The sequence below is a fragment of the Oryctolagus cuniculus genome, chromosome 18 (genome assembly GCF_051225735.1).
Source record: "Oryctolagus cuniculus isolate XC-2025 breed Fujian yellow rabbit chromosome 18, ASM5122573v1, whole genome shotgun sequence".
Classification (NCBI taxonomy): domain Eukaryota; kingdom Metazoa; phylum Chordata; class Mammalia; order Lagomorpha; family Leporidae; genus Oryctolagus; species Oryctolagus cuniculus.
The window spans coordinates 12,948,758-13,058,907 of record NC_142884.1 but is presented as its reverse complement, the minus strand read 5'-3'; the positions used below and the strand labels follow the sequence as shown (position 1 = coordinate 13,058,907).

The following is a 110,150-nucleotide window of genomic DNA, read 5'->3' as shown; positions in this document are numbered from 1 at the left end:
GGAGGGTGAACCAACGGCAAAGGAAGACCTTTCTCTCTCTGTCCACTCTGCCTGTCAATAAAAAAAAAAAAAAAAGGAAGAGTGTTTCATTGCATTGGTTGGGCCAGGCATCTGGCACAGAGGTTAAGACACTGCCTGGGAAACCCAGTATCCCAAACTGCGACATCGGAGCCGGGTTCAGGTCGAGCTCCACTTCCAGTTCCAGCCCCCTGATAAGGTGCACCCTGGGAGGGCAGCAGGTGATGGAGCCAGTGCCTGGGCGCCCTGCCACCCACCTGGGAGACCCAGATGGAGTTCCCCCGGCTCCTGGCTTTGGCTTGGCCCGGCCCCACCTGCTATGGGCCTTTTGCATGTGGGGCAGGTTCAGACGCCCGTGCTGCATACTGGAGCACCTGGATTCCATGCCTGGCCCCAGCTACTCACCTGAGCTTCCTGCTAACACAAACCCTGGCCAGCAGCAGCAATGGCTCAAGTTGTTGGCTTCCTGCCGCCCGCGTGCTGGAGCTGGGTTGAGATCCCAGCTCCCTAGCCAGCCGAGGCATCTGGGGCTTGCACCAACAGATGAGCAGTCTCTCTCTCTCCCTCTCTCTGTCCCTGTCTGTCAACCAAATAAATGGAATGGTTTTGATAACTGCACCTGTACTGAACATGCACTCTTTTTCAATACAACCACTCACAAAGCACTGACGTCATAATGGGTGTTATGGGTCTCATCGAGAGATGATTGAAAACACCCAGGCACAGCAGGCTGAGCTGCCTCCTTCAATGCCCGTGGCCGTTCCACTTCCGATCCAGCTACCTGCTGACGCGCACCCTGGGAGACAGCAGGTGAGGGTCTAGCCCTCTGCTACCCACCTAGGGGACCCAGATGGAGCTCCAGGCTCCTGACTTCAACCTGGCCCAGCCCCACCCCGAGCAGCCATTTGCAGAGTGAAGCAGTGAGATGGAAGACCTCTCTCTCTCTCCATCTCTCCCTCTCTGTACTCTGCCTTTCAAATAACTAAAGTGCAGGGGGATGGGCAGCTCTTTGGTGCAGCACTTAAGTCGCTGCCTGGGAAACCTGCGTCCCGTCCTGGGAGACAGCGATGATGGCCCAAGTGTGTAAGCCCCCGCCACCCACAGGGGAGACTCAGGTTGAGTTCTGGCTCCTGCCTCCAGCCGGGGCCAGCCCTGGAGGTGGCAGGCATTTGAGATACAAACCAGCAGATGGAAGATCTGTCTCTCCACCTTTCAGAAAGTAAATAAAGTTTAAAAACATGGTTAAGTGTGTGGGAGGATTGCGGGAGCTGTATATGTGGGAATGTGATATAAAAGACCTGGGTACCAGGGGGTCCTGGAACGATTCCTCTCGGATGTCACTGAGGATGGCTGCAGAAACCCCCTGGGAACTCACTGGATCATCGGGAGGGGCACGCAACGTGCTTCCCTGCAGTAAATCACAAAACGGCACAGGTTTGAGACGAGGGGCCCGAGACCACACCTCGTGATGGAGACGGCGGCATGGGCGTGCTCAGCTCGCAGAGGGGCCCCTGCGATGACAGACTGCTGGCCCAGTCTTGCAAAACAGCAGCCCCAGCTGGAGGTGCTGAGCCAACCCCTGCTGCTTTTGCAATAGTTAACTCCGGGGTGGAAAGTGTGGCAGTAGTGGCCACGCTCGGGTCCCCCTGAGCTCCCACAGAGGCGCCAAGGGAGCCTCTCAGGCCCAGGGATTTCTCTCAACGCTGGCGACAGGTGCAGGCTGTAGATAACTCTCCAGGCCAAGGGCCACTGCAGTCCGCCCCTTTGGATGCTCGGCACCTGTGCCCCTTTGTCCCACACTCACACCGTCGCCCCCAGCACTCCCAGTGCGGAGTCTCCAGGGCACAGGCATTTGGGGCACTAGTTGGGATGCCCCTCGGGACACTCGCATCCCAAATCAAAGCTGCTGGCTTCGAGGCCCAGCTTTGCTTCCAGTTCCAGGCTCCTGCAAGGCAGCAGATGATAGCCCGAGTAGCTGGGTCCCTGCCGCCCACTTTGGAGGCCTGCCTGGACTGTGTTCTCGCTGTGACGAGCATTGGAGAAGTGAACCAGTGGATGAAAGCTCTCTCTCTCTCTCTCTCTCTCTCTCTCTCTCCCTTTCAAATAAAATGAATGAATAAATCATTTTTTAAAAATAACTCTCTGCACACCCACACACTCACCCTGGCGCCCACGACAACACGAAATTTCAGCGGCTCCAGTCTGCTGATCCAAGCCTGAAGTCTGAGGGGAGCAACCACCCCCTCCGATGTGTCATGATTTCCAGACGCCACCGGTGTGAGCTGGTTTTACCTTTAAGCGCCATTGTGGGCGTGGCGGGGCAGCAGGCTAGGCTGCCACCTGCGACGCCCATGTCCCCGACCAGAGCGCCAGTTCAAGACATGGCTGCTCCACTTCCAGTCCAGCTGCCTGCTAATGCAACCTGGCAGGCAGTGGATGACGGCTCAAGAGGTTGGGTTCCTGCCACCTGCTGTGAGCATGCAGGTAGCTAGAAGAAGTGCCGCGATCTGACAGTCCTCACCGACCTGGTGACTGACACGCTTCAGGCAATCCATGGTTTGACGGCCACAGGACATGGCTGCTGGCCATGCGACAGGCTGGCCTGGCCCGGCCCACATGACAAGTCCCCTTCGGTGCGTCATCCAAACTGTACACAACCTAGGCCCACCTCCGTGCACCTGCAAGTCCCCGCCCCTTTCCGAATAGTAGAAACCATAAGTCTCACTCTGTTGTGAACTTGGAACCAGTGCTAGCTGGAGATATCCGACATGGCCAGGGCCAGGGCTTTGATGGCCATGGCCAGCGCTGTGGAGTAGCGGGTAAAGCCACTGCCTGCAGTGCCGGCATCCCATATGGGTGCTGGCTGGAGTCCCAACTGCTCCACTTCCCATCCAGCTCTCTGCTACGGCCTGGGAAAGCAGTGGAAGATGGCCCCTGCACCTGTGTGGGAGACCCAGCGGAAGCTCCTGGCTCCTGGCTTCAGATTGACCTAGCACCAGCCTTTGTGGCCATCTGGGGAGCCAAAGTCTCAAACCAGTGCCCGTATGGGATGCTGGCACTGCAGGCGGTGCTTCACCCCAAGAGCACATTTTTAAAGATGTACTTATTCATTTGAAAGGCAGCTACAGGCCGGCGCCGCGGCTCACTAGGCTAATCCTCCGCCTAGCGGCGCCGGCACACCGGGTTCTAGTCCCGGTCGGGGCGCTGGATTCTGTCCCGGATGCCCCTCTTCCAGGCCAGCTCTCTGTTGTGGCCAGGGAGTGCAGTGGAGGATGGCCCAAGTCCTTGGGCCCTGCACCCCATGGGAGACCAGGAGAAGTACCTGGCTCCTGCCATCGGATCAGCGCGGTGCGCCGGCTGCAGCGCGCCGGCCACGGCGGCCATTGGAGGGTGAACCAACGGCAAAGGAAGACCTTTCTCTCTCTCTCTCTCACTGTCCACTCTGCCTGTCAAAAAAAAAAAAAAGAAAGAAAGAAAGGCAGCTACAGGGTGAACGAGAGTCACAGAAGGATCTTCCATCTGCGGGTTCATGCCCCGAAGGGCCCCAATACCCAGGGCTGGGCCAAGCAGGAAGCAGGAGCCAGGGACCGCACCTTGGTTTCCCAGGCAGGTGTCAGGGGCCCAAGCACTGGGCCATCTTCCTTGGCCCTCCCAGGTGCATGAGCAGGGAGCGGGATCAGAAGTGGAGCAGCTGGGACTCGAACCAGCACTCACATGGGAATCCAGCATTGCAAGCCGTGGCTTTACCCACTGCGCCACAATGCTGTCCCCTTTAATAAATCTTTATTTTCATTTTATTTGAAAGCCACACACACACACACACACCCCTTCCATCTCCAAATGGCCACCCGTGACTCACATTCTAACATGCTCCCTCTGGCTGTTTTGTGAGAATAAATTGTAGGGGACAGAGGCAGATGACGCTATGATACCTGTTTGTGCAAGTCTGCAGGGGGCCAGGCTGAAATTCCTGACTTTCCTCCTTTCCCCATATTCCATGCATCCTCCTCCCTGGCCAGGACTGCAGGCAGGAAGCGGGTATGGCTGGCAAGGGGGCACCACGCAGGTCGGGCCCAAGCAGCAGGTGCGCACGCCATGGACAGAAGGGCCAGGCATTGAGGGACAGGCAGCTCCTGGGGCTGTCCTGGCCTGGGACGGGATCTGCCAGCACGTGTGGCCCGCCATGACAGTCTGCAGACCCGCTGTGTGTGCACTCTTATCTCCGGTGAGGCAGGGGGGCACCACAGTGACTGTGGCAGCCCTGACCCCGCCCTCAAGGGCCCAATGATGGGGACCACCCAGAGTGTGCAGGGGGGTCCTGAGGGGGACCCCGACGCAGCCAAGGAGGCAGGGGGGCTTTCTGAAGAGGAGACACTCCCTCCCTGTCCAGCAGAGCCCAGACTCCAGGAACACCCCCCCCCCCCCCCGCCGCGGGACCAGCCACCCCTCTCTGGCCAGGGTCCTTGTAACTTCTCCCAGGTGACCAGCGACATCTCCCCACCCCACCCCACCTTCAGGCCGCAATCTGAGGATTTTGTCCTAGATGGACCTGGCCTGCGAGGAGCCTTGCGTGGTCCTCCCTTGGGAGGACTGGCAGGGCTCCTCCCCCTTCCCGGCAGGTGCCCTGGCCTCCGCCCCTCCCCCACTCACCTGCTCCTGCCAGCCTGGTTCTCCTCCCCTCCCCCAAGGTCGGAGGGAACGGAGGGGAGAGAAGGAAGGAGGGTGGCATTCCTGAGATTCCCTGGATGGGGGGGGGGGGGAGCCGGCCAGGCGGGAGAGCTGGGAGACAGCACCCCCTCCAGCCCCGCTGTGATCGCAGGCCGAGGCGGAATTGAGATTGAGAGATTGAAGACCATTAGAGAGAAGCCTTGAACAACGGTTCCGGGCCACTGGCCGGAGGAGGAGGGCAGCGCCCAGCGCACTGGCCGCGGGGGAGGACATCACAGCGCAGAGCCGGAGACGCGGCGGCTGGGGGCCCCTGGCTGGGGAGGGGTCAGGGCAGGCCCCCGGAGATGCTGGGGGCTACCGGTTAACCCTGGCGGAGGTCAGGCCAGGCCACTGGTTGTAGCGGGGTCACTCATCACAGGGAAGAGGCCGCGAGGCCCCAGGCCGGAACGAGGGGCAGAGGGGCCAGCTCGGGGCACGGGCTGGACCTGTCGGCCGCTCAGGGCCCCGCCGCGGGCGCCGGTCAGCCAAAGCCCGGACGGTCCCGGGCCCTGGGGGCGGAGGGAGCCCCGCGCCGGGCGGGGCGTTGGCAGGTCCGCTCTGGGCAGTGGGAGGTCCTGGCCCCGCGCCCAGTCCTGGGGGGACGAGGGGGGTCCGGAGGGCGGGGCGGGGCGGGGCCTCCGGGGGGCGGGGCCTCGCGCTCCCAGCCCCGCCGCGGCCGAGCTGCAGCCCGGGCTCAGTCAGCGCCGCCGCCGCGAACATGGAGCCCCCGGACGCCTGGGCCCTGGCGCGCAGGGCCCCGCGGCTGCTGCTGCTGCTGGCGCTCCTGCTGGCCGCACACCCAGGTACGGCTCGGGCTGAAAGCAAGGCGGGACTGGGCGCGGGGCAGGGCGGGTAGGGGGTGCGGCCCCTGGGGACTCCGGGAAAGCAAGGGGAAGGGGCTTTCGCAGGTCCCTGGAAGCAAAAGGTGGGGACCCCAGGGATAGGGAATATAACGGCGTCGGGAGGTGCCCTTATTAGGAGAGGCTTCGGGACTGGCCAGGCAGGAGACCACAGCACGGATCGGGGCAGCCTGAGAAATCAGCCCCTCCCCACTAAATCGGGGCCCCCGTGCGGCGGCCCCTCCCAGCAGGGGTGCAGGCCCCCTTCCCGCAGGACTCACAGGACTCCAGGGCCTCTCCCCGGGACACCCTCCCCCAGCCTATAGAAGCCAGGGACCCTGCTGTGGGGTTACGGACAAATTTTGTTTCCAACCTGTGAAGAACCCGCCCGACTCAGGCCGGGGCGGGAGTGGCAGCCCTGGGCGATGACATTGGAACAAAGTGTTTCCGCGCGCCGCCCCTTCCTGGGGCCCACATAAATCCACACACCTGTGTGGGGCGGGAGGAGGCCCCCGGGGCTGGGCACAGGGGCTGACAGATGAAGGAGCCAGGGGAGAGCGCAAGGAAGCCCTTGCCTGCCCTGGCCGGCCGCCACTCGGACCCAGCCCTGGGCACCGGCACTGGCCCCAGGGGCAGGCCAGAGGTGGGGGCCTGGGAGTCCGGGCCCCTGGCACAGGCCTGGTAAATAGTGGGTCCCCAGGGGTGGGGCTGGGCCGGGCCAGGCTGGGCGGGGAAGGAAGGGAGGGTCTAAGAACCCGGAGCCCGTGCCAGGCTGGCAGCCCGAGGGTGAAAGGGCGCGGTGGCTTTGTGGGCAGAAGTGCTGTCTCTGCCAGGACCCCAGCGGGAGACCCCCCTCCCCCAGGACCCCAGAGTCCAGGCGCCCAGCTCCCTCCGGCCCCGGGACCCAGGACCCACGGCCGTCCTGGTCCCTCTGCAGGGAGTCACCTTACCCTCTTCTCTGTCCCATTAAAGAGACTGAGGCTGAGGGGCGGGTAGGGGGCTCTGGCGCCAAGCCGGGCAGGTCTCAGCCAGCCTGTCCCTCCCACATTCCTGAGACCTGCCCAGCCCTGTCCCCCCTCACCACCCCCACACACCCATCCCGCCTCAGCCCTCAGCTCCAGGCCCAGCCGCAGCAGCCCACACCCCAGCCCCCCACGCATGAGAGAGCAGACAGACAGAGCCCCAGGGCCCGAGAGATGGAGCCCCAGGCTGGGCGCTGCACCTGCAGAAATGGAGACCAGACAGGGACAACCCGGATTCCACTTCCCCAGTCAGAGCCTGGCCCCGCTGGGCTGGGGTGCCTGAGGCAAGGGGCTGAGCCCGGCCTGGCCCTGCCCTTGAGGGGGCGTTTGTTGGAGTGGGAGACACTGAACCAGGGCCGCCACGGGGGAGCCCTTGGCGCTGCAAGGGGAAGGAGACTCAGAGACGCGGAGATGGGAGATGGAGGGGGAGTGGGGGCCGTGGGGACGAGGGGTGCCGTGGGGAGGGGTCTCCCAGACAGCCCGCTTGCTGTCCCACAGGTGCCCAGGCCGAGGTGCACGTGTCGGTACCCCCCCTGGTGGAGGTGATGCGAGGGGAGCTGGTCACCCTGGACTGCACGCCCTTCGGGGCCCAGGACCACTTTGTGCTGGAGTGGTTCCTGGTGAGTGCCCTGGGCTGGGGGTCGCGTCGGGGTCCCCCCGCGAACACGCCTGCCCCCCTCAGGGCCCAGAGGACCCCTAGAGATCCACCGGGCTGCGCTGGTTTCACTCCTGGGGAAACTGAGGCCCAGCGCGAGAAAGGGGCCGGGCAGAGGCTGTGCATTCGGGACACTGGGGTGGAGAGAGAGAGAGAGAGAGATGGGAACAGAGTGAGGGAGAGGGAGATGGGGGGGGGCAGACAGGGAGGAGGGTGGGGCAGAAAAGCAGAAGAAGCCACGGAATAAAAAGAGAGACAGAGGAGGGTGGGGGCAGCCACCCCTGACACCCCTGCCCCTCCCCTCACCCCCACCCACAGATCGACCGCTCCGGGGCCCGCCGCCGCCTGGCCTCGGCAGAGCCACAGGGCCTTGAGCTCCAGGGCACAGTGCACGACTCTTGGGGCCGAAGCCCCCCATACGAGCTGGACTCCCGTGGGCGCCTGGTGCTGGCCGAGGCCCAGGTGGGAGACGAGCGGGACTACGTATGTGTGGTGAGGGCGGGGGCCGCGGGCACCGCTGAGGCCACCGCCCGGCTCCGGGTGTTTGGTGAGTGTCCGCCCCCGGAGGGGGGGCCTTCAGGAGGGTGGGTGGGGAGGGGAGGGCACAGGGGAGGGACTCCTGACCCCCCCCCCCCCCGTTTTCCCTGTAGCAAAGCCAGAGACCACCGAGGTCTTCCCCAACAAAGGGACGCTGTCTGTGATGGAGGAGTCGGCCCAGGAGGTACCTTGGGGACTGGATTTGGTTCCAGGGCGCTGGGGGCAGAGGGGCAGGGGGCCCCAGGCTCAAGGCCAGGCTGATGCCCACCCCCCCTTCAGATTGCCACCTGCAGCAGCCAGAACGGGAACCCGGTCCCCCAGATCAGCTGGTACCGGGATGGGCAGCGCCTGGAGGTGCCCACGGAGGTGAATTCAGGTGAGCGGCGCAGGCGCCGAGCGGGCGGGGGGGGGGCTGGGGGAGGGGGGGGCCGGCTCACTGCCCCCTTTGTAAGGGCAGAAAAGCAGGACAAAGAGGAGACACAGACAGGGGCTCAGGGCCAGAGCGGGTCTATGCAGACAAATCGGAGAGGCGCTCACTGCGGGGCGGGGACCGCGCAGGGGCAGGGCTGGGAGCCGAGGGTGGCCAGAGGGTGAACTCTCAGGACAGGCGTGCGGCTCTGGGAGGCTTCGGGCTCTGCGGGGGTTGGGGTCTGTTTCCCGCGGCGGCCTGGGTCCTGGCTGCACGCCCCGCCTGTCCCCCAGAGGCCTACATGACCAGCCGCAGGGTGCGGGAGGCCTCGGGCCTGCTCTCCCTCAGCAGCACGCTCTACCTGCGGCTCCGCAAGGCCGACCGCGACGCCCGCTTCCACTGCGCCGCCCACTACAGCCTGCCCTCCGGCCTGCACGGCCGCCTGGACAGCCCCGAGTTCCGCCTCACCCTGCACTGTGAGTCCACCCCTCCCGCTGGCCTCTGACCTCTGACCCCGAGTGGGAGCCCCCACCCTGCCTTGTGGGACCCACTTGGCACCCTGCACCCCTTGGAGCGGGTGCCCCGCCCTCTCCCACTGCGTTGGGCTCCCCGCAACTCACACTGACCTCTGACCCTTGACCTGTACAAGCTCCGACTCTGGGGCCTGATCTCAGATGGAGTGTGAACCTGGGCTTTGGAGCATATGACCTCTCACCTTTGACCCCTCTCGTCCCCCCCCCCGCCGCCTTTCTCCTAGACCCCACGGAGAACGTGCAGTTCTGGGTGGGCAGCCCGGCCACCGCGGAGGGCTGGGTGCCGGAAGGTGACTCCGTGCAGCTGTTGTGCCGGGGGGATGGCAGCCCCAGCCCTGAGTACACGTTCTTCCGTCTTCAGGTGACTCCGCCCCCGCCAACCCCGGGGTTCCTTGGGGGGCCCTCAGCGCCTGGCCTCTGTGACCTCTGTGACCCTGCGCCGGCCCCAGCCCCGGTGTGACACTGATCTGGTGACCCCTTGGCCACCAGACGCTCGCACCCGGGGCCAGGGTGGCTCCTAAGCCTGGTTCCTCATCTCCGGCCCCCCAGGGCGAGCAGGAGGAAGTGCTGGATACGAATCTCGAGGGGAACTTGACCCTGGGGGGCGTGCACCGGAGCCAGAGCGGCCGCTACGGCTGCAGAGTGGAGGACTACGACGCCGCCGAGGACGCGCAGCTGTCCCGGACCCTGGAGCTGCACGTGGCCTGTGAGAGCCTCGGCGCGGGCGCGGGGCGCGGGGCGTGGGGTGCGGGTGCGGGCGCAGGCGCAGGCGCAGGACGGGCCCTCCCCGCCACGGCCCTGCACGGCCCTTCCTCTGCATGCCCCGTGTCTGCTTTGGTCCTCTCCAACTGGGAACCTACCCTTGCCCCTGCCCCCTCCAATCTACCCAGCCCAAAGCAGCTCTTCCCAACGCACACACCTGACACCCCCCGCCACGCGCTTAGAACCTGCTGTAGCTCCCCAGTACCCTCAGAAGAAAGGCAGGTGCCTGGCCACAGCTCTCAGGGCCTCCCTGGACAGCTGAACCCTCCATTCGCCCTTCTTCCCCGTCCAGGTTCCTCCCCCTCACCCCGGGCTCCCCTCCTCTCCGCCGTCTTCACATTGTCACTCCCATCCTCTCTCCCTCTTTGTTTTTTAAGATTTATTATTTGAAAAGCAGTTAGAGAGAGACAGAGAGAGAGAGAGAGGGGTCTTCCATCCACCGGTTCACTTCCCAAATGGCCACGATGGCCAGGGCTGAGCCAGGCCGGAGCCAGGAGCTTCCTCCAGGTCTCCCACGTGGGTGCAGGGGCCCAAGCACTTGGGCCATCTGCTGCGTTCCCAGGTGCAGGAGCAGAGAGCTGGATCGGAAGTGGAGCAGCTGTCGTGCGGGATGCCGGCACAGCAGGTGCTGGCTTAACTCCTGCCCCCCGGGCTGCCCCCTCTCTGCCTGCTCCTGACCAGATTCTAGGATCCCAGGCTTCCAGGCTGTTCGCCCCCCAGCCCTGGGCTCAGGCTCTGCCCCCGCAGGGCACCGCTTATCTGGGGAAGGCTCTGTGCCGGATCCTGGGGACCCCTCTGTGAGCAGGCTGGTCCCCTCCCCCACGAGGAGGGGCACAGAGAACCAAGGCCAAGGGCAGCAGATGCCCTCAGTGCAGCCGCGGAGCCCGGGCAGCGCCCGCCGATAACACGGAGGCCTTGGCCTGGGGGAGGTGCTGGAGTCAGCCTCCCTGGGAAGCAGAAGCTGGGAGGCCCCCGGGGCCGGGCGTGGAGGAAGGAGCTGGGGCAGCGAGAGGCGGTGCGGCCACAGCTGGCCCCACAGCCACGTGGTCGTCCACGATCAGGGCGAGCAGACTGGGCCTTCACATTCCCAGGCCAGGCGGTCACCGGGTGCCGGCTGCCCAGGGAAGGGGCCGTGACCTTGGGCAAAGGGTGCTCGCGGCTTCTTCCCCGAGAGGCTGACAGCTGCAGGCTGACAGCTGCCATCCTTGGCAGCTGGGAAACCAGTCCCTCAGAGCTGCCGTGGGGGCCCGTTTCCTGGTAGGGGGTCGGGGAGGCCCCATGAGGAGATGTGAGTAGCGCTCAGGGCAGAGTGGGCCGGTTCAAAGGGCCTGGGGCAGGACCCGACTTTGTATAATGGGAGAAAAGCCCCAGGACGCCTGCATCCTGAGGCCGGGTGCCGGTCAGAGTCCCAGCTGCTCCACTTCGGATCCCGTTTCCTGCTCATCTGCGCCCTGGGAGGAGCAGGGGATGGCTGAAGTGCTTGCGTCCTACAGAGGAGACCCAGAGGGGGATCCAGGCTCCTGGCTTTGGCCTGACTGAGCCTTGGCTGTTGGAGGCATCATCTCAGGAGTGCCCTGGGGGATGGAAGACCTTCGGCTTTTGCTGTCTCTCACGCTCGTTCTCACCCTGCCTCTCGGAGAGGAGAAAAAGCGAATTTTAAAGAAGAAAGAGAACAGGGCAGTTGGTGCTTAGTGGGCAAATAATGAACCGGGGGGGGGGCACAAGGGCTTGGGCTGGGAGTCCCAGGGGCTTGGGCTCCCCTGTGGACTCTGGAGAAGAGGGGGCAGGTGTCTTGAAGCTGGCCTGGCTGGGTGGGGGAAGGGGGAGCCCCCCACTCCCGCTGTTGAGGTTGTCCAGCCCTGTCTGCGCCCCCCGCAATCCCAGAGAGCCCCTATCAGAGCTGGCGAGGGGCTGCGGGAGCTGACGGCCTGTGCCCACCCCCGCAGACCTGGACCCCCTGGAGCTGAGTGCCGGGGAGGAGCTGTCCCTGCTCCAAGGCAGCAGCGCCACCGTGAACTGCTCTGCCCACGGTCTGCCCGCCCCCGCCCTGCGCTGGACCAAGGTGCGGTCGGAGCCCCGTCCCCCGCCCCTCCTCCCTCCCGTCGGCCCGGCGCCCCCCTCACGGCCCTGCCCGGCCCCCTCTCCCCTCCCCAGGACTCGGCACCGCTGGGGGATGGCCCCATGCTCCCGCTCAGCTCTGTCACCTTCGACTCCATGGGCACCTACGTGTGTGAAGCCTCCGCGCCCACCGTGCCCTCCCAGGTGCTCACCCGCACCCGGGCCTTCCAGCTGCTCGTCCAAGGTTCGGGCGGGGCGACTTTGATGGGGGTGGGGAACAGGGTCGGGGTAGGGATGGGTCTACACGGGGTCCTGTCTCTCTCCTTCCCCTCCCTCTCACGGTGGTCCATCTCCCCCCCTGCCACCCACAGGGTCCCCAGAGTTAAGGCCAGAAGAGATTGAGCCCAAGACAGAGGGCGGCTGGAGAGAAGGAGATGAAGTCACGCTGGTCTGTTCCGCCCGCGGCTACCCAGTGCCCAAGCTCAGCTGGAGCCAGCTAGGTGGCAGCGTAAGGGACCGCCCTCCGCCCTGGCTCCGGCCCCAGCACCCCCCCCCCGGGCATCCTGGGCACTGGACTTCCTTCACCTCTGCCCTTACCCCCAGCCCCTGATCCCTCGGGGCCCGGGCCTGACCCGAGCCTCCACAGCCAGCAGAGCCGGCCCCCAGCGGGCAGGGCTGGGTGATCAGCTCCCTGACCCTGAAGGTGACCAGCACCCTGAGCCGCGACGGTGTCTCCTGTGAGGCCGCCAACCCCCACGGGAACGTCCGGCACGTCTTCCACTTCGGCACCGGTGAGCAGGGCGAGGGCCGAGGGCGAGGCGCAGGGCGGGGGCGGGGGCGGGGTCAGGGGCGGGGCCATGCCCGCTGACCCCTCCCCTCTCTGCCTGCTCTTGCAGTGGCCCCCCAGAGCGCGCAGGCCGGAGTGGCTGTCATGGCTGTGGCCGTGAGCGTGGGCCTCCTGCTACTCGTGGTGGCTGCCTTCTACTGCATGCGACGCAAGGGGCGCCCCGGCTGCTGCCGGCGCGGGGAGAAGGGGGCTCCGTGAGTGACCCCGCCCCCTCCCCAGCTCCACCCCGGCCCCTGGCCCCCAGCTCCATTGCCAAGTGAACCCCACCTCAATCCCATAGCCTTCTCCAAGCCCGTCCTCACCCCAGCACCCACTGCGGTCCCAACTCCGACCCCTCCTCACCCTCAGACCTGTTGCCTCTCCCGGCCCCAGCCCGGCTCCACCCCCACCACGCCCAGCTCTCCCCTAGCTCCTGCACTCGGGTCTGTCACCCCCGGACTTAGCAGTTACTTCAGCTGCACCCATCCGCACACGCGAGTTCTCACCTAACCTCATCTTCAGCCCCAGTATCCTCGGCTTCAGTCCGGGACCGTCCCAGACCTGCGCCCCAAGCCGCTGCAACCCCATTCCTAACCCCAGTGCCCTCACTATGTCCATGCCTCCTCGCCCACTCCCACGCGTCCCCCCACTCAGTCTCCACGAAGCCGCCCCACCCTCGTCCCCCTGCCCACACCCACACCCGGGCGCAGTCCCTGCACCACCACCCATGAACGCCCCCCTCACACTGCCTCCTGCAGGCCGCCTGGGGAGCCGGAGCTGAGCCACTCCGGGCCGGAACAGACCGGCCTGCTCGTGGGAGGTGCCTCTGGAGGAGCCAGGGGCGGCAGCGGGGGCTTCGGAGATGAGGTGGGTGAGGCCCTGGTCGCCCCCTGCGACAGAGAGCCTGCTGGGCAGAGGGACAGCCCGGGGGAGGTGGCATGGGGGAGTGGCGGGCGTGGGCTGAGCTCCTGTGCTCTCTCCCCAGTGCTGAGCCCGAGGAACTAAGAGGCAATCACTGGACCGGAGCTGGGGCCTTGGAGAAGCAGCCGAATGCCCGCCCGCCCGCCCTGCCCGCCCTCTCCGGTCTCCCTGCCCGGCCCCTCCCTTCCTTCCTCTGCCTGCAAGGCAGGGACCGGCAGCCATCAGCGTCCCTGGGCGGGGGGCGGGGGCGGGAGGCTGGGAGGGAGTCTTCCTGCAGGGACTGTGACTCTCCCAGGCCCCAGAATAGCTCCTGGAGCCCAGCCCAGGGCCCGGCCTGGGATGAGGCACTGAGGGTCGCCGGCCGGCCGGGGCTATTTTTACCTCCTGCCTCCCTTGCTGGTCCCCTCACCTGCTGCATAGTCGGACACTGGATCCCCGCTCCCGCCCCTGCCCTCGCCCCACTCCATCATCCATGGACACTGGAGTCTGGAATAAATGCTGTCTCACGTCAACACCGTTGTGCAGGCCAGAGCTGCCTCTAGGGGGCGAGGAGAGGGGCGCAGGTGCTTCCCCTACCCCGCGCAAGACCTTGGAAAAAGCCTGATGCCATGGGAAGAGAGAGGAGACACAGAACTCACAGCGACTCAGCTGGCCGAGGGTGGGAGGGAGATGCGAGGGCGGCCGAGATGCCACCGGTCCCTGAGGACCAGGGCGGGACCAGGGCCTGCTCGGGAGTGGGATGCTGTCCCCTTAAGGAAAAAGTCCCAGAGTCCCCGAGGGAATTGAGCTCTCGAAAGGGCTTTCTTTCAGCTGTGGAGTTGATGGGGTCAGGATGGAGCCGCCTCCTCCAGGCAGGTCAGGGTTCCTGCAGCCCAGGGGTCCCTAGGGAGGAGGGGGCTTGGGTCAGAGAGAAGATGGAGGAAGAGGGTGGGAAGACAGATTCAGAGAGATTGGTCGTTGGCGAGGGCAGCTGAGTGGGTGACGGGCGGGGGCACTCGTGAACGTGGCCCCGGGGCGTCACAGCCTGAGCCTGCCTCCCCCCCCCATTATCATCGATGGAGCCAAATCCCACAGCCGCCTCTAGAGGGTGCTGTGAGAGTCGAGGCCGAGAGCCTGGGGCCGGGAGGGGGGTTCTCCCCTCAGACGCCCCCGCCATGGCTTCCCCACGCTGCTGTGGCCTCTAATCTCGGGCAGGGGACTCCCTTCGCCCCCTCGGCCAGCCCACCCACCACAGGAACCACCACAGTGGGATGTGTGATGCCTCTGGGCGGGGCAGCTCCTGGGCCAAATCGAATCTGATTGGTAGCAAGGGGCGGAGCTGGGGCGGGGTCACACACTCAGGGCGCGAATGGTCCCATCACTTGAGTTCTGGGGTACGGCGCGTAGATGTGTCCTCCCTCTCTCGCCAGGGTGTGCGCGGATGGGGAGCAATGGCTGCACGCAGGGAGGGCACTCGGGTCGTGCCGGGGCGACTGCACTTCCTCACACGGGGGGCCAAGCACCTGCTTTTAACCCACGTGCCTCGGGCCCAGGACTCAAGGGCAGCGTGGGCGTCACCAACAGGGAGCAACCCAGGACGTGTGGGTGCCGGAGCATCTCTCTGTGCTCTGCTCATGTCCTCATAAGCAGGTGGTCCTTGAACCCCACATATACAGGGCTGTACTTCCTGGATCCCTAAGTTAGGCACAGGGAGAGCCTCACAAGAGGGGATAAGATAGCAGTTACAGCAAGACTGCAGTGAAAGTCGTTTCAAACTTGCAGTCTGCTCGTCTCGGGAATTTGCTATTTAGTGTTTCCCAGGCCATGACTGGTCTCCAGTGACGGAAACCGTGGATGGTGGGCACCTCCTGTCAGCCAGATCTGGGCTGCTCTGGGGGTCTCTTGCTCTTGCCATGGTGGGGCCGAATGCACACCTGGAGCATCAGAGGGTGGCTGTGAGAGGGTCTTACACAAAGCCAGCGCATGTGCCTATTCGTAGCACCAAAGCTGGAGGGACACAGAGCAGAGCAAAGCAGCGTCCCTCGGCCCAGGGCTGGCCCAGGGGCAGCGAGAGGCCCCGCGAAGGGCACACGTGGGTCAGCATTCATGGGAGTGAACAGATGGCTGGGTGGGGGGGTCTCCCGGGAGGAAGGGTTCTCCACCCAGCACCTGGTCCCCAAGTTAAGGGGAGAGTCCCAGCCACACACAGACCCCGCCCAAGAAGGGCACATATTTGCATAAGGTCCTTCATCTGCATAGCATCCCAGGAAATTTGAATACAGATGGCAGCCTGGACCCACCCCAGTACAACCTCTCCTTCCACCTTGGCCAAGGGCCTGGGTACAAGAGGAAAGGAGGGGAGGGGCTGGGGCTGTGGCCTGGCGGGTAAAGCCGCCACCTGCAGTGCTAGCATCCCATATGGGTGCTGGTTCAAGTCCCTGCTGCTCCACTTTTAGATCCAGCTCCCTGCCAATGTGCCTGGAAAGGCAGCAGAGGATGGCCCAAGTACCTGGGCCCCTGCCACCCACGTGGGAGACCCAGATGGAGTTCTGGGCTCCTGGCTTTGCTTTGGCCTGGCCCAGCCCTGGCCATTGAGGCCGTCTGAGGAGTGAATCAGCAGATGGAAGCTCTCTCTCTCTCTCTCTCTCTCTCTCTCTGTGTGTGTGTGTGTAAATCTCCCTTTCAAATAAGTATATATAAAAAAATAGAGGGAGAGGATTAGATTTGTGAGCTGGAAGACCACGCCCCCTTGAGGGCTCACGCCCCCACCTGTACGCCCACCTGCCAGTCAGGCTACATAACCACTCCCCTTTGGAGTGGATAAAAGGCCTGGACCACCGTGGGCCCTCCCCTTGTCCTGTGGGTGCGTGGCCTTCGGGCCGCCTGCTCTCTGCTTGGTATGGACCCAGCTTAGCTTCTAGACTTCTCTTTCTCCCCTAAATAAAGCCAGCAATCTCCTGTGTATTCCTCTCACTGAATAAAAAGCTTAAAAGTGACCATGTTGCCTGGTCTATTTGAGCCAGCATTCAGAATTCTCTGAATAAGTGGCACGAACCCACAGGGTTCTCCGCCTTGCAGCGCCGGCACACCGGGTTCTAGTCCCGGTCGGGGCACCAGATTCTGTCCGGGTTGCCCCTCTTCCAGGCCAGCTCTCTGCTGTGGCCAGGGAGTGCAGTGGAGGATGGCCCAGGTGCTTGGGCCCTGCACCCCATGGGAGACCAGGAGAAGCACCTGGCTCCTGCCTTCGGATCAGCGCTGTGCGCCGGCCGCAGCGCACCGGCCGCGGCAGCCATTGGAGGGTGAACCAACAGCAAAGGAAGACCTTTCTCTGTCTCTCTCTCTCACTGTCCACTCTGCCTGTCAAAAAAAAAATATGGAAAATTATGAGCAAACAGGACGGTCTCCCCGTGAGATCTGGGGCTGCAGGAAGTAAAGGCTCCCCTTGCTCATCAGCCTTCTACGGCTCTGTCCCGAGCGCGGGGGTCGGGAGAGGCTGCTGGCCAGCAGCCGGCCAGGGGCTCGGCGGAGTCCTCGCGGGGTCCACCAGGAAGCCGAGTGCCACCCTGGGAGCACTCCCAGGTGTGGGGCCCCCTCACGCTTCTGTCTGAAACGTGGCAGAGCCCGGCCCTACGCCTGCGCTCCTATGCATCCAGCCTACACCCCTGGGGCTTCCTTCCTGGGCTCACCCTGCCCAAAAAGACCAGCCAGGAGAGAACTGAGTCCACCCACTGGCAGGCCAGGAGGGCTTCCTGGAAGAAAAACTCTCTGGGGCTGACCATCCTGCTCAGGGGGCCCAGGGTTTTGCACAGGCACTAGCAAGGCTAGCATGAAATCCCAGAGCTCCTGGCTCTCTGGGGCGCGGTCAGAGCACATGTGTGATGTCCAGGCCTCCCCCAGCATGGACCCCAAGAGCATCCAGCTCCAAGCCACTGCTTTGTGCCTCAGCGGGGCTCTCGATGGTGTTCTCTCCATGGCATTCTTGTGAAGAACCACCCTAGATGAATAAGGCACAGCGGGTAAAGCCGCTGCCTGCAGCATTGGCATCCCAGATGGGCGCCGGTTCAAGTCCCGGCTGCTCCACTTCTGATCCCAGTCCCTGCTGACGCGCCTGGGAAAGCAGTGGAGGAGAGACCCAGAGAAGATCCTGGCTTTGGCCTGGCCATTGTAGCCATCTGGAGAGTGATCCAGCAAATGGAGGATTCAAATTCATTCTCTCTCTCTCTCTCTCTCTCCTCTTTCTGTGTAACTCTGCCTTTCAAATAAAGAAATAAAGACAGGGTCAGGTCTGGGGGCCAGTGTAGTGGCACAGTGGGTTAAGCCTCTGCCTGCAACACCAACGAACCCCTATGAGCATCAGTTGAGTCCTGGTCGCTCACTGCTAATGTGCCTGGGAAAGCAGCGGAAGATGGCCAAGTAGGCGGGCCCCTGCACCTGCTCGGGAGACCCGGATGGAGCTCCCGGCTCCTGGCTTCCACCTGGCCCAGCCCCAGCCGTTGGGACCATTTGCGGAGTGAACTCAGCCTTTGAAATAAATAGTTTTTTTATTTTTTTTAAGAACATCAGTTCTGGACCTGCCTGTTTTGTAACTCTGGGACTTCGGGCCAAGCCAGTCCCGCTGAGTGCCTCGGTCTCCTTAGCACGCGGCCGCCGCGTGGGTTATTTGCGATCCTACTTGAGGATCTCTTAACCTGGTGCCTGGCAGACCACGCACTACTAACAAGACTCCTGGCCCCTCGGGAGAAGAAAACGCAGGTGTGTAGCAGGTGGGGCGGGAGGGCCGGGGTGGGCCCCTTGCTGGGGCGCCAATCCCAAGGGCCGCCCCCGGCCCACCGCCCCGCGACGTGAAAGGTGGGTTCCAGCTCGGCGGCCGCCCTCCCCGCCCTCTCCCCCGGGCCGCGGGCAGCGCAGCCTCGCCCGCCCCCGCCCCGCAGCCCGAGGAATGTGAAGAGGTAGGTGGGGGCGGGGAGGGGCAGCGCCGCCCGAGACACACAAAGGGGCCGAGTCGGGGAGAGAGACACAAAGACTCGAGGAGGCCGGGGAGATAGGGGAAGTGGGACAAGGACGCGGGGAGGGGCAGCAGCGCGGAGGCCGGACCCCAGCCTGGCCCCTCCCCGCGCGGCCGGTCCGCGGGCGCGGGCCCCGGTCTGTGCCGCCCCCTGGCGGGCGGCCCGGTGTGGAGGCGAGGACCGGCTCACTCGGCAGAGGCAGGGGCAGAGACGTGGAGAGGGGCGCACGGGGAGGCACCCGACACCCAGGGGACACGCGAGGGGACACAGCCCGAGGGACGGAAGCGACGCGGAGGCGCGAGGGCTAAAGACCCAGAGGAACGCAGGGACGGAGACCCACAGGAGAGACACAAAGACCGCGAGGCGAGGAGAGAAAGCTGGAAAGAAACGATGCGGCCGGCTCCCGGCCTGAGGCTGGGGAGAGCCGAGGGGCGCTGGCAGGACCCCCGCGGCGAGGCGCGCACGGGCCGGCCGGGCTCCGGGCGGGGGCGGGGCCTGCCGGGGGCGGGCCTAGGGAACTCGCGTGCCTCACGCAGGTGTGACGAGAGGGCCTCGGCCCTGCTCGGGGGCGGGGTCAGCGCTGGGGCGGCGCCGAGGCCGGCCGGAGCCAGCTCCAGGGGAGAGGCGGGACCCGCACAGGGTGGGGGCGGGGCCACGGAGGGAGGGCGTGGCCTAGCGGGGCGGAGATGAGCTCCGAAGGGGGCGTGACAGGACCTCGGTGGAGTAGCCGGGAGCGGGGCTCTCCTCGGGGGGCGGGGCCCGGCTGCTCGGGGGCGTGGCTTAATGGCGTTAAGGGGCGGGGATAGAATCCTGGGGCGAGGGTGGGCGTGCAGATCGGGGGGCGGGGACAGAGCTCCGGGAGGGGGCGGGGCCGGAGCAAGGGTCCCCGGCGTGAGGCGGAGGGAAGGGGTGGGTCCTGTGACGTCAGCGAGTCCGAACGGCCAGAGCTAAGCAAGGGGCCGGGGGCGCGGATCTCGGAGAGCAGGCAAGGGAGAGCTAGGCCGGCGGAGCAGAGCGGGGAGGGCTGAGAGCGGCGGGAGCCCCCCGGAGTGGAGCCCCTCAGGCACCTGCTCGCCCGCCCGGCCGATCCGCGCACGCATAGTGGCCCGCAGGCCCCCGCCCGGGCCCAGTCCCCTCCTGGGGCCCCCATGGCCCGGGCCGCAGCCCTCCCGCCTTCGAGATCGTCGCGGACGCTGCCGCTGCTGCCGCTGCTGCTGCTGCTCGGGGAAGCCGGTGAGTGAGCGCGGACGCCCCCCCCCACGCGGACCTCGCCCTCCCCTGCTTGGAGACGCCCCCCGGGCCCGGGGTCCCGCGCCCCTTCCTGGCCGGCCTCGCCGCCTCCCACCTCTGCCCGCACACGCCCCAGAGTCTCTACCCCCCCACACCCATCCTGCGCCGGACTTCTGTTTCCCCCTCCTCCCGCTCCAATCCCCGCGCCGAAGGGGTTAAATCAGGTCCGCCGAAGGCCTCGGGCCCCCTCCCCATCTCGCGCCGCTCCGAGAGCCCGGATCCGGGTTTCCGTCTCCGCTACGCCCCTCAGGAATGTGGGGAATGCTCCCCCCCACCCCCAGCAGGAGGGTCGCGGTGTGGAGACCGGACGACCCCCCCCCCCACGTTTCCTTCTGGCCGGGTTGGGCGTCCGAGCGCCGGGGTCCAGGTGTCCGGGTCCCCAGAAGAGGCCGAGGATGAGAGTTGGGGCGGCCTGGGGGGAGGGTCCGAGGGGAGCGGAGGACCCGGGGGCTGGGGGCTGTGTCTCCCGGGCCCCCGGAGAATCGCGGGCGAGGGGCGGCGGCTCACTGGGGTCTGGGAGGATGGCGGGTGGGGGAGGCTGCGACCTGAGCTCCCGGTTCAATCATGGGCGGCGCGCGCTGTCCCCGCTTTCCAGGGAGAGCTGGGGCAGGGGGTTCAGCCCCGGGCTTCGGGGTGACTGTGGGCCCAAGAACGGCGTGGGCAGGAGACCCCGGCCCGGGCCCTGGGCGGGACCGGGCAGCCGCAGCTCGGTGGGCCGGGGCCCCCTCGCGTTCCCGGTGGGCGCCCCGTGGGGACGTCCCTGGGGAACTTTTCCGGTTTCACTCTCAGGGATTCGGGGCGGGGCACGCGCGCTCCCGGTTCCGGACTCCCGGGTTTCGGGACCTTATCTTCTCTCTGGTCGCGCCTTTGTCCTCCGAGCGGCTCCGGGAGGTGGACGGGAGGAGCCGCCGCCCCAGTCCCCGCCCTCCCCTGGGCCGCGCTCGCGACCCCCGCCCCCGCCGGCCCACCCCACCCCACCCCCACGGCGGGAGAGGCGCGGCCCCCACGGAGGGAGGGGCTGAGGTGAGACAGGTGGAGGTGGCGCCGGCCCCGCCCCTTGCCGGTGGCCCAGCGTGTTTGTTCCTCGCTAGAAACTCCAGGATGCTGGGGTTCCCAAGGGCTTGCGTGGGAAGGGGGTGGCCTGGTTCTCCCCGATGCCTCTGAGCTGTCTCCTAGCCTGGACCTCTGCCTCTTCATCCCCTGCTGCCCCCTCCTGGGCTGTGCACGGGAGATGAGATCAGAACCGGCCACCTCTGGGTGAACTCTTGACCCCACCAGAGTCAGAGGTGGAACTTGGGAATGTGATCTGGAGGAAGGCCCTCTGCCTCTTCCCATTTTGCAGATGGCAAAACCGAGGTTGAACAAGAGCAAACCGCTTTCCCAAGGTCCCCTGGGCCTGGCCCCGGGCAGCCAGCAGCCAGAGCCCAGGCTCTTGGAAGTCAGCTCTGTAGAGCCCTTGGCTGGTGGGCTCCAGAAAGCCTCATCTCCATCCTGGGGGGCGGATTCACAGGTCCCTCTGCAGGGGGCCTCTCCCCTTTCCTGAGCCGGGCCTGTTCTCTCCCCTCCCCTCCAGCCTCCTCTCCCTCCTGCCTGACTCTGGCCACTCTCTCAGCTCCTAGTCCCTCTCCCCAGCCCACCGCTGTTTACCTGTCCCTGGGCCACCTGCCTTCCCCCTCCCTGGCCCCCTCGGGGAGGAGGTGCCCCACCTGGCCTCCGGCTGCCTGCCCCCTCCCCACTCCTCCCCTGCTTCCACGGGCAGCCGCTGGGCGCGGAGGGGGATGGGAGGAGAGGCCACTGCAGGCCTGGCTGTCTCCTCTCGTTAGGGACTGGGAACTGGCGGTGGAGAATTGGGGGGACGGGGAGCCGACGGAGGCCTGGGTTGGGAACAGCGGCCCAGAGGGAGGTGCTGTGGGGCGGACTGGGGATTTAGGGGAGTGGAGGATAGGCGGAGGGGCGAGGCCGGTCCCCAGAGGAGGCAGAGGTTTAGGGACAGACCCCCGCCGAGGGAGAGTGGAGGTGCCCTGACCCCAGGAGGTCAGGGCCCAGGCAAGTGTCAAGGCCAGGGTCGTGGGGGCCCAGGGAGTGGTGGAGGCAGGTGGGGCAGGGAGCTGGACACCCAGGCCAGCTCCCCCGCCTCTGCCTGGGACGCTGTTACATTTTTAATGTCCCAGCGCCGCTGAGAAATGGAGCAGGAGGGGGAGGAGGTGAGGGGACCTGGTGAGACGCCCAAGCAGTGAGGAAGTGTCAGCGCCGTGGGCAGGGAGGGCCCCTGGAGAGGCAGGCTGCGGGCGGGCGGGAGGACAGAACAGGAGGACATGTCCTCAGGCCACGGTGGCGATGGCCGCCAGCCCTGTGAACGCGCTACAGGCCGTGGAGTGTGGGCCGGGCGGTATGGAGGCTGTGCCAGACACGAGTGACAGAGCGCCTGGGAGTTGGGGACACAGAGGCGCAGATGCAGGACATCCTGGGAGACCCCAGCAGGGCCAAGGGCTGGGTGGGGTGGATCCCAGGAACAGACCCCACCTCCACCCCGCGGCCCAGAGCAATGGCCATTGTCGAAGACCCGGGAGGCAGGTGCTCGGATGCCGGCGTGGACAGCCCCGGCTCCTGGCCCTGGCCCTGGCCGTGGCCCCCGGCAGCTGCTCACTCCCCAGACCGGCTCCCGGATGTCCGCTGTGGGGGTGGGCACTGTCATTATCGCAATTAATTAATTAACAAGGTGGCTGAGGCAGCAGCTGCGGCCAGTGCTTGGGGCACGCGGACCTTCAAGGGCCTCCTGGAGTCGCGCCGCACCCCACCGCCACCGCGGCCACCGCCACCAACCCCGAGGCTGGGTCAGGTGCTTCGGAGGTGAGGGCTGCAGGGGTAGGCCATGCCAGGGAACCCAGGAAGCCGCACCCAGGCCCCCGGGCCCGGGCTCCTGCCCCTCCTCCCCCACGGCAGGAAGCCCGCTGGCCTGGTCCATGAGGACAGGAAGTTGTCTGGGACCCAGCTGACACCGCACTAAGCTGTCACCCATCTGGCAGGTGCAGGAAAGCTCTCTTCCCCCAGCCGTGGGACTGGCCACATCCCTGCCAAGGTCAGGACGGGCAGCTGGACGCTGGGGTCCTGAGTCCTGGCCTCGTTTTCCTGCCTCCGCCCAAAACACAGGGCACTGGGCATCGGCCCAGCCCCCTACTCCCGCCCCGGCCAGCCGGCTTCCTCCCCCCGCAACCCCTTTCCTCACACTCCCATTCCCATTTCCAGACTTTTCTCCACTCTGGCCCCACTTCTGCCCCCACTGCCTCCACCCTGCAGGCTCCTCTTCTTCCCCTGGGTCCTGGCCAGATCTTTCCAAAGCACAATCTTTCCCGGGTTCCTCCCCCTGCCTAGAGCTCTCCATGGCTCCCCAGCGCCCCCAGCCCGAGCTCGGACAGCCTCAGCCTGGGCGGTGGAGTCCACGGGGTCTCACACAGTGTGCTCACAGAGCCCCTGGGCTCCGGGGACACGGAGTGACAGATCTCTGGCATGCTCGTTCCAGAGGAAAGATAAAGCGAGAGCAGAGGAGCCTTGGAAACTAAAATCGGGGTTCAGGGAATGCCTCCCGAGCCAAGACTTGAAGGAAGGGAGGGAGGAAGTTGTGGGTTCAGGGGAGGAGTGGGCCAGGGTGGGGCACCAGCAGGTGCAGAGGCCCTGAGGCAGGACTCAGGGTGGCTGGACAGGGAGAGGGAGGTAGACGAGGGGGTGGGTGCGGGACGCACAGGTCTCTGAGGGCTGCAGGTGAGGAGACAGAAGGCAAGGGGTCCCTGCAGCCATGGAAACAGCCAGAGGGGCACCAGTGCGACCCGGCAGGCGGGAGGGGAGGGGGGTTACGCCGGGTGAGGACCTGGAGGGCTTGGCTGTGCTCTGATCATTGGTGCATTTTTTAAAAAGATTTATTTATTCATTTCTAAGGCAGAGCTGGGGGGTGGGGAGGACACACAAGCGCTCTTCCATTCCCTGGTTCACTCCCAAAATGGCCCCAGCAGCTGGGGCTGGGCCAGGTTGGAGCCAGGAGCTTCTTCCAGGTCTCCCACGCGGGTGCAGGGCCCCCAGCACTTGGGCCATCCTCCACTGCTTTCCCAGGCGCGTTAGCAGGGAGCTGGGTCGGGAGTGGAGTGGCCAGGACAGGAAGCAGCACCCATGTGGGAGCCAGCGTCGCAGGAGGCGGTGTCACCTGCTGGGCCACAATGCCAGGCCCTTATTGGTGCATTTTGAAAATGGCGCCTGTGGGATTTCCCGGTGGAGTTCATGTGGGAAAGGGAGAAGTCGGGAGGACTCCATGGTTCAATCCTGGACCTTCAGAGAAGCAGGGAGGCCTTGCAAATGGACTGCTGACCCCACGGAGCCTGGACCGCCTGGACCGTCCCCGTCACTTGTTTGGAATGTGGCCTTTTATATACATATATGTGATTTGTTTTATTTATGTGGAAGGTAGAATTACAGAGATGAGGAGGGAGGAGGGAGGGAGTGAGAGAGGGGGAGAGCAAGAGAGGGAGAGAGAGAGAGAGAGACCCCAAAGGGCTGCAATGGCTGGGGCTGGGCCAGGCTAAAGGCAGGAGCCAGGAGCTCCATCCAGGTCTCCCACTTGGGTATCAAAGATCCCAGCACTTGGGCCATCCTCTGCTGCTTTCCCAGGCGCGTTAGCAGGGTGATGGATCGGAAGCAAAGAGCCGGGACTCGAACCCGTGCTCCTGTGAGATGCTGGCGTCAGGGGCAGCGGCGTAACCGACCGCCACACACAGACGCCCCATTCAGAATCAGCCGTGGAATCCGGGACTGCTGCCTCCTCACCGCAGACGTGGGGGTCCGCTGCTTTCCACCCAGCGGTGCTTACTGAGCGCCGGGCCCTGCTTCAGGTGCAGGGGGGTGCAGGTGCAGGGGTGCAGGTGTTGGGGGGTGCAGGTGCAGGGGTACAGGTGTTGGGGGTGCAGGTGCGGGGGTACAGGTGTTGGGGGGTGCAGGTGCAGGGGTACAGGTGTTGGGGGTGCAGGTGCGGGGGTACAGGTGTTGGGGGTGCAGGTACAGGTGTTGGGGGTACAGGTGTGGGGGTGCAGGTGTTGGGGTGCAGGTGCGGGGGTACAGGTGCCGGGGTACAGGTTTGGGGGTACAGGTGTTGGGGGGTGCAGGTGTAGGTGCGGGGGTATAGGTGCCGGGGTACAGGTGTTGGGGGTGCAGATGCAAAGGTGCAGGGGGTGCAGTGGCACAGGAGGCAGACCCCCAGTCCGTCCCCCTCTTGGGCTGCCTTTCTCTGCCACCCTCGGCCCCCAGTTCCTAAATCGCACCTGTCAGCCTCCCCCTCCTCACCCAGTGCCACCTCTTGGCCTTACACCTTTCCAGGCTATTCTGTCCAGCTCCCGCCTCTCCCCTCTGGCCTCTTTGGCTTCCGGCTCCAAGTGCTTCCTGGGTTGAAGAACCCTCGATGGCTCCCACTCACCTGTGTGCTGTGTGCGGCTCCCGCCCCAGGAGCCTGGCGTTCTGCTTCCCGTCTGGATGCCTTAACAAGCCACCTGCGGACCTCCCGTGCCTGCTGCTAATTCGCAGGGCAGCAGCGGGGTGGCAGCACAGGGGTCCCCGCCCTGTGGCCCCTCCATGGGGGGAAGCCCGAGGTGCCCTAGACTGCTCCTCCCCCCCCCGCCCCGCAAGGCGCAGCCTTCTGCCAGGGAGCCCTCCTTGGGGCCCATAGTGTCCTCTGCGCCCCTGGGCGTGAGGCCAGGGGCTGCCCAGTGCCCACGGGCCACCCCCTGCGCTCTGGGGAATGCGCCCCGCCCGGGGCCTCTTGGAGTGACCCTGACCTCGCCGTGTTTGTGTAACAAGCACTCCTCGCTGCCCGGTGCTAAATGCTCTGTAAATAACTCTTTCATCCTCGTAACCGCACCCTTCCCCCAGCTCCGGGGAGCCCTGCGCAGTGATTATCCTTGGTTTACAGCTGGGGAAACTGAGGCGCGGGCTGGCCGGGTTGACTCGCGCAAGGGCACAGGAGCCAGGCAGGGTCTGAGCCCCCACGGTCCGAGCCCGGGGCACCCGGGGACACCGCTCCTGTTGTCCCCGCCATGAGAGCTGGAGGAGGAAGGCGAGGGGACGCAGGAGATGCGGACATGCGTGCGCATGCGCAGACGCCAGTCCGAGTGTCCACCGTGGTAGGGTTTGTCACAGCTCCAAAGTGACGAGCCAATGTCTGTGTCTAGAGCAAAGCATGGGCCCCGGCAGTTCGGCCTGAAAGAGGGAGGAGGGGCAGGCGGGTTAAGCCTCCGCCTGGGGTCTGGTGGACCCCCGTCTCTGACCCAGCCCCCCGCCACTGCACCTGCCAGGGGCAGAGGATGTGGGTCCCTGGCACAGTCCTGGCTGTTGCAGGTATTTGGGGAGTGAACCGGCAGATGGATGATCTCTGCGTGTCGCTCTGCCTTTCAAATAAACGAGTAAATGTCTAAAATGCCCCAACACTGATGGTGCCCCGTCGCCCCCAGCTCTGAGGAGCACGCACTGTGCGAACGGACTCCGAGCTGTGGAGTTGGACGTGTGGCGGGGGTGAATTGTGCGGCGTGCAAATGTCGTTTCTGCAGAAGAGGGGTCGGTGTCGCTCCCAGGTGTGGTCACCTGTGCGGCGGGGAAGCCGGGGAGGAGCCACGCGCCGGGCGGGGCGCGGCCCGTGAGGCCCTGGCGCTTGGGGACAGGGTCGGCGACGGGAGCTTGTTCTCTGTCTCTGCCCCTCTGGCTCTCAGGACAAGGGAGGAATGGCCCACAGCCGGCCGTCCCCACCGTGTAACTGCTGTCACCTGTGTGGGGTGGCCGCTGGGACTCCCAGTTAGCACCGCCGTGTCCCCTGCTGAGAGCACCCGGGGTCCACACCCCCCTCTGGCTTCCTGCTAACGCGCACCCTGGCGGGCAGCAGGAGATGGTGCGGGTGCGTGGGTCCCCGCCCCCGCGTGGGAGACCCAGAGGGCGTAGAGTTCACCCCTCCCTGTCCCGGCCTTTGCAAGTGTTTGAGGAGTGAACCAGTGACTGTACGCGTGCTCTCTGCCTCTCAAATAAACATAAGTATTTAATTATTGAAAATTTAGTTTGTCATAGACTTTTTTTGTTTTTAATTATTTATTTGAGAGGTAGAGTTACAGACAGTGAGAGGGAGAGGCAGAGAGAGAGAGAGAGAGGTCTTCCATCCGTTGGTTCAATCCCCAAATGGCTGCTACAGCCAGAGCTGTGCTGATCAGAAGCCAGGAGCCAGGAGCTTCTTCCAGGTCTCCCACGCGGGTGCAGGGGCCCAAGCACTTGGACCATCGTCTGCTGCTTTCCTAGGCCACAGCAGAGAGCTGGACTGGAAGAGGAGCAGCCGGGACTAGAACCGGGGCCCACATGGGATGCCGGCACTGCAGGCAGCCGATCAACCTACTGCGTCACAGTGCTAGCGCCTGTCATAGACTTTAAATTGAATTTATCTTCCGCCTGTATATTTTTATAATGAACAGTTTGGGGCGGTAGGTCTGAGTGGGGAGCATGCCCCCCGCCCCCCGTCAAGGCGGTGCGTGACGCCCGTTGGTTCCTGTGGAGCCGTGGGGAACGCATTGCAGGCGGGACGTGTCCACCCTGCGCCTCTGGGAAGGAGCTTCTGCCTGGCCACATGTAATTATCACGCCTGGGTGTATCAGCAGTAATCCCATAATAACGTGTAATCCAGTGTGTGATACGGAGAAGCGCGTGTGGTTTTCGTCCCTGGTCCCTGGCACGCGGCTCCCCAAATCCTCCCAGTCTCCCCAGTGTGTGGTGGCCCTTGGTGGCCAAGCTAGGCCGAGGCAGCCCCTCCCCACAGCCTTGGAGAAGGGGAGGGGCCGCAGGTTTAAGTCGATGGCCGGTAGCCAGTGATGTAGCCAGGAAACCCCAAGGGACAGGACCCGGACACGCCTCCCCCTCCGCGTCTGTAGCCTTTGTGATGGGCCGGTCCACGCGAGATCTGTTTTCCTGCGCGCTGCGAGCTGCTCGGGTTAGGTGATCGCGGCGACGGGAAGCCGTGCGAGCCCTGATCTGTGGCCAAAGGCACCGGGGAAGGCAGCATGGGCTCGGGGCGGCCCGGGGAGTGGGCGCAGTCGTGGGGGCTGAGCCCCCAACCTGTGGACGGCGTCAGAAGTGACCAGAGTGAGAGGCTGGTGCGTGTCCCAGAGCTGACGGCCGTGCACTGGGTGGGAGACAAACACACACGCACATAAATACACACGTGTGCACGCACACACACATGCAAACCCACACGTATACACACGTACACACACATACATACGCGCGCACACACACACACCTCCCCACACCTGCTGTCAGGTGTTGAGAGAAGAAAGTTGGTTTTGTATGTTTTTTATTATTATTTATTTATTTTCATTTTTATTTAAAGCACGGGAGAGATCCCACCCTTCCATGGGTTCACTCCCCAGGTGCTCGCAGCACCTGCGGCTGGGCCATGCTGAAGCCAGGAGCCAGGAACTCCATCCGAGTCTTCTGCATGGGTGTTAGGGGCTCAGGCACTTGGGCTTTTAAAAAAATTATGTATTTTGGCCGGCGCCGCGGCTCACTAGGCTAATCCTCCGCCTAGCGGCGCCGGCACACCGGGTTCTAATCCCGGTCGGAGCGCCGGATTCTGTCCCGGTTGCCCCTCTTCCAGGCCAGCTCTCTGCTGTGGCCCGGGAGTGCAGTGGAGGATGGCCCAAGTGCTTGGGCCCTGCACCCCATGGGAGACCAGGAGAAGCACCTGGCTCCTGGCTTCAGATCAGCGCGGTGCGCCAGCCGCGGCGGCCATTGTGGGGTGAACCAACGGCAAAGGAAGACCTTTCTCTCTGTCTCTCTCTCTCACTGTCCACTCTGCCTGTCAAAAAAAAAAAAAAATTATGTATTTGAAAGGCAGAGTGACAGAGATCTTTCTGCTGTTTCACGCCCCAAATGCCCAAGGTAGTCAGAGCTTGTCCAGACTGAAGGCAGGAGCTTCATCGAGGTCTGCCACACAGTGTAGGGGCCCAAGGACTTGGTTTGTCCGCCACTGCTTTCCTGGGCGCATTAGCAGGGAGCCGGATCTGAAGTGGAGCAGCCAGGACTTGAACCCAGCGCCCGCATGGGATGCCGGTGTCCTAGGCAGATTTAACCTGCTGCACCACAGCGCCAGCTCCACCATGCAGCATCTTATTTATTTATTTACTTGAAAGTCAGAGTTACACAGAGAGGAGAGGCAGAGAGAGTGAGAGAGAAAGAGAGAAAGAGAGGTCTTCCATCTGCTGGTTCACTCCCTAGATGGCTGCCATGGCCAGAGCTGGGCTGATCCAAAGCCAGGAGCTTCTTCCGGGTCTTCCACACAGATGCAGGGGCCCATGGACCTGGGCCATCTTCCACTGCTTTCCCAGGCCATAGCAGAGAGCTGGATTGGAATTGGAGCAAGTGGGACTTGAACCAGTGCCCATATGGGATGCCGGCACTGCAGGCGGCAGCTTTACCTGCTACACCACAGTGCCGGCCCCACAGCATCATTTTTTCTTTCTTTCTTTCTTTCTTTCTTTCTTTCTTTCTTTCTTTCTTTCTTTCTTTCTTTCTTTCTTTCTTTCTTTCTTTTTTCTTTTTAAAAGGCAGAGTTACAGACAGACAGGGATCTTCCATCTGCTGGTTCACTCCCCAGGTGGCCCCAGTGGGTGGTCCTGGCTGGGCTGAAGCCAGAAGCCAGGAGCAACTTCTGGGTCTCCCACGTGGGTGCAGGGGCCCAAGCACCTGGGCCATCTTCCGCTGCTTTCCCAGGCGCATCGGCAGGGAGCTGGATCGGAAGTGGAGCAGCCGGGACGGGAGCCGACACCCTATGGGATACTGGCACTATAGGCAGCAGCCTCAACCATCTATACCACACCAACCCCATGATTTGAGTTCTTCTACTCGCTATCCCATATTCTACTTTCCCCTCAAAAATGTCTTTTCCAGCTGACTTTCTGGGACCTGAGCCCTGGGGAAGGCGCCTCCAGGGCACCTGGGGCCGGCGTCTCCCTGCGTGGGCCCCTCAGTGGTGACCCTGGCTGACCCGGACGCCCGGGTCCCTGCTGCACCTGACCCCTCTCTCTCCCGCCAGGAGCCCAGGATGTACGAGTTCAAGTGCTGCCCGAGGTGCGGGGCCAGCTGGGAGGCACCGTGGAGCTGCCCTGCCACCTGCTGTCGCCCGCCCCGGGAGTGCGGGTCTCCCAGGTGACCTGGAAGCACCGGGATGTCACCGTGGCCGCCTTCCACCCCAAGTACGGCGTCCACTTCCCCAACCCCCAGCTCGGCCAGGAGCGGCTGTCCTTCGTCAACGCGGGAGCCGGGCAGGGCACGGAGACGGATCTGCGGGACGCCACACTGGCCCTCCGGGGGCTGCGGGTGGAGGATGAGGGCAACTACACCTGCGACTTCACCACCTTTCCCAACGGCACCCGCCGCGAGGTGACCTGGCTCAGGGTCATAGGTGAGCGGGCGGGGCACTCTTAGGGCAAACACCGGCCCAGCCAATACTGTGGCCCAACGGGTAACGTGGCAGGACGGAACGCCCCGCCCGCCCCAGGCAGACAGGCTGGTGCAGGCGCTGTGGCTGTGAGAGGAGGGTGGTGGCCTATAGCTGGGGAGGGTCTGCAGGGGACCTGAGAGACGAGCGCTCTGCAGAGAGGGGACGGCCAGTGCAAAGGCCCTGAGGCACAGCATGCCTATGAGGAAGGGAGTCCATGTGAGTGGCGGAAGGCAGGAGGTGACAGGGGACAGATCCCCACTGGGGATTCCCTCTGGGGATCAAGTGAAGACGTGGACAGAATGAGGGCCAGGGTGGGTCCTGAGCCGCAGAGAGCTGCTCCGGTCTGGGCTTTCCCAGGCTCCTTCTGGTGCTGTGGGGGAGGGGGAGGGACGCAAGCAGTGCCCAGGCAGGAAGTAACGGCTCAGGGCGGGGGACTCGGTGGCCTGAGCTGGAACGGTCATGTTCTGGGGTGAGGAGCTGCCCGTGGGCACAGCCAGGGACTGGCAGACACGGGGAGCGGGTGTGGGTTGGCCTGCTCTGGGCCTGGGGAGGGGGCTGCTGCGGACTAGCGGGTCAGAAGGGACTCCCAGGCCAGCGTCCCAGCAGGCCGGCGCAGCGGAGGTGTTTCCTGGAAGTCGCTCCTGCAGGCTGAACCCTGGCCTGCCCCCCACTGCGCACCCCCCCCCCCGCAGCTCTGGGGAAGCCACATCCCTGGGACGCTTTGCTTCCCCCTTCTCGCCAGGACATGCCCCCCCCCTGCCCCGGGAGATCCCTGGATGGAAGCGTCCGGACCCCAGTAGCTCTCCAAGTCCCGCAGCCCAGCTCCTGTTGGTTTCCGGCGCTGTCGTTTGCATGGCTCAGGAGTTACTCGGAGGCCAAGTGTTTGGTGCAATGCTGGAGACGCTGCCGCTTGGTGGAGACACTGCCTGGGCTGCCGCTTTCTAGCCGAGCGCCTGGGTGCCAGTCCCAGCTCTGCGTCCGATTGCAGCTCCCTGCGAATGCGCCCTGGGCGGCAGAGGGCAGCAGCCGTGATGGCTCAAGTACCTGGGTCCCTGCCCCTCCCACCATGGGAGTGGGCGGAGCTCCTGGCTCCTGGCTTTGGGCACCTGGGGAGGGAACCAGCACATGGGCAATCTCGCTCTCTCCATTTCTCTGCTTTTGAAACAAAGAAAGATAACGAAATGACAATTTTTTTTTAAGATTTATTTATTTATTTGAAAGAGTTACACACAGAGAGAAGGAGAGGCAGAGAGAAAGTCTTTCATCCACCGGTTCACTCCCCAGATGGCCCCAATGGCCGGACTGCACCGATTTGGAGCCAGGAGCCAGGAGCTTCTTCCCATTCTCCCATGTGGGTGCAGGGGCCCAAGGACTTGGGCCATCTTCTACTGCTTTCCCAGGCCATAGCAGAGAGCTGGATAGGAAGTGGAGCAGCTGGGACTCAAACCGGTGTACATATGGGATGCTGGCACTGCAGGCGGTGGCTTTACCCGCTATGCCACAGCGCTGACCCCTAAATGACAGTTTATTAAAGAGAGAGCAAGAGGGGCCAGCGCTGTGGCACAGCGGGTTTACACCCTGGCCTGCAGTACTGGCATCCCATATGGGCACCAGTTCAAGACCCGGCTGCTCCACTTCTGATCCAGCTCTCTGCTATGGCCTGGGAAAGCAGTGGAGGATGGCCCAAGTCCACCCACATGAGAGACTGGAAGAAGCTCCTGGCTCCTGGCTTTGGATCGGCGCAGCTCCAGCCATTGCAGCCATCTGGGGAGTGAACCAGTGGATGGAAGACCTCTCTCTCTCTCTCTCTCTCTCTCTCTCTGCCTCTCTCTGTGTAACTCTTTCAAATAAATAAATAAATCTTTAAAAAAAAAAATAGAGAGCAAGAAAGAATTGTTTTAAAGGTTTACTTATTTGAAAGGCAAAGTGACAGAGAGGGAGAGGCAGAGAGAGATCTTCCATCCATTGATTCACTCCCCAAATGTCTGAAATAGCTCATGCCAGGCCAGGCCAAAGCCAGGAACCGGGGCTTCTTCGGGTCTCCCAGGTAGGAGGTGGGTGCAGGGACCCAAGCACTTGGGCCATATTCCACTCCTTCCTAGGCCACAGCAGAGAGCGGGATCAGAAGAGGGGCAGCTGGGACTCAGACCGGCTTTACCCGCTATGGCTCAGTGCCAGCAGCAAGAAAAGTTTTGAGAGTGGCTGTGACAGGCACCTTCGGGGCGGGGGGGGGCAGGGAATGCGACATAAGCCCCCGGCCACGTACCCGCACCTTCGCAGGGGAGCAGGGTGTGGGGGAGCCACTGAGGGGAGCTGGACAGTGTCCAGAGCCCACAAGTCCCCTTGAGGGAGTGGGGCTTGGGCTGGCGACCCCAGGGAGGCCCCCCCGGGCAGGGGCAGCTTTGGGCTCCGGAGCATCACTTGGCCTGCTGGGGGCGCTGTGGTGGTCACAGGAGGCTGTGGAGCTACAGGAGAGGCGGAAGGGCAGTGTCCAGACAGAAGCGGAAGGCGGCTGGGGGCCTGGGCCGCGTCAGGTGCTCAGGGTCAGGCTCAGGCCGGTGAGCGGAGCTCCTGTCTCAGGGCTGGTTCCCTTTCTTTCTTTGTTAGATTTATTTATTTACTTGTGAGGTAGAGTTTCAAACAGAGACTGGCAGAGAGAGGGGTCTTCCATCCGCTGGTCCACTCCACAATGGCCGGACCTGTGCCGATCCAAAGCCAGGAGCCAGGAGCCAGGAGCTTCCTCCAGGTCTCCCACATGGGTGCAGAGGCCCAAGGACCTGGGCCATCTTCTACTGCTTTCCCAGGCCATTAGCAGGGAGCTGGATTGGAAGTGGAGCAGTCGGGACTAGAACCGGCGCCCACATGGGGTTGCCCAACCCACTACGCAACAGCCCGGCCCCCCAGAGCTAGTTTTCCTGCCCCTGAGGCTTTTCCATGTGGTCTGGGATGATGGGGTGAAGAGGGAAAAAGACAAAAGATCGACCCCAGCTTTGGGAACGGCTGTTGCTTTATCTCACTTCCAGCAGCAAGGTCCAGCGGTGTTGACAGGAAGAGCAGCCGGGCTGCCAGTGCCGCCTTTGACCCAGTTTCACGCGGCCTTGGCTTTGTCGCCTTAGAGTCCGCCTCCTGCAGGCTTCGGGCCCTGTCTGCAGAGGCGATGGCGGGACGTGGCGGCCGCGTGCCCCGCGCTCCCCGCCCCATCCGCTTCTCCGGCCCCCACCGCCATCCTATCCCGTGGGACAAAACCAACGCCCTGCGGTCGCTAAGCAACAGAGCCACAGGGTTTGCTGAGCGACTGCCAGGGAGGGGTGACGCGGCCCTCTCTGCTCCCCTCCCAGCCCAGCCCCAGAACCACGCTGAAGCCCAGGAGGTGACCCTGAGCCTGGAACCCGTGCCCGTGGCGCGCTGCGTGTCCTCCGGCGGCCGCCCGCCTGCTCGCGTCTCCTGGGTCTCGTCCCTGGACGGGGAGGCCAGAGAGACCCAGGCGCCGGGGACCCTGCCCGGCACGGTCACCGTCACCAGTCGCCTCACCTTGGTGCCCTTGGGCCGGACGGATGGTGTCAAGGTCAGCTGCAAAGTGGAGCACGAGACCTTCAGGGAGCCAGTGCTGCTGCCCGTGACCCTCTCCGTGCGCTGTGAGTGCCCCCTTCCCCCGCTGGCTGCACTGCTGGCCTGCCCTTCTCCGGTGCCTTCCTCCTCACTGTCTACACTGTGGGGCCTGGGAACCGTGGGCGGGGCGCAACTGACACGGGAGAAGGCAGGCGCTGCACAGCGGGGTTGCTTCCTCGCGAGACTGGCGTGGCAGCGCGGAGCCGGCCCACCCAGCATGCTCTTCTCTGGCGCTGCCCCGGGCGGTGTTTTCCCGGTCCCTACACCATCTCAGGTGTCTACTCCGGCCGCTGCCCCCCTGCTGTTGTAGACAGGTGGCAGTGTGTTTTTGCTGTGTGGGCCATTGGGGTCTCGGTGCACATGCGCTGGGGAGACACTGGGTTGAGCTCGGGCGCGCCAGCGGCTGCTGACCCTGGCCCCTTGTCATCTGTCCCCCAAAGCTCCCTGCACGCACCCCTCAGTGCCCCTGCAGAGGCTGCCCTGCCCCCACCCCCAGCCAGCCTGGTTCCTCCCCCACCCCCACCCTGTGTGCTTGTTGGGGGCGCCCCTGTGCCGGTCCATCCAGATCCCCGGCTCTGGCGTGTTGGAAACCACAGAGCCCGGGGGCCTCCGCCCCCCACCCCCATCTCTAGGGTTCCTGTAGATCCACCAGCCTCTCTCCACACAGCGCTGAGCCAATCTCCAATTTCCCCCAGACCCCCCCGAGGTCTCCATCTCTGGCTACGATGACAACTGGTACCTGGGCCGGAGCGAGGCCGCCCTCACCTGCGATGTCCGAAGCAACCCAGAGCCCACCGGCTACGACTGGAGCACGTGAGTCAGGGGCGGGGCCTGTGGGAGGAGGGGCTGGGGGCCTAGACCCCTGGGTCTGAGGGAGGAGGGGCTGGGGGCCTGGACCCCCGGGTCTGAGGGAGGAGGGGCTGGGGGCCTGGACCCCTGGGTCTGAGGGAGGAGGGGCTGGGGGCCTGGACCCCTGGGTCTGAGGGAGGAGGGGCCGGGGCCTGGACCCCTGGGTCTGAGGGAGGAGGGCTGGGGGCCTGGACCCCTGGGTCTGAGGGAGGAGGGACCAGGGGCCTGGACCCCTGGGTCTGAGGGAGGAGGAGCTAAGCCTGGACTCCTGGGTCTGAGGGAGGGGCTGGGGGCCTGGACCCCCGGGTCTGAGGGAGGAGGGGCTGGGGGCCTGGACCCCTGGGTCTGAGGGAGGAGGGGCCGGGGCCTGGACCCCTGGGTGTGAGGGAGCAGGGGCTGGGGGCCTGGACCCCTGGGTGTGAGGGAGGAGGGCTGGGGGCCTGGACCCCTGGGTCTGAGGGAGGAGGGCTGGGGGCCTGGACCCCTGGGTCTGAGGGAGGAGGGGCTAGGCCTGGACCCTGGGTGTGAGGGAGGGGCTGGGGGCCTGGACCCTGGGTCTGGAGGAGGAGGGGCGGGGCCTGGACCCTGGGTCTGAGGGAGGAGGGGCGGGGCCTGGACCCTGGGTCTGAGGGAGGAGGGGCTAGGCCTGGACCCTGGGTGTGAGGGAGGAGGACTGGGGGCCTGGACCCCTGGGTCTGAGGGAGGAGGGCTGGAGGCCTGACCTCTGGGTCTGAGGGAGGAGGGCTGGGGGCCCGGATTTCCGATCCTCAGGAGTGGGGGGAGCTGGCGGGCTTGGGCCTGGAAGTAAGTGGTGTCCCAGGCGCTGGCCCGGGCGGCGGCGTCTGCAGGGACAGGCGCGCGCTCACCTGCGCCCGCACCCCCAGGACCTCGGGCGTGTTCCCCGCCGCCGCCGTGGTGCAGGGCCCGCAGCTGCTCATCCACACAGTGGACAGCCTGGTCAACACCACCTTCATCTGCACGGTCACCAACGCCGTGGGCACGGGCCGCGCCGAGCAGCTGGTCCTGGTGCGAGGTGAGCGGGCTCGAGCCAGCATGCACCCTAGGCTTTCTCGTCCGGGGCGGGGGCCCTGCGGGCAGCTTCTGGGACGATGGGGCGGGCACTGGCCGGTGAGGAGCAGGTGCAGGCCTGTGCTGGGCTTTCCTGGAGAGTCCAGGCCCGGGAAGGACCCTCAGAGGGCGAGACGGAGGGGAGCTGCTACAGACCACAGCCTGGCAGGCGCAGAGCCCACAGCCGGCCCCAGGGCAGGGAGCTGGCCTGTGATGGGCGCAGGCCGACTCTGGAAGCTGTCACCAACAGTACACGTGCAACGTGTGGAGGGGCCGCTGTCACAGACACGCGGGAGGGCACAGCCCGGGACGGCAGCACAGGCAGGGACCACAGCCGCACACAGGCACTCTGGCAGAATCCCAGAGATGCCCTCCGTGCTGCCCGTCTGGAACCTTCCAGAAGCTCCCCTCTGGAGCGCCTGGGTCCCTGGCGCCTTACCTGACACGCCTCTGTTGAGGTCTCCTCTTCGTCACACAGTCCCTTGATCTAGGGATGTAGTGGTGAACTCAGGCTCACCCTGGGGAGCCAGCTCCCCCCCCAACCCCAGCAAGTCACCCCCAAACCTCCACCCCAAGTCCATGCCCAAAACTGGCCTCAGGAGGCAGTGCCCAGACTGTGGGGCTGCAGAACACAGACAGGCAGCCCTCAGGGACTACACCACCCCCAAACACAGGTCCCTACTGACGGGCGCCCCGGAGAGACAGCCCCGGGGATGTGCCCTGCTGGACTCCAGCCCCAGAACACAGAACACACCAGCGTCAGGTGCCCGCCCGGGAGCCTGGAGCAGGTGCACACAGGGTAGCCGCACACCCACCCACAGTAACATCAGCACCCGGAGGGGATGCCGCGAGCACCATGGCTTCCCAGGGCAGCGCCCGTGCCGGTGCCTGGGGGCCCACGCCCAGGGACACAGCACACCCTGGGCCAAGACAGTCTGACTCAGATCCGCATTCCTGGGCCGCGCGGATGACGCGGGCACGCACACAGGCACACGTACTGCACCAGGCTTAGCCCTTCCTGCCCACAGACAGCACCCGGAACTGACCCAGCACGGGGCCACAGACGTCTCTCCAGAGACGCCGCCAGCGTCCCGCCCCGGGCTAAAACCCGGGGCTGTCCTGCCCAGCCCGGCACTGGACCACGGCGGTGCCCGGGTCCCTCGCGGCAAGTGGCGTGGGGCCTGCTTGGGAGCGAGACGCCCCTGCGGCAGACTAGCCGAACCCCACGCTGGGTTGTGCAGGGAATAACCCAGAAGTCGAAGTCGTTGCCTCCCTGGCTGCTGCGGAAATGCTGGGATGCAGGCCCCCCCACCCCCAAGGCTTCTCTGTTTTAACAGTGCTGTTTGTGAGTTTGCTAAACTGGTCTGACGGCCTCCCGGGTCAACTGACCCCCTTTGAACAGCCGCTGGCAGAGCCACTGGTGGGGGTGGGCTCCTCGCTGTGCCAGCGCAGGGGAGGGGGTGTGAGTCGGGCTCCCTGGCTCTGTCCCTCCTCTCTGGCTCCCCTCGGTGGCACTCCGGGCTTCCTGTCTCTGCCTCACCCCCACCTGCTCAGCCCCAGGCGTGTGGGATTCCCGAGCCCCGCCTCCAGGCGCCCCGGCGTGGGAGGGGAGAGCAGGAAGCCCTCGCCCCTCCGTGCCGCTCTCAGTGCAAAGCAGCTTGGGCCCGGCCTCGCGCTCAGCCCCAGCCCTGACCCCGGGGGGGCCCCCCCCACGCCCCGGGTCTGCGGTTGGGTCTGCGGTCGCTGGGCCACAGCCGCCACCAGGCTGATGTTTTTCCCCCGAGGGGAGTCTGGATTTTGGAGTGAAACCCCAAGTTTTGAGACGTTGGCTAGCAAATTGCATTTTTGAGAAAAGACCGGGGTGGCGGAGGGGTCAGTGGGTCCTCCCGCCCCCACTCTCCTCCCTGCCTCCCGCCCCGGCTCCCATCACTGCCACCTGCAGCCCCTGCACCCAGACGGACCCTCTTGACCTCTCTCTCTCTCTCTCTCTCTCTCTCTCTCACCCTCTCTCCCCAGACTCCCCCCGGGCCTCGCCCCAAGACATGGGTCCACTGGTGTGGGGGGCCGTGGGGGGGACACTGCTGGTGCTGCTGCTTCTGGCGGGGGGGTCCTTGGCCTACATCCTGCTGAGGGGGAGGCGGAGGCGGAAGAGCCCCGGAGAAGGCGCCGGCGGAGACGCGGGAGCCTACGATGCGAAGTCACAGGTGCTGGGGAACGGGGGGCCCGTCTTCTGGCCGCCCGCAGCCCCTGGGCCCCTGAGGCCGGAGGGCAAAGGCGAGGAGGAGGAGGAGGAGGAAGAGGAGGAGGAGAAGGCAGAGGAAGGCCTCATGTTGCCTCGACCCCCGGCCCTGGAGGACGACATGGAGTCGCAGCTGGACGGCTCCCTCATCTCACGCCGGGCAGTTTACGTGTGATGTGGAGACAGACGGACGGAAACCCACGACGGACGGACAGAGCCGGGACCCGCACTGCCAGCCGTGCCGGCCAGGGGCTCCAGACCGCTTGGACTTACCTGTCTGGAGACACTGGAGTTGGAAGCTACCTCCCACTTTCCTGGAACCTGGAGGGGGGTGGACACACACTGGACCCCCGTGCCCAGGGCTGCACGGGGAAGGGGCGCCCAGGAGCTCAGGAGCGGGGACCCAGGAAGGAGCCCCGCTCGCCCCCGCCTCGCCGCCGCCGAACTCGTTTTTGGCCCCGGCCTGCCCCGGCTCCGTGACACTCAGGAGTTAATAAATGCCTTGGAGGAAATCGGCAGGGGTGTCCTGTGATACCTCGGACCCCTCCCCGGGTCCCAGAAAGAGCCGTGGCGGGAGGGCTGCAGGGGCTGGGGGTGCTGAGCAGGGCCCTTGGGGAGTGGGAGCCCGCAGCCTCGGGCAGGTATCGGGAGTGTGGACTCCAAGTCCCAGGCAGAGCTGGGACGGCGGCCGGAGGCCTGAGCGCTCTGCCTGCTTGCACTCCTGGGCCTGGGGTAGGGGTGCGGGCCTGCGGGCGCCAGGGTCCTCAAGGCATGGGGGGCTGGACCCCAGCTGGGTTGCTGCCGCACTGGGGGAGGGGAAGGCACTCCTCTTTCTTTCTTTCTCTCTTTCTCTCTCTCTTTCTCTCTTTCTCTCTTTCTCTCTCTCTTTCTCTCTTTCTCTCTTTCTCTCTTTCTCTCTTTCTCTCTTTCTCTTTCTCTTTCTCTCTCTCTCTCTCTCTCTCTCTCTCTCTCTCTCTCTCTTCTTTCTTTCTTTCTTTCTTTCTTTCTTTCTTTCTTTTTTTTAAGACTTATCTGAAAGAGTTAGAGATCTCCCCAAATGTCTGCAATGGCCAGGGCTGGGCCAGGAGCCTGCAGCTTCATCCGGGTCTCTCTCGTGGCCACAGGGGCCCAAGTACATGGTTCACCTCCTGCTGCTTTCCCAGGCGCATTAGCAGGGGGCTGGACTGGAAGTAGAGCCGGATGGGAAGCCGGCGGCTTTACCCGCTACGCCAGTGCCGGCCCCCTCCCCCTTCTTGAGGGGCAGGAAAGCCCCCCTGGACACGCACACCTGGCTGTTCCCTGCCCCCTTCCTGCCTTCTCAGTGGCCAGGCCAGGGCCTCCCTCTCTTCCTCCCGCCCCTCCCCCCCAACCAGTAAACAGGACTGGGGCCAGCAGGGGCAGGCACCTGTGCTCTCCAAGCGTCGGGAACGTGGGGGCTGGCGCCGGATCCGCTGCGAGGCAGCGCAGGACGGGCTGAGGACAGGCCCCCCACCCCACCCCGCCATCATGCCTTCCTGGCCAGCGGCGACTTCCTGGCCTGGCTGGGACACACAGCAGCACCACAGCACTGAGCGCGGCGTGTGGACAGAGCCGTCACTCCGTGTCCTGCACGTCTGAAGCCCTCCGGGGGCTGCCCCGCTGTGCAACAGGAAGCTGGAGCTCACGTGTCATCTAGAAGCTTCTGCCGCCCTCCCGCCCGACTCAGGCGATGGCTGCATGGCGGAGGCACCTGCCTGGGCTTTTCCACTGGCTCTCGCCGCCACACTGGCCTGCCCGGCCCCCTGGCTCACACAGCTGGCCACGCCGACCGCGTGCTGGGTCTGGGGGCTCCCAGTCTAGCGAGGTTGGCAACAGCTGGGAGGCAGAGCGGACATGCCAGGAAGGGCAGGCCAGGGGCCACCATCTCCGCCCCTCTGCCTGGCAGGCTGGAGGAGCCGCCATGCCCCGTAACGGATGAGGTTTTGCTCCTGCCCCTGGATCCTCCTACCTCCTGCATGGCGCCTCATCCCCTCGCTCTGCTCCCCGGGGGCCTGGCACCGCCGTCCCCTCCCACGTTCTCTCTCGGCTCACCCCTGCAATCTCAGGTCTTTGCTCAGATGGCCCCTGGCAGTGAGACCCTGGTGGACCGCGGCCGGGGGCTCCCGCCCTGTCTCTCCCCCACCCCTCGCCTCCCCCGATCTGCCTTGTTTGGTCGCTGCTGGCTCCCTGCCCGTTCAGAACCTACAATCCGGGAGGCTGAGGCCCTGGTCCACTTGATTGGCCTCCGTCTTCCGTGCCCCGCACAGGGCTGGCTGATTGGCAGCTGTCCCTCGCCTGTGGGGCAGGAGGCAGGCTTGGAGGGAGCTGTGGCTTCCTCCCGGAGCCCCCTCACAGCGCACCTTCCATCTCCTTGCAGAGACGCCCAACACGGCAGGTGCAGGGGCCACAGGCGGCATCATCGGGGGCATCATCGCAGCCATCATCGCCACCGCCGTGGCCGCCACGGGCATCCTCATCTGCCGGCAGCAGCGGAAGGAGCAGCGGCTGCAGGGGGCAGAGGAGGAGGACGAGTGAGTGACTGGTGATGGGCGAGGCGTGGGGGTGGGAGGAAGCCCTCCGTGATGGCCGGGTGAAACCGAGACCCCCGGATAAGTGTCAGCTCAGGCTCCCGCCATCTGCAGCTCCGTCCCCGGCTAGTGGCCCTCGGTCACAGCCCAAGATGGCACAGCAGTCCAGCTGGCGGGAGGCGGGAAGGGACCGAGTGGTTGGCTACTACGCTTTACTTCCTCACTTCCCATTGGCCAGGACCTAGTCACATGGCTTGCCCAGCGGCAAGGGACGCTGGGAAATGTAGTCCATTGTGAGTGGCCATATACCCAGATAAAGTGCCTTACCGTGCCAAAGAGAGGAGGCTGGCTCTGCGGGGGAGGTGGCCACAGCTCTCCATCCACACAAGCAGATATTTGGGAAACACAAGTCCTCGGCGGGAGCTAATGAAATCCCTCACTGACATTCACCCAACAAGCGTTCATTAGTTTTTGGGTTTCTTAAGATTTCTTTGAAAGGTAGAGAGAGATCAAGCTTTCGTTGGCTGGGTCACTCCCCAAGTCCTCCCAGCTGGGCCTAAACCAGGAGCCAGGAACTGCACTAGGGTCTGCCACATGGGAGGCAGGGGCCCAAGTACTTGGGGGCCATCATCCGAAGCTGGGGCTCAAACCAGCAGCCTGAGCGGCTCCTTGGCTCCTGCCGGTCGGGGAGGGGCAGGCTTCAAAGGCGCGATCCTGGAAGCAGCTGACCGCCCTGTGCTGATGCGGGCAGCTCTGGGGACCACTGCCTTAATCCTTGGCCAGCTCCGACCACTGCGGCCCAGTCTCCGACCACTGTCTGAGATGGCCTGGCCGTGCGTGTGCTCCTGGTGCCCAGGAGGGCAGGGCCAGAGGACAGCCTAGCTGAGGGAGCTCCCCCAGGCCCCAGGAGGCACCTGAGCCAGCATGGAGGGCCGGGGAGGCTTCCTGGAGGAGGGGACATCTGAGCTCGCAGCGGGATGTGGCCATTGCACGATTTGAAACACAAAGCCAGTGAGTGCCCTGAGCAGGAGTGCAGCGTCACAGGGCAGTGTCCCGGGCTCTGACAATCAGGAAGGCTTCCTGGAAGCAGAGGGATTCTTGGGATGAGCAGGCGTTGGGCCAGGACCGGGGGTGGAGCAGCAGGACGGGAGATGCCAGTGCAGGGAGCAGCCCTGCAGGACCCTGTGGTGGGAGGGTCCCTCGCTCCCAGCCTGCACCTGACCGCCCCTACCCCACAGCCTGGAGGCACCACCCTCGTACAAGCCACCGACCCCGAAGGCGAAGCTGGAGGAGCCAGAGATGGTAAGCGCTTGCCCCGGGGCCACGCTGTCCCCACTGCGCTGAGGGCCCGGCCAGAGAGGCCAGTGGGGGGTCCTGACTGTCCCCCTCCCGCCCCGCAGCCCTCCCAGCTGTTCACCCTGGGGGCCTCGGAGCACAGCCCACTCAAGACCCCCTACTTCGACGCTGGCACCTCGTGCACTGAGCAGGTAGGGGGCTGAGGCCCGGGGCAGTGGTGGGGGGCGGCCATCAGCTTTGACATGAGGGCAAAGGGTAGAGCTCACGCCTGAAGGTCAGGGCTGTGTCTGAGATGTGTCCAGGGTTCAATGCCGGAGGTCAGGGGTCAAAGCTGCCATGTCAGTGGGGACCAAGCAACTACACGTGCCAGGGCCTGGGGCCAGAGGTCAGGGGTCAGGGGTCGTGGGTTCAAGCTGAGGTCGAGGTTGAGATGGGGGAGGGGGTTGTGAGGAAAGACCTGGGGTCAAGGAGGAAGGCCCCAAGCGGAAGCGGGCTGGGGTGGCCGCGCTGACCGTCCCAGGTGCGATGCGGAGCCAGGCGCCGGGTGGCGGGGTTGGGGGTGTTCGGGGGTGACCCTGCTGTCCATGTCCTCCGGCCACCAGGAAATGCCTCGGTACCACGAGCTGCCCACGTTGGAAGAGCGGTCAGGGCCGCTGCTCCTGGGGGCCGCGGGCCTGGGGGGCCCCATCCTCGTGCCTCCAGGGCCACCTGCCGTGGAGGGGGCTTCGCTGGATCTGGACGACGAGGAGGAGGAGGAAGAGGAAGACTATCTGGACAAGATCAACCCCATCTATGACGCCCTGTCCTACAGCCCGCCCGATTCCTACCAGGGCAAGGGCTTCGTCATGTCGCGGGCCATGTACGTGTGACCTCCGACCCCGGAGCCCCGCGCGGAGACTGTGACCTCAGCCGGTACCTCTCGCCCCTGCGGACACCTCGACACCCCCGGACCTCCAGGAACACTGCAGAGGCTGCTGTGTGCCCGCAGCTGCTCCCCGTCGGCCCTGCTGCTCCGACCTGAGCCCTCCAAGCAGCAGCGCCCAGCACCCCGAGTCCGGGCCGCAGGCGCGCCCCGCCGGCACCCCAACACTACTGAGCGCCCCTTCTGCCTGCCCTGGGGGGCGGGGGGCAGGGGGCGTGGCACTGTTCCCAGCCAGCATTTCCTACACAACACGAGTTTATACTTTGACCAGGCCCTGCGTCTTCTGTGGGACGTGATGGGGATCAGGGGGCCAGGGCTTGAGGGAATCGGCGAACCAGGAGTCGAGATGGCTTCCGGAGAAAACCAGGCCATTGCGAGGGCCATGCGCGAGAACCACAACCAAGGCGAGGAGAGGGATGAGCACCGCACGGAAGGGCGGCGGCCGGGGCAGGAGCAGCAGGGACCACGCAGGGTGGTTTGTTGAGATTTTATTCACTTGAAAGGAGAGGGAGAACCGTCCACCTGCTGGTTCACTCCCCAACGGGGCTGGGCCCGGGGCAGGGGCCCGGCAGGGCTGGGTCGGAAGTGGGGCAGCCGGGACGCGAACCCGCGCTCATGGGGATGCCGGCCGGCAGGCAGCGGCTTCGCCCACCAGGCCGCAGCGCCCGAGGGCTCGGGTTTAACCAGCGGGAAACGGGCAGCGGGCAGCGGGCAGCGCCCCCACCGCGACGGCTAAGCGGACGCCGCCGCGGAATGAATGGCGCCGGGGCATGACGGGTAATGGGACGGGAATGAATGGGCCGAGGCCGGCGGCGCAGTGACGCGGGGCCACAGGGCATGATGGGTACCGGGAGGGCCGCCGCGGCGCTGAGGGGCAACGCGGGCATTGTGGGTAACCAGACGCGGGTTAGACTCCTCCCGCGGCACGCTGGGAAGCGCCAGCACTTCCGGCCTTCGGCGACTCCGGACCGAAGAGCGGACCCCCTCTGCCGCGGTGCCTGGTGGGACGCGAGGCCTGACCTTGCTGCCTAGCAGCCAGCGCTGTGCAGCCTACCTTTGCCTGTGTACTTCGACCCCCGCACGTTAGCCAATGAGAGCACCCAGCCAATACGTCACCGAGTTCGGCCCCCTGTACAAACAAGAGCCAATCAGGAGACGGCAGCGGCCAAAGCCGACCAATTGTCAGGGCAACCTCGCCGCGGGGCGGAGTCGTACAAGGAGCTCCTTCAGGAGAGAGGCGGGGCGACGCGTCAATGGGCGTTGCAAAGTGTGCAGCACAGACCAATGGCAGGCTAGTGCCGGAACCCGCGGCGTCGCAAGCCAATAGGCGCGGGCGCCGAGAGCCAATGGGAAGGGCGGGGAGGTGTGCCGTGCCCTGTCTGTGAGTGAAATCCAATAAAAAAGGACGTTCGGGTAGGCGGGTGGGACTCACATCCTTGACTCCAATAGACAGGCCCGACCCTGAGGCTGGTAGGCGGGCCTTAGGGCACACTCAGCCAATGAGCCAAGGGGGGCGGAGCGACGGTGGTGGCGGCGGCGGCAGCGGGTTCGGTTGCGCGTGGCGCACGGGGTGGGAGCGGAGCCCAGGCCGGGAGCAGGCGCCGCCGCCAGTGAGAACCCGGGCCCGGAGCGAGGCGGGGGTTGATGGAGGCCGAGCCCGGGACGTGCGGGCCCTGACCTCCGCCCTCTGACCTCTACCCTCGCAGGCGACCATGGGGAACGTGTTGGCCGCCAGCTCGCCGCCCGCGGGGCCGCCGCCGCCGCCTGCGCCGGCCCTCGTGGGGCTGCCGCCGCCGCCGCCTGCGCCGCCAGGGTTCACGCTGCCGCCGCTCGGAGGCGGCCTGAGCGCCGGGGCCAGCGCGGGCCGAGGTTCGGAGCGGACCGCAGGGGCCTCCGCCGCCGGCGCCGCGGACGATGGGGCCTGCGGCTGCCTGCCCAACCCCGGCACGTTTGAGGAGTGCCACCGGAAGTGCAAGGGTGAGGGGCGACGGGCCCGGGCCTCGGGGGGCGGCGGCCCGGGACGCCGGGGGCCGTGGGCACCGGCGCGCGCCCCGGCCTCGCTTCCCGGGGCGCGGGAGCCGGTGCGGCGATCGCGGGTGGAGCGGGCGCGCCGGGGTCCGCCTGGCCGCAAGGTCACGGTGTCGGCGCGGCTGCGGGGAGGGCTCCGCGCGCGTGGGTGCACGGAGTGCGCGCCCCCGAGCCCCTGGCTTGCGGCGCGCCGGGCCGGGGGTCTCCGGGAGCGGGTCTGACGGCGCCTGTCTTCCCCAGAGCTGTTTCCCATTCAGATGGAGGGGGTCAAGCTCACGGTCAACAAGGGGCTGAGCAACCACTTCCAGGTGAGCCTGGCCGGCCGGCCCCGGCACGGCCTCCCTGGGATCCCGGGGTTTGGGGTCTGGAGCCCCGAGTGCGGAGGTGCCCGGCCCCGCCGGCGTCCGGGCGGGAGCGAGGGGCCTCGGGCCGGCCCGGCCCCCACCTTTGCCCTGTCGGGGGCGGGGTGCAGGCTGGCCAGGGCGCCCACAGCCCTCTCCTCCCAGGTCAACCACACGGTCGCTCTCAGCACGGTCGGGGAGTCCAACTACCACTTCGGGGTCACGTACGTGGGCACGAAGCAGCTGAGCCCCACGGAGGTGAGACCCCTCTCGTCCCTGGGCACCGGCTGGGGCGGGAGGCCCCCTGGGTTCCCCCTGGAGCGGTGGCACACCGTGACTGCGTCCAGCACATCCGTCCCCTGCCTCCTGCCGGGAGACGGTGAGGGTCCCGAGGTGACCCCACCCGCGGGGCTGACCCAGAGCGAGCCCCGGGCTGTGCTGCAGCGCCTGCCGGGCTCCGGGCTTCCCCTAGGGGGCGCCGGAGAGCCGCGGGAGCACCTGCAGGGGCGCAGTCCTGCTTGTTACTGGCTCCCTTTGATGCATTCGGGCCGGACCCTTGCAGCAGCGACTGAAGCGGCCCCGGGGACAGATCTGTCCCAGGGAGGCCTGGGTGCCGTCAGGGAGGGCCTGCTGGAGGAGGCGGCGGCCAGGCCCGAGGCTCGGGTTCGCACGGCGCTGGGCCTCGGACCTCTGACCTCCGCCTTGTACCCCCGCCCCACAGGCGTTCCCGGTGCTGGTGGGCGACATGGACAACAGCGGCAGCCTCAACGCTCAGGTCATCCACCAGCTGGGCCCCGGCCTCAGGTCCAAGATGGCCATCCAGGTGAGTGGTGGGAACCCGGGCCAGCCCAGCCCCGCCCGGCCGGCCCCACCGCGCTCACGCCCCTCCCCCCGCAGACGCAGCAGTCGAAGTTCGTGAACTGGCAGGTGGACGGGGAGTACCGGGGCTCTGACTTCACAGCCGCCGTGACGCTGGGCAACCCGGACGTCCTGGTGGGCTCAGGTGAGCGGCGTGGGCAGCGCCAGGGAGGACACGGGCTCAGACCCCGCCCCGTGGGGTGGGCGGGGCCTCAGGGCTCCTGGGGGACCGGGCCGGCCTGCTCTGCGCCTCTGGGGTCCCTGGGCAGCTCCCCTCGCCCCGGCTCTGCGGCACCGTCTGCTTCCTGGCTGCACAGGACCGCGAGCGAGCGCCTGCCCTCCGGGAGCTTCCCCTGCGCGCAGAAGAGGGCGGGCTGGGGGCCGCGGGCTGCGGGAAGGCTGTGGGGTCTTCCGAGAGGCCGCCCGCCGCGGCCAGAAGTGCAAAGGCCCTGAGGCAAGGGTGGGGAGAAGGGCGACGCCAATTGCCTGTGGGACTCTGAGCTTGGGGTGCCCGAAGCGACGAGGGGATCCTCCTTGGGCAGCCGAGGACAGGCACGTGGTGGGCGGCATGGTCAGCTGGCAGGACCGAGAGGGGAGGGGGATTGTGTCCTGTGCTACTGCTGGCCGCGTCCTGGGAGCAGGTGCTCAGCGTGAGCGAGCGCGCATGCGCGGACGCGGAGCCATGGACGGCGGGGTTGGGGGGCGGGGCGGGAGAGCCGTTGCCTGGGCCTCTCCGAGGACGGGCGAGGACAGCAGTGTCGCAGGGTCTGAGTCCGTCTACCCCAGGACCTTTCCCGTGGCACCCCGGCTGCCGGGAATTCTCCGTGCTCTCGACACGGCTCAGGGAGTGTCCTGTCGCCCCTGGCACACTCTCCCGTGCTGGGGTCTTGGCTCAGAAGGCGGGCCCTTGTCTGCCTCCGTCGCCGGCCGTCCAGCGCCGGAAGCCGTGCCAGGAGCTAAGTAGGTGCCCGGAAATGCTGAAGGAGGGGCGGTGGGGGCAGCAGAGCCAGAGACGGCGTCCATCCGCTGGGTCGCTCCCCGGGTGGCTGCAGCAGCCAGGGCCGGGCCCAAGCCAGGAGCCTCCAGCTGCATCCGGGTCTCCCACGTGGGCGCGGGCCCGTGCACGTGAACCGTGGGGCTGCTGGTGTTGCGCGTGGAGGCTTAGCCCAGGGCACCCCACGCTGGCCCAGGCCGGTCCAGTGCGTCCCCTCCCCTCCCCCCAGGCGTGGCAAGTCAGAGGCCAGGTCCCTGCTCCTGGCTGTGGCGCCGCCCCGGGGCCACCTGGGCCTCTTGGTTCCTCCCAGTGTGGGTCCTCCCCTGGGACACTGTTGGGCCCAGCTCAGCGCTGAGGTCAGAGTCGCCGGCCGGTGGCAGGGGGGAGGACCGGGGGAGGGCCGGCACGCTGTGGGCCGGGGGCGTCCTCAGCTGTCGGGTTGGCACAGGTGAAGGAGGGGTGAGCACTGAGCGTGGGGTCATGTGTGCCCTTAGGCCTTAGTCTGCGGGTCTCCGTGATGCCCCACAGCGGGCAGCTGTGTCTGTCTTGTGGCCCATTTCCCAGAGGCGGAAGGTGAGGCCCAGAGGAGCAAGCTGTTGCCCGGAAGCTGAGGAGCTGGGCTCCCAGGCCCCGTGGGGGTGCCCCCTGCGGTGGAGGGCCTGTCACCTGCGGCCTCTCACCAGGAGTCCCAGGGACAGCTCTGGACCACGGTGGGTGTGGCACAGAGCAGACGCTGCACGTGGGCTGTGGCCCCAGGGCGCTGCCCCCCCCCCCAGTGACTTGGCCGACAGTGGTGACGTGGGCACGAGCCAGGCCGCCCTTACACCGCCACCTCTGCAGGCAGGTGTGCGGGGGGGGGCGGCAGCTGCGCCCGCCGAGGCCCCCGCCTGACTCGCTCCCTTCCCCGGGGCCTTGGGTGCTCCTCAGTTCCACACGTCGCCCACAGGGTGACTGTGAGGGCTTGAAATTCCAGCGGGGCCAGGCCGGGCCGCCCCAGCCTCAGGCTCAGCTGTGCCCCAGGCCTGCACCCCCCAAGGCGCGATGGTCCACACTGGCCCCTTCGCTGTGGGCCACGCCCTGCACCCGAGGCCGGGAGTGAGCTGGGCAGCGCAGGGCCAGGGAGAGGCGGCCGCAGTCCTGTCTCTCCCCCCACCCACCCCCCGCATTGCCAGAGCTGCCTCTGGGAGGCAGGGTGGAGAGACCAGGGCAGGGTGAGTGCCGCGGCGTCTGGGGTAGGGGGGCAGGTGGCTGGCTGGTGAGGGAGCGGGGGTGTGGGCGGGGCTCCGTTGGGAAGCTGGGACCACAGGGTCTTGCACCTGTGCTGGGCGGCCGAGACCTCAGTGCGCTGGGGGGCCGTGGCAGGTTCCAGGCACGGGGTGGGCGGTTAGGTTTGTGCTTTAGCAGTGTTCCTCTGCTCTGTGGGGAAAGGAGACGAGGGGGAGAGGACTGGTTAGAGGCGTCCGTGGGACCCACTCTGCTCGCCACGGCCGCGCTGCTTCCCCCAGGGTTTCAGTCCGCTGGGATGGAGGAGCGGGTCATTGCGAACACATGGGCGCCGGCGTGGACAGCCGGGCCTCTGTGTGGTCTGCTGATGGCGGGCTGCCACCGGTGCGAGGCCTGGCCTGGCAGCCTTTTCCTGGCTCTGCGCGCCTGCGCCCGCGGGTCTCCTCACCTGTGAGCCCTCTCTGCCCCGCCCAGTCTCAGTGGGCTTGCGGCGGCCAGGGAGCTGGCTCCGCTCCCTCTCCCTCCTTCCTCTGTCTGTCCCGCTCATGGTGGCTCGAGCCTGGAGCGGCGGGGGGGGGGGGGGGGGTGGCCGTGCCAGAGCCAGCGGGCACGCTCACCGCGCTCTCGCCCGCAGGAATCCTCGTGGCCCACTACCTGCAGAGCATCACGCCCAGCCTGGCCCTGGGCGGGGAGCTGGTCTACCACCGGCGGCCCGGGGAGGAGGGCACTGTCATGTCTCTGGCCGGCAAATACGCACGTGAGCCTGGGGTGGTGCTGGGGCGGCGGGCGGGGCAGCCGGTTCCCAAGCCCACCACGCCCCTCTCCTGCAGTGAACAACTGGTTGGCCACGGTGACGCTGGGCCAGGCCGGCATGCACGCCACGTACTACCACAAAGCCAGCGAGCAGGTGAGCGGCGCCGGGCGGGGGCTGCTGGGGCCCGGCGTGCCAGGAGCCCCGCTGGGGCGGCTCACGCCGCGTGGCCCTGGCCCTCCAGCTGCAGGTGGGCGTGGAGTTTGAGGCCAGCACGAGGATGCAGGACACCAGCGTCTCCTTCGGCTACCAGCTGGACCTGCCCAAGGCCAACCTCCTCTTCAAAGGTAGACTTGGGCCCTCTGCGAAGCAGGCCTGGCTGACTCAAACCGAGGGGGTGCCCGTGGGCCGGGGTCCGGCCCTCGGGGGACATCGGTGCTTCCAGATGCGGGAGCAGGGCGGCTGTGGGCGCTCCCCGCCTGCTGTGCTGTGGCCCGGCCTCCTGCGGGGCTGGGAAGGGGGATGGGGGGCTTCCGGAAGCAGAGGGGGCCGGGGTGCAGCTGGCCGACCCTGCTGTCTCCCCCAGGCTCCGTGGACAGCAACTGGATCGTGGGCGCCACGCTGGAGAAGAAGCTGCCGCCCCTGCCCCTGACGCTGGCCCTCGGCGCCTTCCTGAACCACCGCAAGAACAAGTTCCAGTGCGGCTTCGGCCTCACCATCGGCTGAGCGCCCGCCGGCCACGCCCCCGCCGCCGGCCACGCCCCACGCCGCCGGACCCGCCCCTGCCCGCACCAGGGCCACCCGAGCCCGCCGGCCGCCGAGGAGGGGACTCTGCGGCCAGGGGCCACGTCAGGGCTCAGCCCCGGGGCCGCGCGCGCAGTGGGCCTGGGGTCGCAGGGACTCCAGGACGGAAGGGCGCTTGGGATGCTGAGCCCCGGGTTGGGGGCGACGGCGGCCGGACCCCTCAGGGAGGAGCGTCCTGGCGGCCCGAGGACGGCCCGGCGCCCACCCCGCCCACTCCCCACCCACCCCTCGCTATAAATCATGTTTATAAGTTATGGAAGAACCGGGACATTTTACAGAAAAACAAAAAATATACATGGAAAAAAAATGGAGAGGGGAGGCGTCCGTCTTCCCTTTGTCCCAGAGTCGTCGGCCCGGCCGCCTGCGCCGCAGTCCTTCCCGCAGCCGCCGGCAGGGGGCGCCCGGTCCTGGCCGCAGGAGCCCTCCGGGGAGGGGCTTGGCGGTGCTCCCCCAGCCTCCCCGACGTCCGCTCTGCAGGGGGACATCCCGGGAGGGCAGGGTAGCCGCAGCCTGGGGGACTTTGTCCTTGCAAACTGAGGCAGCGGATGGCTGCGTGCAGACGGGGCAGGGAACTGGGCCCCCGGCCTCCGCAGATTTCCAGAAGAGGCGGGTCTGGAATTTTGGAGCCTCAAGCAGAGCTACTGGGACTGCTGCATCTGGGGCTGGAGCGACACAGTCCCGGTGCAGGGGTGCGGCCCCGCTCGCCTCGCAGGAGGCGCTGTCAGCACTTGGCCAACCCGCGCCCCGAGGCCTGGCGAGGAGGCTGCTGGGTGATGTCCCCGAGTTACCTGGGGAGGCCGCCTCCCCTGCGCCTTGAGAAACAGGGCCGACTGCCAGTGCCTGCTGCGGCTTTGCCCCCAACCCAGCCCTGGGCCTTGAGTCCCTGGGACAGCTGGGGGCAGGAGCCCATGGGAAGGTGACTGCTGGAGCGCGCTAGGCTGCCCAGGTGTGGGCCCACCGTGTGCAGGGCGCTGGCCTCGGCACGCGCCGTTCACTCCTGCATCACCAAACCTGCGGGGCGCATGCCGCTGCTTGCCTGGTTGTGCAGGCAAAGAACTGGCCGTTCAGAGAGGGGAGGTCATTTGTCCAAGGTCACACAGCTGGCAGCGCGCAGTGCCAGGATGCAAGCCCCAACAGTCCTGCAAACTGCAAGGAAGAGGACGTGTGGGTGACTCCTGGCGGGCGGGCCCACCACCTCTGCCAGCCAGGTGCTGCGATCTCAGTAAACAAGGGGGGGGGTCCCAGAGGCTCGCACCTGCACCGCCTGGGAGGGAATTGGAACAGAAACCCTGACCGTGGGACGCTGGCCTTCATCACGCTGCCCCCAGCCCTGCCTGGGCTCCTGCTGTGCCCTAACTTAAGCCGGGAGTCCAGACTCCACTCCGACTTCATTCAGGCCCTGGGGGGTGGGGGTCCTAAGCCCCATCCATTCCCAGAACCCAGAAGTTCCAGCCGGGCACAGGGAAGGCGTGCTGGAGCAGCAGCCGGCCCAGTCCCCGCCTGCACCCCAGTGGAGAGGACGTGGGACACCGAGGGAGGCGCCCCTCCCTTCCTAGGGGCTGGGGGCGGGGGTCACGGGGCCTCCAAGCCCCACCTCCTTCCTCGCCCTGCTGTGTGCGAGGGGGGAGAACAGCCCACCTCGTGACTGGGGGCTGGCCCAGCCCGCCCTGGCCCCGGGGAGGGGCGGGGCAGGGGGAGCCCTATAATTGGACCCGTCAGGGATCCCTGCCGCCCTGCTCTGCCCCAGCCGAGGTGCAGGCGAGGTTCCGCAGGAGGCGGTGAGCAGCACAGCGGGGGGCTGAGGGGCCTCCAGGGAAAGGGGGGGTCCAAGGGCAAGGGAGCGACTTGGGGACGGGCTGTGGGAGAGAACGTGGTGGCCTGTGCCTGCGTCGGGACAGAAGGACGGCCGAGCAGGGCTGAGGCTGGAAGCAGGGCTTGGACCTCAGGCAGGGACATCCCATCCTGGCTGGGGCTGGGGTGGGGCAGCAGCTGGAGCCACAGCGAGCCCTGGGGCGGTTGCTGCCACTTATTTGTCCTTCCCGGCACCCCATCTCCGCAACTGGGGTCTCGGGAAACAGGGACTACGTCCCAAGACCGACTTGTTAAAAACCGTGGTTCAATCAGCTCCTACATGGCAAGTAGGGCTTAGACGTGAGGTTGGAGCTTAGAATGTGACGGCGGGACGAGGAATGCGACATGGAACTCAAGAAGCCCAGCCTGGAGCCAGAAAGCTCGGGGGTGGGGGGGCTGGGGGAGTGGAATTCGACCCCTGGGAGAGGGAGATGGAATTCTGGCCCCGGAGCCGGCCGGAGGATGGGGAGACTGGAGCAGACAATGCGGGAGCTGTGCAGCCCCCCAGGGGCGGCTTGGTGAAATGATTGTGATCGGACTAAGGCTGTCACAGACAGGGGCCAGGGCGAGGCTTGGGGATCCTGGGCCCGGGCGCAGCCGGAGCTGGGCTCCGGGGCGGGGGGGAGGGGACCGTCCTCCTCCGCTGTTGATTGACAGTTTCTTCCTCCCAAGACTGACCAACCGCAGGCGGGAAGATGAAGGTGTGGTGGGCTGTGTTGGCGGCGGCGATCCTGGCAGGTATGGGGGCGGGGCTTTCTCGGGTTCCCCTGCTGCGCGGCCCCTGCCCGCACTCCAGCCCCCTGTCCTGGGGAGGAGGCGCGCCGAGCTGAGACCTCTGAGGCCTGCTGCGGTTCTGAGCCGCTGTTTCTCCCCCGGGCCTCGGCTTTCCCCACCCATAAAATGGGCGTTGAAGTTCCTAATGCACACAAGGCCCATCAGTGTTTGCCGACTGAGCGGAGACCCCACCCGCTTCTGCCCCCGCGGCCCGAACCCCGCACGGCCCCTGACCACTTTGCTCCCGCACAGGATGCCGGGCCGAGACGGAGCAGGAGGTGGAGGTGCCGGAGCAGGCCAGGTGGAAGGCCGGCCAGCCCTGGGAGCTGGCCCTGGGCCGCTTCTGGGATTACCTGCGCTGGGTACAGTCGCTGTCTGATCAGGTGCAGGAGGAGCTGCTCAGCTCGCAGGTCACCCAGGAACTGACGTGAGTGTCCCCGCCCTGACCAGGAGCCTCCTGGGGGGCGGCGGGGGGCGCCTCTGCACCCTCGGCCAGTCTAGATGCCTTTGCGTCCTTGGGGTCGGGGGCCCTGCTCCTGCGTCCTCTTCCCACTCCTGACTCCGGTTTGACCTCTCCGGCTGTCTCGCACCTTCCCAAGCCCCCTCCTCCTCGCCGGCTCCTCTGGGCCTCGCTTGGTCCTTGGGGCCCCTTGGTCGCTGCCAGCGTGCACCCAGCCCTGGCTCCCCAGCTCACGCCCGCCCTCCCGCCCCCTGGGCCCCGCAGGATGCTGATGGAAGAAACCATGAAGGAGGTGAAGGCCTACAAGTCGGAGCTGGAGGAGCAGCTGAGCCCCATGGCGCAGGAGACGCGGGCGCGCGTGTCCAAGGAGCTGCAGGCTGCGCAGGCGCGCCTGGAGGCCGACATGGAGGACGTCTGCAACCGCCTGGCGCAGTACCGCGGCGAGGCGCAGGCCATGCTGGGCCAGAGCACCGAGGAGCTGCGCGCGCGCTTCTCCTCGCACCTGCGCAAGCTGCGCAAGCGGCTGCTGCGCGACGCCGAGGACCTGCAGAAGCGCATGGCGGTGTACGGCGCCGGGGCCCGCGAAGGCGCCGAGCGCGGCGTGAGCGCCATCCGCGAGCGCCTCGGGCCGCTGTTGGAGCAGGGCCGCCTGCGGGCCGCCACCGTGAGCACCCTGGCCGGCCAGCCGCTGCGGGAGCGCGCGCAGGCCTGGGGCGAGCGGCTGCGCGGGCACCTGGAGGAGGTGGGCAGCCGCGCGCGCGACCGCCTGGACGAGGTGCGCGAGCAGGTGGAGGAGGTGCGGGTGAAGGTGGAGGAGCAGGCCGCGCAGATGCGCCTGCAGGCCGAGGCCTTCCAGGCCCGCCTCAAGAGCTGGTTCGAGCCGCTGGTGGAAGACATGCAGCGCCAGTGGGCCGGGCTGGTGGAGAAGCTGCAGGCCGCCATGCCCAGCAAGGCGCCCGCGGCGGCGCCCATCGAGAACCAGTGAGCGCCTCGCGGGCCGCCCCCGCCCCGCGCGCCCCGCCTCCCCGCCCCGGTGGACGCCCCCCCTTAATAAAATTCACCACCTCCACAGCAGCTGCTGGGTCTCCGCGTGATTCCTCCCATGGGGCTCAGCCTCCTTTTTTTTTTTTTTTTTTAAGATGCACTACTGGAAAGAGTGACAGACACAGAGAGCTTTCCATCCACTGGGTCACTCCCCAAAATGCCCACCACTGCCAAAGTTGAGCCAGGCGGGAGCCAGGAGCCTGCATCCGGGTCTCCCACATGGGCGCAGGGGCCTGAGCACTAGGGCCACCCTCCACTGCTTTCTCAGGCCATAGCAGAGAGCTGGATCGGAAGTAGAGCAGCCGGGACTCAAACCGGTGCCCATATGGGATGCCAGCACTGCAGGCGAAGGATTAACCTACTGAGCCACAGCGCCGACTCCCCCTACCCCAAGCCTTGTGTATTTATCTCACATCTACATAATTTTCCTCATCTGGAAAGCAGAGGCAGACACACACGTACAGAGATCTCCCATCCGTTGGGTCACTCCCCAAATGCCAGCAACAGCCAGGACTGGGCAGGGCCAAAGCCAGGAGCTCAGAAATCCAGCCGGGTCTCCCATGCCAGGGTCTGAGTACCGGAGCCACGGTCCACTGCCTCGCTGGGCGCACACTGGCCGGAAGCTGGAATCCAAAGTGGAGCCTAAACTCCAAGCGCAGGCCCTGGGTCCTCCCTGCCTCCTCCCTGCGCGGCTGCGATCGGCTTGGGTCCATCTCCTGTTGCTCTGCCTCTGCTGCCCCACATCCCTCCCTGTCTGGTCTCGCCTCTCGGGGACAAGCCCACTCCTCCGTTAAAACCTGCCCTCAGCTTTGATTTCCCTGCACAAGAACAAAGGGAGCTTCCCGGAGCCTGGATGTGGCAACAACACCTGCTTCACAGAGATGACCCCAGATGACCCCAGGCCGGGCCATCTTCAGCCATCTCTCTTGTTTTCCACTGGCATTTTCCCTCCCTCCTTATCTGATGGCAACTCCTTCCCTCTCTGGCCGCTGCCTCTGCCCCCACCCCCACCTCCTGGGGCTGGCTGCCTCCTGGGTCCTCTCCCCCCACTCCCCGCTGAGCTTTCTGGCCTCGCCCCTCCTCCTAAGTCCTTCTGGCCCCCAGCTGTGTTGTCCACCTTTTGTCTCTCCCAGCTGGACTCCCAGGCCCCGTGCCCAGTTGGGAGTCGGCGCTCAGAGAGGCCAGGGCAGAGGCTGGGAGCAGCCGGCACCCTCCTCCCCCGCCACCCCCTCAGTTCTCAGGAGGGAGCAGGGGACAGGCCAGGGCTTGAGCAGGTGTCTCCAGGGCCAGGCCTGGCCTCTGCAGCCCCCGTACACCCGAAACTCCAGGGCTTTCCCTGGCCCGGCTCCTCCCTCTGGCCCCCCGCCCCGCCCCTGAGATCCTGCAGACGTGGGGGTGCTCAGTGGGGAGGGGAAAAGTCAGTGGGCTCACTGTGTGCCCGGGCAGAGGCCACGCCCCCCAGATCTCACTGTCCCCAGCGTCAAGGAGGAGGCACCGCCCATCTCTGTGGGACCCCCAGGGCTGACCCCAACAGGGGTCCCAGAGTCTGGGAAGGAGAAGCACACGGATTGGTCGTGCCTCAGTTTCCCCACAATAGGAGACTGGACAAGCAGGGGGAGGGGTAGGCATCTGGGTGGACATCTGGGGAGTGCAGGGCTCAGCTGGGGGGAGGCGGGGGCAGCCTGACAGGGACTGGAAGTTCTGAGTTGGCCCCAGGGATGGTGCAATCCTGCCAGGGCCTTGTCTGTGCCGTCCCTTTCACAACCACCATCGCCACGCCGCCCCCAAGGCTGACACGTGGTGGTGGGGGCACAGGGCCAGCCAACCTAGACTCTGGGGCCAGGCCACCCCCCCCCCCAGCTGCCAGGGATCACTGCCGGTCAAAGGCAGCCCACGGGGAGGGGGAGGCTTTGGAGTCGGGCCCTGGGGGACGGATGTGGCAAGGGAAGGGGGGGAATGGAGGGACAGGCTCGGTGCCAGCAGGCCTGAGAGGGTGAATACCAGCGGAGGGAGGGTTCGGGGCGAGGGGGGGAGGCTGGAGGAAGGGATGGGGGGGCACGCGCTGGGAGTTTGCAGCTGAGGCTTTGCGGCTCAGAGGAGCTGGAAATCCTCCCAAAACTACAGGGAGATGGGGGCGGGGTGCAAAGGGAAGCCCCCAGAGAGCATCACAGAGGGGCGACCGTGTGGTGGCTCCAGGGCTGGGCTGACAGAGAGCGCGCAGGTGCAGCAGGTGGCACTGGGGGCAGCAGTGCCGGCTCCACAGAGAGACCCCAGAGACGTGGGCAGCGCTGTTTGCTGAGAAGCCAGGGCGGAGGGGAGCAGGCCTAGGGACCCACAGCGGTATTCCCTGGGCCTGGGGGACAGCCCTGCCCAGTGACAGCCACAGGGAGGGGACGAAGGCTCCGGGCCAGGGGAAAGGGGCTATGGCCGCCTGGGGCCCCCTGAAGTCAGGGAGGCTTGGCGAGGTACGAACAGCACGGACCTTTGGCCCTAATTAGGAGTGCCAGGGCCCCAGCTGCCCCTCCACCCCCACCAGAGAGGGCAGGTGGGCACAGGTGCTAGGGGGAGGGAGGTTGACCCGCCCCGTCCCGCCCCCGCCCCAGCCTGATAAAGACCCAGGCGGGCCGAGACCTCCCGCCCCTGCAGCCCCGCGACCGTGGTTCAGGTTGGTGCAGCGTTCCCGGGGAGGGACCTCCGCCCCGCCCCGCACCCGCTCCCGAGGGCTCCGGACCTCCGGGGGGCGGCGGGGAAGGAAGGAAGGGCACTGATGGCTCCCACCCCCGCCCCCGCCCTCCAGAGCGCCCCTCCGGCCCCGCCATGAGGCTCGTTCTGTCGCTCCCCGTGCTGGTGCTGGCTCTGTCGATGGCTCTGGAAGGTAAAAGGCTGAGATTTGGAAACGTGAGGCTTGGCCAACTGCCGGGGGTCCGGGCCTGCAGGTCCCGAGAGCGCTCTGGGGCCCCTGCGCCCTCCGGGTTTCCCGGTCGTCCTCGGACCGCCCCCGCCCCCACCCCACCCCCACCCCCACCCCCACCCCACCCCCACCCAGCTAGGTGGGTCTCCAGGTTGCCGGAGCCCGGACGGCAGATCTGCCCCGAGGAGCCTAGCGACTGATGACGTATTGGGTCTCCCACATCTGATTGGCTGTCCTGCTTCGCCCCCTTGAGCCGGGCGGCGGTGGGGGGCTGGGGATTCGGGCAGACGAAGACCACCGCTCCCAGCAGCCCGAGGACCCCTCCTTCCGACCCCGCGGCCCCCAAGAGTCCCGTTCCAGGATGTCCTTATCCGTCCTTGGAATCCCGTCCCAGGGATGTAACTGGGGGTTTTGCACTCCGCACCCTCTCGCCCATCTGCGTAGGCCCTGCCCCAGCCCAGGCGGCCCCAGACTTCAGCACCTTGGAGCTCATCCCGGATAAGCTGAAGGAGTTTGGGAACACCCTGGAAGAAAAGGCCCGGATGGCCATTGAACACATCAAGCAGAGCGAAATCACCACCAAGACCCGGTTAGGACCCGGGGGCTGCGGCTGGGGTGGGCGGGGGGCAGGGCAGGGGGTGGGGAGGAAGCCCTGGAGATGGGAGAAATTCAAGCCCGGAAAGGCTGACGGCAACGCTGTGGTCCCAGAACCGGATGTGCGGGCTCCAGGTCTCCAGGGACAGCTGCCCTGACCCCACCCCCACACACGCGTAGAGACGGAGCGAGGTGGTGGCCGAGGACCCGCGCTCAGATGTCCCCAGCCTAGGCCTTCTCCCGGCTGTGTGGTCTTGAGACGGGGGTGTCACATGAGCCTCAGCATCCCGTCCTGTGAAATGGGTGGCTCAGGGGAGTGAGGGAGGCCTGCCTGGCGCCTGGCGATATTCAACACTTTACTTAACCCGCATCGGCTCCAGTGGAGAAGTTGGAGAATCGTCCCCTCACTGGCAGTGTTTATTGAGCATCCGCTAAGCGCCAGCCCCCCCACCCCCGCAATGATGAACAAGATAAAAATCCCGCCCTCAGAGGGCTGACTCTTCTTAAAGATTGATTTATGCACTTGAAGGAGTTACAGAGAGAAGGAGATCTTCCATCTGCTGGTTCACTCCTCAGATGACCACTGTGGTCAGGACTGGGCCAGGCTGATAGGAGCCAGGAACTTCATCCGGGTCTCCCACCTGGGTGCAGGGGCTCAAGTACTACGGCCATCCTCCACTGCTTTCCCAGGCACATCAGCAGGGAGCTGGATCAGAAGTGGAGCAGGGGCCAGCGCTGTGGTATAGTGGGTAAGGTTGGCGCCTGCAGTGCCAGCATCCCACGTGGGCACCACCTCTGATCCAGCTCTCTGCTGTGGCCTGGGAAAGCAGTAGAAGATGGCCCAAGTCCTTGGGCCCCTGCACCCACGTGGGAGACCTGGAGGAAGCTCCTGGCTCCTGGCTTCAGATCAGCGCAGCTCCAGCTGTTGCGGCCATCTGGGGAGTGAACCAGCGGATAGAAGACCTACCTCTCTCTCTCTCTCTGCCTCTCTGTAACTCTGCCTTTCAAATAAGTAAATAAATATTTTAAAAAGAAGGAGAAGAAGAAGTGATGCAGCCGGGACTTGAACCAGTGCCCACATGGGATGCCAGCACCAGGTGGTGGCTTTACCTGCTGCACCACAGCGCCGGCCCCTTGGTGCAGTCTCCTCTGAGGACGTGGCTCTTGAACCTGAGCCCTGAAAGATGAGGGAGAAGCATTCAGGCCTTTGGCTAGGAGAAGGCGCCGCCCAGCGGGCAGTGCAAAGTCCTGAGACGGGAAGATTTGTAGATAAAGAGAGGGGTGCACTACAGACCCAGGGACCGCAGGGACAGAGGAGGGAGCCGCAAAGTGGCCTTGAATGAGTAGGGGACAAACAGGGCAAGGGTAGCCGTGGAGGAAGGGCTGGGGGCCGGGTGAAGAGCTCTGGCTTTGAGCTGCTCTGGGCTGGCCGGCAAGCTGGGGCTCAGTGGGGCCTCCGGACTCCACAGGGGAAGGTCGGGGAGTCGGGTGGGGGACAGGGCTTGGACGTCCCGAGGAGTGACGCCCCCTCCGCACTCCCCCCCCTGCAGGAACTGGTTCTCAGAGACCATCAGCAAAGTGAAGGAGAAATTCAAGTCTACCTTCTCCTGAGCGCCCGCCGAGAGCCGCCGTCACCGCCCCCCCTCCCCGTGCCTGCACCTGCACCGAGGGCCTCTCCATGCACCTCCCTCCCCCCCTCCCCCACCAATAAAAGTCCCACAGAGATGTCGCTGCGGTGGTGGTTCCTGGGGGGCGGGGGCCGTGGCGGATGGTGGGGGCTGCGCCCGAGGGGGTCCTTGCTGCCTTGAGCCCAGTCCCCCTGCTCTGGGCTGCAGATGGGTGAACCTTGTGTGCGGGACCCTGTTCATCCCACAAGTGCACTGAGGCCCAGAGGGGCCGGGGAGTGGAGAACTCGGCCCAGCTCCCCGGGCAGCACTCGCCTGCTGTGCGCTGCTCCAGGTGCGGAACTGGGCCTGGTGCACCACTACACATAGTAGGTGTTCATGAAACTCTAGATGGACAGTGAGGAGAAATGCAGGAGAAGGTAGCATGGGAGCTGGAGCCCTGAGAGACACCCACGCACTCTCACCTTTTAGGCTGCAGCCTTCTGCGTTCCCTCCTCCAGGAAGCCTTCCTTGAACCCCGAGCTGGGCCAGGGACTGGTCCGTCCCACTGTGAGCTCCAGGGGGCCCGAGGTAGCCCTGTGGGCACGCTGTGTCCCCACGGAGAGACCAGCATGGAGCTGATAGCTCCGGTACTGGATTGACATTGGCGCAGTGCCTCTGGTGGTTAACGATGAACCCAGAGCAAGGTCTGGTGGGGTGAGCATTGCGCAGCTCAGCGGCGGACGCAGCCCGGGACGCCCACAACCCCCACGCCACTTCCAGTCCAGCTCCCTGCCAGTGCGCCCCTGCAAGACTGCGGGTGATGGCTCAAGTACTTGGGGCCCTGCCACTCATATGGGAGACCAGGATCGAGGTGCAGATTCCTGGCTTCATGCTGTTCTGGGCATCTGGGGAGTGAACCAGCAGATGGAAGATCTCTGCTTTTCAGACAAAAGCAGATGGATAAGCTTAAATAAATAACTAAATAAAAGTCTTCTAGCAGCCTTAGCGCTCACTGGGTCCCCAGCCCCACCCCCACTCTGCAGCTGAGAAAGCTGAGGCACAGCTGGTGGAAGCCCCTGCCTGAGGTCCTACAGTCGAAAGTGGGTACTTTCTCCCTTGCTGGGTCACCCGCAGTGCGGAGCTGACAGGTGCACAGGGATCAAGGGCATTCACCTGCACCCAGGGGGCCAGCGTGGTGCCACCACCCGCAAAGCCGGCACCCCGCATCGAGGCACCGGTTCGAGTCCCGGCTGCTCCACTTCCGATCCCGCTTCCTGTTAATGCGCCTGGGCGGCAGTGGTGGTGGCCTCAGTGTTGGGCCCCTGCCACCCTCATAGATCTGGACTGTTTCAAGTCCCTGGCTTCGGCCAGTGCAGCCATCTGGGGAGTGAACCAGCAGGTGGAAGACCTCTTTCTCTCTCTCCCTCTCTCTCCCATTCTTTTTTTTTTTTTTTTTTTTTTTGACAGGCAGAGTGGACAGTGAGAGAGAGAGACAGAGAGAAAGGTCTTCCTTTTTTGCCGTTGGTTCACCCTCCAATGGCCGCCGCTGCAGCCGGCGCACCGCGCTGATCCTGGCAGGAGCCAGGAGCCAGGTGCTTTTCCTGGTCTCCCATGGGGTGCAGGGCCCAAGCACCTGGGCCATCCTCCACTGCACTCCCTGGCCATAGCAGAGAGCTGGCCTGGAAGAGGGGCAACCGGGACAGAATCCGGCGCCCCAACCGGGACTCGAACCCGGTGTGCCGGCGCCGCAAGGTGGAGGATTAGCCTATTGAGCCACGGCGCCGGCTCTCTCTCCCATTCTGTCTTTCAAATAAATAAGTAAGCAACTCAGTGCTCCCATGCCCTAAACATAGCACTCAAGGGAGGAATTTGTGCTGTGGTTGGCAGAACTGAACCTGTGTGATCATCATCAACTGTTACTAGCATTTTGGAGCCCGTCTGTTTTTATTTATTGTCATTGGTCTGGAAGATGGAGAGACAGACAGAGATCTTTCATCCACTCAGTCACTCCCCACATGGCCGCATCAGCCAGGAATGGACCAAGCCAAAGCCAGGAGCCTGGAACTCCATCCGGGTCTCCCATGTGGGTGCCGGGGCCCAAGCACTTAGGCCATCTTCCACTTGCTCTCCCAGGCACATTAACAGGGAGCTGGATTGGAAGTGGAGCAGCCGGGACTCAAACTGGTACTCCTGTGGGATGCCGGCATCACTGGCTGCATCTTAACCCGCTGCACCACAGCCCCAGCCCCTTGGTATTTGAAGAGAGGCTCAAGCTCACAGGCAATGAGATTAAAAAAAAAAAAAAAAAAAAAAAAAACTTGGCTCCCAGCCACCTGCCAGAAAGCAGAACAGAAAAGCCCAGTTACTTGGTTCTGGTTTGGTTTGGTTTTTTTGCCACCAAAACAGGGGATCGTTGTTGTGTATCTCACAAAATCAGACCACGGCCTTCTCCTGGCGGCGCCGCTGGAGTCACAGAAGCCGTGGGAAGGCCGTCAGAGGGGAAGCACCGGCCTCGCCGCCTCCGGCAGCGGGAGCACCCGTGTCTACGCCAGCAGCGTTTGGATGTTTAGAACGCTGGCCGTTGCCGGCGCCGTGGCTCAATAGGCTAATCCTCCACCTTGCGGCGCTGGCACACCGGGTTCTAGTCCCGGTCGGGGCGCCGGATTCTGTCCCGGTTGCCCCTCTTCCAGGCCAGCTCTCTGCTATGGCCAGGGAGTGCAGTGGAGGATGGCCCAGGTGCTTGGGCCCTGCACCCCATGGGAGACCAGGAAAAGCACCTGGCTCCTGGCTCCTGCCATCGGATCAGCGCGGTGCGCCGGCTGCAGCGGCGGCCATTGGAGGGTGAACCAACGGCAAAGGAAGACCTTTCTCTCTCTGTCTCTCTCTCACTGTCCACTCTGCCTGTAAAAAAAAAAAAAAAAAAGAACGCTGGCCGCGGGCCCCACACAGCCGTCAGCTTCACAATCAGCCTCCGCGGGGCTGGCGTTGTGGCGCCGCCGATTAAGATTCCACGGTGTCCTGTGTGGGCATCAGTTCGAGTCCCGGCTGCTCCGCTTCGGATGCAGCTCCCTGCTAATGCACCTGGGAAAGCAGCGGAGACCCCTGCCACTCACATGGGCGACCCGGATGGAGTTCCAGGCTCCTGGCTTCAGCCTGGCCTTGCCCTGGCTATTGTGGCCATTTGGGGAGTGAACCAGCGGATGGATGGAAGACCTTTCTCTCTCTCTCTCTCTCTCTGTCACTCTGCTTTTCAAATACATAACTAACTGTCACGGCCAGTGCCGTGGCATAGTGGGTAAAGCCGCCGCCTTCAGTGCCGCGTATAGCCACCCAATAAGAACTTGGACTTGGGGCCATTTCTTGTTCTTTGTTTCCCCCTCCAGGCGCGGATGTAGTAGATCTAGAGCCAAAGCTGTGTTATTGTTAATGGCTCCCAGCCCAGCTCGTCCCCAGGGGCATCCGGGAGGGTGTGTGCACCTGGGGAGCTGCCGCGGGCACTGCATTGCGTCACCATGACAGCGGCCGGGCAGTGTCCAGGGACACCAGGGACTTGTGTGCCCTGTGTTCCAGCAGGGGCCATGGACCCGCGCAGGAGACCTGGCCAGGCTGGTCGTGGCAGCATCAGCTGGGGAGGTGGGTGGCAAGCGGAAGCGACCCAGGGGGCTCAGCACCAGGGCAGTGAAACACTAAACCCCGGGCCGTGGTGTGGGAGGAGAATGAGTGAGCGAGGTGCTGACACAGCAACTTGGAGAGATCCGAAGCTGCAGAGGAGAAGCAGGGGGCGGGCGTTGGCACACGGCAGGCCAGGCCTCTGCCTGGGACGTCGCACCCCACATCAGTGTTCAAGTTCAGGCAGCTCTGTTTGGGATCTGGCTCCCTGCTAATGTGCGTGGGAAGCGTGGAGGAGGGCTCCAGAGCTTGGGCCCCTGCCACCCATGTGGGAGACCTGGAGGGAGCTCCTGGCTTTAGCCTGGCCCTGCCCTGGCTGTTTTGGTCCTTAGAGGAGTGAATCAGCAGATGGAAGAAGTGTGTGTGTGTTGAGCCGGCGCCGCGGCTCACTAGGCTAATCCTCCACCTAGCGGCGCCAGCACACCGGGTTCTAGTCCCGGTCGGGGCGCCAGATTCTGTCCCGGTTGCCCCTCTTCCAGGCCAGCTCTCTGCTGTGGCCCGGGAGTGCAGTGGAGGATGGCCCAAGTGCTTGGGCCCTGCACCCCATGGGAGACCAGGAGAAGCACCTGGCTCCTGCCATCGGATCAGCATGGTGCGCCGGCCGCAGCGCGCAAGCCGTGGTGGCCATTGGAGGGTGAACCAACTGCAAAGGAAGACCTTTCTCTCTGTCTCTCTCTCTCTCTCTCTCACTGTCCACTCTGCCTGTCAAAAGTGTGTGTGTGGTCCTCTTCTCTGTCACTCAACCTTCCAAATAATTAAATCTGTTAAGGAGAGACAAAGGAAGAGGGCCGGCGCCATGGCTCACTTGATTAATCTTCTACCTGCAGTGCCGGCATCCCATATGGGCGCCAGGTTCTGGTCCTGGTTGCTCCTCTTCCTGTCCAGCTCTCTGCTGTGGCCTGGGAAGGCAGTGGAGGATGGCCCAAGTGCTTGGCCCAAGCGCCTGCACCCGCATGGGAGACCAGGAGGAGGCACCTGGCTCCTGGCTTCAGATCAGATCTGGCTGTAGTGGCCATTTGGGGGGTGAACCAACGGAAGGAAGACCTTTCTCTCTGTCTCTCACCGTCTAACTCTACCTGTCAAATAAATAAAGAAAGAAAGAAGGAAGAAAGGGAGAAGAGTCGCTGATGGGAAATTCAAACAAGCACACGTGTGTGAGACAACCACAAGGTTTAAGGTTGCGGGGGGGGGGGGGCGGCGCTGTGGCGCAGTGGGTTAATGCCCTGACCTGCGGTGCCGGCATACGGCCCCCAGTTCAAGTCCCGGCTGCTCCTCTTCCCATCCAGCTCTCTGCTGTGGCCTGAGAAAGCAGTAGAAGATGGCCCAAGTCCTTGGGCCCCTGCACCTGCGCGGGAGACCCGGAGGAAGCTCCTGGCTTCGGATCAGTGCAGGTCCGGCTGTTGCAGCCATCTGGGGAGTGAACCAGCAGATGGAAGATCTCTCTCTCTCTCTCTCTCTCTCTCTCTCTACTTCTCTCTGTAACTCTATCTTTCAAATAAATAAATATAAATCCTTAAAAAAAAGATTGCATGGGGAAAATATCTGCAAGCTATGTAGCTGATCAAATGCTCGTATCCGGAATATACAGGGACCTCCTAGAAGTGCTCCCTGCGCAGGTGGGGGGCGGGGGAAGCGGTGCTGTTACAGAAATTCGAGGTGAGAAGACTCCCTAGTTCAAGCAGGCACAGTGGAGGAGTGAAGCAGTTTATCACACCCGCGGGCTCGGCTGGAATCCGAGGACTGAGCGACCATCCCAAGTTTCTTTTTCTTTTTTTTTTTTTTTTTTTGTTTTTTGTTTTTTGACAGGCAGAGTGGATAGTGAGAGAGAGAGAGAGACAGAGAGAAAGGTCTTCCTTTGCCGTTGGTTCACCCTCCAATGGCCGCCGCGGCCGGCGCACCGCGCTGATCCGATGGCAGGAGCCAGGAGCCAGGTGCTTTTCCTGGTCTCCCATGGGGTGCAGGGACCAAGCACCTGGGCCATCCTCCACTGCACTCCCTGGCCACAGCAGACAGCTGGCCTGGAAGAGGGGCAACCGGGACAGAATCCGGCGCCCCGACCGGGACTAGAACCCGGTGTGCCGACACCGCTAGGCGGAGGATTAGCCTAGTGAGCCGCGGCGCCGGCCCATCCCAAGTTTCTTGCAGTGTGTATAGGTTCATCAGCGTCAGACCTTAGCCGTTCCAGCATTGGTGGGTTTAAACAGCAGCCTACATGACTCAGGACGGCACTTCCAGTGGTCGGGGGGCCTGGTGTGTCTGTAGAAGAGATGCCAGGGGCAGATTTATTGGGACAGATATGAAGAACCTAGGACATCTCCCCTCCTTCCCTCCCTAGGCAAGGTCTCAGTGCGCAGCTGCTTCGCTAGTGAATTGCGAGCAGCCACTTTCCAGGTCTGTGTTGGGAGGAGGGGTCCGCTTCTCCAACTCTGTCTCGGGCTGCGGCCGTGTTTCCTCTGCAGTGCGGCGGCTGTGCAAGACCGAGGAAGTTCCTCCAAGCGCCGAGTGTGGCCGCGTGACCTGGCAAAGGCGAGGTCAGGACCTCAGAAAGACGCTGGCACTCGGTGTCTGTGGCCGTGTGACCCGCGATCGCCAAGATGGGAAAGAGCGCACGTGCCCAGCGAGAGAGGAATGGCTTGGGAAAACGTGACATAGGGATGTGCTCTGGTACAGCAGTGAAGCTGATGCCCGGGGCACCCCCATCCCACGGCAGAATCCCTGGACTGGAATCCTGATTCTGCTTCCGATCCAGCTCCCTGCGAATGCGCCCGGGAAAGCAGCAGAAGACGGCCCAAGCGCTTGGGCCCCTGCACCCACGTGGGAGACCCGGATGGAGCTCCTGGCTCCTGGCTTCAGCCTGGCCCAGCCCCAGCTGTTGCAGCTACTGGGGGAGTGAACCAGCGAATGGGTCTCTCTCTTTCTCTCTCTCTCTCTCTCTCTCTCGTCTGCCTTTCAAATAAAATAAAGCAAACCTTTAAAAAACGAAAGAGAGAAAGGATGGCGGTACCTGGGCGGGGAAGGGCAGTGAGACGTGGCTGCTGAGTGCTCCGGGGTCATCTCCCAGGATGGGAAAACATTCTGGAATCAGACAGCCATGCGGGTCGCGTGGCCCCCGCAGGTGGGCCAAGGACCCCAGCACTGTGCACTTTCGCAGAGCTGAGTTTTGTGGAGTGTGAATTCTATCTCGAGTTTTTCAGAATGAACGAAATTCCCAGAGAGACGGCAGGAAGAAGAGATACGGCTCAGCCCGCTCCCGGCACCCCCTAGGAGCGCCGCTCCAGTGCTGCAATCCAGCTCCCCGCCGCTGCACCCCGGAGAGCACCAGGTGGCCCAAGCGCTCCGGCCCCCGCCACCCTCGCGGGAGACCCGGATGAGGCCCCAGGCGCCTGGCTTCAGCCCGGTGTGGCCCTGGCCGCAGTGGCCATTTGGAAAGTAAATCAGCAGATGGAAGACCTCTCTCTTTCTCTGTCCCTCTCTCTCTGTTGCAAAAGAGAAAAGAAGGAGGGAGGGCAGGGAGGGAGGGAGAGATGGAGATACCCTCACACACCCCTTTCCACCTTCCCTTCCCTGCCATGGCCCAGAGTGGCCCTGGGGAGGTGCGTGGTCAGAGACCAGCAGGGAGGGGATGCAGGGGTCCTGAGATGCCGGCCTGGGCCAGGGACCTGGAGTGGAGGGAAAGAGCTGGGAGACGAGGGAGACGGGGGTAGGGGTGGGGGCTGCACGGCCAGGTCCGGTGACTCGGAGGACGCAGAGCCGTGCCTGTCCTCAGATGCACGCTGCCTCGGGCCCACTGCCCCTCTGACCTCTGCCCCCTGCCCATCCCCCTTCCGTTGTTTGTCCGCTGCCTCTGAGTCCCCCACCCCCCGCCCCGACCTTCAGCCTGTTCCTGTCCCTGAGATGGGCAAACATTGCAGGCAGCGGACGGCAAACACCTGCAGCCGTCCTGCCCGCTGACCTTGGGGCAGGGACAGAGGTCAGAGACCTCCCGTGGGTCCACCCCTCTCTGCTCCCATCTCCCCCTTGCCCTCCGGGGTTGTGCTGGGGCCTGGCTGGGTGGTGGGAGAAGGGAGAAGACCCCCGCCCATCCAGGTCTGCCCCCAGGCCCCCAGCCTCAGTTTCCACATCTGTAAAACAGGGAGCACGACGCTGGCGGCTCGGCCGCTGAGTGAGTGCATCACCACCGGCCGCGCCCGGCCCCTGCTGGATCGTGTGCTAAGCAAACAGCAGCTGATAGCAGCTGACAGCCTGGCGCCCCGTGGTTGCTCTCCCGGCCACAGGACAGGGTGGCAAGTCTGTGACTGCCTTTTCTGGGTAAGGAGGAAGTGCCCAGAGAGGTTAAGCAACTTGCCCGCGGTCACACCGCTGGACAGCTGGGGCCAGGCTCTGAACCCCGCACCCGGCTGCTTCTCAGAACGCAACACACACTGGGCTCCTTTCCACCTCAGTGCTGTCCTAGGGAGACACTGACAGATCTTCCATTCGCTGGCTCATTCCCCCGAACGCCCAAGGCAGCGCCGACTGTGGCGAAGAGCTCGGAACTCCACCCGGGTCTCCTACATGGGCAGCAGGGACCCAAGGACTTGAGCCATTGTCGGCCACCTCCCAGGGTGCACGAGCGCTCCCAGGGGGCCGGACTGGAAGCAGAGCCAGGCCTCGAACGCAGGCCCTCTGATACGCGGTGCAGCATCTCGCGCCCCGCCTCCACCTCCGTGTCAGACCCCACTCCTGCTTTTGTTTCCACGGTGGGGCGGGCGCTATGGCACAGGTTAATCCTCCGCCTGCAGCGCCGGCATCCCATATGGGCGCCGGTTCGAGTCCCGGCTGCTCTTCTTCCGATCCAGCTCTCTGCTGTGGCTCAGGAGCGCAGTGGAAGGTGGCCCAAGTGCTTGGGCCCTGCACCCCATGGGAGACCCGGAGGAAGCTCCTGGCTCCTGGCTTCGGATCGGTGCAGCTCTGGCCATTGTGACCATTTGGAGAGTGAACCAGTGGATGAAGACCTCTCTCTCTCTCTCTCTCTCTCTGTAATTCTCTCAAATAAGAAAGAAACTCTTGAAAAAAATGCGCGTGACACACCGTGTAGCGATTTATGCACTCCAGGGGCGTGAAGCACACTCACTTTGTTGTGCAAACGTCACCAAACTTTTCCATCATCCCAAAGGGACCAGGTGCCTCTGTTTGGTTGATCGGTGCCAGCCAGGAGCACCAGGGACATCTGTCTTACTGTGGGCTGGTCCCGGGAGCCCTGGGCTGGACACCGTTCTGCTGGGGGCCTCTGGTTCCCAGCCATCCTGTACCGCTGTTCAGGTTGTGGCCAGAGGTCAGTTGTCAGAACTGCCACATCAAAATACAACGTGCGGAGCCGGCGCCGTGGCTCAATAGGCTAATCCTCCACCTTGCGGCGCCGGCACACCGGGTTCTAGTCCCGGTCGGGGCGCCGGATTCTGTCCCGGTTGCCCCTCTTCCAGGCCAGCTCTCTGCTATGGCCAGGGAGTGCAGTGGAGGATGGCCCAAGTGCTTGGGCCCTGCACCCCATGGGAGACCAGGAAAAGCACCTGGATCCTGGCTCCTGCCATCGGATCAGCGCGGTGCGCTGACTGCAGCGGCGGCCATTGGAGGGTGAACCAACAGCAAAGGAAGACCTTTCTCTCTCTGTCTCTCTCTCTCACTGTCCACTCTGCCTGTCAAAAAAAAAAAAAAATACAACGTGCAAAAAAAGAAAAAAAAAAAAAAAAAAGAACCCCTGGCAGTTTCTCCCTTGGAGCCCCCACCCGCACCCTAACTTCTGAGGCAGGCGGGGGCGGGGGAAGCCCAGTTGCATTTGAATGTCCAAGTTTCCCATGCATAGCAAATCTTTTTTTTTTTTTTTTTGCTGTAATTCCCAAGTCTTGCATGGGACATACAAGGGGTCTTCAAAAAGTTCGTGGAAAATGTGTATTATGAGAAAACTATGCGTTCTGCACCCAAATAAAACGTCTTGGACTTCCATTGTCAAAGGGCTGTTCCTTGCGTATTTGAAACTCAACGTACCTGGGCGTCCCCCAGAGGGGAGATGTCCGGCCCTCGGGCCCTCTGAGACTCCGGGACTCCCTGGGTCTGGCCCTGCCCAGGCAGCTGCAGGCGGGACTTAGAATTCGGCAGATCTACAGCAGGCTTGTTTTTCGGTTGATAATTTTTGCATGGCCAGCAAATGGCGTTATAAATACCCACATGGCCCCTGGCAGAAGCAAGGATCCCCACCTGTGCTAGACCAAGGAGTCCAACGCACGTCTGCACCTGCTGCGGGCCGGCGCCCACTGGGAGTGCCCGGATCTTTCCTGCCCTGGCCTCAGCCGGGCTGCACAGGGACCCTGGGCGGAGGTGGGGGGCGGGCGTGGGGTGCTTATTGTCACACTCATCTTACAGATGAGAAAGCTGGGGTCCAGTCTTGGCGCAGGAAAGGGCACTTGGACGCCCAGGTCTGCCTGCGGCTGGAGTCTCCCCAGGAGCTGGAGCTCCAGGGTTGCTGGGAGGGGCCGCGGTCGCAGCCCAGCGAGGGAGAGCAGGGCAGGAGTGCCAGGCTGTGTGGCTGCCGTCGGCCCGCACCCAGCCCGGTGCCCGGTGGCTGAGTTCTCTTAGTGACAAGGGGACACCGTGAGGCTCTGTGTGCAGCACAAGCCTCGGCCCGGGCTGTTCCGCTGATGTCCTGATCCAGGCCCCTGTTTTACAGACAGGGAAGCCGAGGGCCCACAAAGGGGCTGTGACACAAGGTGCAGCCGGGATTTGAACCCGGGTCGGTGCAGGAGGTCCAAGAGACTCTGTCAGGTCCAGGAGTGGAGGCTGAGGAGGAGAGAGGTCAGTGGGGGCAGGCATGGCCCCCGTCACCTGGGTCCTGTTCTCTGAAGTCCCTGCCAACAGGCGTGGGAGGTGGCCGGGGGAGGGCTCTGCTCTGTGCAGCCCGCCCCTCCCCCCGGGCCGAAGAGCTGAGCACAGAGAGGGACAGAGGGACAGAGGGACAGAGGGACAGGGGGACAGAGGGACAGGGGGACAGGGGGAAGAAGCCCCCAGAAATGCTGCTCCCGAGACGCGGGCTCCGGACCCTGCCCTCCCTCTGCCTCTACATCCTGGTCCTGGTCTGGGTCGTGGGTGAGGAGGGGGTGAGGGCTCTGGAGGGGCGGCTTGGGCACTTGGTGGCCTCCGTGTGTGCGTGGTGGTGGGAGGCGGCTGTGTCAGGGGCTGAGTGAGGGGGGAGGGGTCTTTGGCATGCACAGGGGAGGGGGTCCTGGCAGAGGTGTCCACCTGTGAGTCTGCATGTGCCAGCAGGTGCACCTGGGTCCCGCACACGCAGTTGAAGTCTTCCGTGACACGGACGTCGCCCAAGACGCCCTTCTCGGTGCACTGTTTTCCATTTTTGAAATGTTTAGATATGAGGCACAGCACTTTTTAAACAATGTTGTTTATTTTCATTTTATTTGAAAGGCAGAGGGACAGAGAGAGATCTTCCATCTGCTGGTTCATTCCCCAAATGCCTGCAACAGCCAGGGCTGGGCCAGGCAAAGTCAGGACCCCAAGTCCATCCGGGTCTCTCGCACGGCTGGCGTCATCACCTTCCTGCCTTTCACTAGCAGGAAGTTGGGTCGAAGCAGACGAGCAGGGACTCGGACCAGGCACTCTGATAGGGGGTGCGGGGTCCCAGGCGGGGTCTTACGCCCTGCTCCAAACGCCGGCCCCCTGAGTGCATTCTGGGTACCGGCTCCCACCACGGCTCTGAGCCGCTGCTCAGTGCACTCTGCTGAAGGAGGTTAAGTCATGGCCGCCCCCCACAGCGGGGCACGCGGGCGCCTCTGTGGTGGGGTGCAGGTGTGTACCCCCACAATGGGCCCTGTGGACAAGGCTTCGTCCAGGGGCGTGGGTGCTGGATAGACAGGTGCATGCCAGGAAGAAGGAAACCATGATGGGGCGGGGCAAGGGCTGGGGTCTGGGGGGAGTGGCTGGCTGTGGCTGAGGGTGCAGGTGGGGTGACAGTGGGCGGGGAGGGGACTGCGGGGCTGCATGGGAGGAGGGCAAAGCTGATCCCGCACCCTTTTCCGTCCTCTGACCCCCCCAGCATGCGAGCCTGAAGGGACCCCCACGCCCCTGCCCGCGCCCGAGGAAAGCCGCTGGAGCCTGGTGCCCAGCTCGGTGAAGGAGCTGGTGGGTCCGCTGCTGACTAGGACCAGAGAGAGGTGGCAGTGGTTCTGGTGAGGGCCTGGACCCCGGGGGTGGGGAGGAGGGCGGGGCCTGGACCCCTGGGAGTGTGGGAGGAGGGGCTGGGCCTGGACCCTGGGTCTGAGGGAGGAGAGGCCTGCACCCCTGGGTCTGAAGGAGGAGGGGCCTGGACCCTGGGTCTGAGGGAGGAGGGGCTGGGGGCCTGGACCCCTGGGTCTGAGGGAGGAGGGGCTGGGGGCCTGGACCCCTGGGTCTGAGGGAGGAGGGGCTGGGGGCCTGGACCCTGGGTCTGAGGGAGGAGGGGCTGGGGGCCTGGACCCCTGGGTCTGAGGGAGGAGGGGCTGGGGGCCTGGACCCTGGGTCTGAGGGAGGAGGGGCTGGGGGCCTGGATCCTGGGTCTGAGGGAGGAGGGGCTGGGGGCCTGGACCCTGGGTCTGAGGGAGGAGGGCTGGGGGCCTGGACCCTTGGGTCTGAGGGAGGAGGGGCTGGGGCCTGGACCCCTGGGTGTGAGGGAGGAGGGGCCTGGACCCTGGGTGTGAGGGAGGAGGGGCTGGGGGCCTGGACCCTGGTTCTGAGGGAGGAGGGACCTGGACCCCTGGGTCTGTGGGAGGAGGGGCTGGGCCTGGACTCCGGGGTCTGAGAGAGGAGGGAGAGAATGGCGCTGGACCCCCAGGGTAGGGGGTCCTGGCTGTGACGCCCCTCTCCCGCAGGGGCCCTGGGGCCTTACAGGGCTTTGTGCAGACCTACTATGATGACCACCTGAGAGACCTGGGTCCCCGCGCGCAGGCCTGGCTCACCAGCTCCAGGGACCGCCTCCTGAACACGGCCCAGGGCCTGTGCCCCAGGCTCCTGTGCGGGGACAAGGACCAGGACTGAGGCGCTGAGCCCCCCGCCCCCCCCCCCAGCTCTCAATAAAGACCTGCTCACCTGCTCACCTGCGCTCTGCCCATCGTTCCCCACCTGCGAGTTAATGAGTAGAAGAGGGGATATGGCCGGCGCCGCGGCTCACTAGGCTAATCCTCCACTTTGCGGCGCCGGCACCCCTGGTTCTAGTCCTGGTCGGGGCGCCGGATTCTGTCCCGGTTGCCCCTCTTCCAGGCCAGCTCTCTGCTGTGACCAGGGAGTGCAGTGGAGGATGGCCCAAGTGCTTGGGCCCTGCACCCCATGGGAGACCAGGAGAAGCACCTGGCTCCTGGCTTCGGATCAGCGTCGTGCGCCAGCCGCAGCAGCCATTGGGGGGTGAACCAAAGGAAAAAGACCTTTCTCTCTGTCTCTCTCTCTCACTGTCCACTCTGCCTGTCAAAAAAAAAAAAAAAAAAAAAAAAAAAAAAAAAGGAGGGGATACCTGAAGCAGAGCATCCAGGGGCTTTGGGAGGGGAGGGGGTGCAGTCCTGCCCCACCAAGGTGGGGGCTGCAGACTTTAAGGCACCTGGGGTCCGGAGTCCATGGCTGGGGGGCAGATGGGGGTCAGCGGGATCCCTGGGCGGCTCCGCCCTCACTTTCCATGGACCCCAGACCACGTCCCTGGGGGTCACCCTGCACCGCAGCCCCCAAGCCTGCCTGTCTCCCTCCCCCGTGGGTCCCCGCCGCTGACCTCTGCCCAAGGCCACTGCCCTTCCTGCCCCCACCCCCCCACCCCCGTGGTGGCTGTGTTGGCTGGGACTTTGGCCGAGGCCGAGAGAGGGTGGTGGCCGTGCGAGGGACCTGGACAGGCTGGCTATAAAGCCTCTCTGCCCAGCTGGGACCACGAGGAAAGCCCAGGAGCCTGGTAAGAGGGGACAGCAGCGAGGTCAGTGGGGGAGGGGGCAAAGGCTCATGGGAATCCCAGGGGCTGGACGTTGGAAGCCTGTGTCGGGTCTGTGAGGCCCAGGACTGGGAATATTTGCCTGGCTGGGTCCTTCTCCCACACAGCGCTGGGTGGGCGTCAGTGAGCCAGGCGGGGAAGGGGCTGGACTGAGTGCTGTTTGTTTGTTTGACTTTTATTTATTTATTTGAGAGCGAGCTGGGCAGAGAGATCTTCCACCCACTGGTTTGTGGCCCAAATGCCTGCAACAGCCAGGGCTGGGCCAGGTCAAAGCCAAGAGCCCGGCCGAAACTCAGTCCCGGTCTCCCACGTAGGTGGCAGCGACTGAAGTACTTGAGCTGTCACCTGCTGGCTCCCAGGGTGCACAGCCGCAGGGAGCGGGACTCGAACCCAGGCCCTGTGCTATGGGATGCGGGCGTCCTAAGCCACGGCCTAACCACTGTGCCAAATGCCCTCCTTCCCTACAAAAAAAAAAAAAAAAAAAAATTTTTTTAAGATTTACTCATTCATTTGAAAAGCAGAGTTACAGGGTGGGGGTGGGAGAAAGGGGTGGGGAGAGACAAAGAGACAACAGTGCAGGGGAGAGATCTTTTATCTGTGGGTTCACTCCCCTAATGACTGCAAGCTGAAGCCAGCAGCCTGGAGCTCCATCCGGGTCTCCCACATGGGTGCAGACGCCCGAGTCCTGGGGCGTCTCCCACTGCCTTCCCAGGCGCATTAGCAGGGGCGGCATCCAGGACTTGAACCGGCGCTCGTGCGGGACGCCAGCGTCGTAGGCGGCAGCTGAACCCACTGCGCCACATCAGCCCCAAAGTGCTGGTTCCTAGCTGACGTGCAGCGTGCTGCCCCACGCGGTCTTGGCGCAGGGCTGGGTGGGGGGGTCTGTGGGGGTCACTGCTGGGCCGGGGACTGCGCGGGCGCTCCAGAAAGCCTCCTTGGGTGAATGAATGAGCGACTGGATGCACGAGGGGCCATCAGAATTAAAAGGTTCAAGTCGGCATGGAGCCCACACCGTCAGAACGTGGCTGGGTGAGGATCCCCAGCCCAGCCCCGAGGGGGGCAGCTCCAGCGACCCTCCCCTCAGCGTTCCAGGTCACTGCGGACACCATGGGCCCCCGACTCCTCCTGGCTGTGTGTCTCATCCTCCTGGTGCTGGGATGTGGTGAGTGTGAGTGGCGGGGACCGGGGTCTCTGGGGAGGGGGCGAGCACCACGTCTTCCCAGCCGAGCCCTTTGCCTGGGGCCCTGCCTCCGCCACCTCCCCCTCCCCCGTCTGTCTGCTGCTCCCGGGGCCCCACCAGCTCCCCTTCTGTACTCTCCCCCACTGCAGTGGTCCAGGGGTCCCACCTGCCCCAGAACGATGAGCCCGCCAGCCCGGCCCTGCTCACAAAGGTGCAGGAGTCGCTGTCCAGCTACTGGGACTCAGCGAAGGCAGCCGCCCAGGGCCTGTACAACAACACGTACCTGACCGCCGTGGATGAGAAAATCAGGTATCGCCCGCAGGGGACGCCCCGGAGCTGCTGCAGGGGACCGGGACCGAGTCTGGGTCTCAAACCTACACTCCGTGGGGGACTTGGCACCGGGACCGGATCCAGGAGCCCAAACCCCCGCCCCCTCCAGCCTGCAGCCCTCTCTTCTCCCCCCCCCCCCCCCCAGGGACATGTACAGCAAGAGCACGGCGGCCATGACCACCTACGCAAGCATCGTCACGGACCAGCTCCTAACTCTGCTGAAGGGAGACCCGTGACAGCCAGGCCCCGTGGTGGGGGAGGGGAGGCCCCACCCCCGGCCCCTGCCCCGCCCCCGCCTCCCGCTCTCCTGACCCACAACCAGGACTGCACTGAGCTGCCTGTTCCCAGCCCTGGCCTGAATCCTTCCCACTGATAATAATAATAATAATAAAAACCAGAGGCCAAGTTCATTCTCTTTGATGTGGCTGCTTTCCTGAGGCCTCGGGGGCCAAGATGGAGGGGTTCGTTCAGTCCAGATGACACTAAGTAAGCACCTACTGTATGTCTGCCGCGCTAACCCAGAATGTGGTTGGAGCAGGAGGTGACTGGCGGCGATACACCATCAGAAGGGCGACAGAGAGGCCGCTCTCTCCTGCACCCTGACCAATCACAGACACACAGCATCCGCTGTGGCCTCCGGCAGCGGCCAGCTCTGGGCTGGCGCTTGAAAGATGCCATTGACTCCTGTGGGAAGCCCAGGTGTTCTTCTGGGCTCCTGACTTTGGCCTGGTCCAACCCTGGCTGTTGCAGGCTCTTGGCGAGTGGATCCGTGCATGGCGGGTCTGCTCTCTGCCTTGCAAATAAAATGAAAAATAAATAAAAGTTTATTTTTTCTTAAATGTGGCATCGTTGTGCGGTGTCCAATACCCCTGTGACTGAGAAGACTGGCGCCCACAAGTCCCTGCTGAGCTGGCTGAGTCGGTGCCCAGCCTGGCTGGGACCCAGGAAGCTGGGCCCCTGCAGACCGTGCCCGTCAGCTCTGACACATTCGTCCCCTGGGCGCATAGAGAGACTTAGTAAGTACTGGGCCCACAGCAGGGAGCAGGTGCAGCCCCTGCCCGCACAGGGACCTCCGTCTCCGGCTGCGCAGTCTGGTTCCTTATCAGCATGGGTTGTGCCGTCCCTGGGCTAGCACCTTGGCCGGAGGCTCTCCTCCCGCTGAGGCCACACAGACAGACCTCTGCCCTCAGGCAGCCAGAGAGACAAATGAGGACGGGCAGCTCAGCAGCTGGCAAAAACAGGCATGGACGAAGGGCAGGAAGCAGGGCCTCGGGCGTGTCCGCGCTCAGCCAGGACGCGCGCCGCTCGCCAGGCTGCACGGCCAGGGTCGCTGCTGCAGAGGGTCTCTGGCTGGCAGTGGCGACTGCGGGCTCCCCGCAGGCCCTGAGCGAGCCTGGGGCTCCGCCGAGGTCCCTGTGGCTCCTCATCTGCTTTGCTCTGACCCCCGGCCAGGCTTCCAACCCCCTTGGGGCACTTTTCCCAGGTCCTGAGGCCAGGCAGCTGTGAGTCCCCTGGGGAGGGGCCGCGGGCAACGCCCCCAGGTCTCCAGAGCCTGGGAAGAACCGAGGCTGCCAAGCACACGCAGGGGGTGCCGAGGAGGGGGAGACCCTGCGGAACAATCCCTGCTCTGTGCACTTCTTTCCCACGGACTCAGGCCAAGCCAAACCACTGCCCCGGCCAGCTCTGCTTCCAGCCAATCCTGGGGCCGCTCCCAGACTCCTCCTGCGGAGCCCGCTGCCCTCAGGACCCCAGACTCCTCCTTCCTCCACTCAGCAAGGACCCCCCAGTCCTCCTTCCAAGGACCCTGGCGTTTGGGGCCTCAGCCGCTGGTCGGTGTTGGGTGCCCCCTAGTGGAGGGCAGAGTGGACTCTCCGGTGGTTTCCCAGTCACTCAACAGGCACGCAGCAGGGAACCCAGCTCCTCTGGGGCCCTGGCCCGGGTCCCTGTCTGAGAGGCATCACGCTGCAACAGATCGGGCGGTGACACCTGGAAGGCAGATCAGGGCGTTCTGTAGCCAGGACGGGATCGAGATGGGGTCACAGTGAAGCTGGGGAAGTGGAGCCTCAAAGCCCCTCGCTTGCCTGGCCTCTGTGTGGCCCTCCACTTGAACTTGCTCCAGGAATCCTGTCCTTTTAATAATGGCACTCGGGGGCCGGCGCCGTGGCGCAGTGGGTTAAGCTGAGTGGGTTAAGCTGCCACCTGCAGCACCGGCATCCCGTCTGAGTGCCGGCTCGAGGTTCGAGTCTCAGCGGCTCCACTTCCGATCCAGCCCCCCGCTCATGGCCTGAGAAAAGCAGCGGAAGATGGGCCAGGTGCCTGGGCCCTGCCACCAAGGTGGAAAACCTGGATGAAGCGCCTGGCTCCTGGCTTCGGCGTGGCCAAACCCTGACTGCTGTGGCTGTCCGGCCAGTGAGCCAGTGGATGAAAGATCTCCCACTCCCTGTAGCTCTGCCTGTCAAATAAATGAACCTTAAAAAAAGAAAAAAACACTCGGGGCTGGCACTGTGGCACAGCAGGTAAAGCCACTGCCTGTGATGCTGGCATCCCATATGGGCGCCGGTTCTTGTCCTGGCTGCTCCACTTCCGATCCAGCTCTGCTGTGGCCTGGGAAAGCAGTGGAAGATGGCCCAAGTGCTTGAGTCCCTGCACCCATGTGGGAGACCTGGAAGAAGCTCCTGACTCCTGGCTTTAGCATGGCTCAAGTCTGGCTGTCGGGGCCAGCACAGTGGCATAGCGGGTAAAGCCACCGACTGCAGTGCCGGCATCCCATACAGGCGCCGGTTTGAGCCCTGGCTGCTCCACTTCCGATCCAGCTCTGCTGTGGCCTGGGAAAGCAGTAGAAGATGGCCCAAGTCCTTGGGCCCCTGCACCTGCACGGGCGACCTGGAAGAAGCTCCTGGCTCCTGGGTTCGGATCGGCACAGCTCCGGCCGTTGTGGTTATCTGGGGAGTGAACCAGCGGACGGACGACCTCTCTCTCTCTGAAACTCTGACTTCAGATAAATAAATAAATCTTAAAGCACCACCACCACCACTCACGGCGGGCATTCTGCACAGCAGCTGAGCCTCTTGGGACGCCCGCGCCCCACCCCCTTTCAGGGACCCTGGGTTCAAGCTCTGGTTCTGCTCCCTGCTCATGCCCAGGGAGGCAGCAGGTGACGGCTGAAATGCCTGGGTCCCTGCTGCCCATGTGGGAGACCCAGCTGGAGGCCCCAGCGGCAGGCTTTGGCCTGGCCCAGCTCTGTTGGCCAGTGTCGGGAAGTGAACCAGCAGGTGGAAGATCTTTCTCTTTATCTGCCTTTCAAATAAAATGAATATAGATTTAAGAAAATTTAAACAGGGGCTGGTGCTGTGGCATAGTGGTTAAAGCCGCTACCTGCAGCGCCGGCATCCCATGTGGGCACCGGTTCGAGTCCCGGCTGCTCCTCTTCACATCCAGCTCTCTGCTGTGGCCTGGGAAAGCAGTGGAAGATGGCCCAGGTCCTTGGGCCCCTGCACCCACGTGGGAGACCCGGAAGAAGCTTCTGGTTTGTGGTTTCGGCCTAGCCCAGGCCAAGCTGTTGTGGTCATTTGGAGAGTGGACCAGTGGATGGAAGACCTCTCTCTGTCTCTCCTCTCTGCAACTCTGCCTTTCCCAATAAATGTTTTTAACAAAGACTCATTGATTATGTAAGTTTCAGCCCCACAAATCTGTCTCTTCGGTGGGGCACTTAAGCAATACGTTCGCTTTGTCCCTGGCCTGGAAGCCTGGGCCGACACATTCCCAGAACTGTAGCGCTGGGCTGGGCGAGCGGAAGCCCGGGTTCCTGCTGGCCCCTGTGCCTGGCCTCACAACGAAGGCCCCTTGGGCGCTGGGAGAGCCTTGCGCTTAAGTCACAGCGCGAACAAGACAACCCCGACTCTGCCAGTCCAACGGGGGAGGCCTGCCCACTGCGGGGGTGGGTGGGGGCGCAGAGAGGGGCCGGGGAGAGACCTAGAGGGAAGCGGAGGCGCAGGCAACGTGGCGAACAGCCCAGCACAGGTGTCGGCTGGCTGAAGTCGCTACCACCTCGGACCGCGCGCTCCGGGGCCAGGCGCTGCATTCGCGAGCTCGCCGGCTCTCCCCAAGCTGGCACCAAGGAGAGGAGCAGCAGCACCGCCACAACGCGGGCTTGGGAAGGGGGCGGGCACCGGGGCTCAGAGCGGGGGTCCCTTCTCCGGGCCATGGCCCCCAAGCCGGTAGAGGGGGTTAACAGCCCCTCTCGGCCTCTCCAGGGCAGGGGGCGCCAGCTCGAGTCCAGGTCTGCAGCGCTATCTAGAAGACGTTTAGCTAAAGGGATTGCAAAGACCACGAGGGGAGCGCGCATGCGCGGGGAGCACGTCCGCGTCTCCCGTTGGGAAACGGGGCGACCCCGGGAGCTCGGAGATGGCACAGAAAAACTCTAACCTCGGGGGACTTTCAGGATTTCGTTAGGGAGAGGAGTCAGAGGCGGGGATCCCGGGCAGAGGCGGCCAGCAGGGCTCCTTTAACGCGGGAAGGGCGTGGCTCGAGCGGGGCAGTACGGTGGCCGAGAGAGCTCAAGAACCACGGAGCAGGGCGAAGCGGGCAGGACGGCCTGGCAGGCGCAAGTAATTCGTCACGTCGGGCTAATCCGCGGCGGGCAGAAGAAGCAGAACTCTCGGGGAGCGCAGACGCTGGCCGACAAAGTCCCGGGAGCGCTTCTAGGTGAAAACAAACGGGCTACCGCGGCCTGGTTGCTCGCACAGCCGGAAGTGGCTCTCCGTCTCTCGAGGGGCGTGGCTGAGGCGCTCTCGCCGGATACGGTGGCCCCGCGGGTCGGGGCGCAGTGTGAAATCTCGCGCGATCGTGCCAGCGCCGTCGGGGACGGGGCGGGGCTGGCGGCGGGGGCGGGGACCCGGAGCGGGAAGATGGCGGCGGCGCAGGAGGCGGACGGGGCCGGCAGCGCCGTGGTGGCGGCCGGGGGAGGCGGCTCCGGTCAGGTACGGAGGCCGAGAGGGGCCTGGGGGGGTTCTTCCCCAGCCGGGGGGCCTCCCACAGGGCGTGTCCTGTCCCCTGTCGCGGAATGCGGTGCACTGGGGGCTCCTTGCCCAGAGGGACCTTGAATACCGGGCCCAGGCGGGGCCCGGCCCCCCGGGAGGCCGGACAGTGCCGGGAGCGGGGCCCTGTTGCGCGCCGGGTCCCCTGCACGCTCGCGCCGGGTGGGCCACCAAGCTGGTTGCTCGAGCCGGGGCGCCGGGGCCGCGGAGAAGCGCAGACTTGGACCCAGGCGCCCTGGGTTCTCGACTCCGCGATTCCAGGCTCCAAGGCCGTTCCGAGGGCGGGCTGACGTTCAGGGTCTCGCTCGCAGGCGCGGAGGTGTGGGACGTGATGGATGGGCGGTCTCTAGCCGCGGGTAAGGGCCCGGGCTGAGGACCCATTTTCCAGACGGGAGTCCGAGGGGCGGTGAGACAAAAGGCGCTCGCAGAAGGTCACTCGGGTTAGGTTTGCCGGAAGGCGCCCGACGCTGCCTGCCGGCGGTGGTCTGCACCGGGCTGCGTGTGCTTGTAGCGTGACCCGGACTCTCCGGGCTGCGGGTCCGGGTGCAGGTGGCGCCTGAGCCGAGCTGAGCTGAGCCGAGGCGGCAGCCACCATGCAGGCATTCGGGGAATGGATGGAGCGACAGCAAGGTGCTGTCGACCCACCCACTGGGATGTCACTGTGGGAGGCAGCTCGGGGGAGAGGAGTGCCGGCTGGGAGGGGGAGTCGGGCTGGCTGTGCGTGACCTTGGGCAAGTTCCTTTCCCTCGTGGGGCCTCCGGCTCTCCAGTGATTAACAGAGGAGTTGGACAGCAGGGCCAGGCCCTTCGTGGGCCGCCAAGATGGCTCCAGCCACGTCCCTGCTAGTGAGGGTGGTGGGAGGGGACGTGACGGACATGTCAACAAGGAGTTATAATCCTGGATGACCAAGGGGGTGACACAGTCTGTGTCCAGGGCCGGGGGAGCCCCGAGGAGCAGAGAGCAGCGCCCGGGGAGGGGGCCGGGTGCAGGGGGTGCAGCCGGGGGGATAGCCCGGCAGACCGGTCTGTATGTTCAGCATTGCCGGCCGGGGCCCGGCTCAGGAAGCGCTGGGGTGGTGTCGTCCCAGTGCCCGGCTGCTGTTGCTGGTGGCGTGGGGCGGGGAGTGGGGAGCAGCCTCCCGTTGCCAGGCAGATCTTGTCTCGGCCGTCGCTGTCCGCCTGCCTGCAGGGTAAAGTACAGAGGTTTGTGGCAGACCAGGGCCTGGCGTGGCCTGGCGCCTGTGCCTCGGCTCTGCCGGGATTTCTCGCGCTCGGCGCCATGGGCGGTGGAATCGGCGGATTCCCTGTCGGGGGCCGCCAGGTACGTCTCCAGGTGGCACGCACCCCTCCTGCTTGTGACAGCCAGCGGCCTCTCCAGGTGGTGCGGTGCCTGCGTGATGGCCGCCGCACTGGACTGGGCCCCGCGGCCACGCACCTGTCTGCTCGCACAGCGGCCCCGGCCTTCTGTCCTGGGTGCTCTGTGCTTCTCCCCTCTTTACCTGGTCATCCTTCGTCAGCATGCAGGTCTCAGGCGCCCACTCCCCCAGAAAGCCCTCTCTGGTTGGCACTGGGTCGGGGCCCTGCCCACTCTGGGCTGTCAGTGTCTGGGGAATGGTCTGTCTCTTCCACTGGACCCCAGGAGGGGTGAGCCAGGGCCCCTCAGTCAGCTCAGTCTCTTGAGACGGAGCTGGGCCGAGGTGGGGCTCCCGGGGCCCTGTGGGTCCAGGCGGCTGGGACAGGCTGCAAAGCCCCGCTCGCTCCGGCCCTGCCCAGCCCCTGTGTCCTTCCTGGATGTTCCTGGGCATTCTCTGTGAGATGGGACATGCCCTCCCCTCCCCTCACCCGTGGGGAGAGCCGGGGGACCCTCAGCCTTGAGCAAGTTCTCACCTACAGCCCAGCCCACCCCCCTTTAGCCGGGAGTGCGCACTCAGCTTGCGGCTCCGCCATTCATCCCTGCAGCTGATGCGGCTGGAGCCTGAGCTGCACGCTGGGGGCTGGGGGCTCGGCTGTGCAGTGGCCCCACCCCTTGGAGCTTGCATTCTGGGTGGGGGTGGGGGTGGGAAGGGGGAAGCATGGCGAGGGCACACAGTGACCAAGATAAAGAGGAAAGGGGCAGGAGGCGCCACAGACAGCACCAAAGCCGCGATGGGCAGAGGCAGGGGAGGTGTGTGGGAGCCGTGAAGTTTAGGGAGGTCTGGGAAGGCCTCCTTGGGGAGGGAGTCACAAACATAGCTTAGGGAAAAGCCTTTCGGGTGTCGCGGACAGCCGGTGCAAAGGCCCTGAGGTGAGAGGTGCCTGGTGTGGTGAGGGAAGAGCCAGGAGGTCCTGTGTCTCGTGGGGGGATGGACCGGGGACGAGGGCCCGAGCAGGGAGGTAGCAGGGGTGGGGAGTGCAGTGGAGACCCTGCTGGGCCCTGGAGGCCACAGTGAAGGGGGCACCATGGGACCACAACCTCTCTATCAGGGTGCAACTTGTTTATATTAATTTATTTATTTGAAACGCAGAGTTACTGAGAGAGAGAGAGAGCGCGTGCGCGCCTGAGCGAGTGAGCGAGCGAGCGAGCGAGCGTGCTCTTCCATCTGTGGGTTGATTCCCAAAGGCTGGGACTGGGCCAGGCCAGAGCCAGGAGCCTGGGATTCCATCTGGGTCTCCCGCGTGGGTGCAGGGCCCAGATACTTGGGCCCTCCTCTGCCGCTGTGCAGGCGCGTTAGCAGGGAGCGGGATCCGAAGGGGAGCCGCTGGGACTCCAGCTGGCATCGCAGGCAGCTTAGCCCTCGGGGCTGCAGCGCCAGGATCGGGTGGAACTTAGAGGCCATGGGCTCACCCATCATTAGTGGGGGTGCATGGCTCTGCCTGCCTTTATGCAGCTTGCACAGTGCACCCTGCACCCCGTGCAGTCTCAGAATGCGGTCCTCCCTCAGCACTGCAGGGGGTCAGTGTCAGCGCACCCCTGGGCGCCAGACTCCACAGCTCCTGCAGCCCCTCTGTGAGGGGCTCCTCCCCTGCCCCAGGTGGCTCGGACCTGATACAGTATCGGGGCCGCCCAGGTGGCTCCTACCTGATACAGTGTCAGGGCCCTGCAGTTGTTGCTGGGCTGTGGTATTTAGGGAATAAGGACGAGAAAAAACGCGCGTTCTGTAGGGGGCGGCCTCCTCCCAGTCTTTTCCATCCACGGTTGCTTGGAACGGTGGATGGGGAACCACGCATGTGCAGGGCCCACTGCTCCCACCCCCTCTGCCGGCTCCTGGCCCGAGGCAGCCACGGGGCAGCTTTCCATCTCTAGTTTTGCCTTTTCTTTTCTTTTTTAAAGAATTATTTTATTTGTTTTGAAAGAGGAGTTACAGTAGAGCCAGAGAGAGAGAGGTCTTCCGTTCCGCTGGTTCACTCCCCAAATGACCGCAACGGCCAGAGCTGCGCTGAAATGAAGCCAGGAGCCAGGAGCTCCTTCCAGGTCTCCCACGTGGGCGCAGGGACCCAAGGACTGGGGCCATCTTAATATCGGAGGCCATAGCAGAGAGCTGGATCGGAAGAGGAGTAGCTGGGACTAGAACCGGCGCCCATGTGGGATGTCGGTGCTGCAGGCTGGGGCTTTGCCCGCTGCGCCACAGCGCCAGCCCCTCTAGTTTTGCCTTTTCTAAACCTTTCCTAAACCCAGACGAGCAAACCTCCAGTCTACGTCCGGCTCCTCACCGTGGCGTTGAGGTTGCACGCATCCGCGTCCCTGGCCGCGCATGCGCTCGCTGGATGAAGGAAGCTGGGTGGTTTGCAGTTGGTGGTGAGGAGCTCCCTGCTGTGAGCACCCGCAGAGGCAGGTCTTCCTGGCTCTCGGTGGCCCCCGGCCCGCCTGCTGTGTCACTTGTTAAGGAACGGCCGTATTGCCCCTGGCGGCAGCGTCCACGGCTCCACTTCTCCACCTCACCCGCGCTGTGGTTGTCTGGAGCAACAGCTGACTGCGGTTTAACTTCCCTGTGAATAGGAGAAGAGCCCTGGGGTCAGCAGGTGCGGGGTCAAACCTCAGCCGGCCCCGACCTCTGTTCCTGACCTGGAGTCGGCCGGGCCTCCGGCTACCCTGACTTGGGCTCCCCGAGAAGGGGCCCCTGCACCCTGGCCTCGCTCCCCACTGGCCCTTTCCCCGTGCTTTTCCCTCTCTGTGCACCCCCCCCCCCATAGCTGCCTCTGACCCCGCCGAGGGGCTCAGCCAGATGCCCAGAGCAGCTCCTCAGGGAGGCCCCCGGGCCCCGTCCCACGTGGGTCCTGTCCCTCCCCAGTGGCTGGCACCCTCGCGGCTGGCGCTCTTCCCTGCTCTGATGCCTGGTCTGCAGGCGAGTGCCCCTCTGGTCCAAGTCTGGGTGGGCGGGCAGGGCCCATGGCTGTGTGGCCACCGCTGGGTCCTAGCATCTGGCACAGGCCTGGCCCGGCACCTTTTCATTCCCACACTCACGGGGAGGCTCTCGGGTTTGGTTCATGCCAGGATTCCCACCCGCCGTGCTCAGGTCGGGGAGGTGAGGCGACGTGCCCGGGTGTCACAGCAGAGGATCGTGAACCAGGACCGCCACCTGGCAGATGAGGGGAAGGGGTGGCTGCTGCTACAGAGCGTGGGAGGTGACAGGTGACACCTTTAACACACGTGGCCCCTGCTCCGCCTGTCTGGGGGCTGAGGTGGGCAGGGGAGACCTTGCAGAGGGGTGGCCCAGGGACCCTGCTGTCCTGGGGAGGCCCTGCAGGGAGCAGGGCGGAGCCACTCCTGACTCACAGGTGTCACCTCCCCCGCTCCACCCTGCCCCGTAGGCTCTGTTCCTCAGCTAACCGTGACCGTGACGGGCGGGCGAGGGGCTGCCTGGGAGGAGGGACAAGCCCAGGGCTGGAGAGTCTCCCCATCTCAGCCCTCTGATTCTGAGTGAGACCCCTCCTCCGGGAAGCCTGCCTGCTTGCGGGGCTGCCCCTCCCCCGTCTCTGGCGCATTCTTCCTGAGCCGCCTGGACAGGTGCCTTCACCTCTCTGAGCCTCCTGCTCAGCTGTTGGGAGTCGGGGCCTCCTGGGGCTCGGGCTTGCCGTGTCCCGTCGCCGTCCCCTCCGCGCGGCGCGGCTCCTCATGCTCTGCTTTGTTTTTCCGTGTCACCTCCCCTGCTGGACCAGGAACCCCTGGAGGGCGGGGGCGGTCACAGAGGAGGCCTCGGGAGCTGCTTGCCTGGGAAGGCCCTTCCCCGTAAACTCTGACATCCGCCGCAACACCCCTTCTGTTGTCCCCAGTAGCCACCTCCTGGCATCCTGGCTGCAGCCCCAGGGCACACGGGCTGTCCTCAGAATCAGACTCTGTCTCGCACCTGCTGGTTCCGCACCTGCTGCTCCCCTGCGTCTCCTGTGGGCCGCCAGCTTGCTGTATTTCACATCTCCACTCCAGTGCCCTCTCCTCCAGGAAGCCATCCTGACCGAGGCTGGGCCAGGGCTCCTCGGGGCTCCTGCGTCCCGGCCCTGCCCTCTTTGGGTCAGCAGTGTCTGGAGATGGGTCTGTCTGCCACAGGGAGTGTTGAACTCCTAGAGGACTGCACAGGCCTGGCACGGAGCTTCGGTCTGTCCGCCTCCTGGCTGCTGCGCCGGCAGCCTCTGTGCAGGCTGTCCGGGCCTTCGTGCTGCCCGAGCCGGCCCAGTGCTGCAGCTCCATTCTTTGTCCTCACCCTGGCCTCTGTCCCCTGCAGGTGACCAGCAATGGCAGCGTCGGGAGGGACCCGCCGGCGGAGACCCAGCCCCAGAACCCGCCCCCCCAGCCTGCACCCAACGCCTGGCAGGTCATCAAAGGTGTGCTGTTCAGGTGAGCGGATGCGGCTTTGGTTCCCTCCCTGGGAACCCCATAAGGAAGAGGCAGGGAGAGGGGCAGGTCCCCGCAGCGCTGGAGGCCCCCTGGGGTCTGGGGGGCGGGGGGAAGGGGTGGCTGGGACGGAGTGCACGGCCGAGGTGCGGGTGTCGGCGGGAGCTGGGCCTGCGAGGCCTCCCCTTGGCCGGCGGACTCCGTGTCTCCCGTGTCTCCCGTGCTCTGTCCTCCGTGCGTGTCTGTCCGGCCTCCTCCCATGGAGACGTCAGGCGGACGGGAGTAGGACCCCATTTACCGCAAGTGCCCTGTCTCTGCACAGTTGCTGAGCCCCTGAGGGGCCTGAAGCACCGCAGGGAATGTGGGTGACACCCATACGTCACCCAGAGAGCGCCATTTCCACTGCTTTCCATTCTCGGTCCTGTGCACCAAGCACAGTCACCAGCGTGTTTCCAGAACTTTCCACCTCCCCAGACTGGGGCTCGGGGCCCGTGAGATGCTAACTCCCCGTTCCCTCCTCCCCCGCCCCGGCAGCCCCCTTCCCTCTTCCTGCCTTCTGACTGGGGCTGTCCTTGGCTCCCACAAGTGGGCAGGATAGCATGTGTCCCCGCGACTGCCCGGGGGAGAGGTGGCAGGGCTTTGCCTCTCCCTGCTGGACCTGGCGACAGCCCCTGCCCTGGGCTGGGCCCTGCTTACCCACCTGCAGAAAGGACATTTTGTGCACAATGGCCAGGAGCCCAGGCAATGCCGGTGGGCAGTGAGCACCCTTCCGTCGGCTCTGAGGAATTGGGGGCCCAAAGCGGTCAGCCCTTGGGTGGGACATGCTCGTGGTGTGGATGGCTGCAAGGGAGGCGGGGAGTGTGGTCGTCCCCTGAGGCAGAGCAGAGCTGCTGTTACTGAGGAGGGGGGAGTGGCCTCAGGGGGCAGCGAGCCTCCTCCGTCCTGGCTCACTGGGTTTTCCCGTAAGCTCTCAGCAACACCCGCTCAGTGTGAATGATCCAACAAATGCAGCAGTGCTGGCGACTAAAGAACTCGCAGGATCCCGGGGGCCTGCGGGGGGCGGGGTTCAGTGCAGAACCCCAAACCCGCAGATGCTCCGTCTGTCTATAAAGTGAGCCAGCTGCTGCACAGAACCCACGCACAGCCTCTGGGAGCTCTCAGCCACCTCCGAGCGACCCCGGCACCCAGCACGAGGGGCCGCTGTGCTGGTGGCCTGGAGACTGAGTTGATCTGGGAATAACGACTCGGGGAGAAGCGCGTGGTGCTGACGCGGTCCCGGGAGGCAGGGGCCGGCCGTGATGGGAAGCTGACCCACACTGGCCGGCCTGGGAGCACCTGCCTGCGCGCGCTCTGAATGGGGTCCCTGAGGACGCCCAGAGCGAGAGGTCCTTAAAGTAGAGACCTCAGGGGCAGCCATGTGTTCAGAATGTGGGGGGAGGGGACGGTGTTGTGGGGAAGCCGACGTCTCGCGCCTGCCGCCTCTCCGCTGTGGGCCCTGCTCGCGCCTCAGTGGCCTCAAGGGTCACTGAGGATTGTGTTGGCCGAGAGACGCGGGACCTGGCACACGCACAGGGGATGTTGGCTGCCATCAGAGCTTCTGATCACTTGTGTTGCTCAGTGTTTAAGACAAACTTATGGCCGGCGCCGCGGCTCACTAGGCTAATCCTCCGCCTTGCGGCGCCGGCACACCAGGTTCTAGTCCCGGTCGGGGCGCCGGATTCTGTCCCGGTTGCCCCTCTTCCAGGCCAGCTCTCTGCTGTGGCCAGGGAGTGCAGTGGAGGATGGCCCAGGTGCTTGGGTCCTGCACCCCATGGGAGACCAGGAGGAAGCACCTGGCTCCTGCCTTCGGATCAGCGCAGTGGGCCGGCCACATCGGCCATTGGAGGGTGAACCAACGGCAAAGGAAGACCTTTCTCTCTGTCTCTCTCTCTCACTGTCCACTCTGCCTGTCAAAAAAAAAAAAAAAAAAAAAAAAGAGACAGACTTAGCAAATGTAAGGGGAAGCAGCTTGGAAGTGGCCCACGTCCCCGGGAAGTGCCAGCAAGGCCGTCTGCTCTGGGCCGGAACCTGCCTGGTGTCCTCTGAGCGGCTGCGCGGGGCCGAGCCCCCGGAACCTGGCCGCCCCGGCTGCCCCGGCCCGCCCGGCTCCCTCCCCCGGGACCAGGAACCACTTAGAACGTTCGCATCCAGCCTTTGCCCTTCCCGAGCTCCACACAGCTCTGCACGAAGATTATTTTTATCTTTTCCCTTCATTTTTACATAAGAGCGAGCCTGTTTTGCACGCTCTTCTGCTCCTGGAATTTTGTCATTAACAGCGTGTCTTAGAGATCACCCCATGTCCGTGCCGGGCGCTTCCTTCCTCGCCGCTGGGCAGGGTGCGGAGTCCCTCAGCGGGATCCGGGTTGTTTGCAGGAGCCCAGGAACTCCTCGAGGCCCTGAGCAGGTGAGGTGAGAGCTGAGGTGAGAGCGGCCTCGTTGGGGATGAGGCTGGAGCCTGTGGTTTCGAGCCCATCCTCAGCTGGTTCTGGGGTTCCGGCCTGGGGGAGGCAGGACACACGGAGCTGGGTTGGCGGCGAGCTCGTTGGCTGTTTTCTCACGTGGAGGGGAGCGTAGGTCACGGGGTCAGGTGTCAGGGGGTCCTGTCTGATTGGCTCACGCGGGGACCTGGGGAAGCGCTGGCGCTGGCACAGGCGGGGCCCCTGCGGGCTCCTTGGCCCTCTAGTGGGGCTGCAGAGCGGTGTGGGTGCTGGGAGCAGGGAGGACTGGGGCCCGGCACCCTACCAGGCGGATCCAGTCTGCCAGCCACCCCCTGGGCAGGGCTGCCTGTTGGGGGGTCCTTGCTCCCACACTCCCCCTTGGTGTATTTACCTCTCGGAGGCGGTGGGGCCTCTGGGGAGCGCATTTTCCAGGCCTTCCCCAGCCCTGAGCCTCGGCGGCTCCTGGGCGGCAGCAGATGGCCCGGCTGGGACCCAGGCCCCATGGCTCCTGCAGGCAGAGGCAAGTCCCCGCCTGATCCTGCCCCAGACCGGGCTCGCAGGGAGCACCCCACCCACATTAGGGCTCTCGCTTGGTAGTTTCCACCTCAGAGTTCACGCCTGGCTTTTTTCTATGTGAAAACAAGGAGAGCTGACACTTCTCCAGCGCCTACCGACTGGGCCGGGCCGCGCTCCCCGCTGGATGGCCCGTGGTGGTCCCCCCGAGCTGCAGGGTGCATCCAGGACCCTGTGTGTACGTGCCCGCCTGTGACAGGTTTAATTTCTACGTGAGGCACAGGCAGAGATGCACACTAAGTGATAAGAGGCAGGGCTGCGCCGTGTAACCCAATAAAGCTGACGAGAGCGGCCTCTCCAGACAGCCAGCCGCAGGACACGCACCCTCCTCAGGCCTCCACAGGGACACGAAGCGAGGGCGATGGCGTAGGCGACTGCCCCAGGGCCACCCGCCCCCAGCTCTGATGCCGGCAGGGCTGCCGGGGGGCCGGCTGGACATGCTGGACAGAGGTGTGGCATGAGATTTCACCACATGCCTCAGAAAGGCGTGCGAATTAAGACTTAGAAATTGTTTCTTTCTGGAATTTTCCATTTAATATTTTCACACCACAGTTGGCTAGAACTAAAACTGGAAAGTGAGACTGCAGGTGCGCGTGTGCGTGTGCGTGCAGTCAGTGCGTGCAGTGCCGTCTGAGGGTCGGTGCTGTCCTCACCATTGCACCGAGGACGTGGACGTCCAGAGAGGTTAAGGGTCTTGCCTGTGGTCACACAGCGCGTGGGTGGCAGCGCTGGGCTGCAGGTCCAGTTCTCGTCGTGGCTCGGAGGCAGGGCTGGCTCTCGTCTCTCCTGCTGTGTCACTTTGTGTGCTGTGGTTAAGAAGTGCTTGCAACACACTTGCATGTGTCTGAGAGACTTACGGTAACACAGAAGAAGTTTATTTCTCTCCTGTCTGGAGGAGGCAAACAGGATTCTACAGCCTTCCGCCACCCAGAATCCTCCTTGCTTTTTATTCCGCCCTTGCTAGTTTCCCTGTTTCCTGCTCGCCCACGGTGGCTGGGGAGGTCTAGCCACTGCGTCCACACCCCAGGCAGAGGGAAGGAGAAGGAAATGAAAAAGGACAGTTTGAGGCCCACGCTGTGGTGCAGCGGGATCCCGGATGGGCGCTGGTTCGAGTCCCGGCTGCTCCACTTCCGATCCAGCTCCCTGCTGATGGCCTGGGAAAGCAGTGGAGGATGGTCCAAGTTTCTGTGCCCCTGCACCCACGTGGGAGACCCATTTGAAGCTCCTGGCTCCTGGCTTCGTCCTGGTCCAACCCTGGCCTTTCAGCCATTTGGGGAGTGAACCAGTGGATGGATGACCTCTCTCTCTCTCTCTGCCTCTGCCTCTGCCTCTGCTTCTCCTTCTCTGTAACTTTGACTTCCAGATAAAAAATATTTTTAAAGAAGGTACAGTTCTTCTCTTTCCCAAAAGCCCAACACAGCACTCGTTTTACATTTTGTTGTCCCCACCCGTCTGTAAAGGTTGGGAATCAGAATCTTTATTCTGGTGGCCAAAGCCCCTGTCTCTAAAATTTAGAAGTTTGCTTGTTTTAAGATTGATTTATTTATCTGACAAGCAGAGTGTGTGTGAGAGAGATCTTCCATCCACTGGTTTACTCCCCAAATGCCTATAATGGCCAGGCTAGGCCAGGCCAAAGCCAAGAACTGGAAACTCAGCTGGGTTTCCCATGTGGGTGGCAGGCACCCAAGTCCTTGGGCCTCACCACTGCGCTCCAGGGCGTGCATTAGCAGGGAGCCAAAGTTGGAGTGTGCTGGGGCGCCAGCATGTGGCGTCGCAGGTAAAGCTGCTGCCTGCGACGTGAGCATCCCCTGTGGGTTTGCATTTCGGCTGCTCCACTTCTTTTTTTAAAGATTTATTTATTTATTTGAAAGTCAGAGTTACACACAGAGAGAGGGAGAGGCAGAGGAGAGAGAGGGAGAGAGAGAGGTCTCCCGTCTGTTGGTTCACTCCCCAGTTGGCCGCTGGAGCTGTGGCGACCCAAAGCCAGGAACCAGGACCCAGGAGCTGCTTCTGGGTCTCCCATGGGGGTCAGTGGCCCAAGGACCTGGGCCATCTTCTACTGCTTTCTCAGGCCACAGCAGAGAGCTGGATTGGAAGTGGAGCAGCCGGGACTCGAACCGGTGCCCATATGGGATGCCGGCACCGCAGGCAGAGGCTTAGCCCGCTACGCCACAGCGCCAGCCCCATAGATTTATTTATTTCAAAGAGTTACAGATAGAGGAAGAGACAAAGAGATCTTCCATGTGTTGATTCATGCCCCAAGTGGCCACAACGGCCAGGGCAGGGCCGGGCTGAGGCCAGGAGCCAGGGGTCACAATCCCAGCCCCTGTAGACTCTCTTAGAACAAAACGAAACAAAGCGAGCTGTGAGGCCAGCAGCAGGACTGGACCGCAGACGCTCCACGTGCGACTCCGGCGTCCTCAGCAGCCCTTACCTACCGGCTCTTTGCTCTGCTCGTTTTTCACACAATATATATATTTTTTTAATTATTTCATTTATTTGAAAGAGTTACAGAGAGAGAGAGAGAGAGGTCTTCCATCCACTGGTTCACTCCCCAGATGGCCACAATGGCCGGAGCTGCGCCAATCCGAAGCCAGGAGTCAGGAGCTTCCTCCAGGTCTCCCACGCGGGTGCAGGGGCCCAAGGACTTGGGCCATCTCCCACTGCTCTCCCAGGCCACAGCAGAGAGCTGGATCAGAAGAGGAGCAGCCGGGATGGGATGCCGGTGCCGCAGGCCAGGGCGTTAACCTACTGCACCACAGTGCCGGCCCCCCCAGTATTTTGTTTTGAGGCTCTTAGTTTGTTGTTTGTTTACGTCTGCATTTTCTTACGCTCCCGCAAACAGTCTTCAAGTCTGACTGCTGTAAATAGACGAGGACTGTGGTTTGTTCAGTTGTGTTCCTGTGCGTGATGTTGTAACCGTTCCTCGCGCCCAGCTCGGCGGCATCAGGTGCACTCATTGTGCGGCCTTCACTGTTGTCCAGCTCCGGAGCTCTGCCCTCCTACCTGGAGCCTGACTCCCCCACTTCCCCCAGTTGTTGTTGTTGTTTTAATTATGTTAATGTGTGCTTCCATTACTCCCATTACTTCCCGATGCCTGCAATGGCTGGGGCTGGGCCGGATGGAAGCTGGGAGATGGGAATTCAGGAGGGTCTCCAGGTGGGTGGCCCGAGGCCTCCCAGGAGTGCGGCAGTGGGGAGCAGCAGAACCGGGACTCTGCAGGGGCTGATTTCCATAGCTGGTCACGCCTCCCCCCCCCACCAGGTTCACACCCCGCGCTTTCCCCCACATCCACACCCCACATCTTCACCCCACGCCTGCACCCTGCGCCTTCCCCCACGCAGAGGCGGGCTCCCACCCCACGTCCCCCTTCACAGAGTGCCCCGGCCATGACCTGCGCCAGCTGCCGTCGGAGGCTTTGGGCTGCTGGTGGTGGGATTTTGGGAGCCGAGGAGGTGGTTCTGTCACTGCTGTGGTTCGCATGCTGTCCGTTGTTTCCGGTCGCCTCTTTCTGTCATGTTACTGGGAGAGCGGGTCCTTCGCGCGCCAGACGCAGACCATGAGCACTTTGGAGGACTCTGTCTGAAACTTCTGCGTTCGTGTCTTGTTCTGCCTCTGGACTGTGGTAGCTGCGGCGTCTCGGTTCCCTGTGTGCCTGGCCTGCACCTGCCTGCACCTGCCTGCATGTTGGTTCTCAGGCGGGGGAAGTCACTGAGACCTGGAACGCGCAGACTCGCTCTGCCTCTGCTGGCTGCTTGCGGGCATTACCCGCCCCCAGGGTCTCCTTCCTCCAGGGTACAGGCGGGAGCTGCCTGCGTGACTCCTCGTGCAGGCCTGCTGTGCGGCTCCTCTGTGCGGGGCTCAGCGTGGCCTGGTGCCCGCCTCCCCCTGGGCGTGGAGCCCTGGAGGTGCTGGCGTCCGCGTGTGGGTCCCTGTGCCCTCCCGTGGGCCCGAGGCAGGTGCACCTCGCAGCGCTCCTTATCCTCCTCAGTTCTCCCCATCTCCCCTTCAGCGTCGGCCTGGTGAATGCAATCCCGTGCATGCTCACTGCTTTTGCTCACATACGTGTACATTGTATTAGAATTATTTGCCAGAGGAGACGGCACAATAGGTCAAGCCGCCGCTGGTGATCCTGGCATCCCGAGTGGGCGCCAGTTCAGGTCCTGGCTGCTCTGCTTTCCATCCAGCTCCCTGCTGATACACCCGGGAAAGCAGCCGAAGTTGGACCAAGTGCTGGAGTCCCTGCCACGAGCTGGGAGAACCAGCTGGATTGTGGACGGTCCTCTGTCCAGCGTGTCCAGCCGGCCCCCCGGCAGCCCAGCCGGCATCAGAGCTGGGGGCGGGTGGCCCAGGGGCAGTCGCCTACGCCATCGCCCTCGCTTCGTGTCCCTGTGGAGGCCTGAGGAGGGTGCGTGTCCTGCGGCTGGCTGTCTGGAGAGGCCGCTCTCGTCAGCTTTATTGGGTTACACGGCGCAGCCCTGCCTCTTATCACTTAGTGTGCATCTCTGCCTGTGCCTCACGTAGAAATTAAACCTGTCACAGGCGGGCACGTACACACAGGGTCCTGGATGCACCCTGCAGCTCGGGGGGACCACCACGGTCCAACCCCGGTGGGGTTCCAGGCTCCTGGCTTCAGCCTGGCCCAGCCCCAGCCGTTGCAGCCATGTAGGGAGTGAACCAGCAGACGGAAGATCTCTCTCTTTCTCTCTCTGCCTCTCTGTAACTCTGGCTATCAAATAAATAAATAAATATTTAAAAATAATTATCTACAAGAACATCTATGAGAACAGTCTTACTGTATCATAATAATCATAAACACGAGATTTATTGATATATTCCTAGTATAACTTTTTTTTTAAAGATTTATTTATTTATTGGAAAGACGGAGTTATAAAGAGGCAGAGGCACAGGTCTTCCATCAGCTGGTTCACTCCCCAAATGGCTGCAAGGGGCGAAGCTCATCCTGTCTGAAGCCAGGAGCCAGGAGCTTCTTCCAGGTCTCCCATGCAGGTGCAGGGGCCTAAGGACTTGGGCCGTCTTCTACTGTTTTCCCAGGCCACAGCAGAGAGCTGGCTCGGAAGTGGAGCAGCTGGGTCTCGAACTGGCACCTATATGGGATGCGCCAGCCCCTGTTTCTTAAGATAGGCAGAAATCTCCCATCCAGTGTTTTCCAGTAGCTGAGGCTGGGCCAGGCTGAAGCCGGGAACTGGGAACTCAATCTGGTCTCCCGCATGAGTAGCAGCAGGGACCCAGCTGTTAGGGTGAGGGATAGAGCAGGGACTTGAGTCAAGGCACTCTGGTGTGGGATGTGGGCATCCTCAGCAGGGTCTTTTTTTTTTTTTTTTGACAGGCAGAGTTAGACAGTGAGAGAGAGAGACAGAGAGAAAGGTCTTCCTTTGCCGTTGGTTCACCCCACAATGGCCGCCGCGGCCGGCGCACCGCGCTGATCTGAAGCCAGGAGCCAGGTGCTTCTCCTGGTCTCCCATGGGGTGCAGGGCCCAAGCACTTGGGCCATCCTCCACTGCACTCCCTGGCCACAGCAGAGGGCTGGCCTGGAAGAGGGGCAACCGGGACAGAATCCGACGCCCCAACCGGGACTAGAACCTGGTGTGCCGGCGCCGCAAGGCGGAGGATTAGCCTAGTGAGCCGCGGCGCCGGCCTCTCAGCAGGGTCTTAATCACTGTGTTAGCACCTACCCCGTGTCTTCTTAGTCGTCTTCATATATATATAATATATATATATACACTCAAACTTTTATTGATTTTTTAAAAGATTTTATTTATTTATTTGAGAGGTAGAGTTACAGACAGTGAGAGGGAGAGACAGAAAGGTCTTCCGTCTGCTGGTTCACTCCCCAGATGGCTGCAATGGCCAGAGCTGTGCCAATCCAAAGCCAAGAGCCAGGTGCTTCCCGGTCTCCCTTGTGGGTGCAGAGGCCCAAAGACTTGGGCCACCTTCCACAGCTTTCCCAGGCCACAGCAGAGAGCTGAATTGGAAGAGGAGCAGCCGGGACTAGAACTGGCGCCCATATGGGATGCCAGCACCACAGGCGGAGGATTAACCTACTGTGCCATGGCGCCGGCCCCCGGTTTATTTTCATTTTTATTTGAAGCGCACAGAAAGACAGATGGAAAGAGCCCTCCCATCTGCTGGCTCACTCCCCAGATGCCCACAACAGCCAGGGCTGGGCTAGGCCAAAGCCAAGAGCCTGGAACTCAGTCTGGATCTCCCACGTGGGTGGCAGGGGCTCAATACCTGAGCTGTCATCTGCTGCCTCCCGCAGTGCACAGAGCAGAGGGCTGGATGGGAAGTAGAAGAGCAGGACTTGGGCCAGGCGCTCTGCTGTGGGAATCCAAGTGGCAGTTTAACCCTTGGCCAGACACTGCCCCAGCGTTCTTTTCCCCCTCCCTCCCTCCCTCCCTCCCTGTTTCCCTCCCTCTCTTTTGAAAGGGAATGTTACAGAGGGAGAAGGAAACACAGAGAGAGACCTTCCATCTACTGGTTCACTCCCCAAATGGCCAGGCTGAAGCCAGGAGCCTGGAATTGCATCCGGGTCTCCCACATGGGTAGCAGGTGTCCAAGCACTCGGGCTGTCTTCTGCCACCTCCCAGGTGCATTAGCAGGGAGCAGTGTGGAAAACAGAGCAGTCAGAACTCGAACTGGTGCTCACATGGGGAAGCTCGTGTCGCAGGTGGCAGCTTAGCCCACTGTGCTACAATGCCAGCCCCACTGTATTCTCAATACGTTAATAAGTTTTATCAGACTTTTCCAGTTCCTTCCAAAGGGAGAGTTGGTCTGAACAACCCAGGCCGTTGACCCTGAGGCTAGCCCATTAGTACTCTCTGCTTGTCCGGTTTCCAGGCGACCGGAAGCTCGCTGGTGGTGTCTCCCGAGGTTCTGTGCCGCTGCCTGCTGGGATTCCAGGTTCTCCGGAGCCTCTCACCGGGGACCCAGGGCACTGGCACCTTCAGTTGCCCGTGTCAGAGGGTTTGGTGGCCGAAGCCATCATGGCCTGGTTGTCACCAGCAGGACTCGGCTGGGGGCTCTGCGTGGAGACCAGGGCGGTGCCAGGCGCCCCACCCCAGTCTCTCCCTGCAGGATTCGCGGCCTCTTGTCAGCTCCGCACCTGTGCGCCTCCCTCCGCAGTGGTGGCGCGGGAGGAAGGAGAAGGCCTGGACTCACTGCCGCGCTGCTTCCCTCCTAGGATCTTCATCATCTGGGCCATCAGCAGCTGGTTCCGCCGAGGGCCGGCCCCTCAGGACCAGGCGGGCCCCGGAGGAGCCCCGCGCGTCGCCAGCCGCAACCTGTTCCCCAAAGACACTTTAATGGTAACCGCTGGATGCAGGGGCAGAAGGTGACAGGTGGGCGGAGTGTGGGGCAGGTGGGCGGGAGGGAGGGGTTCCTGGTCACCATGGGCTCTGAACAGTTGGGGCGTGGGGTCATCAGGCATTGTCCGAGGGGTGGAGCCCATGCCTTTGGGAAGTTGACAGCGGAGACCTTTAGCACTTGATCTCAGGGCCGTGGGAAGGGAGCTGGGGAGGCGTCATGGGCACGGGCAGAGCCGGAGCTTCCCCGGCCAGCGCCAGCCCCAGCTGTGCGGCTCTGGGTTCTGTCAGTAGGGTGACCACTGCCCCGCTTCCCTGCTCCGTGGGCCGTGGGGGCAGGAGGGGCTGGGCTCCCACTCCCCGTGTCCTGAATGGGCAGCGGGTGCCTGCTTTGCCCTGAGGCTGCAGCCCAGAAGGAGCCAGCGTTCCGGGCTCCTGCTGCTGTCCACGGGGTGGGGAGGAGAAGTGACTCTCTTCTCTCCGCGACTCCCCGTCCCCACGCACGCTGGTTCACGAGGGGCCGACGCCGCCCGGCTCTTCCTCCACTCTTTATCTGCGCACGCGCTGAGGCTCCGATGAATGGCCCTGAGCTCTGGCCCCCCCCCCCGCCCCCGCTCCACCCCCAGAACCTGCACGTGTACATCTCGGAGCACGAGCACTTTACAGACTTCAACGCCACCTCGGCTCTCTTCTGGGAGCAGCACGACCTCGTGTACGGCGACTGGACGAGCGGCGAGAACTCGGACGGCTGCTACGAGCACTTCGCAGAGCTGGACATCCCGCAGGTAGGGCGGCCGGGGCTGGGCGCACACCGCAGGGCCTGCTCCCGGTACTCTCGCGGCCCTGCCGCAGCCGCCTGCTGCGCTGCGTCCCGCGGCCTCTGTGCTTCGCCCTCCCCGTCAGAAGGAGGGCCGTGGGGGTGAGACCTGCCCCGGGATTCTTCCAGCTGGCCCGAGGTGTGCAGTCCTGGGCTTTCAACCAGCGAGGGGTTAGTGATTGCCTCGGGTTTATCTGGGGGTCATCAGTTTGTCCGGCAGCCCATTTCAAAGTAATTTTAGCTGATGTGCAGTGAGCACCTACTAAGTGCAGGACGCCGGCTAGGAGGACTCATGGAAACCTCCCGGCAGCCCCATCTGACAGATGAGGAAGGTGAAGTGCAGAGAGGTAGAGCGACTGCCTCAGGTCACACAGCTCGGGCTCGCTGACTCTGGTCTCTGGCAGCCCCAGGTACAAATGCTGCCTCCTCCAGGAAGCCCTCTGTGGGTTCTCAGGGCCTGCTGGGCTTCCCCATCCCAGCCCTGCCCCCTCTCGGTCCTTACTGTGTGGGTCAGGTCTTTCTCCCCGTGGGGCTGAGTCCTGTGAGGGTGAGGCTGGGGCTGTCTTGGTCACTTCTGTATCCCCAGCACTGCCCAGCAGGGGACTGGGTGCAGCATCAGTAAGTGTTGCACCTGTGCTGTGCCCTCCTCTCTGTCCAGCAGGCCTCCTGGGATGGGAGGGGTTCCTGCTCGGGCTCTGGGGGCTGAAGCAGGGGTGCACACGGCCTCTCTCGAAGCCTCAAGCCAAGCCCCCAGCCCCAGGGCCTGCCCCTGCGCCCAGGGCTGTCACCCTGGCCGTGAGAGCTGCTCCTGAGCGCCGGGCCTCATCTGCGTCCAGGCTTCAGGCGGGGTCAGGTGAGGTGGGAGGTGGGGCCGTGAGGGGACCCAGGCCCCGTGGTGAGAGGCTGCAGGGTCAGGCGCAGGGCTGGCACGGGCTCTGCCTTCCGCCAGTGCCCCGGGCCCCGCACCGCCCCTCCCTTCCCTGGCGGCTGGCCGGGTGAGCGAGGACCAGCTGGCGTCCCACACCTGGTGTGCAGCATGGGGCAGCCACAAGCCCAGCTCGCTGGCTGGAGGCGCTGTGGCGCTTCCCACGGTCAGGGCGCAGCCGTGTTGGCCTCACTTCCTGCCCAGCGGACGCATGAAGGCCGCAGGTGGATGGAGCCCCGGGCTGTGCCAGGCCCCGCAGCAGGGCCTCTGGAGAAGCCTCCGTCTCTCTGGGCAGTGCTGGGATGGGCATCCTCCTCGTGGGCACTGGGCGGCAGAGAGGAGGCCTGGCGCACACGGCTGCGCGGTGGGGCCGGGACCCGGGTCTGCTCCTACCCCCGAGGTCGGCTCCCCCGTGCTCAGCTGCACTCGGCCCCTGGGCACTCAGTGAATGCTGCAGCGTTGGGGGTGACCGCGGCGGGCCTGGTGTGGCCCAGCGTTTCCGCTGGGGCTGGCCTGCCGTCCACGCGCCGCCTGTCTCTCTCAGAGCGTCCAGCAGAACGGCTCCATCTACATCCACGTCTACTTCACCAAGAGTGGCTTCCACCCAGACCCCCGGCAGAAGGCGCTGTACCGCCGGCTCGCCACGGTCCACATGTCCCGGAGTAAGTCTCTCGCCTGCAGCCTGGACCCCGCATCCGGGAGATGTGGTCCTGGGAGCCCCCGGCAGCTGTGGGGGCCAGCAAGTCCCAGGGCCAGGAGGGTGGCGCGAACCCTGCTCTCAGGGAGTAGGATTGCGGCGCCGCCTCGCCCGCCCTTCACGGCCTCCGTGGCTCCCTGGGAGGAATCGGGTAGAGAGCAGGCAGAGACGGGTTTGAGAAGGGGAGACGCAGAGTGTATGAAGAGCCCCGGCCGGGCTTGGCCATGCACGGCCCGCAGCCTGACTCGCCGGGGAGTGGACCGAGGGAGCCGGAGGATGTGTGAGGTCGGCCAGGTGATCTCTGGGTCTGTGTCTGTGTCTCTGGAGCCCCGTGAGCAGGCGCCATCGTGGCCGGCGTCTGGGCCTTGTTTGGTCTGCTACGAGCCAGCGGATCCGGGATGCTCGGGTGGGGAGGGACTGTGGGGCTGGCTGCGGTCTTCTGTTGCAAGCACTGTCCCCATTTTCATGCTGCTGGGCCAGCCAGGTGGTGCTGGACGCCCACTGGGAGAGTCCTAATTGTACACAAAACCCTGGGCCCCGTGGTGACCTCGAGGGCCTGGGCGTCTGCAGCTTCCTGGCCAGCACTGAGCAGGTTGCTGCGTGCAGAGCATTCGTACTCCTTCTTCTTTTTCAATCTTCATTTGAAAGGCAGGGTTACAGAGAGAGAGAGAGAGCGAGAGAGAGAGAGAGCGCGCGCTTCCACCTGCTGATTCACTCCCCCAAATGGCTGCAATGAATGGGGCTGCGCCAGGCCAGGAGCCTGGAACTCCATCTAGGTCTCCCACGTGGGTGCAGGGGCCCAAGCACTTGGTTCATCTTTCACAGCTTTCCCAGACGCATTAGCAGGGAGCTGGAGTGGAAGTGGAGCAGCCGGGACTTGAACCAGCGCCCACATGGGATACCAGTATCACAGGTGGTGGCTTTGCCCTCTGTGCCACAGCACCGGCCCCATCATGTATTCTTACAGTCTCTCATGCATGTGTGGTTTCTTAGTTTTCCAGTTTCAAACGTTCTCACCGACTTTGCTGTGGAAGGATAGTTCTCCATACAGGAATGCAGTTGTTATTAGAACAGCACTCAGCATTTCAATGCTTTGGAGTGTGTGCCTACCATTCACATCTAAGCTACACAGTAAACACAAGTTGTTGTTTCTAATTGTTTATAGATCTGTTTTGTTTATTTGAAAGGCAGAGTGTGAGAGAGAGAGATAGAATCTTCCATCCTCTGGTTCACTCACCAAGTGGCCACAATGGCTGGGACTGGGCTAGACCAAAACCAGGATCCTGGAACTCCATCTGGGTCTCCCGCATGGGTGCTGGGGCCCAAACTTTGGGGACATCTTCCGCTGTTTTCCCAGGCACATTAACAGGGAGCTGGATTGGAAGTGGAGCAGCTGGGACTAGAACTGGCGCTCTGATAAGGGATATTGGCATTACCCATGGCAGCTGAACCGGCTACACCACAATGCAAGCCCTTATTAAGTATTCTTTTTTGCCCAACTCCTTACTTTCTGGATGGTTGGTAGTTGTCATTTGGGGCTGGCGTTGTGACGTAGCAGGTAAAGCCGCTGCCTGTAACACTGGCATACCACATGGGCACTGGTTCGTATCCCGGCTGCTCCACTTTCAATCCAGCTCCCTGCTAATGCTCCTGGGAAAAAGCAGCAGAAGGTGCCCCAGTGTGTGGGCCCTGCACCCATGTGGGAGACCTGGTGAAGCTCCTGACTCCTGACTTTGGCCTGGTCCTGGCTGTTGCAGCCACCTGGGGGGTGAATGAGCAGATGGAAGACCTCTCTCTTCTTTTCTTTCAAATAAATCTTCAAAAATAATGATAATAATTGTTATCTTTCTGCTTTTAGTGACTTTTTCCTTCAGTCCACTGTCTCCTGTCCTGATTGGTGGTCATTGTACCCATCTTTCTGTATAGAGAAACAGGCAGATAATCTTTCATCTGCTGGTTCACTCCCTAGATAGCTACAGTAGCCAGGTCTGGGCCCAGCGGGATCCAGGAACCCTACCCAGGTCTCCCCTGCGGGTGCAGGAGCTGTAAGCTCAGGTCATGTCCGCTGCTCTCCCAGGCGCATTGGCAGGGAGCCGGGTGGAAAGCAGAGCTGGGGCTCAGGCCGGCCCTCCATGTCGGGGAGCCCACCCTGGCGGCAGCAGCCTAACCCTGTGCCGGAACACTGCCCTCTAGTGTGGATGCTGTGCGCTCTGCCTAGCTCTGTTTCTTTCTTTCCTTGGGCCACCTCTTATGTATTGCGATCGTCCCAAACATTCCCTGTGCGCTGGCCAAGGTCCCTGGCTTTTTGTGTGTGATGCAGGAGCGGGCGCCGTCCGTCTGCGTGAGCTGGGTCTGTCCTACTCCTTGTCAGAAAGTCCCCTTTGTTTTTTGTTAGCTGTGCCCGATGAGCCTATGTTGATCCCTAAAACCGGTTTGGAAAACTCCCCGTGTTTGCTGGGCGCTGTAGAACAGGCCCGTGTCCGTGCCCCTGTGCGGTGGCGGGTCCCAGCTGGCCGCCCTGCAGCGCGGGTGCAGAGGAGAGCGGCACGGGCGGCCTGAGGGGCAGCGCAGCGGGCCACACTGCCTGAGCCTTGGGCCGCCTGCGTGGGCCTGCCCGCCTGTCAGCCCGGGCAAGGCCTGTGTTCGCTGTGGCTTGTCTTTGGTGATGGTGCCGTTGGCGCTGGGACAGACAGCAGTGTGGTCTGCAGAGTCGGCTCTGCAGCCAGGACCTGAAGAGCCCACCAGGACAGCCAGGCCTCCCTCCCCAGCCTTGGAGCTGGGACCCCTGGGGCGGGGGCTCCTCCCAGGGACTCTTGCAGTCAGCCACGCGCCACCTCCAAGGCAAAGAGTGGGCATGGGACCAGCCAAGCCCCCCTTTTGCCCTAAAGGCCAGGGGTGGGCGTAAAGCAGGGCTGTCCCCGAGACTGCGCCACAGGAGAGGCCGAGAGCCTCCTCGTGGAAGGAGGTGAAGCGGGGACGCGGTGCTGATGTCACCCGGCGTCGTCTGCCTGTAGCGAGAGTTCCAGAATCCCTTGCGCGTCCCGCCCACAGCCTGGCCCTGGACCAGTGCCTGGTGCCGCCTGTGGCCAGGCCCTGCTGAGAACAGGAGCCGGGCATCTCCCCTGTCATCCTTTCTGCCCCAGCCCCGCCCCCTTCCCGCACAGTGAACGCCCACCCTGGGGCCCACTGCTCCCCTGGACCTGGGGCGGAGTGAGTGCAGAGAGGACGGTGGGCTGACGTTTGTGGGAGCTGCGAGAAGACGGGGCGCTCCTCCTCCCCGTCCCCAGGGAAGTGACACCCCTTGCCTGTCGGAGCCGGAGTCCGGGTGTTGCCGGGCCCCTCTCCCACTTCCCCATCTCTCCGGCCCCAGGGGCGGGCCAGCGCTCCTTCCCCAGTGAGGAAGAGCAGAAAGTCCCCGGGCAGAGGTGGGCGCAGCCTCCCCCACAGCCGGCCCGTGGCCTTCGCAAGAGGAAGTGAGGCCACACCCAGGCGGGGACTCGCAGCCCCCTGGGCTTGGCGTCTTCACGTCTTCACGTCGTGGCCCAGACTTCGCTGCAGCTGTCCCCAGCTGCCTGTTTCTGGCCGTGTGCTGGGTGGGCCCTCGCTGAGCGTGTGCAGGCGCTGGGCAGACAGCCCCAGGGAGGCGGCGGGCGGGCACCTTGCGGGGCCGGGCGGGCGGGCGTCACGTCAGCACCGAAGGCTGACCGGGGGCCTCTGTGAGGCTTGTGCAGGCCCTTCCGGGGCACTGGCAGCTCCTCCCAAGGCCCCGCGTCAGATGTGAGCCGAGGAACCGCACAGGCACGGGATGGTGAGCCGCAGACCCGCGGCCTGATCCTTGCTTTCAGCGAGTCGCTGGCTGCCCTGTGGAGAGAAGGCTGTGCTGGCCAGGGTGGCCAGCAGCAAGGTCGTGACCAGGAGACCGCAGTCACCCAGGAGGGAGCCCCTGGCTCTGTGGGCCCTGGAGGTGGGAGGGGCGGCGGGGCGTGGAGGGTGGGGAGGGCGCCCAGGACAAAGCTGCCTGGGGAAGCTGGGGCTGGGCGGGCATGCATCCTGGCCTCTGGCCGGTGCTGAGACACCTCTCGGGCTGCCCGAATCCCACCCGGAGCACCTGGGTGGATTCCCAGCTCTGCATCTGATCCGCTTCCTGCTGACGGCAGCAGAGGCGACTCGAGTACTTGGTCCTGCTGCCCATGTAGGAGATCCGGGTGAAGTTCTGGCTTGGTCCAGGTTACTAGGGGCATCTGGGAAATGGAATAGCAGACGAGGGGGATCTCTCTCCCTCTCTCTCTAATAATTTTGTAAAAACAAAGAAACAAAATCGGGAGGAACCAGGCTGGCTAAGGTTTGGCGAGAGGTCAGCCCCAGGTAGCGCGATTCCCGGCGGGGGAGGCGGCGGGAGCGGCTGCTGGCAGACGCGGGTCTCTCACATCCCCCTTCCCCGCCACAGTGATTAATAAATACAAGCGCAGGCGGTTTCAGAAAACCAAGAACCTGCTGACGGGAGAGACAGAAGCTGACCCAGAAATGATCAAGGTAAACATGGGCAGGGCTGGCAGGGCCCCAGGGACCAGATGGGCTCTGCCGCTGCCACCAGCCTGGGGCCTGCTTCTCAGGGGAGTGGGAGGAGTCCAGAGTGGCCCTGGGCAGTGGGGGCGGGCCTAGCCCCAGGCCCACGTGGAGTGAGGACGCCTGCTGAAGTCCCACAGCCAGGAGGTGTCTCACGGGGTGGATGGTTGCTGCCACCCTGGGGGCTGCGAGGCCGGCACGTGGGCCTGTGGTGACACCAGGGGCCCCCTCCTCGCTGTGAGCTGGCCGGGGAGCTGCCTCCAGCTGTCCTGCGGTCCTCGCACAGTCGTGGTTGTCATGGGAACCCTTGGGCCGGTGCCTGCTGGGCACCTCCACTCAGCACCTCATCTCTCCTCAGAGAGCCGAGGACTATGGGCCCGTGGAGGTGATCTCCCACTGGCACCCCAACATCACCATCAACATTGTGGATGACCACACGCCGTGGGTGAAGGGCAGCGTGCCCCCACCCCTGGACCAGTGTAAGCCCCCAGCCTTCTGGCCCCTTGGGAGCCTTGGGAAGGGTGCTCTGGGCCCGATTCCTGTCTTCTGACCCCGCCCCCTGAGAGAACTTCCTAGGCTCTGTCTCTCCTGAACTCCCCCCCCCCATCCTGTCCTGCCTCCTTTGTCTCCTCCCCCCCACACCCACTCCCCTGGTGACCCAGGACTGACCCCCATGTGTCAGAATCAGGCTGCAGACAAGTCTCATCCAGCCCACAAGCCTTTTTGACAAATACGCATCCATTGCCCACAGTGTCTTGAAGAGCCCAGTTGGCTTCTTGGTAAAATCAGGGCGTGTGGCAGCTGCCGGGGCAGCCGGGGCCGGATCTGACCAGGGCCCAGCTGCGCCTTCAGCAGGGGTCTGACCCTCCTGCCCTTCCCACCGCGGGCCCAGGGCCCTTCAGCCGCTCGTGGCACAGCACCCCCAAACGCCAGGGGGCCTTGTCGGGGCCTGCAGGCCCCTGGAGGCCGCGGGTGCCAAGTGATGCCCCCGCTTCCTGCAGACGTGAAGTTCGACGCCGTGAGCGGCGACTACTACCCCATCATCTACTTCAACGACTACTGGAACCTGCAGAAGGACTACTACCCCATCAACGAGAGCCTGGCCAGCCTGCCGCTGCGCGTCTCCTTCTGCCCGCTCTCACTCTGGCGCTGGCAGCTCTACGCCGCCCAGAGCACCAGGTCGCCCTGGAACTTCCTGGGTGACGAGCTCTACGAGCAGTCGGACGAGGAGCAGGACTCGGTGAAGGTGGGTGCTGCGCGGGCCCCCGCCCTGCGCGCCCGGGCCCAGGTTTCCAGCCTCCGGGCCCCCCGCCCCGGGTCCTGTGCCTGGGTTCCCATGGCCTCGTCAGGGCTCTTCTGCTTGCGCGGCCGGGCCCTCTGCGGCTGACCCGGCCCAGCCCTGTGCCCCCGACTTCGGGCTCTGACCCATCTCTGCCCTCTCGGGAATCCCTCCTCCTGGTGCCTGTGACGTCCGTGCTGCCCACAGCTGTGACTGCTGTGGGTCCCTGTTCCTCACGGCAGCTGCCCGCCTGCCCCAGTCGCAGCCTCCTGCCCCCTTGCCGTCTCCCCATCTGCACGTCTCTGGCCCTCAGCCCTGGGGGTGGTCAGCAGGTGCTACAGGGGGTGTTGGGGCATGAGATAAAGCTTCCAGCATGGCCCCCGGCTGGGGGCGGGGCTGCATTCACGAGCACCCCCCACAGGTGGCCCTCCTGGAGACCAACCCCTACCTGCTGGCGCTTACCATCATCGTCTCCATCGTCCACAGTGTCTTTGAGTTCCTGGCATTCAAGAACGGTAGGGCGAGGCCCTGGGCCTGTGGGAGACCGCGGTGGGGGTGGTCCTGGGGGATAGGGTCTGCCCCTCGTCCTGCCTCCCCCACCCTCCCCACCCTCCCCCACTCTCCAGGGGCCTTGTGAGCCTGGAAGGGGAAGGGCGCCCGAACTCCCAGCCCAGAATCTCCCACCGACCAGGGGAGCAGCGGAGGGAGGGGCTGGGCCTGCCGCCAGGCCGAGGCCGGGGCGCGCCTCCAGGAAGCAGGCCGGGGAACTCCGAGGCCAGGAGCAGGGAAGCCCCGGTGCTGCTCCCCCTGGCGGGCCCGGCCCACTGCTTTGCTAGGAGGCCCCTGTGCCAGCCGTGTGTGGTTGCATGGCCGCTGTGCTGGTGGCCGGGCGCTGGCCTGCGCACCCCCACCAGGTGGAGGCCGGGGCCGAGGCTCAGGGAGGGGAGGTCACTTGCCCGGCCACCCAGCTGCCAAGCGGCCATCCGTCTGCCCCGACTGACCCTCCAGGCCCCAGGGGCCCCGGATCAAGCTGCTGATGGCGTGCCCGTCCCGGCGCTGCAGTGCCAGGGCTGGGCAGGGACCGGTGTCTCTCGCCGTCCTGGGCAGGACCAGCTCACTGAACTCTGCCCCCGGAGCTGGGGGGCGGGGGGCTCTGTCCAGATGAGAAGTGAGGCACGAGGAGGCGTGGCCACTGAAAGCTCCCGCGGCCCCTCAGGTCCACCCACCCTCACAAGCCGCTGCCTCCACGGGGCCCCGGACGTGGGCGGACGTCCGCCCTGCGGCCTGCTGAGCCCTCGCACACTGAGCGCAGAGCTGGCCCTGCTGACCGCCGGAGCGTGCCCGTGGGAGACCAGGGCTTCCAGGGTGTGGCTGGGGCTCCCCCAGGGGCATTCAGGTGGGGTGCCGGAGGGACCCCAGGTCGGAGAGCAGAGCCCGGGCTCGCTGGTGCCTGCGGGTGCCGCCAGCCCCGTGCGGGGTCGAGGAGCCGGAGGCGGCGGTCTCGGCGCGGCACAGCGCAGACCTGGCTGTGCTGGCTCTGCGGCTCCTGACCACACCTCCACAGCACGTGTGGGGAGCCCGGGCAGCGGCCTGCGGGGCGCCCGCCTGTGCGGTGCCCTGGGCAGCACGGGGTGGACGTCCGGGGGCTGAGGCCGCCGCCGCCGCGGGGGCGTGAGGGTCATGCGGGGGGCGTGCGGCGGCTCCTCAGCCCCCGGCCGCCTGCCCCGCGCAGATATCCAGTTCTGGAACAGCCGGCAGTCCCTGGAGGGCCTGTCCGTGCGCTCCGTCTTCTTCGGCGTCTTCCAGTCGCTTGTGGTCCTGCTCTACATCCTGGACAACGAGACCAACTTCGTGGTCCAGGTCAGCGTCTTCATCGGGGTCCTCATCGACCTCTGGAAGATCACCAAGGTCATGGACGTCCGGGTAAGGCCGCGCGCCTGGGGCTGGGGGCATCGCCCGGGCCCGCCGACCCTGGAGCTGGCCCTGGGGCTTTCCCAGCCTGCCTCGCTCCCGGGACCCAGGGGATTTTCAGAGCAGGGGATTTCTCGGGTCACACGTGGGGCAGGGGAACTGGGAACGGTGGGAAGGGCAGACATTGGTTCTGGCATGGGGGCAGGAGCCAGGGAGCCAGCTGACCCGGCCCGGCCCCTGTCCACAGCTGGACCGGGAGCACAGGGTAGCAGGATGCTTACCCCGCCTGACCTTCAAAGACAAGTCCACGTACATCGAGTCTTCAACCAAAGTGTATGACGACGTGAGTGTCCGCCCCGGAGGGGCCGGGCGTCTGCTCGTGCCTGCCAGGCCTGTGCCTCACGGCCCGCCGCGTCCTCCGGCCCTGGCCCCTCCCTGCGGCGTTCGCTTCCTGGCTGAGTCCCGGGTCCCCAGGGCCACCTGAAAATTCCCGTGGTGCCGCGTGCCAGGCCGGTGTGGGGGGTGAGGGCGGGGAGCAGGGGAGCTGGAGCAGTCGGCCCTGTGACCCGCAGATGGCGTTCCGGTACCTGTCGTGGATCCTCTTCCCGCTGCTGGGCTGCTACGCCGTCTACAGCCTCCTGTACCTGGAGCACAAGGGCTGGTACTCGTGGGTGCTCAGCATGCTCTACGGCTTCCTGCTGACCTTCGGTGAGGCCCGGCGGGCAGGCGGCTCACGGCCCGCTCACGGCCGGTGTGGGAGACAGGCCGGCCCAGCGGGCTCACCGTGCAGTGTGGGAGACAGGCCGGCCCCAGCGGGCTCACCGTGCAGTGTGGGAGACAGGCCGGCCCCGAGTGGGCTCACGGCCGGTGTGGGAGACAGGCCGGCCCAGCGGGCTCACCATGCAGTGTGGGAGACAGGCCGGCCCCAGCGAGCTCACCGTGCAGTGTGGGAGACAGGCCGGCCCCTAGTGGGCTCACGGCCGGTGTGGGAGACAGGCCGGCCCCAGCGGGCTCACCGTGCAGTGTGGGAGACAGGCCGGCCCCGAGTGGGCTCACGGCCGGTGTGGGAGACAGGCCGGCCCCAGCAGGCTCACCGTGCAGTGTGGGAGACAGGCCGGCCCCAGCGGGCTCACGGCCAGTGTGGGAGACAGGCCGGCCCCGAGTGGGCTCACCGTGCAGTGTGGGAGACAGGGCCGGCCCTGAGCGGGCTCACCGTGCAGTGTGGGAGACAGGCCGGCCCTGAGCGGGCTCACCGTGCAGTGTGGGAGACAGGGCCGGCCCTGAGCAGGCTCACCGTGCAGTGTGGGAGACAGGCCGGCCCCAGCGGGCTCACCGTGCAGTGTGGGAGACAGGGCCGGCCCTGAGCAGGCTCACCGTGCAGTGTGGGAGACAGGGCCGGCCCGAGCGGGCTCATGGCTGGTGTGGGAGACAGGCTGGTCCCAGTGGGCTCACGGCCAGTGTGGGAGACAGGCCGGCCCGAGCAGGAGGACGCGAGGGTCCATTTCTGTCCTCGTCCTTTGCAACATTTTGTCTTGTGGGAAACCAGAGCAGCAGCAAGCAGACAGGAGAGTGCCAGGGCGGGGGGCGGGTGGAGTGAGGGCTGCACAGCAGGGGGCCGGGAGCCTCCCAGAGGAGAGGCTGAGCCCAGGGTGCCAGGGAGGGAGCCGGGCCCAGGTCTGTTGATGGGCAGAGCGCGTGCACAGGCCCTGAGGTAGGTCGGTCAGCGGGCACTCACACGGGGCGTGGGCGGGGCTCGGCGGTAGGCCCCGCCCCCTGCTCACAGGTGTCTCTCCTCCACAGGCTTCATCACCATGACGCCCCAGCTCTTCATCAACTACAAGCTCAAGTCCGTGGCCCACCTGCCCTGGCGCATGCTCACCTACAAGGCCCTCAACACCTTCATCGACGACCTGTTCGCCTTCGTCATCAAGATGCCCGTCATGTACCGGATCGGCTGCCTGCGGGACGGTGAGGCCCTGTGGCCGCGGGGGCGCCCGGCGCGCGGCCTGCACTGCGCTGCGCTCACGCCGCCTCCCCGTCTCCCCGCAGACGTGGTCTTCTTCATCTACCTCTACCAGCGGTGGATCTACCGCGTCGACCCCACCAGGGTGAACGAGTTCGGCATGAGCGGGCAGGACGCCACGGCCGCCCCCGCCCCCGCCCCCGCCGGCGAGGAGCCCCAGGAAGCCCCTGCGAAGCCAGCGGAGGACAAGAAGAAGGATTAGGCGCCACCGTCCCCGCCCGCCCCGGCTCCCGGTGACAGCACCCGCCTCCCCGGCCTCCGCCCCCCCGCCGCCCCCTCCCCGGACAGATGGGGCCGGGCCCAGGGCGCGCCGGCGGGGGGGGGGGCCGTCTGGCCGTCCGTCCTCTGTGTTCGCAGCCATCTCGCCCTGCCACAATCATGGGGAAGCCGACGGGGCGGGGCCGGGGGGCCGGGCGGGGGCGGGGCCGGGGCCGCTTGGGGCGCCCTCGGCCCTCCATCATCTTGTCCCTCGTCCCCGAGCGCCCGTGCCCCCACACCGCCGCCCTTTAACAGTCTGGATTTAATAAATTCATATGGGTGTTTAACTTAAATTCAGCCCCTCCCCTCCCGTGCCTCGCCGGGCGGGAGCCCTGGCCCCTCGCTACTTGTGCGGCCTCCAGCCCTCGAGGGCCCTTTCGTCCCTGTCCCTGTCCCTGTCCCCAGTTCGCCGACACCCCGAGCTGCTTGCCGTGAGCTTCCGGCTCGGGCTCAGCGCGGCCCAGTTCAGAGCAGCGCGCGCGCCCCTCGCACTCCAGCAGGGCTGGGAGCGTGGTGGGCAGCCAGGTTTGCTGCTTGTGTGAGCAGTGGGCGCCCCTGGACTGGGGCCCGGCCCCCCGCTTCACGGCTGAGTGCCCTGGCCTGCACTCCGAGGGCGGGGGCCCTGCAGCCCCGGGCAGGCTTTTGGGCTGAGGCCCCCCCAGGCTCCTGCAGGCTCCGCGTGCTGTCTGCCCTGCAGAGCCAGGCAGGGAGCCCAGGGGCCGGCAGGGGGCAGAGGGGCAGGCAAGGCAGAGGGGGCGGTACGTAGACCCGGCCCGAGTGCCCTTGGAGCCTCGCTGCCGTGGGCTCTTGGGCACCGCACCTCACCGGCCGCATTGCTCCGGCTCCTCCCCGCAGCCCTGGGCCCAGCTTTCCAAGCTTCTTGTTTAGTTTTAATCTCATCTGCTTGAAAGGCAGAGTGACAGAGGGATCTTCCACCTACGGCTCACGCCCCAGATGCCTGCAAGGGCCAGGCTGGGCCAGGCCAAAGCCAGGACCTGGGAGCTCCATCCGGGTCTCCATGGGGGCGGCAGGGGCCAAGCGCTCGAGCCATCTGTGCCTTTTCCCTGGTGTGCGTCCGCAGGAAATCGCGCTGGAAGTGCGCATGTGTGGCGCTCCGGTGCGCAGTGTGGGCCTCGCAGGCGCCCAGGAGTTTGGCAAGGCCCCTGGGCCGCCCCGCATCTCTGCCAGGCCCCTCCCCGTCTCCTGCCGGCGCTGGCCGTCTGTCCAGCTGCTGGAGGGCACTTTGTAAAGCTCAGGCATGGCCCAGCCAGCCCCTGCTCTGACCCCACCATGGCCCCCGGGGTCCTCATGAGCGCTCTAGCTTCTAACCCTTGAGCGACCTTAGGGGAGGGGGTGGGGCTTCCAAGTGCTCCCCCGCACCTCGAACTCGCCCCAGGCTCACCACTCCGCACTTCCAGCGCCGCCTCTTCCGGGAATCCCTCCCTGACCTTCAAGCTGAGCTCCCCCACTGAGGGTCATCGCTTCCTGTGGGTCAGCCTGCACGCGACAGACCCGTGAGGATGTGGCCGAGCTGCCTCGGGGGGCCAGGCGCACGGCCGAGCACAGAGCAGGGGCTGCGGCAGGCGAGTGGATGGCGCCTCCCCAGACCTGCTGAAGCGCGGGCCCCGGCAGTGGAGACGCTATGTGCGCTCGGTGCTCCTGGGCTGTGGTTCCGTGTCCACAGCCCAGCAGAAACCCTGAGCGCCGAGGATGTCGACCTGTCCTCTCAGGGGGCCAGATGTGTGCGTGGGCCAGAGGGGACTCGTGGGGGCGCCTGGGTCTGTCGTCATGGGAGCCCCCTTGGTGGCTTCACACCACGAGCCAGGCTGTAGACTAGGCGCAGGAATGGTTTGCTTTCTCCAGCGCACTTGACATTACTCCGTGTCCCCCTTCCCTCCTGGGCCACCCCCCTGTGGTCACTCCGTTCTAACTGCCTCACTGTTCCTGAAACCGGCCACCAGGTCCCCCATCGCTGGGCCAGCCCGCCCTGTAGCCACGTGTCTCCCGCACTTGTCCAGGCTCTGGTGTGGCGACCTCAGACCTCTCCGGAGACACGGCCCCCCTCCCTGGCAGACCTGTCTGCTCATCTGTTTTCCATCTGCCCCCTCTCTTGGGCTTCAGCTGCCCCATGGCCAGGGCTTTGGATGTTAGAACAGGGCCTGGCGCCGTGACCCTGCGCAGTAGCAGGGGAGGGGAGAAAACGGAGCCCCAAACCCCCTGCGTAATCTGTCCTGGGTCGGTGACACAAGAGGCTGGGCCAATGTGAGATCTGTACGGAAGTGTCCGCTACTGCTACCATCGTCTTCACCCTCACCACCGCCCCGTTGCTAGGCCCATTGTCCAGACGGGAAACTGAAGGTCGCTGCCTGAGGTCACACAGCTGGCACGTGGGCAACCCAGGAGTCACTCCCTGGGCCCGCCAGGCAGCCCTCTCCTGAGGTTTTTGTAGGTCCAG

At 64.7% G+C, this 110,150-nt stretch overlaps 8 protein-coding genes and 1 long non-coding RNA gene across 19 annotated transcripts; 8 read left to right on the top strand and 1 right to left on the bottom strand.

The window, feature by feature from the left end:
* Positions 1–5,351: 5,351 nt before the first annotated feature.
* BCAM (basal cell adhesion molecule (Lutheran blood group)) lies at positions 5,352–13,799 on the top strand. 3 transcript variants are annotated; one of them, XM_070062121.2, is made up of 15 exons: positions 5,352–5,528; positions 7,085–7,206; positions 7,560–7,788; positions 7,892–7,962; positions 8,058–8,154; positions 8,481–8,663; positions 8,945–9,081; positions 9,270–9,426; positions 11,429–11,544; positions 11,637–11,784; positions 11,912–12,048; positions 12,187–12,331; positions 12,437–12,581; positions 13,125–13,233; positions 13,352–13,799. In XM_070062121.2, exons 1-15 carry the CDS (start codon positions 5,444–5,446, stop codon positions 13,355–13,357), a joined length of 1,887 nt encoding a protein of 628 aa, XP_069918222.2. In that variant the 5' UTR covers positions 5,352–5,443; the 3' UTR covers positions 13,358–13,799. The 3 variants fall into 3 exon arrangements, 2 of the variants coding, with proteins under 2 accessions (XP_069918222.2, XP_089176209.1); XR_011383921.2 differs by having other exon boundaries at positions 5,369–5,528; positions 12,144–12,331; XM_089320083.1 differs by lacking the exons at positions 13,125–13,233; positions 13,352–13,799 and having other exon boundaries at positions 5,369–5,528; positions 12,437–12,585.
* A 5,376-nt stretch (positions 13,800–19,175) lies between these two features.
* Positions 19,176–42,865, top strand: NECTIN2 (nectin cell adhesion molecule 2). 2 transcript variants are annotated; one of them, XM_051828483.3, is made up of 9 exons: positions 19,180–19,505; positions 29,662–30,030; positions 33,408–33,704; positions 34,374–34,491; positions 35,412–35,560; positions 40,230–40,383; positions 41,619–41,682; positions 41,781–41,867; positions 42,279–42,865. In XM_051828483.3, the coding sequence occupies exons 1-9, from the start codon at positions 19,421–19,423 to the stop codon at positions 42,543–42,545; spliced, it is 1,590 nt and encodes a 529-aa protein (XP_051684443.2). In that variant the 5' UTR covers positions 19,180–19,420; the 3' UTR covers positions 42,546–42,865. The 2 variants fall into 2 exon arrangements, with proteins under 2 accessions (XP_051684444.1, XP_051684443.2); XM_051828484.3 differs by lacking the exons at positions 40,230–40,383; positions 41,619–41,682; positions 41,781–41,867; positions 42,279–42,865 and adding an exon at positions 37,612–38,352 and having other exon boundaries at positions 19,176–19,505.
* Positions 42,866–44,089: 1,224 nt separating this feature from the next.
* Positions 44,090–49,909, top strand: TOMM40 (translocase of outer mitochondrial membrane 40). The gene is made up of 10 exons (XM_051828485.3): positions 44,090–44,208; positions 44,305–44,575; positions 44,867–44,934; positions 45,133–45,225; positions 45,689–45,790; positions 45,865–45,970; positions 48,678–48,800; positions 48,874–48,950; positions 49,039–49,141; positions 49,381–49,909. The coding sequence occupies exons 1-10, from the start codon at positions 44,098–44,100 to the stop codon at positions 49,518–49,520; spliced, it is 1,194 nt and encodes a 397-aa protein (XP_051684445.2). The 5' UTR covers positions 44,090–44,097; the 3' UTR covers positions 49,521–49,909.
* Positions 49,910–51,328: 1,419 nt separating this feature from the next.
* Positions 51,329–53,757, top strand: APOE (apolipoprotein E). Of its 3 annotated transcripts, NM_001082643.1 has the most exon segments (8): positions 51,341–51,376; positions 52,122–52,187; positions 52,476–52,650; positions 52,948–53,062; positions 53,065–53,074; positions 53,076–53,161; positions 53,164–53,172; positions 53,174–53,752. In NM_001082643.1, coding segments are annotated over 7 exon segments (933 nt in total). In that variant the 5' UTR covers positions 51,341–51,376; positions 52,122–52,144; the 3' UTR covers positions 53,669–53,752.
* Positions 53,758–56,363: 2,606 nt separating this feature from the next.
* On the top strand, positions 56,364–58,957 carry APOC1 (apolipoprotein C1). The gene is made up of 4 exons (NM_001160281.2): positions 56,364–56,392; positions 56,525–56,602; positions 57,083–57,227; positions 58,783–58,957. The coding sequence occupies exons 2-4, from the start codon at positions 56,545–56,547 to the stop codon at positions 58,841–58,843; spliced, it is 264 nt and encodes an 87-aa protein (NP_001153753.1). The 5' UTR covers positions 56,364–56,392; positions 56,525–56,544; the 3' UTR covers positions 58,844–58,957.
* Positions 58,958–69,476: 10,519 nt separating this feature from the next.
* APOC4 (apolipoprotein C4) lies at positions 69,477–71,625 on the top strand (the record flags this gene model as incomplete). Its single annotated transcript, NM_001082365.2, is given in 3 exon segments — positions 69,477–69,627; positions 70,589–70,721; positions 71,400–71,625. Coding segments are annotated over 3 exon segments (375 nt in total). The 3' UTR covers positions 71,566–71,625.
* Positions 71,626–72,341: 716 nt separating this feature from the next.
* On the top strand, positions 72,342–74,413 carry APOC2 (apolipoprotein C2). Of its 4 annotated transcripts, none has more exons than XM_051828480.3 (4): positions 72,342–72,457; positions 73,578–73,661; positions 73,823–73,982; positions 74,149–74,413. In XM_051828480.3, exons 2-4 carry the CDS (start codon positions 73,601–73,603, stop codon positions 74,237–74,239), a joined length of 312 nt encoding a protein of 103 aa, XP_051684440.1. In that variant the 5' UTR covers positions 72,342–72,457; positions 73,578–73,600; the 3' UTR covers positions 74,240–74,413. The 4 variants fall into 4 exon arrangements, with proteins under 4 accessions (XP_051684440.1, XP_051684441.1, XP_051684442.1 ...); XM_051828481.3 differs by having other exon boundaries at positions 72,354–72,457; positions 73,578–73,655; XM_051828482.2 differs by having other exon boundaries at positions 72,438–72,478; positions 73,578–73,655.
* A 1,522-nt stretch (positions 74,414–75,935) lies between these two features.
* On the bottom strand, positions 75,936–78,553 carry LOC127485450 (uncharacterized). 2 transcript variants are annotated; one of them, XR_016225206.1, is made up of 3 exons: positions 78,429–78,553; positions 77,379–77,455; positions 75,936–75,989 (listed from the first exon to the last, which is right to left on the bottom strand). It is a non-coding gene; the product is annotated as an uncharacterized LOC127485450 (long non-coding RNA). The 2 variants fall into 2 exon arrangements; XR_007912503.3 differs by lacking the exon at positions 78,429–78,553 and having other exon boundaries at positions 77,379–77,516.
* CLPTM1 (CLPTM1 regulator of GABA type A receptor forward trafficking) lies at positions 78,368–107,988 on the top strand. 2 transcript variants are annotated; one of them, XM_070062119.2, is made up of 14 exons: positions 78,368–78,707; positions 84,735–84,847; positions 95,099–95,222; positions 95,846–96,004; positions 97,506–97,623; positions 102,106–102,191; positions 102,583–102,703; positions 103,226–103,470; positions 103,925–104,018; positions 105,236–105,426; positions 105,662–105,757; positions 105,987–106,122; positions 107,215–107,382; positions 107,464–107,988. In XM_070062119.2, the coding sequence occupies exons 3-14, from the start codon at positions 95,220–95,222 to the stop codon at positions 107,637–107,639; spliced, it is 1,593 nt and encodes a 530-aa protein (XP_069918220.1). In that variant the 5' UTR covers positions 78,368–78,707; positions 84,735–84,847; positions 95,099–95,219; the 3' UTR covers positions 107,640–107,988. The 2 variants fall into 2 exon arrangements, with proteins under 2 accessions (XP_069918220.1, XP_008250477.2); XM_008252255.5 differs by lacking the exon at positions 78,368–78,707 and adding an exon at positions 78,837–78,982.
* Positions 107,989–110,150: the final 2,162 nt, after the last annotated feature.

Excerpts from the sequence above, each read along its gene's own strand:
- BCAM (XM_070062121.2), top strand. The coding sequence starts at position 5,444 with ATGGAGCCCCCGGACGCCTGGGCCCTGGCGCGCAGGGCCCCGCGGCTG. Across the intron at positions 7,963-8,057 it reads TGGAGGAGTCGGCCCAGGAG|ATTGCCACCTGCAGCAGCCA; the intron begins GTACCTTGGGGA and ends CCCCCCCTTCAG. Across the intron at positions 9,082-9,269 it reads ACACGTTCTTCCGTCTTCAG|GGCGAGCAGGAGGAAGTGCT; the intron begins GTGACTCCGCCC and ends CCGGCCCCCCAG.
- NECTIN2 (XM_051828483.3), top strand. The coding sequence starts at position 19,421 with ATGGCCCGGGCCGCAGCCCTCCCGCCTTCGAGATCGTCGCGGACGCTG. Across the intron at positions 19,506-29,661 it reads GCTGCTGCTCGGGGAAGCCG|GAGCCCAGGATGTACGAGTT; the intron begins GTGAGTGAGCGC and ends CTCTCCCGCCAG. Across the intron at positions 30,031-33,407 it reads GACCTGGCTCAGGGTCATAG|CCCAGCCCCAGAACCACGCT; the intron begins GTGAGCGGGCGG and ends CTCCCCTCCCAG.
- TOMM40 (XM_051828485.3), top strand. The coding sequence starts at position 44,098 with ATGAGCCAAGGGGGGCGGAGCGACGGTGGTGGCGGCGGCGGCAGCGGG. Across the intron at positions 44,576-44,866 it reads GTGCCACCGGAAGTGCAAGG|AGCTGTTTCCCATTCAGATG; the intron begins GTGAGGGGCGAC and ends TGTCTTCCCCAG. Across the intron at positions 48,951-49,038 it reads ACCACAAAGCCAGCGAGCAG|CTGCAGGTGGGCGTGGAGTT; the intron begins GTGAGCGGCGCC and ends CTGGCCCTCCAG.
- APOE (XM_051828487.3), top strand. The coding sequence starts at position 52,145 with ATGAAGGTGTGGTGGGCTGTGTTGGCGGCGGCGATCCTGGCAG. Across the intron at positions 52,188-52,475 it reads GGCGGCGGCGATCCTGGCAG|GATGCCGGGCCGAGACGGAG; the intron begins GTATGGGGGCGG and ends GCTCCCGCACAG. Across the intron at positions 52,651-52,947 it reads CAGGTCACCCAGGAACTGAC|GATGCTGATGGAAGAAACCA; the intron begins GTGAGTGTCCCC and ends TGGGCCCCGCAG.
- APOC1 (NM_001160281.2), top strand. The coding sequence starts at position 56,545 with ATGAGGCTCGTTCTGTCGCTCCCCGTGCTGGTGCTGGCTCTGTCGATG. Across the intron at positions 56,603-57,082 it reads TCTGTCGATGGCTCTGGAAG|GCCCTGCCCCAGCCCAGGCG; the intron begins GTAAAAGGCTGA and ends CCATCTGCGTAG. Across the intron at positions 57,228-58,782 it reads GAAATCACCACCAAGACCCG|GAACTGGTTCTCAGAGACCA; the intron begins GTTAGGACCCGG and ends CCCCCCCTGCAG.
- APOC2 (XM_051828480.3), top strand. The coding sequence starts at position 73,601 with ATGGGCCCCCGACTCCTCCTGGCTGTGTGTCTCATCCTCCTGGTGCTG. Across the intron at positions 73,662-73,822 it reads GGTGCTGGGATGTGGTGAGT|TGGTCCAGGGGTCCCACCTG; the intron begins GTGAGTGGCGGG and ends CCCCCACTGCAG. Across the intron at positions 73,983-74,148 it reads GCCGTGGATGAGAAAATCAG|GGACATGTACAGCAAGAGCA; the intron begins GTATCGCCCGCA and ends CCCCCCCCCCAG.
- CLPTM1 (XM_008252255.5), top strand. The coding sequence starts at position 78,911 with ATGGCGGCGGCGCAGGAGGCGGACGGGGCCGGCAGCGCCGTGGTGGCG. Across the intron at positions 103,471-103,924 it reads AGGAGCAGGACTCGGTGAAG|GTGGCCCTCCTGGAGACCAA; the intron begins GTGGGTGCTGCG and ends CACCCCCCACAG. Across the intron at positions 105,427-105,661 it reads CCAAGGTCATGGACGTCCGG|CTGGACCGGGAGCACAGGGT; the intron begins GTAAGGCCGCGC and ends CCCTGTCCACAG.